Source organism: Typopeltis vanoorti, chromosome 4 (assembly GCF_054136105.1).
Source record: "Typopeltis vanoorti isolate ZY-2024b chromosome 4, IOZ_Tvanoo_1.0, whole genome shotgun sequence".
Classification (NCBI taxonomy): Eukaryota; Metazoa; Arthropoda; class Arachnida; order Uropygi; family Thelyphonidae; genus Typopeltis; species Typopeltis vanoorti.
This window is the reverse complement of record NC_143552.1, coordinates 99,472,836-99,617,014: the sequence shown is the minus strand read 5'-3', so window position 1 is coordinate 99,617,014 and position 144,179 is coordinate 99,472,836. Positions and strand designations below refer to the sequence as shown.

Here is a 144,179-nt window from a genome sequence, read left to right as displayed (position 1 = left end):
GTCGATAGATCATGTTAAAGTAATTCCTTGTTCATATCATGTAGTGTTTCAGGTTTTTAATGCTCAGAATTCTGTGTATCGCCATGTGCTTGTCGGATACTAGTTGTTGGGTGTAAGGTGTCCAGATCACTGTTGACACGATTTTCCTGTGTAGTGTTTCTAATTTTGTTAGGTGGCTGTTTGATGTATTTGTATAGACTGTTATTCCGTATCTGAGTAGGGATTCGCAGATACCGTGATATAGGAGTTTTTTTATGTTGGGTGGAATAATGTCTTTAACTTGGAAGAGTTTTGCTGCGATGATCCGGAGTTTGGTGTGTAGGTATTCTATATGTTTTGTCCATTTAAGGTGGGAATCTATATAGAGACCGAGGTATTTTGCGTGTGTTACAGGTTTGATTTCGGAACATTTGCAGGTATTTTTGTTGTTAATGCAGCGGTATGTGTGACAATGTATCGATGGTGATGCGGGGCGTATGATTTTTGCGTTGTGTATTATCAACATCTGTATTTTGGTGCAGTTGATTAGAATTGCGTTTTGGTGGAAGTATGTTGTGATTTCATTTAGGTCTTGTTGCGCTTTGCAGTGAGCTGTGTTTATGTCTGTGTGGATTGCTAGTAGTGCAGTGTCATCTGCGTATTGAAATATTTGACTTCTTATGGATATGTTATGAACATCGTTAATGTATATGTTGAATAGAGTGGGTGATAATAAGGCACCTTGAGGTACACCGTGTTTTCTTTGTATACTACGATTGTGATATGTACCTATTTTTGTTACTTGTGTTCTGTTTGAGGGGTGGTTCTTGAATCATGTATGCACTATGCCTCTTATACCTATTGAGTATAGTTTGGTGAGTAGTATGTCATGTTCAAGTATATAAAATGCTTTGGTCAGGTCCAGCAGTATGAGGACGGCGTACTTGTTTTTGTCGAGAGCTTTGTTTATTGTGTCGGCGATGCCTTTTAATAAAGTGATGGTGCTTTGTGTTTTCTGAAAGCCGTATTGGTTTTGTGAGATGATGTTGTGCTTCTGTAAATAGTTCTGTAGTCTGGTGTGTGTGTGTTTTTTCTAGAATTTTTGAGATGACTGGTAGTGTAGCTATTGGTCTGTAGTTCTGAGTATCATTTCTTTTGCCGTGTTTGTATATTGGCGTAATTACTGCAGTTTTTAGTTGATGTGGAATAATGCCTGTGTCGAATGTTATGTTCACGAGTTTCAAAAGTATTGGATTTATTTGTTCAAAGTATGTTATAAGGTCTGTAAGTCTTGTTTTGTCTATTCCTGGAGTGGTCTTTGGTTTTAGTGTTAGGAGTGCTTCTTTCAGTTCCTGTTTTGTTATGGGTGGAAAATACATCGTTTGTTGTTGACTTTGTGGTGGTAGATTTTTGTTGATCGTTGGTAGTTTGTCTTTTTTGAGTTGTGTGATGTTGTTTGTGAAAGCATGGTTGAATGAGTCTGCTAGTTCCTCTTGGTTTGTGTCCTGACCGAAGCTTTTTGCAATAAAATCTTGTGCTGAAGTTTTCTTTTTTCGGGTTACTAATTCGTTGAATGTAGCCCATGTTTGCTTAATGTTGTTGCTATAGTCCATGAATTTTTGGAAGTAGTAGCGTCTTTTTGCCCTACGAATTTTTGTTGTTAGTTTATTTCTTGTGTTTTTGTATAAGGTTTGTAAATGTGTGTTACTGGGTGACTTTTTAAGTTTTTTCCATAGATTTTCTTTTTCAGTAATAGTATTTAGTATGTCGTCATTTATCCATGAATAATAATAACAATAATAATAATAACACATTAAAGAGCCAAAAGGCTTTTTTTTTTCGGCGACGTAAATTATTTAATTAATGGGATAATGAGGGATTTATTATCCCCTTAATTAAATAATAATTTTTTCTTCTTTTTTTAAATAATATTTATTTTTATTTATCATCATACAGAGTATTTATCTATATACACTAAAGTATAATATTACATTTTCTGTTCGATACAAAATGGAGGGTACAGTGATTTTTTTTAAATATAAATGTACATAATTTTTTTTCGATATCAATATTATAGCTTATTATTATACAGCCTATTTACATATACGCATTTTTTTAAATATCAGTATCTTCATTATTGTTATATACTCTACTGACTGTTTTATTACATAATCCGCATTCTTTGATTATAAGGATTACATGTAGATGAGTGAGGAGTGTTAATCCCACCTAATTTGAAGCTTGGGTTAGCTTTTATGAAGAGAGTGGGATTAGCCTTCACTATTTATGTTGTTGTTACTGTTTATGCATGGGATGTAGGCATTGGATGCTGGTGATTTGTGATGTGTATATTAGTGTTAATGATATATTGACTTTGTTGGTATATTTTCCAGAGTTCGTGTTTTAATGTTCTGCAGTTATGTGTTTTAAATTTCTTAGTAGGTTGTTGAGTAGCGTGGGTATCTGATGTGATCTCACAAAAGAACCGCATGAGTTGTTGAAGGGTTTACGGATGTAGAGAGTTGTTGTAGGTCGTGTTATACGATATGTGTCTCTGTTGTTCCGATAGGTGATGTTGAAATAATTCCTTGTTAATGCTAAGTAGTGTTTCAGGTTTTTAATGCTCAGGATTCTGGGTACTGTTCGGATATTGGTTGTTGCGTGAAAGGTGTCCAAAGCACTGTTGACACAATTCTCCTATGTAATGTTTCTTATTTTGTTAGATGGCTGTGTGACGTGTTTGCATAGACTATTATACGGTATCTGAGTAGGGATTCGCAGATACCGCGAATAATAATAATATAAATATAATATAAATATTTTTTGTTGTCGGTAGTTTTTTGTTGATCGTTGGTTGTTTGTCTTTTTTGAGTTGTGTGATATTGTTTGTGAAGGCATTGTTGAATGAGTCTGCTAGTTCCTCTTGGTTTGTGTCCTGACCGAAGCTTTTTGCAATAAAATCTTGTGCTGAAATTTTCTTTTTTCGAATTACTAATTCGTTGAGTGTAGCCCATGTTTTCTTCATGTTGTGTTTATATTCCATGAATTTTTGGAAGTAGTAGTGGTGTCTTTTTTCCCTAGTTGATTTCTTGTGTTTTTGTATAAGGTTTGTAAATATGTGTTACTGGGTGACTTTTTGAGTTTTTTCCATAGATTTTCTTTCAGTAATACTATTTAGTATGTCGTCATTTATCCATGGATTGTTTTCTGTTTGTCGCCTCGTTTGTGTACGCTTTGTTGCATATTTCTGTGAACTTTAGTTTAAAATTCTCGTATAATGTTACAGGACGTTTATTTTAAGTTGGCAATTCCAGTCTGTATTTTTTACTTGGTTATCGACAATGCTTTTTAGTATGACCGAGTTTTGTCGACTTTTTTTTGGGGGGGGGGGGGGTAGGTAACGTAATGAAACGAAGTTGAGACAAAATAGTGATCGGAAATTTTGACATTAATTACTGATGATATATATGTATGGATGGGAGCCCGTATGTTGATATGATCAATGCATGATTGTGTGCGAGTTATTGAGTATTTCTTCTCTTGTTGGGGAGATAATCGTAGGGTTTATGTTGTACTGACTTAGTATATCAAGATATGTGTTAAGTTGAAGAATCGTGGTCAAGAGTATTTATGTTAATGTCTCCTCTTCTTAGCCATGCTTCTAACTCATGAAAAATGCTGAGTGGATTATTATCTTTGGGGGCGGGGTCTGTATATTGTGTTTATTATGTATTTGATACTGTTGTGGCTATTTGTGAGTTCCAAAATTAGTGTTTCCGCATGTTCGAAGTGAGTTGGTTTTTCAGTCACATTGTATTTTTTTTGAGAAATGCCACGATGTCACTTCCTCTTTCGTTTGGTCTGCATAAGTTGTAGGTTTGATAATTATTTATGTTGTATGCGTAAATTTCTGTGTCGTTTATTGCAACTTTGGTCAGTATTAGCGCATCTATGTTTATCATGATATAGTTGATCTGTGTTATTAATGTAAATCAATTTTTTTTATATTTCTTATGTTTGTGTGTACGATACTGAAGTTGGTATTCGTGGAAATGTTGTCTGACCATTTCTTCAAAGAGTCAAAGACCTTGAAGTTTATATTGCCTTACTGGATATGTTCACCTGTGTTTGAGATCTCCATTATATACACTAGTGGCCAAAATTGTGGAAACCTTTTGGAAAAAGTGTATTTTTGAGGTTTGATGGCTCATAACACCACTTGTTTTTGGTGTAATACCATAAAATTATATATCAATGGAAAGATAATTTAATCAATGATGTAATGCAACAATGTTTGTTCAATTATCTGTATTCTATGAAAGATTATAGCCAAATAACCAGAAAAGAGAAGTACAACTTGCTTAGGTTGATATGAAGTAGCTTTCCTCCATTTGAATGTAGCCAATGAGCATGAGTGTTTAGAGAGCCAATCAGGTGTCATCTTGTTTTGGAAATGAGCCAATAAGGTCACAGTAGGATTGACAACTATTGATGTCATGTATTGGAGCTGAGAGGAGGACATTTGTCAGTGTGTTATGTGATTGCTATCAAGTTGGTTGGTTTTTTTTTGTGTTCTTTCATTTAGTGAGCTTGTAAAACGTGATAAAATTAAAGAATGGCGCAAAGAGTTGACTGGTCACCCAGAAAGCGATACAAAATAGTACTATTAAGTGAACACGGCTACAGTTATAAAGAAATTAGAAGAAAAATTGGTGGAAACCTAACCAAAGGTGGCATTTCTAAATTTTTGAATAGTTATAAGGAGATTCAGTCACTACAAAACCAGACTGGAAAAGGCAGGAAAAGGTGCACAACAGCAAGTGATGATAGAAAAATTGAGAGACTGTGCCTACGTCACAGAAGAAAATCATCTGGGTGTATACAAGTTGAAATGGCGCAATACAATGTGAAGTTGAGTGCAAGGACTGTTCGGCGCAGACTGCAGGAATTTGGTCTAAATGCTAGAATTCCACGAAAAAGCCATTTTTATCTCTCAAACAAAGGTTGAAAATATTAAACTGGGCTAAAACTCATGTTAACTGGACAGTGGAACAATGGGACAGTGTTATTTGGAGTGATGAGACCAAAATCTCCCTGTTTGGTAGTGATGGCATAAAATACGTAAGGAGAAAAATCGGAGAAGATTTGTATCTTGATTGCATTACACCTACCGTGAAATACCCACTTAGTGTTGTGATCTGGGGTGGTATGACATCAAAAGGTGTGGGCGGAATTTGCGTGATTAATGGGAATGTAAATGCCCCAAAATACATAAATGAAATACTTCAGCCCAAACTGAAGCCTTCCGCACGTGATCTTTTCCAAGATAATGAAGCATTTATTTCAACAGGATTCAGCTCCATGTCATGTTGCTGCTGTGTGCAAAAAGTGGTTTCAAGATAATCATATTCCACTGCTGGAATGGCCTGGGAATATCCCAGATCTTAACCCAATCGAAAATTATGGAGCTGACTAAAGAAACTTGTTAGTCAGAAGCAACCCACTAATAAAACCCAATTAATAGAAGCAATAATTCAATCTTGGTTTCACATTATAACAGCTGCAGAACTAAAAACCTTGGTTGACTCCATGGGAAGGCATTGTAAGGCCATAATTAACGCTGAAGGGTTACCCAACTAAGTATTAACTCACATTGTGAGAATTTTTGTATATCACATTTTTTCTATGTGTTTCACTTTTCTTCTTTATAACAGCTGTTCTAATAACAAATCCTTCATAAAAGTTATTGCATTACATTCTTGATTATATTATCTTTCCATTGTTATATAATTTTATGGCATTACTCCAAAACAAAAGTGGTGTTATGAGCCATCAAACCTCAAAAATACACTTTTTCCAAAAGGTTTCCACAATTTTGGCCAATAGTGTAGTTTTTAAGTGATTTCTAATCTTGTTCTTAAGGATGTGAAGAGTTAGTGTATTATATTGGTAGGCTGTGTATGTCGGTTTCACTTGTAATTATATAAACTCAAGTGTTTTCATTCTTTCTCATAAATATCTGTGAATCCTTAGTCTACAGGAACTTGTAGTTTTTCTCTGTTTTTGTCTTCCTTGCTTGGTATAAAAGATTTTTGAAATATGGAGTCCAGTGTTCTGTTATATAGATTGGTGTTGGGAGTTTCTTGTCAGTTAGGATCGATGTTGTCGGCCTTGGTTTCTTGCTTGCCGCAAGAATGGAGTCTCTCAGACTTCTGTTGGTAAAACGAGCGATGATTGGTGGCGGACTCTCTTTGTTTTTTTTTTTTTTGTGGGTTTCGGTTAATAGAGGTGATGACTGTGGTTGCGATTTGAATCCCGATTTTTCTGCCGATCAGTTGCATTATGTTGCTTAAGTATTCTGTATTTTCTTTTGTTATTCCCTCAATTTGAAGTTCTTTTATCTTTCTTTTTGTAGCATGTGCTCCATTTGACACGTGAGTGTGTTTACCTCTTTCCGCAGTTCTTCATTCTCGCGCTTGAGTATTTCTTGTGTTTCAATCGGTACCGTTAATTTTGTCTTTATTTCTCGCACGGTTCCTAACATCAGAGGTCTCGTTATTCAACTGTATCTAATGTTCATACTCCTCAAATTGTTTGTTGATTTGTTCCATGTGTGTATTTAGCAAGTCTTTCACCATGAGTTTAAATGAATCAAAGTTATCTGTAATTTTAGGATAAGGAAGCGGCTTACCTTGATGAGCGTCGTTACTTTTCTTTGGTGTGTCTGTTCTTTGTTCTTCATTTTCTCACGGCATTGTAAACATCGCCATTCGGTACGCTTCGCGGCTCCTTTTGCTTTCCACGTGCTTTCTGCGATCCCTGAACAGTAGAAATGTTGTTTTTTGTCACATCCAGAACAATGCGGCCCGTCCCCTTCGTCGTTTATTGGCTTATTACACATAATAATAATAATAATAATAATAATAATAATAATAATAATAATAATGGTGGGGGGGGGGGGGGGTGGGGGGGGGGGGGGGTGGGGGGGGGGGGGGGTGGGGGGGGGGGGGGGTGGGGGGGGGGGGGGGTGGGGGGGGGGGGGGGTGGGGGGGGGGGGGGGTGGGGGGGGGGGGGGGTGGGGGGGGGGGGGGGTGGGGGGGGGGGGGGGTGGGGGGGGGGGGGGGTGGGGGGGGGGGGGGGTGGGGGGGGGGGGGGGTGGGGGGGGGGGGGGGTGGGGGGGGGGGGGGGTGGGGGGGGGGGGGGGTGGGGGGGGGGGGGGGTGGGGGGGGGGGGGGGTGGGGGGGGGGGGGGGTGGGGGGGGGGGGGGGTGGGGGGGGGGGGGGGTGGGGGGGGGGGGGGGTGGGGGGGGGGGGGGGTGGGGGGGGGGGGGGGTGGGGGGGGGGGGGGGTGGGGGGGGGGGGGGGTGGGGGGGGGGGGGGGTGGGGGGGGGGGGGGGTGGGGGGGGGGGGGGGTGGGGGGGGGGGGGGGTGGGGGGGGGGGGGGGTAGACAGCGCTCATGTCGCTCTTGAACATCAGCGAAGTATTGAGATCCAAGGCTCTGATAACGAAGTTTCACAGCACGAAAACACCGATCCTCCCAACAGAGATGACAAGGACGAACAAATTAAAAGTAACCCCAGACCCAGCAATCAGAATCACCAACTCAGCCTCCCATAAATTCAAAACTTCACCGTATAGAAGAAACTACTTAAAATGGCCTTTCATCACCTGCAGCCAGCCAAGGAGGAACAGAGCTCCCAGACGATGAGGAAACTGTATTTCCAGACGACCTAGAAGAAGAGGAAGCTGAGGGCGAACTTCCCCACACTGAGGGTCCCCTAACCATGAAGCAGCTGTCATCCTTCATACAGTGCGAGGCTCTCCTCACAAACTAACTATAGCCCTTAAATACACTACAAGAATCCCGGAACTAATATCTCAACTTCAGGACCTAAACTCGAAACTGAAATGTAAAAAGAGCAGAGCAGAGGTCAACAGGAGTAAGCGAATCTACTACTTAATTAACGTGCTACAAACACAGTACCAGGATCAATATTAGATTAAACTTACAATCAAACTTTCATAAATCATAATGTCTATAAGCCTTTTCTCTCTCAATGCAAGAGGATGTGCCTCTGCTCTACGCAACAGAATAGTCCTCGACCAGGTACAAAAATATCATATAGACCTAATACTTCTGCAAGAAACAAACATCAACTCCTCAACCAATTTATCCAGAAGATGGGCAGAGTGGCCTTATGACTTACAGCACTCTGCAACCCAACAACATCATGGAGCAGGAGTTAGCTTAGGTGTACATCATGGATCTCCCTACAAACTAAAATGATTGCTGAGATACCAGGATATGCCGTGTATGCTCACATAATAGCACTCAACCATAACGTAGAAAAAAGAGCCAACCTTGCACATCATAGAACAAGTGAACTTTTTAAAAACTGGAAACCAACAAACAGAATAAAGAAAAAATCAACAATGCATGAAATCATAGAAAATAAAATTCCCTTGGATTGTCCAAATAAAATAACTGACTACCCAGCATTTCCTGCAAATCAAGACAGGAAAAATATAGCTATCAACTCTGAAATAGGGAAACATGAGAAAAAAGCCTAGAAAACCCTGAAATCTTGATCATTAGCCCTTTCAAAAATAATGGAATATGGACCTGACTCAATAAAGATCTTCACAGATGGCTCCGAAAATCTAAATGGCAATTCTGAGAATGGAGTACTCATCTATGGGTCTCATAATATAGAACTAAACACAACTAACAGTATTGGATGCAACTCATACCATGCAGAATTAATAGCCATTAACACATCACTACAATATTTGGACAAAAAAAACCCGAAGGAGTTTATATTTTTCACAGATTCCTTAGCAGCCCTTCAAGCTATTAAAAACTACTACACTAACCATCAAGAAATACTTAGACATAGCAAAAAACATAAACAAACTACATAAGGATTCCGAAATAATCTTCCAATGAATCTCATCCCATGTGGGATTAAATGGAAACAAAACTCCAGATGAATTAGCAAAAATGGCCGCAACATCAAGTGATACCACAGATTTCGATCTTTTTAAAACCACCCGAAAAGAAAACATAAAAAAACGATTCTCAAGGACATGACTCACCACTAGTACTCAGCAGAAAATCCAGGAGCTATCATCAAGTCCAAGTTTAATCGCAGTGCCACTACCATGATCTCTCGCTTCAAGACCGGCCACACAAGATCAATCAAGTTTAGCAATGGCATAAAAGTCTTCCCCCACCTGCAAAATCTGTAACATCGAAGAAGCATCACCAATGCATTTGCTAAACTGTATGAATATTTCCAAATGTGAACTCTATAACAACCCCAGAAAAGGTGCTCTATAAAATACATGAACTTGACCTCTATGATCTGGTGTAATATGCCATGGAATAATAAAAAAACAAAAAGATGACTTTTGGTCTTTGGTATTTGAAAAGATCCACCTCGTCGTAGTTTGCAGTTTGTTGAAGTAGTTCATTGGGGGGGGGGGGGGTAACGCTTTTAAGAAGAACTTCGCTGCTAGAGATTGCTGGAAAGTAGACATAAGGGATATTTGAGTCCCGATGAAGTTGAACGTCTCTAACAAACCCCATGGCGATGATATATGAAATCTCAATAAAGTCCAAACCAGTGTGTGTGTAGTGATCGTTTTCACATGCGAGGCATGTGAAAACGATCATACGCCTGAAAGAAGAGTGTTTTGCATTTTGGGAAATTGAGGTCATTAATTTTAAGTTACCATCCTCTATATGCAAGACCCTCGTGAAGAATTTCGCGGCAAAATTTTCTTTACTCACGCTTGAGTGAAGGATCAAAGCAGGACTATAATTTGTTGGCAACTTTAATTTCCAAGTGGGAAAGTTTTCTATACTCTTATTGGGACGATTCCGGTTGCATTTTCTCTTCAGGAATCACTCATGTGGTGGCAGTTGCGTGAAGCATCCTTGCTTTGATGCCTCTAAAATCATTGATATCCATCTCGGCTCATTTCGTGATAGTTAAAAGTGAAGACCCTTTCCCCGCTTCCAGGTGATTAGGATTAAAAGATGCAACGAACTCCGTACGTTCTAAACAACATAACTTTTGGGGATTGATTTACGAAATGTTTCAAGTGCAATCCAATGACGCTTAGACGGTCGGAGGCGCCTTAAATGCCTGTTAAAATAGTTGATGATATTATTAATCGGATCTGGGCAGGTTTCCCGAAATCCACTGGATTGCTTCCAACGAGTAGGTAGACAAAGACAAGAGGCGATTAAATTTCCAGCTTTGTTTCAAATGCATTTAAACTCATTAAATATTTTGCAGTACGTCCATATATTTTATTCTTCTAACACGTTTGTCCTTAAGAAGAATAAAATTATATGGACGTACGTTTTTTTACACGTTTCTTGTGTAAAAACTTTTACACAAGAAGCGCTTATTTGCAGATGTATTCAAAAGGTGCTTCTTGTGTAAAAGTTTTTATTTCTACGTATTTTATGAAGCTGTTTCTTAAAGGAAGGATTTTATTAATCAAATGTTACAGTTGTGATGAATCATTCTTACGGGTGTAAAATAAAGTTATTTGAAACTCAGTTGTTTTCTTGGGTACTCTGAACATTCAAATATTGAAATCAGATAATCGATTTGCTAGATTAGAAAGAATAAGTTGCGAAAATTTGATTGCCAAATATTTTCGTGTTGCAAAGAACTGGATTGAAATAATTTGAAGCCGGATTGGAAATAAGTGTCAAATGGCGCTTCAAGCCTTTAGTAAAAAAATTGAAGTTCGTACTTATCACCTGTTCATATGCTGACAATATGAATCCAAACTTTGTCCAACCCTAATTGAAATACTTTTGTCATCATCTTTTTACGTTCCTCCCATTTACGAAAGGGCATTTGCGATCATCCCTCCCCCACAGACTCACTGCAATCACTTACCATTTTGCTATCATTTCTTTAACGTATTTCCATCGGAGCTGTTCTACCGAATTAGAAACACTTATTTCGCTTTTTTTTCCCTCTAAGACCAGCAACATCTTGTTAGACCACAAGCGGCTGCTAGTCAAAGTATACATAGTGACAAGCATCATCAAACCTGCCCACATTTTAGACATAATGGAACAAATATAATACGAATAACATTTAAGTATATTAACACATGTATTAAACTAATTTTATGAATCTTATGACAGACTTTAAACTTATCAAACATTAGTACTTTGGAGACTTAAGCATTCAATAATCTGTAAACATGGAATTTTTAAAGCCATTCGCGCATCCAGTCAGTAGGGTGGTCTTAATAGAAGATGAAAATTTTCTCACAGATTTTTGCATGGGCGTTTGCTCGTGGCAGTATTACTATTTGACCCACAGTGTCCTAGAAGGCCAACACCCTACTGACTGGATGCGTGAAGTGAACTCAATTCGTCAGGTTTTGCGATATGATGAGCTCTACGCGTCAGGTTTTTATATTCTGTGGAATGTGTCAAACATAAAGCCAATGCTTACTGAGAAAGAGAGCCAAAAGGCTTCGCTTCGGCGATGCAAAATTATTCAAATTAAGTGGATATTGAATCCAACATTATTTCAAAGCAGAATAGAGAAACTACAAAAGTTTCGTGCCGAATATAGAAATTATAAAAGTTTCGGTGGATCCAAGCGTAAGCCAACCTTTCATGACAGGGGCAACTCGTAGTAAAGGTGGAGTAAGTTCCGATCACTATCCTTAGTATTTTCCATAATGTAAAACACATCTCCTAGCGGACATGTATGATGTTATACATTATGAAAGATATCATGAAAGATTGGCTTACGTTTATATATCCGCCGAAACTCTTATATTCGGCATGAAACTCTTGTAGTTTAATCTATTCGGCTTGGAAATAATGTTGGATTCAATATCCACTTAATTTGAATAATAAAGCCAATCTTTATGGTGATTACGTTTATTATTATTATTTGACACCTCCAAAGAGGCCAAAGACTTGTGGAGGGAGGGCTCTACAACTCTCTCCACCACTCTATCCACCATCAACAAGTACCCCAACGGCAACTACCGCTACTATTATTTTCACAAACATCCCAGAGGGATTCTAACCCGCGGCCTTTTTGGCTGGAGATCGGATACGCTTACCACTCGGCCATCCAGGCAGACAAAGTGTTAACAATGTTTATAGTGATTATGTTTTTATGTTTATAGTGATCTTTATTTAATTGGATTAACGTAATCACTATACGGACATCCATGAAGTTGCAACTTCATGGATGTCAATAAGGATTATCAAAAAAACTTCCTTTTGTATACTGTAATGGACAGTTTAATACAAGAGGCAGAAACCCAGACAGATATTTGAAGGTAATATCACTAAAATGGAGTCTTAGCTTCAAAGCTAATCAGAATTATGAATTTTTGATGCATCTTTTAAAAGAAAACAATTTTTCAAAGCGGTTTGTGCTGTCCGTTGCCAAAATCAAGAAATGGCACAATAAACAGTAGCAAATTTCGTGTGGAGAAAAATGGAGGTTGTTCGTCTTGAGGAAAAGTAGTAAAATGTAAAATGTATGCAGCGTATTCCCACGTTATCCGCGGGTTCACTATCCGCCATCAACACCAATCCGAAAATATTAAAAGGAAAATTCCAGAAATAAACAACTTATAATTGCATCGGCAAAGTAGATTATAGATCCAGCATTATTTCAAAGCCGAATGTTAATAGACACTATGAAAGTTTTGTACGTCGACCCTAGAGCTTACGAACACAGTACAATATCGGCAACCCCGAGATGTTAGCTACTTAAGCAGATAGTGCAAGCGAAAGATCAGATACAAGAAATAGGATACCTGTAAAATTGGCTACACCACATGGAAAGAATGAATGAATAAATCTTGGACTTCCAAGATTAAGATGGAAAGATCAACCTCATCTGCAGAGCAGGAACAGGACATAAAAAACCTAAATATGTTCAGAACGAATGAGTGCAAGCTAAGGAAACTAGGGGATGTCGGTGATTGCATTATAGTAAGCTCTCAGGTGAATTTACGAAATTTTCATTGCTTCTACGAACATTCCGCTTTGAAATGATGTGACATCTAAGATCCAATTTGCTTGCGTAATTTTACTTCGCCGAAATAAAGTCGTGTATGGTCTTTCTTTTAGTAATAGACAGATCGGCTTATCCCAGACGTTGTTCAACCAGGACAAAGCTACACGCACCTTGTAAACTGTCAGAAATTAGGAATATTAGAAAATATTTTCGATTATCAGACCTAATGTCGCGATATCGCAGTGCTTGTTTAAGTAAACCTTATTGTACTTAATAATGGCTCCAAAGTGCATGAGTAGCAATTAGGATATGCCAAAGGGAAGCCATAGCGTTCGTTTTAAGTGAAAAAGTTCTCGACTTCATAAAATAAATAATAATGAAAAACGTATGGTGAGGTTTCTAACATTACATTCATATAAATTTTATTGCAGTATATTGTGATAATTCTTCACTTTTATTCTTAGATATTGTTGTTAATCTATTAACAACAATATCTAAGAATAAAAATAATCACGATTAATTAGACTTTATCATGTGTATAGTAAAAAACATGGTCTCTCTCTCTCTCTCTCTCTCTCTCTCTCTCTCTCTCTCTCTCTATATATATATATATATATATATATATATATATATATATATATATAAACTAAATAAATAAAAAAAATAATATATATATATATATATATTTTTTTTATTTGACTTGTTAAAATAAACATTACACGATAGGTAACAAGGACTATTTACATATTTTAAGTATATATATTTCAGAGAAAGAAGCTTTTTTTCGGATGTACAATACAGAATGCAACAAATGAATTAAAAATTTACAGTTCAGTTTCAATCTGAGTTATCTTTCAGATGAAGCACATTGTCGTCGTCAATCCAGAAGGGTACCAGTCGGATTCCACGCCTCTATGAATTTCACGACAGTTCTTGTTTCTTTGAAGTGTTCAAGTGCCAATATCAGCCTGTTCTTTAGTTTCCGACGGAGGATATACATGAGGGTTTGTGCAGTTTCAGTGATGGATGGGTGCTGGTTACTTCTTGTCTGTTTTAGGTAGAAGCTGTAGATGACGGCCTTAGCGCAGATGAAGAGGAAATTGCATGTTCTGTGTCTGTTTTCTTCTGTGTGGACTAAATTCCAGTAGTCTTCTTGGCTGTGTGCGTAGTTACAGGTGCTCGAGGCAGTATTCAGGGCATAGGTGATTATCATTTTGTTTGCGGGACAGGTCAGATATGTGTGTTCCAAGGCACCTGAAACGTCACAGAATAGACACAGATCCATTTCTCTTAGCTGAAATTTGTAGAGCTTAGAAGGAGTTGGCAAGATGTTGTGCAATAGTCTCCACTGTATATCGGAATCTGGTTTGGCACATTTTGATTTATATGGCAGATCCCACTGAAAACTGTGTGGTATATGCAGCCTTGTAGATGGGAGTGTTAAGGCTGAGTATAAGAAGGGCGAGGATGGGGACACTGACATGAGGAAGTGGTATATTTTCTTGTAGTTGGAGGGAAGAATTGGAAGTGAGGCTTTAGATTATACAAGATGAAATATTGACCCCGAGCAGTTTCTAGGAGGAATACGGATTTCCTGAGGTGTAGCGATATCTGGATAGGCTTTTATAATGGAGGCTTGCAGCTGTTGATATTGCTTTTCAGTTTTTGGGTTCTTCATTGGTAGGCTTGTGAATGCTTTCCACTTTAGGGTGTGGGTTAGGAGGTCTCCTATGACTCTTATTCCTGCCCAGTTCCATGTAGGGAAAATAAAAGGCTGGCCCGTTGTGAGACTTGTGATGTTTCTGTTCGCAAATAGTGGTTCTGTAAGTACAGCTAATTCTGTTGATCCTGTGAGTGTGTGATGAAGTCCTGTGTTTTTCCATTGCTGTAGAGCGTCTTTGTAAAAAAGAGGTAGCTTAGGAGGAGATGGTGCAGGACTGGCCATTCGGAGGATTGTGGAAAGTGTAAGTCCTCTGGTGGATGATTTCGTGATGTAATCGAAGGTGGTCACATAAGTGTGATTGCATTGAAGTGTTTTTAGGAGGAGGATTATCCTGAAAGATCTAATCTTGTTTTCAAGGGAAATCAGGCCTTGACCTCCCTTGCTGAGTGGCTTGCAGAGTTGAGGGTATGTTGTCCAGTGAGTTTTGTTCCAGAGGAAACGTTTGATTTCCTTTGAATGTGGTGGAGAAATTCTTCAGGAGGTGTGAGTACTTTGAGGGTATGCCATAAGATACTCGCAGCCATCTGGTTAACTATTAGTACTCTTCCTCTAAGTGAAGACATGAAACGAACGCTGTTCCATTTACCTAGCACCTGTTTAAAACGATTGTACAGCTGTGTCCAGTTCAGTGTGTTATATGTTTTGGTGTTGCCAAGGTGCACACCTAAGTATCTTTGTTTGATTTCCTTTGAATGTGGTGGAGAAATTCTTCAGGAGGTGTGAGTACTTTGAGGGTATGCCATAAGATACTCGCAGCCATCTGGTTAACTATTAGTACTCTTCCTCTAAGTGAAGACATGAAACGAACGCTGTTCCATTTACCTAGCACCTGTTTAAAACGATTGTGCAGCTGTGTCCAGTTCAGTGTGTTATATGTTTTGGTGTTGCCAAGGTGTACACCTAAGTATCTTTGTCCTTCGCTTGACCAGGTACATTCAATCTGAGAGTCATTTCTAGACTTCCATCTGCCTGACTACAAGCCCGTGGTTTTGGCAGAATTTAATTTGGCCCCTGAGGCTTGTGCATATAGTCTGTGTGCTTCTTCGGTTACTGTCATTTCATCTTCATTTCGTACTATTACAGTGACGTCATCGGCATATGCTGATAAGGTAATTTTTTGATGTGGCTCTATTATTCTGGTTCGTTTGGAGATGACGGTGTCGTGTACTCTTTTTAAGAAGGGCTCTATGGCAAGTGTGTATAATTGACCGGAGAGGGGACATCCTTGCTTGATCCCTCGAGAGTATGACAAAGTGCGAGTGAGCCTGTTGTTGATTTTTAAGCAGAGGTGTGCATCTCTGTAAAGCAATTGCACTGTTTCAATGATGAGAGGACCATACCCAAATGCCTTTTAGAACTTCATGAAGGTACTCGTGCTCTACCCTGTCGAAAGCCTTCTCCTGATCAAGGCTGACGAGAGCTAGGTCTTCATGTTGGCTGTTTGCGATGTGGATGAGATCTCTTATTAAATGGAGGTTATCATGTATTGATCTTCCTGGGACAGAGTACGTTTGATGTTGGCCAATAACTTCGGACAGTGTTGGCTTTATTCGGTTTGCTATAACTTTGGAAATTATTTTGCAATCGGTATTAATTAGGGAGATTGGACGCCAGTTCCGGATATCCGTGTGGTCTTCCTTCTTTGGTATCAATCGTGCTACTGAGGTCGTGACGGATTGTGGGAGGCCATTGATGTAGGCTTCTTGTAGTGTTTTGAGGAGAAGTGGTCCGAGTTGATTCCAGAAGACTTGGAAAAACTCTGACGTGAGACCATCAAGGCCAGGAGATTTGTTCTTTGGCAAAGATGTGCATGCGGTTTTCAGTTCATCTAGCGTAATTTTCTTTTCTAAGTGGTTCCGATCTGTTGCAGAGATTTTTTTTGTTTCTTTCAGTATTTCGTGAATGGCATGATGAGATGTTCCTGTAGTACTGTATGAATTCTTGTAGTATTGTAGGATTTCAGAGGTGATTTTGCTAGGATCTTCTGTGATGCTGTCATCTTGAAGTCTGATAGCAGAGATGGAATTTACTGCCTGGCATTTTTTTTTCCAAAGAGAAAAAATATTTTGTGGGGGGCGTCTGAAAGACTTATTTGTGTATGCCGCGATCTAAGTAGGGCACCTTTTGCCGATACTTCTGCCTGTCTTTGCATGGCTTGGAAGGCAGAATGATGTTCAGGGCTTTCTTCTGGGAGATACTTGAGCTGTTCTTCAAGTTGTTGGATTCTAATGTTCCTCTGTTGATTTTTCTGGTGACTGTAGATCTGCGTAAAGGATTTTATTCGTGATTTTAAGTGGGGCCACCATGCTTTCATGGGTTCTGTACTCACTTTCGAGTGAGTGAGGTTGGTTATTAAAGCCTGAGTGTTTGTTATATAAGCTGGATCTTTCAGGAGAGTATTGTTGAAGATCCAATAGGCACTTCCTGATTTGGATGCTTCCCAAGATAATGAAAGTTGCAGCTTGACGAAGCAATGATCTGAAATGTAGGAAGGGATGTGTGAGATGTTTCTAACTAGAGGCAAGGTGTGATTGGAAATGTAGGAAGGGATGTGTGAGATGTTTCTAACTAGAGGCAAGTTGTGTTTGGAAATGTAGTATCTGTCCAGTCGTGCTTGGTAGAGTGGCCTGTTTGTCGCTGTGATTGCTGACCTCCATGTGTAGGATTTCTTATCAGGATGTTGATGCCGAAAGACGTCGATGAGTTCATTATCGTTTACCAGTGTTTGAAGTTTGTTTATTAATTGGCTACGATGTTCACTACACTGAAGTCTGTCTTTTTCTTGGTCAAGAGTGCAATTAAAGTCTCCAGTTATTATGATATGTTCTTGGTCTATACTAGAAAGGTGGTTTTGAATGAAATCCAGGATTTGTAATGCCAGAGCATCCTGTTGTGGTATATAGATGTTGAACACATGCAGGGTATTATGGTTGAGTGCTATTATGTGAGCATACAAGGCATATCCTGTATCTCAGCAATCACTTTTAGTTTGTAGGGAGATCTATGATGTACACCTAAGCTAACTCCTGCTCCATGATGTTGTTGGGTTGCTGAGTGCTGTAGAGAATCGTTTTTTTTATGTTTTCTTTTTGGATGGTTTTAAAAAGATCGAAATCTGTGGTATCACTTGATGTTGCGGCCATTTTTGTTAATTCATCTGGAGTTTTGTTTCCATTTAATCCCACATGGGATGAGATGCATTGGAAGATTATTTCGGAATCCTTATGTAGTTTGTTTATGTTTTTTGCTATGTCTAAGTATTTCTTGATGGTTGGTGTAGTAGCTTTTAATAGCTTGAAGGGCTGCTAAGGAATCTTTGAAAAATATAAACTCCTTCGGGTTTTTTTTTGTCCAAATATTGTAGTGATGTGTTAATGGCTATTAATTCTGCATGGTATGAGTTGCATCCAATACTGTTAGTTGTGTTTAGTTCTATATTATGAGACCCATAGATGAGTACTCCATTCTCAGAATTGCCATTTAGATTTTCGGAGCCATCTGTGAAGATCTTTATTGAGTCAGGTCCATATTCCATTATTTTTGAAAGGGCTAATGATCAAGATTTCAGGGTTTTCTAGGCTTTTTTCTCATGTTTCCCTATTTCAGAGTTGATAGCTATATTTTTCCTGTCTTGATTTGCAGGAAATGCTGGGTAGTCAGTTATTTTATTTGGACAATCCAAGGGAATTTTATTTTCTATGATTTCATGCATTGTTGATTTTTTCTTTATTCTGTTTGTTGGTTTCCAGTTTTTAAAAAGTTCACTTGTTCTATGATGTGCAAGGTTGGCTCTTTTTTCTACAAATTTGGTAAGATTGTCTTGCCACCTAATTTTTAAAAGAACTAGGTTGGATTCGAATTCTGCTATTTTCCCAGTTGTATTCCTTAGTCCATGATTTTAGCTGCATTTTTCTGAATTTTTATAAGCTTGTCTAAACTGGTTTGTGATGTTTGCATCCAGATAGGTGAAGCATATTCCATTATGGTATGGATAATGGAGGTATATGTGACTTTTAAGGTTTTAGCTTCGGCTCCCCACTCTTTACCTGAGATACTTTTCATGATATTTAGTCTTCTTTTTGCTCTGCCTGCAACATTGTTGATATGTTTATTGAAGCTTAGCGATGGATCCAGAGTAACTCCAAGGTATTTGGGGTTTTCATTAAATGTAATTAGTCGACTGTTTAACTTAATCTTTGGTCTCCACTTTCTGACGTGGTTATTAATAATAAAAACACAGATTTCTGATTTAGTAGGGTTAGTTTTGATTTTCACAGTAGCCAAAATTTCAATGGGTTTGTTTAAGTGACCTTCTGCTGTTGCTAGGTTGTTGTGAGCTGAAAATAGGACCAAATCATCAGCAAACTTTGCTATCATCAGCTATCTTTGTTTCTTTATTTATAATTTTATCTAATTCATTTAAGTAGATGGAAAAAAGGAGTGGGCTTAAAATGCTACCTTGAGGGAGTCCGTCTTATTTTTACTTTCTTGGAAAAGGTATAATTTATTCTAACACGAATTGTTCTATTTCTTAGAAAGGCATAGATCCAGTTAAGCATTTTTCCTTCTATTCCAATATGACAAAGTTTGTCATATAGTAGTATTTTAATATTAAATCCTTTTTACTTAAATCTCGGTTCTAGTCATTCAATTCTTTTAATATATATGTTGCCCGTAGGTGCATGTGCTCACTTGTACACGGTAATCAGAAAAATTGATTTTTCGTCTGTGTATCTTTATACAGCTGACCGTTGAAGAACGCGGGTTTGAACTGCGCGGATCCACACATACGCGGAATTTTTTGAATAAATAAATTGGAAAATTTTTCTGGAAGTTTACAACAATTTGAAAAACTTCGCAGGCAAACATCTAAAAAATTAAGAAAATGTTAGGCATGTCATGAATGCCTAAAATATATATAAGTTACTAGTCTATTGTATCACTTACTACCATAAAGTATTCACAAATCTATTATAAAAAGTATAATTTACCAAAAATTACGCACAGCATGCTAACACACCATACTTTTGCTATCAACAAACGTATAGATGCAGTATTAAATCTTGATTTCATAAAACTATTAATTAGTTAAATTTAATTACCATAAATTAAAAATATTTATAGCTGTAAATTAATTAGTGTATAGGCTAGGCTACCGCGAAGCAATCGCGGTAGCCTAGAAATTCTTAAGGGATTATGTTATCGAAAGCCTTACCGACAACATAAGGTCATGTTTGCCCAAATAGCTCAGTTTCCATAATAATTCTACCACTGAGTTATACAAGGCGAATTGATACAGAAGGATACTTTTCGATTTTGCCAAAGATTTTGACATAATGCAGCATGGAAGACTGTTGCATAAATTGCAGAACGTGGGAATAGTTATGATATGTTGCACGGATAAGTGATAAGTGGATATGGGGAATAAAAGTCCCAAATTTACGATAAAAAATGACCTTCTACTACAAGGATAAGTGGTTGGTGTCCTTTGTTATGCACTCAAAATAACGACATGCGAGATACAGCTATTTGCCAATGATGCAAAGATTGGTAAGGTAGTCGGGAGAGCTGCTGATATGCAATACTTGCAGAATGATTTGAATCACCTGGAATTGTGGGCATGGTAAAATGGGTGTCAGTAAATATCAAGTCATGCAATTTTGGGGGGGTGGGGGGGGGGGGGGGTGGGGGGGGGGGGGGGTGGGGGGGGGGGGGGGTGGGGGGGGGGGGGGGTGGGGGGGGGGGGGGGTGGGGGGGGGGGGGGGTGGGGGGGGGGGGGGGTGGGGGGGGGGGGGGGTGGGGGGGGGGGGGGGTGGGGGGGGGGGGGGGTGGGGGGGGGGGGGGGTGGGGGGGGGGGGGGGTGGGGGGGGGGGGGGGTGGGGGGGGGGGGGGGTGGGGGGGGGGGGGGGTGGGGGGGGGGGGGGGTGGGGGGGGGGGGGGGTGGGGGGGGGGGGGGGTGGGGGGGGGGGGGGGTGGGGGGGGGGGGGGGTGGGGGGGGGGGGGGGTGGGGGGGGGGGGGGGTGGGGGGGGGGGGGGGTGGGGGGGGGGGGGGGTGGGGGGGGGGGGGGGTGGGGGGGGGGGGGGGTGGGGGGGGGGGGGGGTGGGGGGGGGGGGGGGTGGGGGGGGGGGGGGGTGGGGGGGGGGGGGGGTGGGGGGGGGGGAGATGTATCGTGCTTTCTTCAAAGGTAAAATTTTTCCCAGGGTTGTGTATTACTCATGCTTTCTGATGTGACTAAATGTTTACACTACTGTTGGGTAGCAAAGGTTTGCAATTGACTTCATGTGATGATGAGAAGTTATTTGAATCATTTCCTTTCATAGACATATCGTGGTTTCTTCAAAGGTAAATTTTCCCAGGGTTGTGTAGTACTCATGCTTTCTGTTGTAACTAAATTGTTTCAAGGTGATACAGGAATTGATTACACTACTGTTGGGTAGCAAAGGTTTGCAATTTGACCTCGTGTGATCGATGAGAACTAAGTTATTCAATGTAACATGTCGTTACTAGTTTTCCATTGGTTCTGATTTTTTTATAAATAGACTAATGGGCTCGCTGCTTCTATTTGTCTTTCTAGTATTTGTAATGTTTGTATGCATTCAGAAGTTCGTAGTTCCGAAATGAGTTTTTCTGGAGAAAATATAAGTTAATTTTATGACATTTTATAGCAATGTCATTTGAAAATTTTAGATTAGTTAAATTTTTAGTGACTACATTAGCGAATTTTGTCTATAAAGTTATAAGGTGCTTTTTGCAATGGAAAATTAAAAATCATGTTCATGATTTTCAATGTGTTTTGTGTTCAGTGAAATCCCATAAGTCATTATATATATATATATATTTTTTTTTTTTGATTGGGAAAAGATATTGAGTTTGTTTATTTAGTAATATTGTGTTAGTGAAACTATCACATAGTGTCGAAATGGCAAAACACATTATGATGAGTAACAATTCATGAAAATACTTCGAACTGTTTCGTGTTTAGTTAAATGTCCATAAGGCATTTTTTATTATTATTTTTTCCTTTTTTCCTTGTTAGGGTATTTGGGGAAAATTTGAGGGCTGATGTTTAGTAAAATTGTGTTAGTAAAAGGATCACGTAGTATCACAATTGCAAAATCATATTATGATGAGTAACATTTATCTGAAATGTAGAAAGTTATTTAAGGTCTATGTTTTTAATATATAAGTTTATAAGGTGTTTTGCAATGGAATTAAAAACATGTTTTTTTTTTAATTGTTATCATCCATTATTCATTTTGTTGATGCTCATGGGAATATTTTTAATCATCACCCCATTTTTGTAGAGGTTGATTTGACAGGAGAAAATGAACAAAGCACAGATTGTGGTGTTAATCCTCATGTAACAATCGCTGGTGTGGCTGGAGGAAGTCATTACCCCCCAAAATTTATATAATTTACATTCAGTTTCTGGATGTGAAACTAAAGTCTCTACTTCTACTATTGACCCCTCACTCTACATGGATTTTTATAATGTTTTTTTCGGTGGGCCGGTCACAGTTCTCTATCACATATCAACCTCATCAAATGGAGTACCAAGTGAGATTTTGTGATCTTGAACTCCACCCACCAGAGTGTATTTTTTTTAAAAAATTTTCAAGATATGCTTAATGAGATCATTCAGCGTTTATCGAGTTTAGGAACTTTTCGTCACGTTTGGTTGGGCGTTAGTGCATCCAGTTTAGAAAGCAACATTAACTTACCATTGTTATCGATGTCATACTGATTAACAATGGTGGTAGAAGAACCAATGTAAAAAGAAGAATACTGCTTAGCCTGGATGAATTTGTGAAAAGAAAAAAGCTATTGTGGAAATTACCAACAAAGACAATCTTTGCATTGCCTTTGTTGGTAATTAAAATAGCCTGGATGAATTTGTGAAAAGAAAAAAAGCTATTGTGGAAATTACCAACAAAGACAATCTTTTCATTGCCCAAGCACTTGTTCTGGGTGTTTCTGCACACACACACACTGATGATGCCCAAATATACAGACAAGTGCGGTTAGATATAAAAAGTTACAAACAAAGAGGGCTTTAACTGTTCAGAAAATTGCAGGGGTTCCGCTCATTAATTGTGGTATTCAAGAGGTGGGTCTTTTTCAAAACCCTTTGACTCTGGAATACCAAATAGTAATATTTTCTGCTACTACTAATTTTTGTGTGGTATATCTGGGACCAAATGCAAATAAACAGATCTGGCATTTGTATAGCAATTCTCATTATGATTTTGTGCATGGTGTCCCAGCTCTGTTTGGGGGCGCCTATTATTGCTCCAGTTGTTCGAAAACATTCACTAACTCTACCAAATTCCAAATGCATAGATGTAAAAACATATGTATCCATTGTCACGCAAATGCCAGTCATAGTGTGCAGAACTTGCTTTTGTGTGAGTCATGCAATTTATTTTTCTACAGCAACGAATGTCTGAATTTGCACATACAAAATAAAATTTGTTCAAAAATCTATCGTTGCGGACAGTGTTTGGCTACTTTCTCTACAGATAAAAGCCATGTCTGTCCACCCGAAAATTTCTGCCGCCACTGCAAATTAGTTCACCCAAAACAGATGTGTTTTGTGCAAAAATCAGAGGTCTCAAATAAGCAAATTTCTATGAGTTTTTTTGACACAGAAACTATTGCTAAAATCATCGTGATGTTCCTGTTTTATATATAGCTGATTTTGGAAGTCATGATCGCGAGTTCTGGGGTGAAAACTGTGTGGATCAATTCCCAGATGAGCTGTTTCCTGTTAAGAATATCATGAAAAGGGATCGAGATGATAAGATCCTTCGGACTCCCAAACCAAAATACGAAAACATTCATGTGATTGCACACAATTTTCGTGGTTTTGACGGGTATTTTATTTTGGAATATCTTTTTTCAAAAACTTTCCAACCCCGTGTAGTGTTTGACGGATAGAAGATACTTGCTATCTATTATGACCTTTTAAATATCATATTTCTTGATAGTTTTTCCTACATTAGTGTCACGCTTAGGAAACTGCCAGCCATGTTCGATTTCCCAGAAGTTCGTAAGGGTTTCTTTCCTCACAAAGGTTTCACACAGCAGATACTCTGGATTATCATGGAGTCATCCCTGAAAAATATTTTTAGCCAGAACTTATGATCAAAGAAACTCGTACAGAGTTCAAGACTTGGTCTGAAACTCCGTTAGTCACTGAATAATGTCTGAAAGTGGAACTTTTAGCTTATACGAAAGATGACGTGCGTATTTTGCCTGACGGTTACAACACTTTTCGCACTCTCTTCATACAGCTCACCCAGATTGATCCCTTTCTCCATGACATTACAATTGCAGGAGTATGTTTGAGAATATTTCTGCAAAATGTATTGAGACCTAACACTTTGGCCATACTTCCTGCTCGGGGGTTATATAGGGGCAAACGTGCAAAGTCGAAAGGCTTTGGCTTTGCTCGAATGGCAAGATCAATATAACCATACAACATGCACGTTGTGGGGGGGGGGGAGAAGTCCGCATCGGACCTTATTTTGTCGATGGGAAATGAGGAAGCTTATTATATGAATATTACGGTTACTTTTACGATGGGTGTGAAAAATGCTACAGATCAAGTACATTCCAACCATACAGAAACACAGACATGATTTCCCTTTTTTGACAAAGGATCGTGTAAACTATTTTCATAGCAAAGGTTTCGTCGTAATCTCAATTTGGGAATGCCAATTTAATAAAGAAATTTCTGAAAACACAGCCTTGAAAAACTTTATTGCTGCTCTTAATATTCCAGGTCCCATTTTACCTCGTAGTGCTCTGCACTGACACCTATGCCTCCAGGGAAATGCCTAGCATTACAAACTCGTGACGTCACACACAATGACGTCATCAAATAAACAACCAATGACGTCACGATTCCTTATCTTATCTTGATTGTGATCTTGTTAGAAGTGCATCCCCTACTACTGAGGTTGATTGATCAACCTATAGTAGATTAATACCTTGTATGGACAATGTGAGGGTTGCATATTGCGGTCCTGCCATGGAAAAGCATGTTGTGAAGGTTCTGAATATTCTTGTGCAGATTCGTGTTGCAGTCGATGATCAGACCTCTCATTCTTTGTGTTGGCTGAGGAATGGCGAGTTTTACATGTTAGTTTTCATAGCACTCTATGGTCACGTTCGGTGAGTTTGGTGGGTTGTCGACTGCAGATGGTACATACAATCGAATCCCTATGCTTCCATTTCATTATGGAAGCATTTATACCAGCTAAAACACCTGACTTGTTACATGCACCATGCACCTTGCCGAGTCAGGTGTGTCCATTGAACTTTCACAAGCAATAAAGTCATACCTATACAAAGACATATCAGGCTCTAGCTTGGGAGGCGAAAATTTGGGGCTAATTTAAGGCCTCAAGCAATGAGGAGAGGGACTCAGAGCAGTCTATCCTTTCATACCCCGCTAGAATAGGAAAAAGTGTAAATGTGGCGCTGCCAAGCAGTGTGAAAAACCACTAGAGAAAATAGGATCTTGCATTTCTTCATAACACCAGAAGTCAGCAAACTTCGAGCCGATCTAAGCAGCTTAAAGGGTTTCAAAAGAAAGATGGCTGAAAAATAATAACATAAAAAACAAACTGATTAACACATATAATTTGGCCAACAAAACAATTGCTGAAGTGACCAAAGAACTAAAACAAAGAATTACAGCGACTGCACAGAAAATTAAAAGATTATGAAGCAAGAATAGACCAACATGCACAAAATATACAATTTCTACAGAACCAATGTCAGTTCTTTCAGTCTCTCCAGAGAAATACTAATGCAAACCATCATCCACCAGGAAAAAAAGAAACATTCAAATTTTGGAAGTCAATTTGGGATAATCCTATTGAACACAATAAAGATGCTCCATGGATTAAGGAAATAGAATTAGAAATGAAACAAAAACAAATACAAAATGTCATTTTTACTAAAGAAATGGGCAGTGCTCAAGCTAGAAAATTAAAAATCTGGAGTGCACCTGGTAAAGATGAACTACATGGATTCTGGTTAAAACATCTAACCAGTCTACATGATCGAATGGCAGAACAATTTAATCATTTGTTGCAGTCAGGCTCACTGGAAGACTGAATGATATCTGGGGGCACTTTTCCCTTCATGAAAGATAAGAATAAGGATTATACCCAAGAAACTATCGTGAAATAACATGTATACCAACTATGATTAAGCTGTTCACTGCAATGATAGCAAATTCCATATACCAATACTTATCAGATAATCAAGATTTATCCAATAAAACAAAAAGACAATTTTCAAAAGTCTCGAGATCAAAAGACCAGATCCTTATTAATAAAATAATTCTCAGAAACTCAAAAAGACGAAAAACTAACTTAAACATGATATGGATAAACAACAAAAAAGCATTTGATTCCCTCCCATACTCCTGGAAGCTAAAATAACTAAAAAAATATTTGGAATTAGCAAAAACATATCTTTGTTTCTGGCTGCTGCTATGAAATCATGGAAAACAACATTGGAAGTAAATAATGAACGATTTGGAGATATCAGCATTAAATGTGGAATTTTCCTAGGTGATTCCTTGTCACCATTGCTCTTCGACATTTTTTTTTGATACCATTGTCTATGATTCTGAAGAAAACAAAACTTGGACATGAAATTCCAAAATGTAATATTAAAATTTCTGATATGTTGTATATGGATGACTTGAAGTTATATGGTAAATCGGCCCAGCAAATAGATTATTTATTGAACACAATTCGTATTTTGAGTCAGGACATCTAAATGGAATTTGATTTAGATAAATGCACAATTTTATCTATTAAATGAGGAAAAATTAATGACACTAGCAGTTTTAATTTTGATCAAGAGAAATATATAAAATCAATTTCAGCTGACGAACACTATAAATACCTAGGAATATTAGAAGCCAATGATATTCTTCACTCGAAAGTTAAACAATAGGCAGCATCAGAATACATCAAAAGAGTGAGAAATATTCTGAAAACAAAGCTGAATGGATTAAACACAATTAGAGTAATGAATTCTTGGGCTATACCAGGGATCTGATACACACAGGCATAATAAATTGGACAAAAAAAGACCTGGACAAACTAGATCGCAAAACTAGAAAACTAATTACTGTACATCATGCATTACATCCACGAAGTGATGTTGACCGGTTGTACCTACCGAGGAGAATAGGTGGACGGGGTCTGCTGCAAGTGAGACAGACTGTGGAAGAAGTAGTAAACTGGTTTAAGAAATTACAACGACAATGGCTCTGAGCCAATACTTTAAGCAATTATACAAGAGGGCCTTCTAAAAGCCACAGGAAACAAATCTGATTACAAAAAGGAACAACAAAATATCCGATATGTGCGCTGGAAAAATAAACTCTTGCATGGCCAATTTCTTCGAGATACTGAGGACAAAATTGACGAGAAGAAGACATGCCATTGTCTACAACACGGATACATTAAAAAAGAAACAGAAGGATTTATTCTAGCAGCTGAAGAACAGGCATTACAAACTAATGCAATCAAAACAAAAATTTTCAACATCAATTATAGCAGCAAATGCAGATTACGCGATCAGTAAGATGAGATTGTAGAACATCTAATCAGTGCCTGCAGAAAAATAGCTCAAATTGACTATAAATACCGCCATGATCAAGTGGCCAAAATACTTCATTTGCATGTATGCAAAAATATGGCTTTCCTACTTCTGATAACTGGTGGCCGCATAAAATTGAGACTGTATTGGAAAACGAAACAGCAAAAATTCTGTGGGACTTTACAATACAAACTGATCGACAATTGGAACAAAATAGATCTGACATCACAATTATCGAACATTGACAAGATTGGATTATTGATATCGCAGTACCCAATGATAACAACATTAACAACAAAGAACTGGAAAAAATGACTAAATATAAAAATCTGGCAATCGATGTTGGACGACTGAACGCACCAAAGTCATCCCAATAGTTATCGGTGCACTTGGTGTAACTTCAAAGAAGGTATCCAACTATTTACAGCAATTAAAAATTAATGAAGTGACTCCACATGACCTACAAAAAACAGCATTACTTGGAACAGTCTATATTTTACGACGCTACCTAACGGACTATTCTTAGATTCTTGGGTAGAATCTGAATTGTTCTGAATCACAGTCAAATTTTTATTTATATGATATCTTGTTTTGACAGTGTATCAATTATGTGAATAAAATAATAATAATAATTTTATTGTTTTTGATCTCTCAAAAATTACGTATATATAATGATCATCTTGAGTAACATTCAGTATATTATTTTACAAGGTTCAGCACTAAATGCTACATATAATTGGTGGGAGGACTAGGCCATCAATGGAAACTGGGAAAGAGTGTGGCTAGCAAGGGTGTTAGAACAAGGTTTTTTACTTAGAGAGTGGTGAATGAGTGGAATAAGTTGCCAGAGTCTGTTGTGGGTACCATGCCTATGAATGAGTTCAAGGCTAAGTATGATAGATACTGTGTGGATGTTGAATAGTTGTTCTTGACATGATGTTTAGGTTCTCCCTCGATGAGTCTAAGGACTTCTTGGAGTTGCCCGTAATAATAATAATAATAATAATATAATGAGATTTCAATAATAATGATAATAACATAGTTTTTTGCTATTTTTTAAAATAACAATCACAGTAATAATTTATAATTAAATAGTTCAGAGTTACACAAGTTATATAATATTACGTTGTAGTTTACTATTTTTTTTTCAAAGTTTTAGAAAGTGTGATTATACAACAGTATTTACACATATCCAATTAAAATATTATGTTTCCAAATTCTCACAAACATACAATGTAAACTAATTATTTACATATATTTTTAATAATAAGAATAATTTATTACATTATTTTTTCATTTACATATCAATATTTTATTAATTTTATTATCACATAATAATTAGCATCTTCAGTATCTTCTTTATTGTTATATACTTTACTGACTGTTTCGCTACATAATCTGCATTCTTTGATTATAAAGATTACGTGTAGATGAGTGAGGCAGGTTAATCCCACCTACTTAGAAGCTTGTGTTATCTTTTATGAAGAGAGTGGGATTAGCCTTCACTATTTATGTTATTGTTACTGTTCATGCATGGGATGTAGGCATTGGATGCTGGTGATTTGTAATGTGTATATTAGTGTTAATGGTATATTAACTTTGTTGGTATATTTTCCAGAGTTCGTGTTTTAATGTTCTGTAGCTATCTATGTGTATTAATAAGTTTTAAAAGAGGTAAACCGTGAGTAAACATATCGGTACACAATAAATAACGGAAAAAACTCACGTAGAAAGATTATTTATTAGTATAATTTTCGCCTGTGTGTCACAGGCATCCTCAGTACATTAAGCTCAAAATTAAACACTAACTGACAATTCCAAAAACGCCACCTAAGTAGCTGATGTAAGATAACTAAAAAGGTCAATAACTTTCCTAAAAAAAAAAAAATTAATATAATAAAAAGTTAGGAAAGATTAGCTGATTTGTAAAGTACTATCTCCCATAAAGGGGACAGACGTAAGCCGTCGGATCTGTTTAAGTTAGGAGAATGAAGTTTAGTTTCACATGTTTCTTTATAAAGGCGTTCCATGAGAAACTGACTTTTGTGAAGAACTCTTGTCTTTCTCCAATGAACTCTGTGTCTAGTGAAGATGGCATGTTCAGAAAGTCCAGACTTTTCAGGTTTAAAGTATTCAATATAAGATTGGTGTTCTTCTAGCCGAATAGAGGCAGATCTTCCCGTTTGTCCGAAATAAGATAATCCACAAGAGCCCGGAATCTGGTAGACACCTGGATGATTAAGATGTGGAAGCTTGTCCTTAGGAGAAGTGAGAAAGGTGGAGATTTTTCTAAACGGTCGAAAGGCAACAAAAATATTCAGTGGTTTTAAAACTTTTGCTATACGTTCACTGATACCTTGTACATAAGGGATAGTAATGCGCGTTATTTCCTCTGTGTTTGAAGAGGAAGACATATTAAAACTATTCAAAGTTCTTTCAATGAAGCAATTCTTATAACCATTAGATAGAAAGGAAGAAGTTATGTATTGTAGTTCATTCTGTAAAAGATCGTCTGTAGAACAAAAGGAGTGGGCCCGATGAACCAGTGTTTTAATAGTTCCTGCCTTTTGACTGGGATGGTGATGAGATTCCGCATGGATATAATGGCCTGTATGAGTCTTCTTTCTATAAACTGAGAAATGTAGGTTACCATCTGGTTGGCGAAGAATTAGAAGATCTAAAAAGGCTAATTGCTTATTTGATTCTATTTCTAGGGTAAACTTGATCCTAGGATGAAATGCGTTTAACTTAGTGAGAAATTGTTGAAGTTCATCAGAAGAGCCATTCCATACAGCAAAAATGTCATCGACATATCTGAATCAATGCGTAGGTCTGGGAGAAATATTGTCAAAGATACGTTGTTCAAAATGTTCCATAAAGAAATTGGAGATAGCAGGAGAAAGAGGATTACCCATTGCTGTTCCTTCAATTTGTTGATACAACTTATTTTTAAAGGAAAAATAACCAGAATTTATTACAAAATCAAATACGTTTACAATGTCTGAAGGAAATTCTTGTTGTAGTTATTCAATACTTTCCGAAAGAGGCACGTTTGTAAATAAAGAAACAACATCTAAACTGATCATGATACGAAACGTCCAAATGAAGATCTGAAATTTTATTTTTGAAATCCAAAGTATTTTTTATATAAGTATCAGTTCTTCTAGTTGAAGGGGAGAGTAAATTAGATAAAAATTTTGAGATTTTGTAAGTGGGGCACCCTATACAATCTACGAATGGTCTTAACGGAATGCCTGGTTTATGAACTTTCGGAAGACCATACAATCTAGGTGGACGACCGAAGAAGGTTTTAAGTTTTTTCTTTTGGTCTTCATTCCAGGTAGATACATTATCTATAAGAGAATTAAGTCTCTTCAATTGACTCCGGTAGGATCCGATGTAAGAGGTCTATCATTTGAATAGTTGCGAAGTAAAAGAGATATTTTTCTCTCATATTCCTTCCTATCTTGAATCACTATAGCCTTCCCCTTATCAGCTTTCATAATTATTAAATTATTCTTATTCTTCAGTGATTTCAATGCTTTAAACTCTGAGTAAGAAAGATTAGGACGAGGAGGCTTGGCATGAAAAAGAATTTGTGCACATTCAAAACGTAATCTGTTGGCTGTTTTTTGGGATAAGGATCGAATACCCCTGTCTATGTTATGAAAAAAATCCATAATTGGCACCTTATTCGGCGTAACAGCGAAAAATCATATCCTTTTGATAAAACAAAACGTTCACAGTCTGTTAGTGGACGTCCGGAAACATTTATGACTACTTTATTTATATCAATAGTATTATTACTGGATCTAGGTAAGCTGACTAGTGATTCAAATTTGTGTTTTAGCTTGTCACGAGAATCATTAAAGACTTTTAAGTAAGAACTCGAAGATATGCGCATTACAGTAGTAAAAGTTTCAACAGTTAAAACAGATTCCAGAGCATTTTTTATATCCATAATTTCTTTATTTAAGATGGCAAGAGATTTTTTAGCTTCGTGTAGCTGAATATTTAAGAGAGACTTACTAGCTTTGAAGTAGATCCGATGAGCTTTTGGGGACCTAAAAACTTCTTTTATTTTACAACAGCTTGGAATAACATGGGCCATCTTACATCGTTTAAGGAATATTAATCTGTTAATGGACAAGCTTCCACATCTTAATCATCCAGGTGTCTACCAGATTCCGTGCTCTTGTGGATTATCTTATTTCGGACAAACGGGAAGATCTGCCTCTATTCGGCTAGAAGAACACCAATCTTATATTGAATACTTTAAACCTGAAAAGTCTGGACTTTCTGAACATGCCATCTTCACTAGACACAGAGTTCATTGGAGAAAGACAAGAGTTCTTCACAAAAGTCAGTTTCTCATGGAACGCCTTTATAAAGAAACATGTGAAACTCTACTTCATTCTCCTAACTTAAACAGATCCGACGGCTTACGTCTGTCCCCTTTATGGGAGATAGTACTTTACAAATCAGCTAATATTTCCTAGCTTTTTATTATATTAATTTTTTTTTTTAGGAAAGTTATTGACCTTTTTAGTTATCTTACACCAGCTACTTAGGTGGCGCTTTTTGGAATTGTCAGTTAGTGTTTAATTTTGAGCTTAATGTACTGAGGATGCCTGTGACACACAGGCGAAAATTATACTAATAAATAATCTTTCTACGTGAGTTTTTTCCGTTATTTATTGTGTACCGCTATGTGTATTAAATTTCTTGGTAGGTTGTTGAGTTGCGTGGGTATCTGATGTGATCTCACAAAAGAACCGTATGAGTTGTTGTAGGTCGTGTTATACGATATGTATCTCTATGTTTCGACAAGTGATGTTGAAGTAATTCCTCGTTAATATCATGTAGTGTTTCAGGTTTTTAATGCTCAGGATTCTGTGTGTTGCCATGTGCTGGTCGGATATTGGTTGTTGCGTGTAAGGCGTCCAAATCACTATTGACACAATTTTTCTGTGTAATGTTTCTAATTTTGTTAGGTGGCTGTTTAATGTGTTTGCATAGCCTGTTATACCGTATCTGAGTATGGATTCGCAGATACCATGATATAGGAGTTTTTTTATGTTTGATGGAATAATGTCTTTAACTTGGAAGAGTTTTGCTGCGATGATCGTGAGTTTGGTTATGTAGGTATTCTATATGTTTTGTCCATTTAAGGTGGCAATCTATATAGAGACGAAGGTATTTTGCATGTGATACAGGTTTGATTTCGGGACATTGGCAGGTATTTGTATTGTTTATGCAACGATATGTGTGACAGTGTATCGATTAGTTGTGCGGGGCGGATGATTCTTGGGTTGCGTATTATCAACATTTATGTTTTGGTGCTGTTGATTAGAATTGCGTTTTGGTAGATGTATGTTATGATTTCATTTAGGTCTTGTTGTGCTTTGCAGAGATCCGTGTTGATGTCTGTATGGATTGCTAGTAGTGCAGTGTCATCTGCGTATTGAAATATTTGACTTCTTATTGATATGTTATGAACATCGTTAATGTATATGTTGAATAGAGTGGGTGATAATATGGCGCCTTGCGGGACACCGTGTTTTATTTGTATACCCCGGCTGTGACATGTACCTATTTTTGTTACTTGTGTTCTGTTTGAGAGATAGTTCCTGAACCATGTATCCAGTGTTCCTCTTATACCTTTTGAGTATAGTTTGGTGAGTAGTATGTCATGTTCAAGTGTGTCAAATACTTTGGGTAAGTCAAGCACTATAAGGACGGCGTACTTGTTTTTGTCGAGAGCTTTGTTTATTGTGTCAGCGATGTCTTCTAATAAAGTGATGGTGCTTTTTGTTTTCTGAAAGCCGTATTGGTTTTATGAGATTATTATTATTATTATTATTACATCACACCTCCAGGGAGTCCAAAGACTCATCGAGGGAGGGCATCTACTCTACAACTCCACATCTCACTACTCCACCAACCTTCATCATCTAACACCAACGCCATCTACCGCCGGCTACTACCACCACGGTACTTTCACAGACAATCATAACATCACTGTCCACGGCAGGATTCGAACCCGCAGACTTGTAGCTGGAGAGCGGATACGCTGACCACTCGGCCAACCAGGCCGGCAAACCATTGATGACACTACTACCCACATGTCCAGAATCTCGGATCACGCAGTAGTAGAAATGACTATTCACCTTCCTAATGAAACTTTTCATGGCACAGGCTCTTGGAGATGTAATCCAATACTCCTTGCAGACACTGATATTAAAAAGGAATTAAATCAGCTGCTTACAAAGCAAGTAGAAGAACGTAACACAGAGAACAAGGCTCGATGGTGGGACAATTTAAAAGAACACTGCAAGTCGAAACTTCAAGACCTTGCAGCTAACATAAAACAAAAAAATAGAGAAAAAATCAGGAAACGATACAAACTTATTATAATCTTTCAGCAAGGAAGTAACAATAACAATCTCCCACAAATCCAGCAAACTATTCAGCACTATACAGAACAGATAGTGATACTCGAACAAGACGATATGAACACATAACTTTTAAAGGCAAGAACAAGAAAAGTATCAGCAGAAAAACAATTTTCATCAGTATTCTGCCAACATATCAAGGATAATAGGAAAAAGAAAAATATTGAAGAAATATCATACAACAATAAGATTGACAATTGACATTTATTCTTTAAGGGTGAAGCAAAATGCTTTTCATATTCCCCGCTATCTGTCGTGGTTACAGTGAGGGTAAAATTTACGAGCAGTTTGCTCGCCCTGAATGGGCATGGAGATTATGTATCGCTATAGGAGGCTAATATAGTTTTTGGTCTTCTATATTTAAATATGTCCGTTGGCTCGTATGCTGCAGCTTGTTGAACCAAATCGTTGGGATGTGTGGACGTCTTTAGAAAAAATTTGGAAGCTAAGGATTGTAGATAAGAGAGAATATAGGGAATATTTGTGTCTCTGTGGAGTTGGCTGTTTCTAACATACCACGGGGCGTTCAAAATCATTCTCAAGCATTTGTTCTGCACTCGCTGTATCTTAATAATGTTAGTATTTGAGGTGTGACAACAATAAGATCTCCAGAAAAAATGATGATGTACTTCTGTAAATAGTTCTGTAGTCTGGTGTGTGTGTGTATTATTTTTTCTGGAATTTTTGAGATGACTGGTAGGGTTGATATTGGTCTGTAGTTCTCAGTATCGTTTCTTTTACTGTGTTTGTATATTGAAGAAATTATTGCAGTTTTTAGTTGTTGTGAAATAATGCCTGTGTCGAATATTATGTTCACGAGTCTCAAAAGTATTGGATTTATTTGTTCAAAGTGTGTTATAAGGTCTGTGAGGGTTTTTTTTTTTTTTTGTCTCTTCCTGGCGTGGTCTTTGGTTTTAGATGTAGGGCTGCTTCTTTCAGTTCCTGTTTTGTTACGGGTGGAAAATACATCGTTTGTTGTTGACTTTGTGTGAGTAGTATTTTGTTGATCATTGGTAGTTTGTCTTTTTTTGTGTGATATTTTTTATGAAGGCATGGTTGAATGATTTTGCTAGTTCCTCTTGGTTTGTGTCCTGACCGAAGCTTTTTGCAATAAAATCTTGTGCTAAAGTATAATTTTTTCGAGTTACTAATTCGTTGAGTGTAGCCCATGTTTGTTTCATGATGTCATTATATTCCATGAATTTTTGGAAGTAGTAGTGTCTTTTCGCCCTACGAATTTTTGTTGCAGTTGATTTATTGTGTTTTTGTATAAGGTTTGCAAATCTGTGTTACTAGGTGACTTTTTGAGTTCTTTCCATAGATTTTCTTTTACAGTAATGCTATTTAGCATGTTGTCATTTATCCACGGATTGTTGTGTGTTTGTCGCCTCGTTTGTGTAGGCTTTGTTGCTTTTTTTTATATTTCTGTAAACTTTAGTTGAAAATTCTCGTATGTTACAGGATCATTTATTTCAGTAGGCAATTAAAGTCGGTATTTTTTATATGGTTATCGACAATGCTCTTTAGTTTGATCGAGTTGTCGACTTTGTTGTGGTGGGAGGGGAGGGGGTAGATAACGTAATAAAACGAAGTTGAGACAAAGTAGTGATCGGCAATTTTGTTGTTAATTACTGGTGATGTTGTATGGATGGGAGCCCGTATGTTGATATGATCAATGCATGATTGTGTTAGTGAGTTATTGAGTATTTCTTCTCTTGTTGGGAAGTTAAGGTTAGGGTTTATGCCGTACTAACTTAGTATATCAAGATATGTGTTAGTGGTTGAAGAAGCGTGGTCAAGAGTATTTATGTTAATGTCTCCTGTTAGGAGACATTAACATAAATGCTGTGTGTTGTACGGGTTCGATGCCGCTTAGCCATGCTTCTAACTCATGAAGAACGCTGAGTGGATTATTATCTGGGGGTCTGTATATTGTGTATTTGATACTATTGTGGCTATTTGTGATTTCCAAAATTTAGTGCTTCCGCACTAAAAATACAATGTGACTGAAAAACAAACTCTAAATGAGTTTGTTTTTCAGTCACATTGTATTTTTCTTTGATAAATGCCACGATTCCATCTTCTATTTTTGTTTATAATAAATTTAGTTTAATCCTTTATCCAAGTGTAAGCAAACAAAGTTTGTGCCTGAAGTATCTTCAGGACTGAGGCAACTCATGGTAAAGGTATAACAAGCTCTCATCACGTCTTGTCTTAATATCTCCCATAATGCAAAGTACATCTCCTTGTGGACATGTATAATGCTATGCGTTAAGGGAAGAGCCACTACCCGGACCGGTTTCGACCTTTATTGAGGTCTCATCAGTGGGAGCCAGACCCAGAGGTGGTGATTAAAAGGTGGAGGTGGAGAAGTCATATTTACCTATACGAGTTGCGAAAAGGTGTCTCACCTTATTATTAAATTACTCTGGATTTAGAGAAAGATGTTGGAAGTTTTTTCCCACTTGGTTAGACTATAATAAATTTAGTTTATTCCTTAATGCATAGCATTATACATGTCTGCAAGGAGATGTATTTTGCATTATGGAAGATATTAAAAGGAGTGATGAGAGCTTGGTCCACCTTTACTACGAGTTTCCTCAGTCCTGAAGACACTTCAGGTACAAACTTTGTTAGCTTACACTTGGATAAAGGATTAAACTAAATTTATTATAGTCTAACCAAGTGGGAAAAAACTTCCAATATCTTTCTCTAAATCCCGAGTAATTTTATAATAAGGTGAGACATCTTTTGGCAACTCTTATAAGTAAATATGACTTCTTCACCTCCACCTTTGTATCACCACCTCTGGGTATGGCTCCCACTGACTAGACCTCAATAAAGGTCGTAACCGGTCTGGGTAGTGGCCCTTACCTTAATTCATAGCATTATACATGTCCGCAAGGAGATGTGCTTTGCATTATGGGAGATATTAAGACAAGGAGTGATGAGAGCTTGTTCCACCTTTACCACGAGTTGCCTCAGTCCTGAAGTTACTTCAGGCGCAAATTTTATTTGCTTACACTTGGATAAAGGATTAGACTAAATTTTTATAGTCTAACCAAGTGGAAAAAACTTCCAACATCTATTTTGTTTGGTCTACATAAGTTGTAGGTTTGGTAATAATTTATGTTGTATGCGTAAATTTCTGTGTCGTTTATTGCAACTTCAGTCAGTATTAGCGCATCTATGTTTATCATGGTGTAGTTGAGCTGTGTTATCAATGTAAGCCAGTGATTTTTTATACTTCTTATGTTTGTGTGTACGATGGTGAAGTTGGTATTGGTGGAAATGTTGTCTGACCATTTCTTCAAAGAGTCAAAGACCTTGAAGTTTATATTGTATGACTGGATATGTTTGCTTGTGATCTCCATTATATAGTTTTATAGTTTTTAAGTGATTTCTAATATTGTTCTTAAGGATGTGAAAAGTTAGTATTTTATTTTGGTAGGCTGTGTAAGTCGGATCCATTTGTGATTATACAAACGCGAGTGTTTTCATTCTTTTATAATAATAATAAGGCTTGTGTAGTTCAATGGAAGTGGCGCTTGGTCGCTCGAAATTAGACTTAGGCTCAAGTCTAGTCGCCGACTGGAGGAACTTTTTCTAAGCCTATTTTCAACCTGTCCCCGAGGTAGTCGAACTCTGGCACAGGGAACCAGATTTTTTTCTCCCGAAAACTCGAGTTATTCGTTTTGTAAACTCAAGAAAATCAACCTTTCTTCAGACAGTAACATATCCTGTTAGGATTGGGTACCAAGAGACAACAGCACTTGTTTGCCAGCCTCTTCATCGGTGACTGCTATAATTAGTGATAGACATGGGCCAGTTATCTCGATTGGCTACCGGTAGAGATTGTACTTCCCACTCAGTCTCCAAAGCTAGATCGGGTATAAAGGCCTCGCCTACTCCCTATAAGGGAATAAAATGCGTTAGCTGAATTTTTGATTTTTGAATAATAATATTAATACTAATAATATATCAACAGCGCATTTACAAACCACTTAATGAAGTTTCTACACTCATGAGGGAGAACAAATACTACAAGTTCTTGAAATGTTTGCAGCGTCCGTTGTCAAATTGCTATACTGTATCTGTATAGATAGTATAGACAGTACAGACACCAACAAAAAAGCAGAGTAGCACCAACTTCTATAAAGATCAGATCGTCAGGTGGAAAAAAGCCAACGTAGTCAAGAAATGTCTTCACGTCATAGACAATGGCGCTTACTTATCTTGTCGACAACAATAACTCTCACTGACACATGGGCAGTCTAATTCACGACTCCACCTTTATGCACATGGATTTGGGTTTCTTAATAATCTTGAAGTCGATTTCTCATTATAATGAAAGGAATCTTTATATCAGTTTTATGCGAAATATATTTACGCTTATTTCTTAATTATCGACATTTTTTATACTTGTCGCAATTATCTGATGAAAGTAGATGACTGAATTACCTCCATCATCCTCTTTTCCCTAATCGACTGAGACAACACCTACCTGGCTTGCCTGTTACTACTTACTTCATTATGGACTAGCTGGCGTCAATTTCAGTAACTAGCTGGCATCAACTTCAGTTTGTAACATCTCGAGTTGTCATTGAACCGATTTCAAAAATTCGAAGTGTAATGATTTTCTTTCTTCGTTCTTTTAAGAAAAACACAAAAATTTTAAATTATTAAAAATATAAAAAAAAAAAAATAAAAATAAAAAAAAATCAGCTAACGCCTTTTTATTCCCGTATACGGGAGTAGGCGAGGCCATTTAGCCCTATCTAACTTTTGGAGACTGAGTGGGCAGTTCAATCTCCACTGGTACAAATCGGAGATAGATGGCCCAATGCTATCACTAATTAAGCGGTACACAGTGAAGAGAGACGGCTCAAATGTGCCGCCATCTCGTGGTCCCTAACCTTAACACAATATATTTAATGTCTGAAAATAATGTGGGTTCTACGGCCGATTTTCTTGAGTTTACGGGACGAAAAACCCGAGTTTCCGGGAGGAAAAACCCGCTTGCCCGTGCCAGAGATCGACTAACTCGGGAACCGGTCGAAAAAAGGCTTAGAAAAATTTCCTCTAGTCGGCGACTAGATTTGAACCACCAAACCCTTTCTTCGTGCGGTCAAGCGCTGTAGAGTGCAAACGCCACTTCTACTGAGCTACACAGGCTCTAAATATAAATATTAAAAATATAAATAAATAAAATAATCATTTTACACTACCATGATCAAACTGATGCTGAAAGCACCTTCAACGGTAATGTCAACATTATAGAAATGATGAAAAATCAAACTTCATGTAAACAAAATTAGCCATCAACAATCTACATACTCTGCTAGTTTTCGTCCAAATCCAACGTGGCATATTTCCTAGAGATTAAAACATCTGAAACTTATTGAAGAATTCACTTCTGCTTATCGTTATTTCAATTAAATTGCTCGTCGTTTCGTCTAAATTAGTGAGATGGTCAACGAGCTGGTGGAGTTGTGCTATACGAAAACAAGAGCAATAATATTGTTTAATTTGTACATCAATGGTATTGGAAATACCTTGAATGGAAATATCCACTTGTTTGCTGATGATGCAAAATTGGGAAGAGCGATAATCAATTCAAATGATGTGGATATTTTACAGGATGACTTAAATAGGCTGACGCTATGGACTGAGGTAAATGGCTGTCAGTTCAACGTGGCTAAGTGTAAGGTGATGCACTTCGGGAGGATGACATCGCATGCTGTTTACTATATTAACGGAACTGAACTGCAGGAAGTTGATGAGACAAGAGACTTGGGAGTTACTGTGGACAGAGAACTTAAGTTTAAAGGGCATATTGCTAAGATTGCCAAAACATCACATCAAATTACATGGTTGTTGAGGAACACACTAACAAGCAGGGATAGGGAAGTTATTATTCCACTCTATAAGGCATTAATAAGGCCGCATTTGGACTATTGTGCACAGATCTGGTCGCCAGGATTTCTTGGTGAGACGGAAGTGGTAGAGAGGATTCAGAGGCGGGTTACAAAGATTGTTGCAGGTCTGTGGGATGTTCCCTATGAGGATAGATTGATGATCTGTGGGCTCCAAAAACTAGCTGATAGACGTAGGAGAGGAGATATGATAGAGGTATTTAAATTGTTAAAGGGATTTTACAGGATTGATACTGATGATATTCTTAAGACTAATGCAGGATGTGAGAGAACGAGGGGCCATCCCTGGAGATTGTGTAAGAGTGTGGTTAACAAGGGTGTTAGGACTAGATTTTTTACTTGGAGGGTTGTGAATGGGTGGAATGCTTTGCCAGAACTGGTTGTGAATGCTTTAACTGTGAATGAATTTAAGGAGAGGTATGACAGGTATTGTGTAAATAATGGTTAGTGTGTCAATGTCGGGTCTCCCGCGATGAGTCTTTTGACTCCATGGAGACACCGTTAAAATAATAATAATAATAATAATAATAATAACTTCCTAGGATCTCGATATTATTTACCGACAAATGGCAAGAATCAGTAGGTGTCAGAATTGATCGGAGATATTTGGGCTTAGGGAGAGGAAAATCTTGCTTAACGCGATTAATTAATCCATCAATTTATGCGCGCTAAGTGAAATCGCGTTAAGCGAATACAATAACAATAGGAATAATTATAATTCATCCATCAGTTAGTATAAATTTGTGAAAAAAATGTATAAATCTATATTAGAGGATAAAATCATCAACGTTAATAAAAATCAATAAAAGTTAATTGCTTAAATTTTTATTTAATGTCTAAGCATTTGATTGAACTGCTTTGTTACAAAAAAATAAAATAAAATAAATAAAGATATTTTGAACAGTACTCAACTTTTTCATCTTGTCATGGAATTTGCGATAGCTGGCAATCGTTTTATGAAGATTTCAGCGAACTTCGAAGGTTCGTTCCATATCATTATTATTATTATTCCTGATACCTCCAAGGAGTCCGAAGACTCATCGCGGGAGGACATCTTCAACTATCTCTACACCTTACCTCAACTACGAATCAACGCCATCTACCGCCCACCTCCAACACCACCACAACTAGTAATTTTTGTCTGTAAATTGCGTGTGTTCTGAAGGGCCGATTTGTATGTATGCGGGATGAAAACCCCGAGTTTCCGGGAGAAAAAACCCTGCTACCTCCATATGAGATCGGCTAACTCACCATCGATTGAAATCGACCAGATAAAGATTCCTCCCGTCGCGACGAGAATAGAACTGAGGCCTATTCCAATCGAAGGGCGCAATGTACCGTCGTTCTTCCAATTGCGATACGGAGGCGCTATCAAAATGAACATGAACCAAAATTTCCTTAGCATGCTCAGTGGGATTGAAAACTAGCTCAAGTTGTTTTGTAGTTAGCTTCTTAGTCGTAAAATTCCCTTCTTGTTCTCACTCCTAATCTTCTTCTTTTTCATATGCATGCTGTTCTTCTAGTTGAAGATCATTCTCGCTTAACTGTTCTGAATGGGAATCGAACAAGTTTCTCACATTTTATTATCCAGTTCATTAAATCCAAGTTTTTTTTTTAATTGCGCTGATTTGTTTATTAATGTTATCAGCTGGGTTATTAAAACCAATGAAATCATTTGAACAGCGAGGTAAGACCTTCTGCCACAGGTTCCTTTATTACTGCAGCTTCCTTTATCAGTATATCTCTTTTCCATATCAGGAGTTGGAGATAATAAAGCTCTATAAGATAGATTTCATTTAGATAGGTACCTAAATGAAAACATAATGAAGGGAAAATGACTGGGCAAGAGAAGAGAGATTGCACCTGTGCTTGCGATGATAGCTTTGAGTTAACTGTTAAGTATCGCCGGCCACTGCCCGCTGGTACTATATTGAAAAGTGCCAGCGCACGTTGCAGATTGGCAACAAAAAATTTCGCATAATGTAAAAAAATCGCGATGACTGATTAATCAGTCAACACGAATTTTTGTTGCCAATCCGCAACAAAAAATTTTCGTGCTAACTGATTATCGCGCACATCGAATTCGCGTTAAGTGAGGTTTTTCTGTATTTCTTTTTCTAACACACAAACTGTTCCCAACAGGGTCATATATATATATAAAGGAACCGATTGAAAATATCATTCATTTCGTTTTTCTGCCTATATACTGTATACTGTATATATAATCATCATCATCATCATCATCAGCCATTATCGATCTACTGCTGCTGGATGAAAGCCTTTCTAAGATTACTCCAAAACTGTCTGTTCATGACTCTCCTTTTTCATGTCACTCCTACAAATATGATGATGTCATCAATCCACCGTGATTTTGGTCGGTGTCGTGATCTTTTTTTCCTCTTGTGGAATCCAATCGAGTACTTCTTTTGTCTATTGCTGATCTTGTCTTCGAGCAATATGACCAGCCCATTTCCGCTTCAAATGTTGCATACTTCCTATGATGTCAAAGACTTCGGTTTGATTTCTTATCCATGTATTCCTTTTGTGATCCAATCTTGTGATACCAGGAATACTTCTTTCCGTACTAAAGTGCATTGTTCTTAATTTTTGAATTTCCATTGCATTGAGTGTTCATGTTTCACAGCCATATGTCCATACAGGAAGAATACATTGGTTAAAAACTTTTCTCTTCAGGCATAATGGTAGCTGGTTTTTGAATATTGAATGTAATTTTCCAAATGCTTTCCACCTAAGCATCGTGTGCCTTTTAATTTCGTCGATGATATTTTGCTCCGCTGATATCTGTTGTCCCAAGTATATGTAAGGATCTACTTGTTTATTTTCATCATTATTGATTTTTATTATTTCTGGTTGGGCATGGCAGTTGAACATAACTTGGGTTTTCTTTAGGTTTATATTTAGTCCGGCTGTTTTGCTAGCAATTTGAAGTTCTTGGGTACGAGTCTGTAATTCATGTGCAGTTGAAGTAAAGATAACTATATCATCTGCAAAGTGTAAATGGCTTAAATATCTTCCATTTACCTTCAGATCTTACCTTTCCCAATCAAGGAGTTTGAATATTTCTTCTAGGCACGCTGGGAATAATTCCGGAGATATTTTCTCACCCTGTCTTATATCTCTCTGTATTTCCACAGTAGATATGTTTCCACAGCAGCAATTTCAATGAATTGATGCTGTGGCATTGGTGTATGCTGATTTGATGGTCCTAACGCATGGCTCCTCCTTTTGGTTTTGTAATGCTTTAAGTATTGACCAAATTTTCACTGAATCAAAGACTTTCTTATAATCAATAAAACCAAGACATAATGGAAACTGATATTCATATCACCGTTCAATAATCTGTTGTACAACTTGAATATGGTCCATTATACAAAAGCCACTTCGAAAACCTGCCTGTTCTTTTGGTTGTGCTAGGTCCAGAGTCATGCAAATCCTATGAGCTAAGACTTTTGTAAACACTTTGTAAACTACTGATAGTAGACTGATGGGTCGGTAGTTCGTCAAGTCTACTACCTCACCTTTTTTTATGTAGCAGAATTAGGGTAGCCTTCTTCCATGATCTTGGTACATCATTTTTCTTCAGGCATAAAGTAAATACTTTTGCTAAGCGTTTGTAAATCATATCTCCAACTGTTTTAAGTTCAGCTATAACACCTGCAGCTTTTCAATTTTGCAAGATTTGGATGTTCTACACAACTTCGTCTGGTAGAATCTGTGGTACTTCAGCAATTTCGTAGTTGTCATCTTCTACTTCATTTAATTCATCATCCTGATATAATACTTAGTAAAATTCCTCAATTCCTTTTGCTATAGACTATCTATCTCTGGTTATTGTCCCATCTTGTAGTTTGACTGCAACCATCTGTTTATTGTTCATCGATTGCTGTTTGGCTTTTTAGAGACTACGGTTGTTTTCAATTATTTTTTGTATGAATTTACAATTGAATTTTCTTAATTCTTATGTGATACAACTCCTGATCAGTGTATTCAATTTTATTCTGTAGGTTATTTGATTGTTTCATTTCTCTTCGTTTCTTCATCAGCTGTTTGGTTTCTTCAGAAATTTTGTCTTGTTTCTGCTCTGTGTTACCAGCTATTTCAAGTGAGCATTGTAAAAGGTTTTGGATAATAATGTCATTACTTTCTGATGGATAAGCATTGTGATCTATAATAAGACGTTTAAATATACTGTTCAGTTTATGTTGGAATATATCTTATTTAATGTTGAGTTTGTGTTCATTTATGTTTTGCTTTGATCTTCGAAACATTTTTTTTTTTTTGACAATTTATTTGAATCTTACTACTGTATGCCCACAGATGCGAGACCCTGCAACACTTCTGCGCATGTCAAAAGAAGGAGAATCCATTTCGATCATAGGGTAATCTATACCTCTTGTGGGATGAGTTATTTATTATTATACATCGGAAAATTAACTTCTCTTTTATGATCTTTGTAGTTTTAAAAGTGGTAACTATTTTGCTTGTATAACAATAGAAACATTTTACATATAAGCACGTGATTTCGCCTATTGGTGACCAATTCGTACATCCTTTATTTCTTTTTCCCCCTTCAGCATGAATGACTCTTTTTTGGCAGGTTGCCAGACTAGGCTCTCGGATCTGTGGTCGGACAGTACGTACCATAAGATGGTCACTTCCAACGTTGAAGGTGTTTATAACAGAGCAGTCTTGTAAGCTGTTTTTCTTATTGCTGAGGATAAAGTTAATTTTGCTAGTTTTGCCATTTGGACTTTTTCATGTCCACTTCCTGTGTGTGTGTTTTTTTTTCTTGAAAAAATAATTCATGATATACAGGTTTTCTTTTCTGCAAATTCTATTAACCTTGCTCCTCTATCATCTCCCTTGCCATATCTAAAATTTTCCATTGAGCTTTCATCTGATTGTTGTACACCAATTCTAGCATTATAGTCTCCCATTACAATTCTGAAATGACGTTTTCCTTTATTATAAAGTTGGGATACATTTTATGGAAGGCTTCAGTTTCTTCATCAGCATGAATTAGCGTTGGTCCATAGACTCGGATGATCTTAACAGTGTATCTTTTTGAGATTTGGACAACAACACTTGCTATTCAAATCCAAATTCGAATTCAATTTTTTGTTAATCATGATGCCAACTCCACTGATTCTTTCCTTATCTTGGCCTGTATAATACGGTATATCTCCATTTTTTTTAACTGAAGAATTTCTTCACCATTATGCTTCACCATTATATATATATATATATATATATATATATATATATATATATATATATATATATATATATATATATATATATATATATATATATATATATATATATATATATATATCGATCAGTCGATGTTCTTAAATTTCAGGTACGAAAAATCCTAGTTTCCTGGAGAAAAACCTCTTTTATCCATGCAGAGATTGATCCTTTTTCTAATTGACCAACCAGAATCGTATTCCTAGAACGCTTTTTCTTCAAACGGGTAGCGCCATGGATGACAACGTCACAAACACTATTGAATCCTCAGTCTCTTGTAGCTAATCAGAGCAAGTTGGCCCAAGACTAACAATATTATTCCCGTATATAGAAAGTAGGCGAGGCCATTTACCCTTATCTAACTTTTGGAGACTGAGTGGACAGTTCAATCTCCATTGGTACCCAATCAGATATAGCTGGCCCACGGCCATCACTAATTAAGTGGCACGCAGTGAAGAGAATGGCTCAAGTGCCGCCATCTCGTGGTCCCTAACACAATATATTTATTTGATGTCTGAAATAGTGTCGGGGTCTATGGTCGATTTTCTTGAATTTACGGGATGAAAAACTCGAGTTTCCGGGAGAAAAAAAACTTACTTGCCCGTGCCATAGATCGACTAACTCGGGAACCGGTCGAAAAAAGGCTTAGAAAAATTTCCTATAGTCTCTGACCAGACTCGAAATCAAGTCTTCCTTCGTTCGGCCAAGCGTCGTGGTGTGCAAACGCCACATCCAATTAGCTACACAGGCTTTATAAAAAAAACTAATAATAAAAATAAAAAAAGAGTATAAAGAACCCGAAATATTTTTTTTTTACCAATCTGAATTTTTTTCATGATTATTTAAAAAATCTTTAGTTTCTGGAGGGAATAATTAAAATAAGGGGATCTTAGCTAATTTATTTATATGTATGATTTCGGGGAAGCGATACCAAGAATGTATTATGTAATTTTGGAAGCGAAACGTGGGTTCTCTAAAGACGGCGATGCCTAACAAACGAATGGGGTCGAAGGATGCCGGTAGATCTTCAAAGTTTAGTAAAAAATGGAAGCAAATTATTAAAGTATGGAATGGATTCAGAAAAGAATATAGCATTTCTAAACTTATATTTGAGCCGGATTTGCTGTGGGTTTCTGCAGTCGTGCTGTTGTGTGTAGAAATATTTGTAAATATACTGGTAATACAGAAAATACCGTGTAAGCAATTTTCTCTCCAGTTTAATTTTTAATTAATTTATTTTTTGATGGGATTCACCAGAAATAAATTACTTTGAGTACAATACTTTTTAGTCTGTAGGTGAATGATACGGTATTCGTGTGGGGATGCTAAGCAGTTTTTGCTGATGATGCCAGCTAGGAATTGTGATAAACGATGATTGATATAATATCCTCAGTAGGATTTGAATAGGTTGGTGTCGTGCACTGAGAAATTCTCTGTAAATTTTATTGCCTATGGTCAGCCAGCCTGGAATGTTTTTCTCCCCGATGTACTCACTCTCCCCCCCCCCCCCCCAAAAAAAAAAAACATTCCCCGGTTATTTTTGGCAACATTAAGCTGATATGAAGTCTCTGACTACAGTACGACTGTGTTGTACTGTAGTCAGAGATCGAAATCCTATCGAAATAATATAATATCAGTCATAGTTTATCACCCTAGATGTGATTTTGACCAGAAGTTCTATGAAACATTTGAAATTATTATGAAATCTGTAATCATGACGAGAACTGCAGGCCATCTGGTATGTGATGTGCAGTGCTGATTCATATGAACGGTCTATTGTGAAATAGAGCATAATCCTCAATGAAATAAGGTGATGTGTAATAATTTTGGTAAAAATAAAAAAGTCATCTCATTAGGACAGAGATACTCCACACTCATTTAGTATTATGAATTGCAATGTAAAGACATTGAAAACAGAAAATACAGTGTAGTTCACATATTTAAATATGCTTTATTTAAATACTCGCGGTATTTTCTTATTGAAACACACGTAGTTCACATCTTTCTTCTCTCTGGTGAAGCACTCTAAGTTGTACTTTTAGAAAATTCCACTCACTTCAAGACAAAACAGAAGTTTGGCATGAAAATAATTGGCATTTGATTTCTACACATTTGCAATAACTGGTTTAGATTTTTTTTATTTAGATGATATCCAAAACATTTTCAATGTTATCAGTAAAATCCTTATTCTTTGGATGGTTTTGGTTAAATCATCCAAAGAATTTTAATAATATGTTTAAAAAAATCATCCAAATTTTGGATGATTTTAACAAAAAAATAAAATAAAATAATGAAATATATATTATTTCATTATTTTATTTTAACTTAACAAGCATAATGCATAAATTAATTTCATTTAATTTTTTCCTCTTATTATTCAGGATTCACAAGGATCATTGTGTGAGGTGTACACCTTAAGCAGCACAATGTTTATTATACCCCCTCAAACCAATATATTGTCTGCATTTTCACAAAAGCATTCCTTGGAATTTAAAACTTAAATATGTGAACTATGGAACCTCCTGTTTTTATGTTTATGTGTAGACTCATACCTTACCATGCAGGCTTTCAAAACCAAATTCAGTTAAATAGGGTGGTTAGTCCTTATTCACATAGTGCCTAAGTCTGTTTTTCTGACTGGTTTTGGTGTTTTGAGGGATGAAAAACTGTAGCTTCCAGGAGAGAGAGAGAAAAAAAAACCCTGTCATCTCTGTATGAGGCTGGCTAACTCACCGTAACTTGTTTTCAAATGAATAACCCTGATCAAGGTTTCTCATATCCTAGACCAATTCAAATCCATGGAACCAAAGATTTTTTTTTTTTTCATCTCATTATATCAGTTAATTTGTTATTAGCTAGTTATGTCTTAAAATTATATACACTTCTTATAAAATTGGATCATTATTTCAGTTTTATAAGAATTATATTCTTATAATAATATATAGATATATATGCAGTTTATAATTAAAGGAATGAATGATTGATTTTCAGATACAGAAATAGATTGGAAAGCATATATGCAGGAAGTAGAAGGAGTGGTAAATGGGACATTTGATTATGTAAAATTAAAAGGAGACACAGGACCTTTAGTGTGAGTTCAGTTTTGATTAATCAAAATTTATTTATTTATTACTCATTTATTATATAAATTCTCAATCCTTAATTTCTAAAAATGTCACTTAATTGTTTGCTGATATTTTTGTGCTTGAAAACGAATGCAGAACTTCCAGTAGTCAATTTTACTACTGGAAGTTCTGCATTCAGTGGGATAAAAATGTTGATTTCCTAACCAAGCAAATGCAAACAGACAACTTTTTAGCAGAAGTTAGTTTCTAATAGAGTCTCACATTACCTATACTTTAACTTTGCTAGCCTTGTTTGGCATTTCACTATAATTTGAAAAATACCTCTTGTGTTAGAATCAACAGTTTTTCTTTTCTTCTCCCCCCCCCCCTATAGTGTTTTACAGCCAGTGTCGTAGCTACTAGAGCTTTTGCCACCTGGGGCAGTCCCTGAGTTTGCCACCCCTCTCAATACACACCAAAAACACTACAAAAAGTCAAAAACGATGTATAGGGAAATAAATTAAAACACTTTATTTTTGAAGTAAAACTTTAATTTCAACATTCTAAAATGTTATTATTTTTTTTTTTTGCTTTTCTGTTAGCAAAATCGTCGATGACATTAGCGAAGTCTATTTCATAGTAACGTAGGTAATTCTTAATCAATTTTATTTAGAAAAGCTCCTGTTACAACTAGCAACACTTACAGCAATTGTGAGGAAAATTCGCAGTAGTATTACAATATTTGGAACTGAGTTCTCGAGACTGTATTTTAGAATTAATTGCAAAAGTTCATAAAGGTTCAAAGTGCTGCCCAGGGCGGAACCCCCCCCCTGCCCATTCTCTATCTTCGCCACCACTGTTTACACCAGTTTTAGATTGGAGTTTAAGATATTTGGCTTTCTATCCAGGTAGGCAACTTCTTTTTTTTGCAGTTAATTATTAAGTTTAAACTACTTTGAATGATGATGAAATCTAGTCATTATTAACTATTACATTTAATAGTTGTGTTCTTGATCATAACCATTTCTTCTTTTCCTATACCTGCCTTTTCCAAAGTTTCCCATTGTTTTTCATGCTGAACCTAATCATGTTATTTCTTTTGGTTATTGACTTATAATATTGGTCCTCTACAGTTACTATACTCTCTTTTTGATATGCTTTTATATCAGGATTTCTTTCACCTGCACTCTCTCTGTGAACAAAGCTCTCTCTCTAGATACATAACTATGAATTCATTTAAGTGCAGTCCATCAGCAGTATATAAGTATTGATATACTGCTGATGGAGTATATAAATACTTCCATCTGTCAAATTCAAACCCTAAGTCCACAAACTTCATTTCTTCTGCACAACCTGTGCATTGATTCATATTCTATCACTGTCCTCTTCCTCACTTTACCTATATTTTAGAATTGGAGCAGACTTAGTCTTCACCCTCTGACTCTTTTTTTTTTGCTTCTAATCATTCTCCCTCATATAATATTTCTCGCCTCTCAGTTATTAGTACAGTCAAATTACCTTTTTGGATCCTGTGCAAATACAAAATCATCTTTCCCTAGTGTGAAAGATGATTTTGTTACACTCTTATTAAGTACTCTTATCATAGAATCGCCATAAACATTTTCTCCTTGCATTCTTTCTCTCTTTTATTTATACAGTCTTGTTTCTCACCTCTTTCCCCCCCCTCCCCTCTTCTCAGCTGTATTTAATCTCATGGCATTTCTCTCTCTTTCAATTTTATGTGCAGTCTTTGTCAGGGTGATGTTAGACGGATTGCATACTTACTCATTCAGTTTTTAGTGGGCATCAAGAGACTTGAAGCTATTCAGAGAATATCACTGAGTGCTTAGAAGGGTTGTATATTAGGTCAATTATAAGAATCAGTTAGTTAATTGTAATTAACTTGAATTTACATACCACAAGATGAAGAAAGGATTTAATTAAAGAAGTTTATAAATTTGTTAAACACATATGAGATGTTGATCTGAATGCAAAGATAGCATCTGTGCACTCCATCCAGCAGGCTGTGCGTTCAAAATCTTCTGTGCCAAAGATGTTTGAAAATCTTCAGGCAGTAGATTAATTACATTGCCCAGTGTAAGACCACTTTTCTTATTGGATTTCTGAAGTGACTTGAACAAGTTTTACGTTTGGCCTTTAGAAGACTAGTATTAGTACTGTGGATAGGCTAAGTTCCTTTGCTCATTTGCAGCACCAATGTACTATCAGTCTGCAACCATTTTAATAATGGGATTCACATGAAAAATAACAAATAAATAAATAAAAGGGTAGCAAGAGTCTGCTGCATTTGGCTGAATGATGTCCTACCAGAGAGAGAGAAAAATACTCTTAGTGAAGAAGAGCTGGAACCAATTGAAAAAATTCATCTTTAACTGTTGGAGTTGAAAATATGTGGAATAGCATTCAGAATCCATTATAAAAGTGTGAATTTTTGCAAATAAATAAAGAATTTTATAGTTATAGTGAAAGGTGTCCATAACACCAACTGGCTTTCCTCTTCCAGTTGTAGAGATCCTGCAGGCAGAGACGCTGAAATATTTGCCATCACCAATGACCTTACACAAATAGTTCACAAGCCGACCAGAATACCAGATAACCCAAATCACTCCCCAAATACCAATGACCCTTCCAAATATACAGTGAATGTAGTGAACCCCATGGGTAATTCTGACCACAACCTAATGCTTATCTCCTGCCCCATGGAACAACACTTACACAGTCACATCTGCACAAGAGTAGTCTGGCATTATAACAGTGCCAAATGGGACAGCCTCCGAGACTACTATGCTTCTATAATAAATTTAGTTTAATCCTTTATCCAAGTGTAAGCAAACAAAGCTTGCACCTGAAAATATCTTCAGGACTGAGGTAAGGTGATACATCCCTTGCAACTCATAGCAAAGGTGGACCAAGCTCTCATCACTCCTTGTCTCAGTATCTCCCATAATGCAAAGCACATCTCCTTGCAGACATGTATACTGCTATGCATTAAGGGAAAGGGCCACTACCCAGACCAGTTTCGACCTTTATTGAGGTCTCTCAACCTTTGAGTGATGAGAGCTTGGTCCACCTTTGCTACAAGTTGCCAAGGGATGTACTACCTCAGTCCTGAAGATATTTTCAGGCACAAACTTTGTTTGCATACACTTGGATAAAGGATTAAACTAAATTTATTATAGTCTAACCAAATGCAAAATAAACTTCCAGCATCTTTCTCTAAACCCAGAGTAATTTAATAATAAGGTGGTACACAGGTTGGCAACTCGTATAGGTAAATATGACCTCTCAATTGCTTCTGCCTTAGTATCACCACTCTGGGTCTGCCTCCCACTGATGAGACCTCAATAAAGGTTGAAACCGGTCTAGGTAGTAACCCTTCCCTTAATCCATAGCAGTATACATGTCTGCAAGGAGATGCTTTGCATTATGGGAGATACTGAGACAAGGAGTGAAGAGAGCTTGGTCCACCTTTGCTACAAGTTGCCAAGGGATGTACCACCTTACCTCAGTCCTGAAGATATTTTCAGTCCAAAGTTTGTTTGCTGACACATAACCAAGTACAAAATAAACTTCCAACTGCTATGCTTCATTCCCATAGTTGGACTATTGTTTGCAGTCTTCCAATCAAAACATGCACCGAACACGTCACCAAAGTAATCCTCATGGCATGATAACATACATTCCCCATACCACTCTGAACTGCTGTCCCCCTATCCAAACCCCTGGTTCTCCAAAAGATGTGCCAAGGCTGTACTAATGAAAAACCAGACATACCACAACTGGCTGAAATTAAGAACTCCATCCTCCTTCATTGCCTATACTGAAGCCCAAAACAGAAAAAAAAAAGATCAATGATTCCAAAACAGAATTTGAATGGGCAAAATGCAGGAAACTTGCAGCCTGTCCTAGCGGCAGCCATGCCTTTTGGTCTCTTGCCAAAGCAATTGGTCACAACTTTTATTTATTTGATCAAATAAACATGATTTATTTGCCTATACCTCAGTCATGCCTGATTCCGAATTACCACTAATAAAAATAGAACCTTTTTTTGGCAGGAAGGAATTAGAAAGTGTATATAATCATAGATTTAGATCATGACTGCAGTCTGAATCTATACAGCCTTATTAAAGTAAAATATAGTGTAAGAATGCCTCAGAATCTAGTATTGTCTCCCTGAGCAAGGATTTTTTCTGCTATAGGATACTCGCTGGCGCAGCATAATATAAATTTACTAGTATGTGAAGAGGAAACAATCCTAGATGTAAGTATATTAGGCCCGATATCTGAAGAAGTAAAATAGTGATTAAAAGATAGAAAGGGAAGATATAAAATAAGAAAAACAACAATGTAACAAGGTTGACCAGCCAAACTCTCATATATGGACCCAACATAAAAAAATAAAAATTATGTAAAGATTATCTAATTTGCACAACTGAACATGTCAGTATTGTTGTTTAGTTTTTTGTGTACAAATATGTATTGTAAAGAAAAATAAAACAGAAATAATTAAAAAAAAAAAAGAATATTTGCAGATGAAAGTAAGAGAAATAAGCTATGAGCATTAATACACATGCCCAAACTGATACGTGTAAATCCTGTTTTGTGTGTATCAGTTTGGCCAAATTTGCTCAGCACCAGTTCACCTTCTGAAGAATACACATGCTCTCCAATAAGGAGTGAGTTTGTCAGTCTCAGACTTTAGGCTGTGATAGCAGTTTCCCTCTCATAAATACAAAACCTCAAAGATATTTGATGACATTGACATGTAATGTAAAGGTATAAATGTGAATTTATGTAATTCATGGATACATTTAACTATTCTCATGGAAGGCCCCTAATAATAAAGTGCTTACTCAATTATCTGATCACATTGGCAGATCAGTCTGCTGGTTGCTTAACTAAGAATATGTTAACTGAATGTATTCTTACAAAAATGTCACAAAAATGACAGTCAGCCCACTTGAGGATCATTTAGCTCACTGTTTTTTTATTTGACGATTTATGGTTTTAATGGCACAAGGGCATCAAATATCATACTGTGCCAAATCAAAGGTTATAGCAGTACACAAGGAAAATAATCACAAACATCTATGCCGGCAGCAGGATTTGAACCCACGACCTGTTGGTTGGAGAGCATATATGATATTTATATCTGATGAGAAATAAATATCACTGACGTGATATTTATTTTTAATATTTTTGGTATACTGTGTGCATTACACAAACATTTCTTATAATATAATCCTTTCAGTTTTTTCTTTTCTTTTCTTTTTTTGGTGATGCACAAGAGAACAGTTACTATAAGCTTCAACATGTCTGTCTGTCTGCCTGTCCATTCATTCACATGCAATGAAAGAACATATGAAATGATTTTGATGAAACATAATATTTAAGGGAGAACTGTCTTCTGCATTACATGAAAACCAAAATGCAATTTTAGTTTTCATGTAATGTAACTTCACTTCAAGTGATGTAACTTTGCTCCATGAATACTTTCATTCAGTGGAGTTATACCTGGACACTGTGGACTTGAGTCACTTCTCAGAATACTGAGAAGTGACTGAAGTAGTTTCAAGATCTATCTCTAATCTAGAGTATTTTAGTAATAAGGTGTGACCCCCTTTTGACTACTTGTATATGGACATATGACTTCTGCATTACTTCCACTTTGGTATCACTTCTGGGTCTGGCTCCCACTGATGAGACCTCAATAAAGGGTGAAACCGGTCTAGATAGTGGCCCTTCCCATAATGCATAGTATTATACATGCCCATAAGGAAATGTGCATTGCATCATGGGATATTAAGGCAATTGACATGAAGTCATTAGCCTCTGTACAAGTAGCCAAATTATGAAGTTACTTCATTCGCAAACTTTACGTTTGCTTACACTTGGATAAAGGATGAAGCCTAGAATATAACTTCTTGGCATCTTTAATTTATAGTATAACCAAGTGGAAAAACATTTGTGACTTCTGTTTAGCATTTAAGTTTTTAAGTAATATATCTTAATATGGCCAGCAGAATTGAACAGAGTTGAACAGTAGTTTTAAATGACTACTTTAAAAGGCAGTCCTAAAAAAAAAAAAAAGGGGTACCAACCTAGCAAGCCTAATCTAAATGATGAAGGACAGGTTTTCATTTTGATCGTATTGCATTATAATCAAAAAGAAAAAAGTTCACTCACCAGTCAGGAAGAAATATTTTGTTATTTATTGATAATATTTTAAAGGGTTGTTACTGATTATGTAATGCTTAATGAATTAGTCTAATGAAATATTTCAAATCTTAGTGAACCTTCATTGAAGGCCAGGTAGAAATCGAGCAGTATTTTATAACTGCAACCCATTATCAAATATTAAGTGGGTTAGGAGAACGGATGAATTATTTTGATAAAACTTAATATTTAAGAATTTGAGGAAAATACATTGGGCAATTTTAATTTTTTAATTAATTTTTTTTTTTTTTTTTTTTAATAATCACATGATAATAACTACTACATTACATGAAGTTCAAAATGCAGTTTTCACTGTGCCAGTGATATAATTTCACTGCATGATTTATTTATATTATTATTGGCTGTCAGTTTTGTCAGTCTGGTATATTACATGGAAATTACAAGCTTCTTGTAGTCTTATTTAAAGTACACATGGAAAATAATTGTGGCAAGAAAAAAAAACTTAAACTGTAGATGTAAACAGGTAAAGCAAGAATTTGGGTCTCTGTGCAGATCCATGGCTTATTGCTCTTTACACCTATGAGGTGCATGAGGCCATGAGTTTAGCAGGCCATCCTCTTCGGTCTAGTGCTGCTTCTCTTGCTCACTCTCAGCTTGACCATCCTAATTTGTTTTGTTCTTCAGTTACCATCCAGCACCATGTCATTTTGGGTCTTCTCTTCATTTTACCATCAGGCACCCATGGCAATGCTATTGTATGTTCTGAGGTTGGCATTCTCAATACATGGCCTATCGATGTCCATCTGTGTTTCTTCTCTATTGTAATCAATTCTATTGTAATGGGTTTGGATATCATATTGTTGTATATTTCAATACTTGAAATTTTATATGGCCAGTAAATTTTGAGAATTCTGCAAAGCAATTTTGTTCAGAAGGCATCAATTTTGTTTTCTTGTTGTTTGGTTAATTTCCATGATTCACTTCCATAAAGTAGTACAGATTTAACAGTTGAATTAAAAATTTGCACCTTAAGTTTATTTTTATATTTGATGATTTCCAAATTTTCTGTAAAGTTTTAAATGCATAGCAAGATTTTTTAAAAAAATTCTTATTGTAATGTCTTCGTTAGTACCAGCTTCCATGTTGACACTTGCTCCGAGGTAGTTAAAAATTAAATGTATGCATTATACATGAACTCTGTAACTGTTATAAAGTTGTTCTAAAATTTTACTGCCTATCAGCTATTTCATTCTCCAAGTTCATTGCTCCCATATTAAAATTCTCCATTAATAATACTTTGCATTTCCTCCACCACAGTAACATAACACACTCCCACTCTCATCTTATTGAAATCTGTTTAGTTATTATTATAGCATACTTCTGTGGAATCAATTGACTCATCCTAAATGCCACAGTGCCTGTTGGTATACCACACTTTAAAATCAATTGCAGTTCTCACATTTCACTCTCCAGCAATGCTTGCCAATCACTAATTACTCTTGATGCAAAAAAAAAAATCTTATCATCACACCTTTATACAGTTTTTCTTTTCAGAGATAGCCTCTCATTCTCACCCTTTCCAGACTGAAAATTCCTCTGATATCTGGCTCAATCTGTATTGAGCTCATCCTTCTATTTACCTGGCCTTGTAATTTCGACTTCCTCAATCTGTCCCCATAATCTTCATTCTGCAGACTTGAAAGTACTTTAGTTACTCCTCTCTGTACCCTTTCCAGGACTCCTATATCACCATGAAAACTAGGCAACCAAATCACTCCTCATTTCTACTTTTTCAATCCTCCTCACTAACAGCAGTCTGAGTTGTCTTCACTTTCTGTATTCTAACTAGTCATAAATCTGTTATAATTTTGAACTTGTTTGGCCAAGTGATTAGTGCTACTGTTCTTCAAACAATAGGCTGTGGGTTTTGCTGCAGGCAGGCAGGCAGGCATGGATATTTGTGAATGTGTTTAGAGTACATGAATTTTTTCACCCAATGTGAGACCACCATTGTGTTCATTGGAGCCTTGAATTGACGAAAAAATGAAGTTCAGTGTTTCGTCTACGGAACAGTTTTCAAATTATCTAATCCTTAGGTCCATTATCTATCATATATTAGTATTTTCATTACTAATGTATGATAGGTTGCCAATCTTTCATGGGTGGGATTCACATAAAAAAAAATACTAACAATCATATGAAAATTATTCATTTATTATAATATAACCAAATATTGCTGAATATTTTATGATTTGTTGATGGTAGATGAATAAGCTTAATATATTTTTTTATTTGTATTTCTTTTTTTTATTACAGTTATCCAGCTGGATTTGTATATTTATTTTTATTGCTCTATTTTGCAACAGGAAGAGGTAGCAATATTATTATAGCCCAGTATATTTTTGCTGGATTGTATCTTGTTACATTATTCTTGGTTTTCAGACTTTACTTGAAAACTAAAAAAGTAAGTGTTATTCATTTTCTCAGCTAGAAATATGATAATGATAATAATAATAATAAATATCATTTTTAAAGATTCATGTAAATAAATCACTAAAATAATAAGTGTAGTTTTTTAAATCACTTACATTTTAAATGGTACATATTTAAACTTTTTCAGGCATTTTTGTCAAAATGTAAATTCCAAATTTACAAAATCACTCACTCACTATAACAAATTACTATAAAGTGTCAATCAAACCCCTGTAGTACAGTGTAAGTTAAAAATTAATTCACTGTAACAAACTATTCCTGTAGTTCTACAAGTTTGCTATATTGAGAGTTAACTACAGGGTGGCCATAAAATAACTTTCCCTCTTTGGAGGCATCTGTAGCTAAAACCAATAAACAGGATGAGGACTTTTGAAGGCATGGGGAGATGATTTCTGCGAAAAAAAAGATTTAGTACCAAAAGTCGCCAACAGGGGAAATTTTGGTGCTGGCGGAGCCGAAAGCAGTCAAATATTTACAGTAAACACAGGTACAAAGATTATACAAATTTTACTGTGCGTACGTGACAGCAGCACCACCAATTCCACTTAAAAAGGGATTGGGAACATTCAGGCAGTTATTCGAATGACTGACAAATTGTGCTCAATATGCACAAGTTTGCTATATTGAGAGTTAACTACAGGGTGGCCATAAAATAACTTTCCCTCTTTGGAGGCATCTGTAGCTAAAACCAATAAACGGAATGAAACCAAATTTTATATTGAGACTTTTGAAGGCATGGGGAGATGATTTCTGCGAAAAAAAGATTTAGTACCAAAAGTCGCCGACAGGGGAATTTTGTCGCTGGCAGAGCCGAAAGCAGTCAAATATTTGCTGTAAACATAGGTAAAAAGATTATGCAAATTTTATGCACAGTAAAATTTGCATAATATGCATGACAGCAGTACCACCAATTCCACTTAAAAAGGGACTGGGAAAGTTCAGGCAGTTATTCGAATGACTGACAAATTGTGCTCAATGTGCACAATTCATCAGTATGTGACTTTTGGCTGTGGGATATTTGAAATCTATTGTGTATGTTGGTGACGTTCCCAACCTGCATGTCTTAAAAGAGAACATAAAACGGGCTGTTATGAACATCCAATCTGACTCCTTATGCTCAGCTGTAGAGCATGTCGCACACCGGATGCAGTTTGTTGTACACAAGAAAGGTCAGCACGTTGGAAATCGTGTATGTGGTCCAGGGGACCCTGATTCTGATAAATAAAACATTTCCTGTGTTCAATCACTACATTAATTTCTGTGTCTCTCGCAAGTTGTTGTTTTAGTTTAATTATTATTATTCTTCTTATCATTGTAACGTGCCACATATCCAGCTGGAATGAGTGACACGGCTGTTGCTTACACAGTCGAAATGTTATTATTCCATTTTATCTGCCTTTGATGTAATTATCCGGTTGTTTTCGGCTCCACCAGTGCCAAAATTTCTCCTATCGGTGACTTTTGGTACTAAATCTTATTTTTTTTAGAAATCATCTCCCCATGCCTTCAAAAGTCTCAATATAAAATTTTATTTCATTCCATTTATTGGTTTTTAGCTACAGATGCCTCCAAAGATGGAAAGTTATTTTAAGGCCACTCTGTATATAATGATGTTATATTCTGGAATGTTTTCAGTTCTTGTTCATTACATAAGTAAATGAATAATTTATAATCAAATTAAAGTTTCATCCTTGCTCTGAAAGGACATTCTCAGGAAATTGTTACACAATAAAATTGAAACGCTTCTTATAGGAAATAGCACCAGGTGACACATGGCACTATTTCCTATAAGAATCTCTTTAAAAAGAGATCCAAGTTTATGTTTTGTCTTGTTTGAATTCAATCACAGGATATTATGATATGCTTTCATGATATCCTTTTTCCATATTTCATATATTATGAAATATGGATCCAAGATCTTCTAGACCTATAGTTTTTTTTTATTTAAAAAGTCTTGGATCCATGTAGTTTTATAGCTATTAATTTAATTATGTTTACCATGCATATAGTTTTTAATTTCATTAAATATAGTTTTTTAATCAGTCTTGAGTTAATAATTTCCTGTATTCTAAAAGAGATAAAAGTCATTGCACCAATCGGATTGAACTCTTGTGTATATTTACTTAACATTCAGTGTAAAAAAACAAACAAACAATAGTCTCTTAAAATCTTTACCGGATAAATTCATTCTATCAATTGTTTTTGCTTCATATGTACTTAATCAGTTTATTAGACTGAATATTTTTGTTTTCTACAGCAAATACTTTTAAACAATAAATGTTCATTACAGTCAGTTCTTTATCAGCCTTTTCTCAAAATATAAAAATTCTTAAATTGGAACTATGCAATATTTCCTTATTTAGCACATATTATTTCATTGGAGTATAAATATTCTTACCTCAGGCAATTTTATTATAAGAAGCACAAATAAATTCTTTACCAGAGGAAAACACAGAGTAGAGCTCTTTATTAAAGCCATTTTACAGTTTCAGATTTCTCTAATTACATCACTTGCTCTGATAAAATAATTAATATCACCAGAGTCCTTGAGACAGAAGACAGAACTTTTCATTTTGCATTTTTTCAAATATTGTAATAGAATATCTATTTAATATCTCCTTTTATATTCATTTATTATTCACTTATTAACAGTCTCACTTTTCCAGTTTAAGAATTTGCATTGCTAAGATTCCCTGTTCGGAATCCTCTGTTAATATATTTCGACTGTTGAGTTTTCTTATAACTTCCTAAACAAAATTCTCTTGTGTGTGTGTGTGTGTGTGTGTATTCTCAAACTTCCATTCTCTCTCTCTCTCTCTTTCTCTCTCTCTCTCTCTCTCTCTCTCTCTCTCTTCTTGTTTACCTCAGTACCAAATCTCTCTCTCTCAGCTGTCAATCACCCATCAACCTCCTCAATGAATATTCACTTGTTCAACTAAGCAGCAAGCAAGAAGTTAGTAATGGCTGACACATTGATCTTATTAAGGAAAAGAGAATGTCTTTACAATGCATGACAGATATCACAACCAGGCCCGACTGGTGGCGTGTGCGAAGTGTGCAATATACACAGGCACCACAGAAGAAAAGATGCCTAAAAGTTATCAAAATATATGAGATAAGAGTTTAAATGAAACGAATGGTACAGAATGGCACATATAATTATGAATGTACGTCGTTTTCCGTTCAGGCCCCTTTAGATCTTCCCGGAAATGAACAAATAAATTCTGAAATTGTATCCTCGAACCGATTATTTTACTGTAATTTTTGATTAAAATTTATAAAAATATACCTAAAATAGTAATTCTTTATTTTTTGATGTATCATAAATCAACTTATGATTAATTGTTGAGTTCCGTGTAAAAAAAATTTGTATAAGCAGGACTAATCTGTAGGTAACATTATATTGTAAAGCGGTTTTTATTTGTTTTTCATTTCTTGCTCGTTTTATTCACAATTTATTCAAAAAAAACTTTTTTGGAAAGGCGGCGAACATTAATCACACACACAAGAAAAATACTAGGCGCCAGCGCTGATCACAACACTTAACATTTATGAATTACATAAAGAACTATTAAAATTGTTACAACTATCAGAATCTGGTAAGTACATTAATCTTAAATACTTTATATTTTTTTTAACATAAATATATCATTTTCTTATTGCATACATTGCAAGTGCTGATTATACATGATTATGAAACCAAAACTAATAAAATACTAACATAGAGAAACAATTGTAAAAAAGATTTATAATTGTAAATTATGATTATTTTTACAAAAGGATTCAAAACTATTTTAATTCTTCCAATCACAGACACATCTTCAGGGAGTGCAAACCACTCTCCAGCTTATCCACTCTCAATCCTGCTTCATGTGTTTGTGATTGTCTGTAAACATAGTAGTGGTGGCGGTGGGCAGTAGACAGTGTTGGTGTAGATGATGCAGTTCGCTATAGTTGGTGGATTGAGTGGTGAAGACAGAGAGTTGTAGAGTAGATGTCCTCCCTCGATGAGCCATTGGACTCCTGGGAGATGTCAATTTTTATTTTTTTATTGATTTTTAAAAAATTTACACATATGCAATAATCATCTTGAGTGACATTTTAATTTATAATTTTACGAAATTAGCACCAAGTGCTGCATATGTGGTCATCTTTTACATTGGATTTCAATTAAAATTTTTTAATAATAGTTTTCTTTTTTTGCCTGTATATGTATTTACAACACATGTTCTTCTAATATTAACAATGAAGATTATACAGAATTTTTTGTATCATAAATAACTAATATAATAATAGTAATTTTTTTTTTTTTCCAATTTCAGTTTACAGTTTATTTTGATTTACAATTTACATTATCAGTTTCTTTTCTGTTATCAGTAGGAATGCTGAATTCATTTATTTCACTTTTTCAATGCTATTTAACATTTTTTTTTTTTTTTTTACAGTATTTATATAATAGCAATAAATTATATATATTTACAATTTTTGCTTTAATGTATTTAAATGCTGTAGTTGTAATAAATGGATTTTCTTTGTGTTCATCTCAGTTGAGGTGTAATGTCTCAGCTTGCATCCTCGAAGCTTTTGATGAAGCTTATCTGAGGATAATAATAATAATAAAAGGCAATTCAGTATTAAATGAAACATGGATTTAAGACTAGTGTCCTATCTAGGCAGAATATCCTCTCTGGGCATCTGTAGGAGTCCTCACTTATAAATTGGGATCTTAAAGGATTAGTGCTTCCCATATTTTGAGAAGTTTCTTGCATGTGTACTTACTTAAATTAGGCTGCTTTCTGAGGGCAGCTGCAGATTCTAAAAACAATCTTTCTTTTCCAGTTAATCTTATGAGTAGTACCGGTAAACTGGACTGACCATAGTCATGATTGCAGATGTATGTTTTGTGTTTATCTATGTGGATGGTGGATTCCCATCCACATTTCCTTTGATTCCGATGTGGCTGGATTCCCAGCCACATCGGAATCAAAGGAAATGAGACTGCAGATGCAGCAGCTAAATCAGCCCATACCTTCTCCACATACTATTTGAAAGTTCCATATACAGACTACAGACAACTTATAAGATCAAAGCTAATTGCTCAGTGGGAGTTAACATGGCAAGAAACATCAACAAACAAATTATATAACGTTAAACCTGAAATTAAATGCTGGCATTCTAGTCAACGTACAAAGAGAAGGGAGGAGGTTGTCCTTGCTAGGCTCCGCATAGGTCACAGACACCTTACCCATTCTCATTTACTGAGAGGATGACCCTCCCATATGCGAAAAATGCAACACACATCTCACTATTCATCATATTCTGATAGATTGTCAAAAATTTACACGAGAGAGGAATGAAATTTTCACCTATCTAACCAAGCCATATACACTCAGGGAAATGCTAGCATACTCAGGCAACTTGCTTAACTTTTTTTTGCTTAACTTAACTTTTATACATATATATTATTCATTAGGTTAAATCTGACCAATTATGTATTACCATGGGCCTTGATCTTGTATATTTGTATCACCCTGCTTTAATTTTGTTAATATGTAAATACCATAATGTTAAACTTAAATATTATGCATCAATGCTGTATAATAATTCCTTTCTGACTCTTTAAGTATTAGTATAATAATGTTTGTTGTAATCTTACTAGATGTAGATACTGCTTTCCTTGACTTTTTTTGTATATACATATGTTAACCTATAGTTATCTATTTATGTACTGCTGAAACCTCTGCAGTAATTTTGTTTATATGTAGATACTGCATGACTTAACATACCTTTTGTGTATGCATCTTATTTACTACTTCATTTTTCGAATAATCATGTAGTGCTGTAGGACATCTTACCTATTTGTGTACTTTCTAGTAATTCTGTTTCTACTGCATTGCTAAATTTAATTTTCATCCGTGCATATTGTATAATAATCCCTTTTTGCCTATTATTGTACTGCTATAAAGACATCTATTATAATTTTACACATATGTAGATACTGCATTCCTTGGCTTAGTGTTTCATATGTCATGTATTATTATTATTATTATTACGGGTATCTCCATGGAGTCAGTAGACTCATCGCGGGAGACCCAAACTAGCAAAACAATATCTGTCGTATCTCTTCTTGAATTCATTTACAGATGAAGAGCTCACAACAAAGTCAGGCAATGAATTCCACTCATTCACCACCCTCCAGGCAAAAAACCTTGTTCTGACACCTTTGTTAACCACACTCTTCTTTAATTTCCAGAGATGACCTCTTGTTCTTCCATCACTATCACACAGCTGAAACATTTCCCCTGCATCAATCCTATAAAAACCTTTTAGTAATTTGAATGTTTCTATCATATCCCCTCTTCTTCGCCTATCAACCAACCTCTGCAATCCACAAGCTCTCAATCTATCAATGTAGGGAGCATTTTTTATATCACTCACCAACTTGGTCACTCTTCTCTGAACCCTCTCCACAGCCTCCTCATCTCCAAGGAATCCAGGTGACCAGACCTGAGCACAGTAATCCAAATGTGGAAGTATCAATGCTTTATAAAGGGGAATAATAACCTCTTTATCTCTGGATGTCAGTGTGTTCCTCAACAACCAAGTAATCCTATGTGCAATCTTGGACACCTTAGCAATGTGTCCTCTGAACTTCATCTCCCTATCTACCAATACCCCTAAGTCCCTAGCCTCATCAATCTCTTGGAGTACCTTTCCATCGATGTAGTACACAGCTGGTAATCTTTTAATCCCAAAATGCATGACTTTACACTTTTCCACATTGAACTGACATCCATTTTCTTTTGCCCATTTTACCAGCTTATTTAAATCCTCCTGCAAACTTTCAACATCAGCTTGATTTTTTATTGCACTACACAACTTTGCATCATCAGCAAACAACTGAATATCTCCCTTTAAGCCGTTTCCTATATCATTTATATACAAATTAAACAACATTGGCCCAAGCACAGTTAACAGTTAATAGTTAACAATATTAACTTATATTGTTAACTATTTTTGCACTACTGTAATAACCTCTGACCTTGTGTGTTGCTGTGCCCTCTGCAGCAGTTCTGTTTACCTAGAGATGCTGCTTTGTGAAACTAGATTCTTGTACAGACATGTTGTTTACAATTTTCTTTAAATGCTAATATTGTAACCTTTAGTATGGCACAGTGTGACCTTTGTAGTTTTTGTGGCAAATAAACTGTAAACTAACCAGTCATCTGGTTGTGGGTTTGATTCCCACTGTGGGTATGGATGTTTAGTGAATGTCTTTAGGTAGCGGATGAATTTTATTGTCTAGTGTGAGACCATCAGCCTGCTTTTTGGAGGCCCGAGTGGCTTGAAAAAGTTGTTTGGTCTCTAGAGTAGAGATTATTGACCCTTAGTCAATCTCTGGCACTAATATGGTACTAACAGCCTTTTGTGGGTGGGATTCACTTTATTAAAATACAGGTGGGAAAATTCTGTGGCAGTATTTAAGCAAGCTCTTTTGGACCTCTTTCTCCACCAACCTTAAAATTTGACTAAAGATATGTCATCTGTCCTGAAGACTCAGGTATATACTGTATGTTTCTTTCTTGGATCACTTAACTAATCAGAATGAACACAAAAAATTTACTTTTGAAACTGAAAACATTAATTTCTTCCCATTTCTAGTTCTTAGTGACATGAGAACCTATTGTCACTCTGTTGTCATTCATGGTGTACAGAACGAGTTAAGACCAGATCTTCTGAGCTAATGTCCAGTCCTCACCTTATGGTGTCCCATTATACACTTGCTTCATAGCTGTAGTTTCTTTGGCTGTAAATGCAAAACACCTATAAACAACCCAATCTGCTATTCTGAACTGAATCCCAGTTGGTCTTCTTCACAGCTGCAGTCCACCTCAGCTATCCCAATTACATTTTGCATGATGCCTTCTATACAAAAGGGAGGAAACATGAAAACATCTTTTATCGAATCAGACATTCCTTTCCCAAGGAACAATCCTGGAATTCCATGCTTTATGATTTGCTCTGGCTTAAGATTTTGCTAGCTCACTTTATAGTTTTCATTTACAGTCTTATCTGCTATCCTCATTCAGATAACTAATACATATATGTATTAGTTATCTGAATGACAAATATGCTGCCCTCTTTGACTACTTATCTCTAAAAATTTATTTCATAGTCTAATTACCCAAACTGTGAAATTATCTTCCTAGTTGACTTTATTATTCATAATACAAACTGGCTCTCCTTCTCATCGCAGATCATGCTGGAATGGAATCCAAATCATTTGATGTCAGTCATTATCTAACACAGAGAAGTTACCAACCATAATACCAGATAATCCTTATCATTCTTCTAACATGCTTGATCTTTTCTTAAACAGCTCTCACTCCAAATACACTATAGATATTTGCTCTCCTCTTGGCAACATTGACCATATACTTATCCATGTCTTCTTTATAGATCAGTCTTTTCCTATCCATTTTCACTCATGCTCTATGACACTACAAAGGTGCCCCTCTGGGATTTCTGTGTCACTCTTCCGTGATCTGATTACTGTTTCTACTCTCCTGATATAAACACCTATTCAAACCAGATAACGGAAATAATCTTTACTGGAATGAGGACCTTCATTCCCCACTTCACTTCAGACCCCATAATATATGTACATTGATGATTAGAGTTCACAGTTGTATTTCATATGCATTAATGCAAAAAATTGTAAATTGTGTGCACATTAATCCAGGAATACCTTAATTAATGTAATCATTTTCTTCATATTGTCCTAAAAATAACTGAATTAAATATGTTAAACCTTCATATTTAAATTTCTGTTGATCTTGTTTGAGATTTTATCTTAAAAACAGATAACCATTTTTTTTCTTTGAAATTGAATATGTAGTAATCTTGTAATTTTTTAAAAATTTCTTTCAGATACCTCCTTATGCTCTGTTACTTATGTGTTGCTTATCATATCGTATTCATTCAATATATGTTAAATATATTGAATGAATAATGTTCGTCTAAATATGTTAAACCTTCATATTTAAATTTCTGTTGATCTTGTTTGAGATTTTATCTTAAAAACAGATAACCATTTTTTTTTCTTTGAAATTGAATATGTAGTAATCTTGTAATTTTTTAAAAATTTCTTTCAGATACCTCCTTATGCTCTGTTACTTATGTGTTGCTTATCATATCGTATTCATTCAATATATGTTTTAAGACTCTTTAATGATCCAGTAGCTATGTTATTTCTTTATGCATCCATTAATTATTTTGTATCACACAAGTGGACAAAAGGATGTATTTTGTACAGGTAAGTAGTATAAAAAATAACTTAATCTTGAATTGAAATTAGTGCTCTATATAAACTGTCTCTATTTACTGATAACTACTTAATTGATCAGCAGAGCCATATTAAATGAAAGGATATGAAAAATCCATTATTTTTTCAGATCCCAATGTTTGAAACTTCATCATCATCATCAAATTCCTGCCATATACCCTCAAGGGGTGTACAGGATATGATAGTACTACATGAAAAAAATTACATCATTATTAATTTCCTATCTACAATTTTCCTCCAAATCAGTCTGTTACTTGTCAACACTCCAATATTATCAGCTCTTATATTTCTATCGTCTAAAGCACTTTGTACCGTATCAATCCACCTATATCTTGGTCTTCCTCTCGGTCGTTTTCCTGCCAACCTGGCAGAGAACACTTGTTTTGCTAATCTTTCCTCGCCCATTCTGTTTAAGTGACCATACCACCTGAGATTAGCTCTGCTAACGCATTTCTGGATGCTGACAATGTCAAGTTCTTTCCTAATATCCTCGTTTTTAATATGATACTGCCATTGATGCCACCTGTTCATGCCTATAATCTTTCTCAGGACTCTCATATCTGAAGTCTCTAGTCTTTGGTCAAGTGTTTTACTTCTGACCCAGCTCTCAGATCCATAAGTTAAAACTGGTTTGAACACTGTCTTGTATACAGCTAATTTAGTGTTGCGACTAATTTCTCTCTTATTCCATATGAATTTATTCAATTGACTTCCCACCATACCAGCTTTGCTGATTCTGTTGTTTATTTCTATATTTAATTTACCATCTTCAGTAAAAATCGTGCCTAAATAGCTGAAATGTTTTACTTGTTCCACAGGTTCTCCATTCATGAAAATAGGCATTCTGCCTATTTACATTGTCTTTGTCTTTTTATTGCTGATCTTCATACCATATCTATTACAACAGCTATTCAATTTAGTCAGAGAATGTTGCAGACTTGTAGCGGATTTATTTAGAAGTATAAAATCATCCGCATAAAGCAAAGAGCTGACATTAACATCTCCAATTTTGATATCATGTTTAATACCACTTTCCTTCATAATGTGATCCATATAGATAATGAATAACAGAGGGGATAATGTACATCCTTGTCTCACACCAGATTTAACATTAAACCATCTTCCTGTACTTCCTTCAATTCTAACTGCTGACTTACATCTCAAATAAAGACTAAGTATTGCTTGATATAATGCCCCATCGACACCATATAACTGCAGCGTATTGAATAGCTTCTCTCTTGGTGTCATATGCCTTTTCCAAATCGACAAAACTTAAGTACAGATCTTTGTTATATTCCCATGCTTTCTCGACTATTTGTCGTAAAGTGAAGATCTGATCCTGACAGCCTCTATTTGGCCTGAATCCAGCTTGTTCTTCACCAAGCTTTTCTTCCACAATTCTTCTCAACCGTTTCTCAAGTATACTTGCATAGATCTTGCCAGGAACACTCAGTAGGGAAATACCTCTGTAATTCTCACATGCAGTTTTATTTCCCTTTTTATATATGGGTACTATGAGAGCTCTACTCCAATCATTGGGAATTCGTCCCTCTGTCCAGTGCAGCCACTGTAAGACTCTTATAACCACCAAACTTCAGCATTTCTGGTCGAATATCATCTACTCCTGCTGCGTTTCCACATTTCAAGCCTTTGATGGCTTTTTCTACTTCAGGTATGGATATGTATTCCTGACTGCATGCCTGGTCAGTGTTTTTTACCACTGTGCTGTCATCACTGCTTGTTTCATTTAGCAGTTTTTCAATGTAATTACTCCATACTTCAAGGATATCTTTTTCTCCTGTTTTCATGTCACCTTTATCATCTCTAATTCCTTTTATAGCACTCTTTCCTCCATTCTTAAGCTTCTTCAACAACCTCCAGAATATTTTGCCACCTTCTTGATATTTATTTTCTATATTCTTGCCAAAGTCCTCCCATGACTTTTGTTTAGCTAGTTTTACACAGTGTTTATCATTCTTGCATTTGTCTCTATATTCTCTAAGAGCACAAGCTGACTTATTTGACAGGAACTTTTGGTATGCTTTCTTCTTTTCCTTCACTGCCTCTTTAACTTCCTGTGTCCACCAGGGAGTTCTGATTTTTTTTTATCCTTACAGACAACCACACCACATGCCTCTCTGGCAGAATCAATCAATGTTTTCTTCAGAGTTTGCCAATGAATCTCCAAGGTTTGATTCCTGTTCTCAAACTTTTTCATTTTTCCTTCAATAATCTTTGTGTATTTTAGTCTACAGCTCACATCTGAGAGCTGCTCAACTTTTATTCGCTTTAAAACTTTCTTACATGTTATTCTTTTCAATATGAAATTCAATTTTATCCTGCTCAAGACTAAATAGTGATCACTTCCAATTTCAAATCCTCTGTACACTCTGGTGTCCTGCACCAGGGAGAAAACATCACTATCAACAATAACATAGTCAATGAGACTTTTCTTATTCCTAGCCTCTTCTCTCCATGTGAATTTGTGCACATTTTTATGTTGGAACATGGTGTTAGTAATAACCAGTCCATGTCCTGAGCAGAAATCCAACAGATATTTGCCATTATTATTAGCTTTGCTCTTTTCTCCAAATTTTCCCAAAATATTTTTGTATGTCTCACAATCATTTCCTACTCTGCTATTTAGATCCCCAACAAGGACCAACTTTTCATTTTTCATTGTGTCAGTTGCTTTTTCTAAAGCATCAAAAAATTCCTCCACTTCTACTTTAGTAGAACCTTCTGTGGGACCATAGGCACAAATAAGTCTCATTGTCCAGTTCCCCATTCTCATATTTGCCCACATTACTCTACTTGAGACTGACTGCCATTCAAGAAGATTAGCCTTGTATTTTGTGTTGAATACTATGGCTACTCCTTCTTTTCCTTGATTGTCATTGCCTGAATATAACATTTTGTATTTATTGCTCAGAAAGATCTCACCAGTTTTGGTCTTTTTTGTTTCAGTCACCCCTATTATGTCGATCTGGTACTTATCTAATTCCTCAGCTAGCTCCATTTCTTTGCCATTCAGGCTTCTTACGTTGATAGTACCGATCTTTAACTCTGGTGATGTTGAGTTGGGGTTTATTTTCAGATTTGTTCCAGTAGCTGACTTTTCGCTGTTCTTCCTGGTTCCCTGACGAAAACAACGGGGGCCTTGTTTAACCGGGCGACGCCCTAGCCGGCATGAAATTTTGTCATGTTGTACCATCATTCTATATTTTGGTTTAACCAATAAGAATACAATTTGGTCGGCTAAATCCCAAATTGCCAGCCCATCCTTGTCCGTTCAGTATCCCAGTAGATACCCAACAGGGTGCACCACGAAAAGGTGAGGATTGGACATTAGGTCAGAAGCCCTGGTCGGTTCTCCACATTCCTTTAAAGGCTATGTGGAGGTCTCCTCTCAGTTATACAGCTTTGACCCTTAAGCACCCCTTAAGTTTTGAAAATGACCAGAGAACTTATGAAAATGTGACTTTTGCCATGTGGAGTTTGTTAGATCCTGAATGAAGGAATCTTATAAAGAAATCATTCATTTAGGGTCTAACACACTAAACTACACAAAGAGAAAGAGAAATATCTGCACATCAGCTGAAATTAAAGTGAAACTTCTTCACATATGTATAAAATTGCATTTTATTTTATGTACCATGTATTTTAATCTATTGTGATCATATACCAAGATCGAATTAGAGATTGTCTTAAAAGAGGAATTTGTTAATATTATTCAAGCCTCACTTTAGCTGTATAGAATGATTGTGAGTCACCAGATAGATATTAAGTAACAATTCATAGAAGGTATACAACTACATGTGTCCAGCGTAACGCCAGAGGCAGTAGCTTATACGGAAAGTACGTCGACGCGAATTCCATGAATACAAGAGTATAACAGCAAAGGGGAGAGCATTGGATGAATGCAAGGGGAGAAAAGATGTAGGTCGTGTGCAAAGGGGACTCCGAAAAAGGGTGTGCTCGAATGAAGAATATATGGGAATGTATCGGCTCTCGCTTGTCTTATCATTTTTCCTGGTTCCTGGTTCGGAAGTTAGCCGGTGGTTCAAGTAAGGGGGATGAAGCATCAGTGCTACGATGTCAGATGGCGAGATTTCCTGAGAATGTTGTAGGATCCCACGCAGAGCTGAAGGTGAAATTTTCCAGCCCTAGCAGAATCGAGCTCTCGCTGAAGAGTCCCATCGAGAGGAATAGAGATGTTTCCTGAGACGCAAAGAATCGAGTCCCTGATTGGCAGTAATTATGAAGATAGCGTAGCCCATATGCTGGCATAAGGACAGCCAATAGACAAGTGGTAACCAGACGTACACATGGTGCTGAAGGATGTCGGAAAAAGTTCGGTAAAGCAGAATTACTCTATTTTGTGTTTAGAATTCCTTAGATGACAGAAAATTACTTGTGATTGTAAATTATGAACATTATTCTAAAGTAAATAATTTGTAATATGTGGAGACTCTAATTAGATAGTTAGCCTCCTTTTGAGAATAAGAAGAATTGTTTGGAAGAGGTCTTTTGTGTTGTATGTGATTGATTTGACATAACGAGATTAGGACTGTAGACGTATAGTAACTGAACAACATTAGAATGTTAGTTATATTATCTTATGAACAGGTTGCAGAAGGGAATTTTAGCTTAACACCATATCATTTGCTATCTATCCCATTTATCAGTCACTGTGTCTTACATGCTTTATAACCTTTGATTTAAATTTAAAGTCTGTTGATCTTTTAACTCGAGTTTCCTTATTTAGTATTGAGATAAATTGAATGCCTGAATTTCTTTAGTGTATTTTGCTTTGATATTCCAATAAACATGATTTATTTGTCTATACCTGAGTCATGCCTGATTACGATTCCAAATTACCACTTATAAAAATAGAACCTCTTTTGGCGAGAAGGAATTAGAAAGTATATATAATCATAGATTTAGATCATGACTGCAGTCTGAATCTATACAGCCTTATTAAAGTAAAATATAGTGTAAGAAAGCCTCAGAATCTAGTATTGTCTCCCTGAGTAAAGATCTTTTCTGCTATAGGACTGGCTGGCACGGCATAATATAAATTTGCCAGTATCGGAAGAGGAAACAATCCTAGATGTAAGTATATTAGGCCTGATATCTGAAGAAGTAAAATAGCGATTGAAAGATAGAAAGGGAAGATATAAAAATAAGAAAAACAACGACGACGTAACAAGTTGTATATATCTCATTACATGTATCAGTTGGCCATATATTTTGTAATATCGCTTACCCACAGTTCATCCCCCCCTGCATTTGAATTCATCCCCCTACTGCTGACTTCATCACATACATATCAATTAAATAGAAAGTATTTAATTGATGTGTATGTGATGTTTCAGATATTTCAGAACTTTATTTTCAGAAATTTTCAGAACTCTTCCTAAATTTGCAGCATCCATAAGCAAGTACAATTCCACTTAAACTTCTCCCATTATCATTATCACATAAGCTTAAAAATAATTGCCTGGAAAACAGATCCCTCCCACTATGAGAGGGGATCTGTTGCTGATACGTATTAGACAGCCAGTCTCCTACCCAATCCTGTTTTCTCTAATTTAAATACCAACTTGTCATATGGCAAGCTATATGATATGTTTATGCCAACCAATAGTAGATTTTTTCAAAGAGAGAAATGTTATTTATATCTTAGAAAGATATTGTCAGAAGTAAGAGTAGGTGGGAAAAAAAAAAGGAAGAAAACAGCATTTTCTCTCTCTTGGTCTTTTTTTTTTGTGAGGAATAAAACCAGCATGAATTTCACTAGCAGTTTGTCATTCATGAATGATCTGTTGATCATAATTTAATTCTCTAGTTATGCTTAGATAATCCCTAAGCATAATACCAAGCATAATACCATGTGAAAGGATTATCAGGTTTTCCATTCATATTTATATTTCCATTTATTAGAAGGAAGGGGTGTAACTAATATATATATATATGTATATGTATATGTGTGTGTATATATATATATATATATATATATATTTTAGTAAAAAAGATTTAATGACTAAAACCGAGAATGATAGTAAGGCTTTATTGAAATAAAAACACGACTAGTTTCAGGTTTTGACAGCCTTCTTCAGGTGTCTTCTAAGAATAGGAAACAGTAATAAAAACCCTGAAGTTTAAAACTGTGAAGCACAGGAAAATTGCACTACATAATTGACATGAAAAAACATTTTATTTGAAGATATAAAATATGAAAATACAACGTTTTTTCATGTCAATTATGTAGTGCAATTTTCCTGTACTTCACAGTTTTAAACTTCAGTGTTTTTATTACTGTTTCCTATTCTTAGAAGACACCTGAAGAAGGCTGTCAAAAGCCGAAACTAGTCATGTTTTTATTTTATTCTCGGTTATGCAACAAACAATAGCGCGTTAGATAGAACAACTTGAAAAATACAACATTTTCTGTGTCAATTATGTATTGCATTTTTTACCTGTAATTTTCAGTTTTTTGTAACTTCAATTTTTATTATCGTGTTCTACCTGTGGATACCTGATGAAGGCTGTAAAAGGCTGAAACTAGTTGTATCATTTTCATTAAAACTTAATATTTTATCTCGGTTTAAAGTCATTAAATATTTATTTTTTAAAATGTACCATAACAACCGAGTAGAAACTCAGGAACACACACACACACACACACACACACACACTCACACACACACACACACACTCTCACTCACTCACATATATATATATATACTATAGAAAAACACCTACAAAGGTTTATCTTATAAAATTTAAATATGAGCCTTTTTTTTGTACAGGATGTAATCTAGCTTTTTTAATATTTACTCACACATTTGAAACATTAGTAGTGAGAGACTCCAATGTTTATTCCTTCTGTTTATTCACAACATTCACTTACTTTTCATGCATTTTATCCTTTATTTATTTTCTATACTAACATTAAATAATATAACATTTGAATATGCTTTTGTTAAATTTGAGGTCACAAAGCTTAACAAATTCCATTTATTTTATTTGTAGTCTTGCTGTTTCCATAAAGATGAATATTCTTTTATTTGCTCCAGCACTTTTTATTCTCTTACTATCTACAGGCAATATCAAAAGTACTCTAATGAACATTGGTGTATGCGGACTTGTACAGGTGAGTTGTTAATTTAAAAAAAAAAGTAATATAAAATTACATTTATATTTTCAAGTGCAGTTTTATTTTAACTTTTGTTATTAATTATTTTGGCTTTCAACATAATACAAGTAATTTACATAACGTGTTGGACTAGCAGTTATAGCCATCATTTTGATTTGAAATTAATTAGAAGAAACACACGTATAAACCACAGTGAAAATTATTTAATTGTAAATATTTCATCCTAAGTATCTTAGGACATCATCAGTACAGTATTTAAACAAATATAGGAATAACATACAGTTAGGGCGCATGATTACAATAGAATCTCATGAAACGTGCATAACGTGCTAAAGTAGAACATCAAGACCACATTCGTCTTTTTAAACCGCAGAAATCTAGCCTCTCTCAACATGGAATTGAAAATCCAAACCATAGGATCCATTGGGAAAAGGCTAAACTTTTACATAGATCTTTATTTAAACATGAACGTTTATACAAAGAAAGTTCTGAGGCCCTACTACACAGACCAAACCTAAACCGCAACGATGTTCTTACTATTACTAAAGTATGGGAAATTATCATACAAAATTGTGTTAAATAATTAACTTTTTTTTTTTTTTTCTTGTACTACTTTAGCACGTTTCATGAGATTCTATTGTAATCATGCGCCCTAACTGTATGTTATTCCTATATTTGTTTAAATACTGTACTGATGATGTCCTAAGATACTTAGGATGAAATATTTACAATTAAATAATTTTCACTGTGGTTTATACGTGTGTTTCTTCTAATTATGAACGCACCACAGGTTTCGTTGTTTAAAAAAAAAAAAAAAAAAATTTGATTTGAGTTAAGACAATGCAGCAGGACCTCAGAGCTTTCCTTAAACAATTCATGTTTAAAATGGTGTTTTTGTGAGCTAAATGAGCTGCATGTCTTTCTAAAATATCTCATGTTTAGTGTCAAGTTTCATCTTGCCTCTACAAATGTAGGGACAAGATGAGACTTTCTTAAAATCCTTGCAATATGCTTAAAATTGTTTGACATGTATGGAATGGGAACTTTTCTCTCCATAGTGGTATTTCTAAGAAATTGGCCTATAAGAATCGATGATTCATTGAATGCTGAGCATTAATCCTTTTGAGTTGTATCAAGGATTTTGAACTGAGAAACGAATGTTATAAAACAGTATCAGAGAAGCAAATAGTGAGCTCTGCTGAGTAACATTTTAATGATGCTATACTTCTGGAAGGTTCATGTGCTTAGTCTGGGTATCTGCTAGTAAAAGTTAGTTTCCAGTAGACCAAGCTGGAAAGATAGACAAAAGAGGTTCAATGAGGAGTTCTAAAAATGGTTATCTACTATCAACCTCCTTATCCATAGAACTTAATATGCAAGATGAATACTATTAATTTTCTGTAAGAATGTGATTAAGTTGTTTTCGGGATGGGTCCAAGTAACTGACCCAGAGTGTGATGACTGAGGATCAATTAGTGAAAACAATGTGTCCTCTAGGAATTCTAAATAATAGTTGGACAGAGGAGAGAGCAAAGAGGACTTTTCATGACTGCCTTCAGTCTGTTTATAAATCTTATTCTACCAGCTAAAATAATTGGAGTTCATGACAGTCAAAATGCTTAACAATATCAGTAAAGAAGTTCTGAAATAACAAACAAAGTATTCAGCCAAGGGGATGTTTGTAAACAATGACAAAATATCACACTGACCATGAAATCTGTCTTTTGTAGAATGTCCCTGGTCTCGTTATGGAAATGAGCTGAATTTTTGATGAATGATATAGACTGGTGTGAGCTCTCAGTAATTGTAATAAACCTTTATCAGTTTTATAGGTTTATGCAATAATGCAGTTAACAATAAGGTCCAAAGGGAACTCCCCTCTTTGTGAACCTTAGGTAAGCCATAAAAATCAGTTTTCCCATTCCAGATGATGACCTCATATAGCAGTGAGTTCAGATTAGCAAGTTTACTGTGGAGATGGATGGTAGACCGTCTTTTTTTAGACATCCTCCTCATTTGAGCCTCCTTGCTCTCATTCCAGCTTGGTCTACTGGAAACCAACTTTTTTACTTATCATCCTATGCAGAAGTATGGCTTCATTAAAAAATGGTACTTAGAGTTCACATTATTTACTTCTCTAATATACTGCCTTATAACAAGAATTTCCATCAAAATCAACATGATGCAACTCAGCAGATTTAATGCTCTTAGCATCTAATGTATCATTTATTCTTATAGCTATGTTTCAGTATAGAATTAAGGAAAGAACAGTCACTATTCCATACATATTGGGTATTTTTGAGCATATTGCAAGGATCTTAAGAGTTATCTTTTATCCTGTCTCTGTGTTTATGCCCTATAAACTTTTTAGTTTTATGACCTCTGCCATGGATAGATCCTCATTTCTGTCTTTGCCTGGACTTTATCATGTCACTTGTGGCTGTCATCTTTTGTATTTTATAAAAACTAGCTGTTCCGTGCAGAAAAGGATTAGTGATAACCAGAAGTGCATTTGTTTACTCTCAGAAGTTTGGTCTAGCTCAGCATGATGCTGATATTGAATGTAGGATCCTTTGGAAAGATATACAGCTCGCCTATAGAAGATTTTTGAAACATGAAATGATTATTCAAAGAAAGCTCTGAGACTTTTGTTATATTCTAACTTAAATGGGACTAAGATTATCTCTGTTGGAAATCTGGAAAGTTGTTATCTTAAGCAGATGTAATTAATTTTTTTTATTGATCTATCACACTTTCTCTTTGAAATCTTATGAACTGCTGCCTCTATTTTTTGTTATTTTTGTTTTCTGTAGTGATCAGTACCTGCTTTGAGTGGTTAGCTAATTGTTAATGTTCTTCCTCGCTTGAATTACTTTAATATAATTAGCTGCACTGAAAACAGACTATATTATCTAGTCCAAAATATTTACTTATTAAATATCTTTAACTATTTGGTTTCTAGTTGCTGTATAAATGCTTGCTGAGCCATTGTGAACTAATGCTGTTATTTGTAATATGTTATTATTTATTTATTCCTTGTAATGTCTTTTGCTCTATACTTTCTATATTATCTAGATCTTTATATGCCGTTATTTTAAGTTAGCTGTACGCGCTTTCTCTCTCTGATTCTTTCTTGCTTATGTTATTACATACTATGTTTATCTACCCTTCGCCCTACGAGTCTTATGCCTGAGATACTCGAAAATTTATTTAATTTAGACTGCGCCACTAATATCATTTAATTAGCATAAAACTCAATAATACAGCTGGCAGATTTCTCTCTCTAACACAAATTCCTTTGGTAAATCTTATCAAACAGTCATTTGGTAAGATTTACCAAAGCGTAAAGCGTAAATTTACCAAAGCGTAAAGTTAAGTAAAAGAATAGACCACGACAAACAGTCGTGGTCTATTCTTTTACTTAACTTTATGCTTCAGCTATATCACTTAGTTTCCCGCTCACAAGTCCGATTTATTTAGGAACAGTGCAGTTGTAAAATTAAACAAACAGACACAAAAAAGAACAAAACAATTTATTTACATTATTATGAAATATACATGAATTTAAACATTAGGGAGATTGCTTTCTCTATCTGTTTATAAAATCTTTAGCATAAATTATAACCTATTTACTTTAACACTAATTAACTTCTTTAACTCACAATCTAATTTACTCTCCGCTTATAAATTCAACTTATTAAACTTCTAGTTTACTTGCAAAGAGGTTAGCTAACTCTCTGTTAAGTTATCTTTACAATATTTATATCAACTTCCAATGTGCCATTGATTCTCTTAATGACAATTCTTACTACTATTGAACAATCTCTTAAAAGTCCATCTACAACCTACTATGAGAGGGAATATACAAAAGGTTTTAACTTACAAAAGACTCAGCATTGCACATTCAATCAAAAGTCTTTCACTACAGTCTTATGGCATTTCTTTCAATTCAGATCTTGAGCTTCCTCAGGAATGTCTAGCTTCAGTAATATGTCTCAACGGGAAAATAGTGGGCTGTGAACTATGACTGGCAAAAGGTTGTTCTCCCATGGTGAACAACTGCCGTCTCCAATAGCTCGAACAGCCCCCCCCCCCCCCCCTCCAATGACCGTAATTGCCACCAACTGACTCTCTTATGGACTCCCGAATCTGTTTCCTCTCTCTGGCGATGACTGGAAGCCTTTCCTTCTTCGGTAACGTCTGGAAGCCCTCTCTCTCTGGTCTGGAAGTCATCTCCCCTATAGTGATGTCTCGAACCAAGAAGCTTTATAGGCTTGGCTCTGTCCCTTTTTATTATGCCTCCTCAGAGACCTCGCATGAAGTTTGTAACCCCCCCAAAGAATTCGGCATGATTCTTTCATCTTAAGTTTCATGTTCGGCCCGCTTTCTGTTCTCCTCCGCTTTGTTTTGATTGTAAGTTGCCGGCCATCGGAAAGTTCTTTGAACCTTTCTGACTGACTTCGGATGTGTTTACGTGCAGAGCTTGTAAGCCTTTCACATACACACAAAAATTTCATAAACAACCTTTCTTATGCTGCTATGTAGATTTATTACATACAGCTCCGGCGGCAAAACATTGCCTTGTTTTTTTAACACTTGAAATATTCTTATTAAAGCAGTATACACAGTTAACTTCCAAAGGATTATTTACAAAAATATCTAGTACAAAATATACAGAGACAAACAAGTTATTTTTACAACATTCTCATGGGACTTATGTAAAAAATCGATGTAATGTGCTTTGGAATGTTTTAAGCTGCATCGAATTTTTACTTCTGGAAGTTTTTCTGCTTGGTTATACTATAAATTAAAGATACATAGAAATGATATACTTTGTTTAATCCTTTATCCAAGTGTAAGCAAACAAAGTTTGTGCCTGAAATTGCCCTAGTCCTGATTATGTTTCAGGCACAAACTTTGTTTGCTTACACTTGGATAAAGGATTGAACCAAGTACCGTATTTTTCGATGGATAACGCGCACCTAATGTATAATGTGCATCCTCAACATTTTCATCACTCCTTTTGATGTATGGATAACGCGCATGCGCCAACTAGCAGTAGAGTTAGGAAGTACAGACAGAGGACGCAGAATTCTTTAAAAGCACGTGCGTTGCTAGTAACAGTGGTCGATTATTCTGTACATCCTGTTTTAAAATATTTTATAAAGTAAATCATTTGTTTATATTTTGTAATTAGATCTGAATTACCCATGGAAGACAGAAGTACTTCTTGGAGAAAATCCTACACATTGCAGTTCAAGTTTGAAGTAGCAAAGGAAAAAGGGAATCGTGAAGCTGATAGATTTTTCAGTGTTGGAGAAAGTAGTGTTCATGAATGGCGAATGGCTGAAACAGTCCTGAAATGTTTACGTATGAGGAAACATGCTGTGAGGTTTAGAAGGTGCTTGTGGCCAACCATAGAAAAAAAATGTTTGATTTGGGTTGTTAAGTGAAAGGGCTAAAGGTATGAGAATATCTACTGTCTGTGTGTTGCAAGATGAAAAGAATTGCACAAAACGATAATATAAAGGATTTCAGGGCCTACCCATACTTGGGTTTTTGGATTTATGAAAAGAAACAATCTAAGTGTGCACTCCTCCACTAGTGTTGGACAAAATTTGGCGTGCAACTGGGAAGAGAAAGTAGCTAAATTTTGTTTGTTTCTGAGAGAAAACTTGTGTGGGGTTGTTGCTTGTCACTTGGGGAATATGGATGAGGTTTAAGTTTATACATGCCTAGTTCTAGGACTGTGAATCTGAAGGGAGCAAACGAGGTTTCAGGTGCTACAACAGGGCACAAAAGGTCTAACTTTACTGTTAGATCTTATTGGTTAAACTAAAATAAAAAATGATGATACAACATGACAAAATTTCATGCCGGCTGGGGCGTCGCCCGGTTAAACAAGGCCCCCGTTGTTTTCGTCAGGGAACCAGGAAGAACAGCGAAAAGTCAGCTACTGGAACAAATCTGAAAATAAACCCCAACTCAACATCACCAGAGTTAAAGATCGGTACTATCAACGTAAGAAGCCTGAATGGCAAAGAAATGGAGCTAGCTGAGGAATTAGATAAGTACCAGATCGACATAATAGGGGTGACTGAAACAAAAAAGACCAAAACTGGTGAGATCTTTCTGAGCAATAAATACAAAATGTTATATTCAGGCAATGACAATCAAGGAAAAGAAGGAGTAGCCATAGTATTCAACACAAAATACGAGGCTAATTTTCTTGAATGGCAATCAGTCTCAAGTAGAGTAATGTGGGCAAATATGAGAATGGGGAACTGGACAATGAGACTTATTTGTGCCTATGGTCCCACAGAAGGTTCTACTAAGGTAGAAGTGGAGGAATTTTTTGAGGCTTTAGAAAAAGCAACTGACACAATGAAAAATGAAAAGTTGGTCCTTGTTGGGGATCTAAATAGCAGAGTAGGAAATGATTATGAGACATACAAAAATATTTTGGGAAAATTAGGAGAAAAGAGCAAAGCTAATAATAATGGCAAATACCTGTTGGATTTCTGCTCAGGATATGGACTGGTTATTACTAACACCATGTTCCAACATAAAAATGTGCACACATTCACATGGAGAGAAGAGGCTAGGAATAAGAAAAGTCTCATTGACTATGTTATTGTTGATAGCGATGTTTTCTCCCTGGTGCAGGACACCAGAGTGTACAGAGGATTTGAAATTGGAAGTGATCACTATTTAGTCTTGAGCAAGATAAAATTGAATTTCATATTGAAAAGAAAAACATGCAAGAAAGTTTTAAAGCGAATAAAAGTTGAGCAGCTCTCAGATGTGAACTGTAGACTAAAATACACAAAGATTATTGAAGAAAAAATGAAAGAGTTTGAGAACAGGAATCAAACCTTGGAGATTCAGTGGCAAACTCTGAAGAAAACATTGATTGATTCTGCCAGAGAGGCATGTGGTGTGGTTGTCTGTAAGGATAAAAAAAAATCAGAACTCCCTGGTGGACACAGGAAGTTAAAGAGGCAGTGAAGGAAAAGAAGAAAGCATATCAAAAGTTCCTGTCAAATAAGTCAGCTTGTGCTCTTAGAGAATATAGAGACAAATGGAAGAATGATAAACAGTGTGTAAAACTAGCTAAACAAAAGTCATGGGAGGACTTTGGCAAGAACATAGAAAATAAATATCAAGAAGATGGTAAGATATTCTGGAGGTTGTTGAAGAAGCTTAGAAATGGAGGAAAGAGTGCTGTAAAAGGAGTTAGAGATGATAAAGGTGACATGAAAACAGGAGAAAAAGATATCCTTGAAGTATGGAGTAATTACTTTGAAAAACTGCTAAATGAAACAGATGCTAGATGACAGCACAGTGATAAAAAACACTGACCAGGCATGCAGTCAGGAATACATATCCATACTTGAAGTAGAAAAAGCCATCAAAGGCTTGAAATGTGGAAAGGCAGCAGGAGTAGATGATATTCGACCAGAAATGCTGAAGTTTGGTGGTTATAAGAGTCTTACAGTGGCTGCACTGGACAGAGGGACGAATTCCCAATGATTGGAGTAGAGCTCTCATAGTACCCATATATAAAAAGGGAAATAAAACTGCATGTGAGAATTACAGAGGTATTTCCCTACTGAGTGTTCCTGGCAAGATCTATGCAAGTATACTTGAGAAACGGTTGAGAAGAATTGTGGAAGAAAAGCTTGGTGAAGAACAAGCTGGATTCAGGCCAAATAGAGGCTGTCAGGATCAGATCTTCACTTTACGACAAATAGTCGAGAAAGCATGGGAATATAACAAAGATCTGTACTTAAGTTTTGTCGATTTGGAAAAGGCATATGACACCAAGAGAGAAGCTATTCAATACGCTGCAGTTATATGGTGTCGATGGGGCATTATATCAAGCAATACTTAGTCTTTATTTGAGATGTAAGTCAGCAGTTAGAATTGAAGGAAGTACAGGAAGATGGTTTAATGTTAAATCTGGTGTGAGACAAGGATGTACATTATCCCCTCTGTTATTCATTATCTATATGGATCACATTATGAAGGAAAGTGGTATTAAACATGATATCAAAATTGGAGATGTTAATGTCAGCTCTTTGCTTTATGCGGATGATTTTATACTTCTAAATAAATCCGCTACAAGTCTGCAACATTCTCTGACTAAATTGAATAGCTGTTGTAATAGATATGGTATGAAGATCAGCAATAAAAAGACAAAGACAATGTAAATAGGCAGAATGCCTATTTTCATGAATGGAGAACCTGTGGAACAAGTAAAACATTTCAGCTATTTAGGCACGAATTTTACTGAAGATGGTAAATTAAATATAGAAATAGACAACAGAATCAGCAAAGCTGGTATGGTGGGAAGTCAATTGAATAAATTTATATGGAATAAGAGAGAAATTAGTCGCAACACTAAATTAGCTGTATACAAGACAGTGTTCAAACCAGTTTTAACTTATGGATCTGAGAGCTGGGTCAGAAGTAAAACACTTGACCAAAGACTAGAGACTTCAGATATGAGAGTCCTGAGAAAGATTATAGGCATGAACAGGTGGCATCAATGGCAGTATCATATTAAAAACGAGGATATTAGGAAAGAACTTGACATTGTCAGCATCCAGGAATGCGTTAGCAGAGCTAATCTCAGGTGGTATGGTCACTTAAACAGAATGGGCGAGGAAAGATTAGCAAAACAAGTGTTCTCTGCCAGGTTGGCAGTAAAACGACCCAGAGGAAGACCAAGATATATTTGGATTGATACGGCACAAAGTGCCTTAGAAGATAGAAATATAAGATCTGATAATGTTGGAGTCTTGATAAGTAACAGACTGATTTGAAGGAAAATTGTAGATAGTTAATTAATAATGATGTAATTTTTTCATGTAGTACTATCATATCCTGTACACCCCTTGAGGGTTCATGGCAGGAATTTGATGATGATGAACTCCAATCCCATGATCTTGCAGTAAATAAACCATTCAAAGACAATTTGCAGGCTAAGTGGGAAGACTGGATGATGAATGGCATCTATGAATATAACAAAACAGGGCAGATGAGAAGAACATCATATAAAGAGATAGTTACGTGGATTGTAGAAAGTTGGGCTGCTATAAGTGAAAACTGTTTAGAAATGGTTTCATTAAAGCACAAGGGAATGCAGTGGTGTCCAGTGACAATAATTATGAAGCTGAAGAAATACCAAACAAAATTTTTAATGCAATTGATTCTTTCCGTATGATGTCTTGATAAGTAACAGACTTATCAAGTCTGTTACTTATGAGTCTGATGAAGAATTTTTTGGATTTGAATAGTGTAATGTTCAATAAATATTAAGTAATACTTCTACCTTAGTTTTGTTATTACATTTGATTTACCTCTCATACCTTTCAAATGTATGCCGTGCATGATCATTTTTAACGAATTTAGACTTTTTTGTATAGATAACGATGCATTATCTTTCGAAAAATACGGTATGTAATTTCTTGGTATCTTTAATTTATTTGGTTTCTACTGTGTTCACATGTGTTTATATTATATTTATGCCACAGGTAATCATGTAATTTCATCTAATGATAATTGTCAGTCTATTAATTTCATTGTTATAATACTAATTTCATATTCTCATTAATAAAACATAATCCAACTTTTGTTTGTTATCGACCACAGTATTATTATTAATTGAAGGAGTTTTTATATTCATTCATGTAACAAAATTAGTGAAGTTTACTGAGAAATGATAAAATGGCAGATGTGAAGCAAAGGCTTCAAATATTTTGTTTTGCTGATTGTTAAATCAGAAACAGACAAAAAAAAAAAAAAAAAAAAGCTTATTTCATAAATGCCATTGGTGGATCTTATTAATGTTATAAAATAGCATGACTGAATGTCATGTTATTTTACAACCAGCAGTTTTACACAGTAACAAAAGCTGCATAAAGAGGACTGTTTTACTCATGCCAAAAAAAAGTTACAGAATAAGCATTTAGGGCAATGGTAGTAGATAGAAATAAGAGGAGACAAGAAATTTTGTTTTTTTAAGTTAGTGGAACGGAAAATATGGACTAAATTAAGTGACACTACTTCTGCAGAGAAAGTAATTATAAATTTATTTTCATAAATTGAATTGAAATATTGTTTATTGAAGTGACACCAGTGTATAGAGTATGTCTATATACTGATATAAACATTTTTCCAAATTAACAGATGTTTCACTGATAATGTAGAGTTCATCACCATCATCAAATTCCTGATATGTAACCTCAGGAGATATACAGAATAATTATGATAGTACTATATGAAAAAAGTTATACTATTGCTAACTTCCAATCAGTTTTCCTCCAAATTAATCTCTTATGTGTCAAAATTCCAATATTATCAGATCTTATATTTCTGTCTTTCAAGGTGCTTTTTACTGTATCAAGCCATCTACATCTTGGTCTTCCTCTGAGTCTTTTCCATGCCAACATGGCAAAAAATACTTGTTTAGCTAATCTTTTTCTCTCCCATTCTGTTTAAGTGACCATGTAGACCAATGTAGAGTTTAATGCGTATAACACTACAATGTCCATATTACAGAATCACTTCACTTTGTGTGCTAATAACTTAGATAATAGCCATATTACAGCAGACTATATTATATATCTATATAATATTCACAGTGCTAAGTGATTGATTCTGAACTTCTTTGTAACAGCAGGCCATAGGGACTGAGGAAAGATATAATGAAGAGGAGACCCACCCCAGAAAGGGGGGGGGGTCTTCTTCTCCTCTCCAATCCATAATTTAAAATTGGTTTGAACACTGTCTTATATACTGCTAGTTTAGTGTTTTGGCTAATTTCTCTCTTATTCCATATACATTTATTCAACTGGCTTTCCACCATATTGACCTTGCTTATTCTGTTGTTTATTTCCAGATTTAATTTGCTATCTTCACTAAAAACTGTGCCTAAATAGCTGAAATATTTTACTGGTTCTGTAAGCCTTTCATTCAGAGTGCAGCTGAAGTTTTCTGTGTTCCAGCCTATTTTCATAGTGTTTTGTCTTTTTATTGCTGATTTTCATGCCAAATTTGTTACAGCTGTTATTCAGTTTAGTTACAGAATCATCCTGGAGAGTTACACTGGATGTGTTTAGGGAGTACATCATCAGCATAAAGCAATTCTAATATTAGATTTAATGCCACTTTCTTTCATAATGTGATACATATAGATGATGAATAAGAGTAGAGATAACATGCATTCTTGTTTTACACTTGATTTTACATCAAACCATCTTCCAGTATTTCCTTTAATTCTAACTGCTGACTTACAGCTTAAATATAGGCTATGTATTGGCTCTGTATAATGTTCCATTTATCCCATATAATTGTAGTGTTTTGAAAAGCTTTTCCCTGGGCACTTTGTCACATGCCTTTTCCAGATCTACAACACTTAATTTTTTTAGATCTATAGATCCTTGTCACATTCCCATGGTTTCTCAACTGTTTGTGATAAAGTGAAAATCTGATCCTGACAAACCTCTATTTATCCTGAATTCAGCTTGTTCTTCTCCCAATTTCTCTTCCACAATTTTTCTCAGTCTCTTTTCAAGTATGCTTACATAAATCTTACCTGGGACACTTAGTAATGAAATTCTTCTGTAATTCTCACATTCAGCTTTATTCTCTTTTTTGTATATGGTACTATGAGAGCTTTATTCCAATCATCTGGAATTTGATCTTCTGACCCTCTGAATTATGCAGTGTAGCCACTGTAAAATTTTTATACCTTCATATTTGAGCATTTCTGATCAAATATTATCTACTCTGTTTGTCTTTCCACATTTCAAGTTTTTGAGCTTTTTCTGACTCTAGTATTAATATGTATTCCTATTTGCATTTCCCTTGAAAAATTTCTACTACAGTTCTATCATTGCTTATTTCATTTAACAATCTTCCAAAGTAATTAATCCAAACATCTAGGATATCCTTATCTTCAGTTTTTTTATTACCTTTATCATCTTTGATTCCTTTTACAGTACTCTTTCCTCCATTTCTAAGCTTTTTCAATAGCCTCCAGAACATTTTGTCACCTTTCTGATATTTACCTTCTATATTCTTCCCATGACTTTTGTTTAGCAACTTTCACATATAGCTTAGCTATCTTTTATTTTTCACTGTATTCTTTTAGGGCATCTACTGACTTATTTGCTATGAACTTTCAGTATATGTTCATCTTTTATAGGACTGCTTGTTTAACTTCTTGTGTCCACGATGGTTTTCTTATTTGCTATCCTTGTAGGCAATGTCACCACATATCTGCTTAGCTGAACCAATCAGTGTGTTTTTCAAAGTTTGTCACTGATACTCTAAGATTTGGTTCTAGTTTTTAAGCTATTTCATTCTTTCTTTGATAATGTTTGCATAGTTTAGTCTTCAGTTTACCTGTAAAAGCTGCTCAACTTTAATTCTTTTTTAAACTTTTTTACGTAGTGTTCTTTTCAGTATGCTATTAAGTTTTATCCTACTTAAAATTAAGTGATGGTAGCTTGCAATTTCAAATTCTCTGTACACTCTTGTATCCTGAACCAGCATGAAGATATCACTATCAGCTGAACAGTTAGTGAGGCTTTTCTTATTTCTTGTGCCTTCTCTCCATGTGAACTTGTGCATATCTTTATGTTGGAACATGTTGAGCAGAAATCTAGCAGATACTTATCATTATTCTTAGCCATGCCCTTTTCTCCAAATTTTCCCAAAATATTTGTATATGCCTGGTGGATTCACTTCCTACTCTACTGTTTAGATCTCCAACAAGTACTTTTTACATTTCCTTTATATCAGCTGCCCTGTTCTGATGACTTGAAAAATTCTGCTACTCTTCCCTAGGAGATCCTTCTGTAGTACCATAGGCACAAAGGTCCTTCTGTGAGACCATAGGCACAATGCAAAATGCATAGTCCAGATATTATTTTGATTACTTGATGCAGAATCTTTTTTTGACTTTCTCTGCAGAAACCAGACAACTGTTTTTGCTTAACACAATAGTCCAGATGTGGTCTCTTCAAAGCCTTGGCAAAAAAACTTCTTTATTCTTACAAGTTAATGATCTCTTCCACATTCAAATTAAATTTTAACCACTTTACAGTGTGGTCCTTTAACTTTTTCTGCTGTTGTTCCTGTCTCAAGCCTCATTGATCATTTGCTGCAAATTCCTATTAATACAATACTCAGCTTGAAATGTCCTCAGTCCAAAATGCACTTAACAACATTGAATTGACACTTATTATTTGCCTAGAACCAATATGTGCCTTATCGAGCCTTTACATCTTCCTCAAATACTCAGATATTACCCTCTAGACCAGTGGTTTTCAACCTTTTATGTTTCACATATCCTCCTCCCCCCCTGGAAATATGTATATAACTGGCTTACCCCTTGTATAGATAAAACTATAGTTCGAGTATAACAATGGTAATAAAATAAAACACACACACACACACATATTAAATTTTGTATTCATAAATTACATATATCAATAAACACAAAGAGTGACATAAACAATTTAACAAATACTATAAAATTATAAACATTTTACTAGGTAATCAGTGAGATGTTGCACTTGTTTATGCTTGCACAGTTCATCAATGGTTACCTTCCTCCTCTTATAATCATCACTTTCTAATTCCATGTCACAAGTCTGTTTATCATACCTGTCCTTTTCAGTTTGTATATCAACCTTCTGTGAGGATTGTCAAATGCATTGACTAAATACAATACTAATGTGGTCATTCATGTGAACAGATTAACCACCTGGGATGGCTGAGTGATTAGCTTATTTGCTTTGCAACCAACAGGCTATGATTTTGAATTCCATCGTGGGCAAGGCTGTTTTGTGAATATTATAGAATGGTAGATGAATGTCATTGCCTAAGTAACATGAATGGAAAAAATGTACTTACACATCAGATACTAAAGAAATATTATTTTTCCTATATTTCATTTATCACATATTTTACTAATATTAGCATAAAATGGTTGAATTCACAATTTTTGTAATTATTCAGGAAAAAGATTGTTCATGTTTTTGACTCTTTTCATATTTGTACTTTACAATAAATCAATTCCAGATTTTTTTTTTTTTTTTTACTTATTTGCCATATGAAATTTCAGTTGCTTCTGCTGTCTCTTACATTTACATTATTAATAGTATGAAGTACAATGGTTCAGTTATAAAAGTTCATGTCTTTGAATTGTTCTGTACGATAATTTACTCCTACAAGCAGAGTGGTTTTGTGATCCCTCCTGATCTTCAGAACAAATAAAGGTTATCAAGATCAGATTTTCACTTTAAGACAGATAGTTGAGAAATCATGGGAATATAACAAGGATCCATATTTAAGTTTTGTAGATCTGGAAAAGGCATAGGTCAAGGTGCCAAGAAAAAAAGCATCATGTAAATATAGTGTTCAAAACATTATATTTACATTATGTAAATAGAAGTCACTATTGTTTAATAGAGACTTGGGTAGACATACTATATTTTTTGAAAAACGACTTCACACATGTAAAAGAAATCTAAATATAATTTATTACTCCTATATATTTTGCTCAATATATCATGAGCTTCTTTCAGGGAGAAGACAGAAAACTGGTAATAACATTTAAATTCTGAATACAAGAATGAGTCATACAGTATGCATATAATTTCACTGTCTCGGTCACAGCTGTCCAATAGGAGGAAACACTATTAGAGTTGAGAGATGTGGGAATAGATGTATAATTAATTAATTAATTTAAAAATAATAAATAATTAAAAATATAAAAAATTCCAAAGAGTTAACAGCAATCACTTCCCAAAAGTTAGAAATAGGCTATACAGTAGCATACAAATTAATCCAAACAAGCCGAAATTTTGTCAAGTTTTTAGTTTTTGTTTCAGTTCTGGTTTCAGTTTTAGTTCACTCTTTTGGTTGAGTGCTGCGCGTTTTAACTGTCTCTATAATATTTATTAATAGTGCTCATTTTTAATAGTGTAAATAAGTTGATATTCATAGTGGTTTATTCATTTTGTGTAGCTTTAAAATGGATACATTTCCAAGAATGCATTCAAAAATCTACTGTAGTGGTATGGTTCCAGTGACTCGTGTGTCTAGTGTCGATGACATGAGAAGTAGTCCTGAATCTTCAAAATCCAAAAATCTTATACTCTTTCTCACCACACATTTAAAGAGCACAGATTTAAAAATCTGTACTCTTTCTCACCACACATCCATGACTCAGACAAATTACCAATGAGTGTGGTGTTGATTTGAATACTGTTAATGTGATTTTAAAGCGGTTTAGGGAGGCAGCTACCTTTTTCCCTTACAGAAAATGAAAATGTGGGTGAAAAAGGAAACTACACTTACTAGTTAGGAAAATAAAAACAAGTCTAAGATTGTCTGCTGTAGACTTGACAGCTAATAAGATTAATGTTTCTGACATGACAGTCCATCAAAGATTGTTGGAAGCAGGGAGGACTGCCCACAGACCAAAAAAAAAAAAAAAACAATTGACAGGCTATGCAGAAAAAGAGGCTCTAGTGGGCAAAAGTGTAAAAAGATTGAACTGTTGAGAAGTGGAAGAAGGTCATATTCTGAGATGGGAGCCATTTCTTTTTCCAAGCAGAGCAAGTACCCAATGTTCGCAAATCAGCATCTGAGAAGACTTCTCTTGCCCACCTTCAACAAGCTTCTAAACACCCAACTAAAAAAGATGTTCTAGGGTTGTTTTACACATTTCGGTCCAGGATCAATTATGTTTGTTGATGGTATGATGAAAAGTGACCAATATATAAAAATATTGGAGAAAAGAGTGGTCCCACAGATCCAGAAAGACATCTGCCAACAGAATTTTGCTCCATATCACATTTCAAAAAAAGTGAAAGAGACCCTCAAAATCACAACATTCAATTACTTCAGAGGCCAGGTAACTCTCCTGACATTAGCCCAATAGAAAATTTGTGGGCCATAGTGAAAAAGAGACTTGGAAAATTAAATTGTGATACAAAGGATAACTTAATACAATCCATTATAAAAGTATGATTTTGAGATGCAGAAATAATAAAAATGTGTTCTGTGTTGGGTAGAGTCCATGATTGAGAGAGTTAATGAAGTAATTAGGAACAGAGGAGCGAAACAGAGTGAAATGAACATTTTTATTTAAAATATGAGTGTTTGGATTAATTTGTTCATTACTGTAGTTTGTCTGATTAAAATTAGGAAGGTGGTGTAGGACTTCAAAAAATGATTCAAAAAAATAGAAGATCAAATTTGACCCTACGGTAGTGGTTTGGTTCCAGTGACTCGTGTGTCTAGTGTCGATGACATGAGAAGTAGTCCTGAATCTTCAAAATCCAAAAATCTTATATAATCTTGATGTTCTTCAATTCTAATAATAGAAGAATGTTTAGTCTGTCCAGAGTAGGAAAGTTGACAAGAACGGGGTATTTGATAAACACCAGGCAAGAATAAAGGTGATAATGCATCTTTGATAGGTGGTAAGAAAGATGACAACTTCCAGATTGGTTTGAGGGTGGTGTACAAATTATATATGTGAAGGAACTTTGTTTTTTGTAGATAGATAGATAGGATATGCTAATAACCTTTGTCCTTCCTAATTCTCTCTTATTCCCGATAAATTTATTAATACAACTGAATTTCTACCATATCATACTTTTGCTAATTCTGTTGTCTATCTCCATACTTAATTCACCATCATCAAAAACAATTGTGCCCAAATAGCTGATGTAAAAAGATTGCATACAAATTATATCTATGAAGGATCCTTGCTATTTGTAGATAGATAGATAAGGTTTTTAAGATAGGATGTGCTAATAGCATATCCTATCTTAAAGGAACATCTTATATAAGATTTTTGAATTCAGTCTATTTTTTGAATTATGTGAAGTCCTGTGCCACCATCTTAATCTTGTGATTGCTGTTAATTGTTTATGTTTTTATTTATTTGTTATTTTAAAATTAATTATACATCTATTCCCACATCTCTGAACCCTAATAGTGTTTCCTCCTAATAGACAGCTGCAACCCAGACATGAGATATTATATGTATGCTGCATGACTCATTCTTATATTCGGAATTGAAATGTTGTTACCAGTTTTTCTGGTAACAACATTTCAATTCCTTCTATCCTCCTGATAGAAGCTCAAGATATATTGAGCAATATGTATAAAGTACTGTTATTCCTAAAGTCCTAATGGTGCCCCCCTAGCTGGCTATATTGGGTTGTCTTGGCCATTGGGCTGATGTTCTCATAATGTAAGTCTCCCAAATTTGGGGCAGTCTCATGCACCCAAATTTGTTGAGGTTTAGAACTTTTTTTAGAGTTGAGGCTGATTCTATGAATAATCTTTCTTACTTAAACTTGCTGCAGTGTATTACTTTGGCTTTCTTCCAATGTATTCTGTGGCGAATACATTGGAAGAAAGTGAGTGGCTGTACTGGTGAAAACGGATGTAGTCCTTGTCCTCTGAAATCCTGATATTCGTTGTTCTGCTTGTTTGGCCAAAGTAGGACAGTTTACAGCTACAAGGGACCTGATATACCCCAGGTAGGTCTAGGGGAAGTGGTTGGTCTTTGGTAGAGCAGATAAGGGATGCCAACTTTTTATATGGTCTGTAACAAGAAGTCAGGTCATATTTTTTAAGGATTTTGATTATTTTTTCAGAGGTGTCCCGGATGTAGGGAATGGTGATAGATTTAGTGTAATCTTTATTGTTAAGGGGGAGGAAAGGGGGTTGTGGTTTACTGGTTTTAATATTTTTTTGGGGTTGTAACCATTGGCTAAGAAAGTATTAAGGATGTGGTTTAGTTCCGTGGTTAGGGCATTGTCATCTGAACAGATTAATTTTGCCCTGTTATATAGTGTTTTAATAACCCCATATTGTTGTGCGGGGGGGGGGGGGGATTGCTGCTGAATATATCTGCCTGTATGGGTGGGTTTTCTGTAAACAGAGAAAACCAAGGATCCATTAGGCTGGCAAGTGATTAAAGAGAGGCTGTTGTTTTCCTCTTTTTCTGAGGTGAACTGGGCTCTGGGGTGTTGGTTGTTTAAGTGTGTTAAGAAGGAGTGGAGTGTATCTGAGCCATGTTGCCAAATAGCGAACACATCATCCACATAATAACATCATAATTTAGCAGTTAGAACTAAAGTACTCTTCTTGAGAGTACAAGAAGATGGTTTGATGTTAAATCAGGTGTGAGAAGGATGCAGATTATCTCCACTGTCATTCATCATCTTTATGGACAACCTTATGAGGAAAGTATTATATATATGCCTGATATCAAAATGAGAGATATGGTGTAATCATCTACATAAAGTAAAAAGCTGAATCTTAGCTCTTTAGTTTATGCAGATGATGTTATACCCTTAAATAGCTGTCAGTATGGGCAAAAGTTAATTGTCGACATGGCTTTGTTCTAATTTGTGTAACAAATTAGAACAAAAGGGGGGGGTTGGATATGACACTGGTTAAGCAGATAAGAGGGTGGCTGCTGGAGATATTAAAAAGTGGTATATGGAAGGGCAGAATCAAGGCAAAAACAGGTAACTAGTGGTGTGCTGCAAGGTTCACTGCTGGGACCATTGCTGTTTAATTTGTATGTAAATGATATAGAAAATAACCTGAAAGGAAATATACAGTCTTGCAAAATTAGGTAGAATAATAGTTAATCAAAGAGAACTTGCAGGATGATTTAAATAAGCTGTCAGTATGGGAAAAAGTTAATGGGTGCCAGTTTAATGTCAAGAAATGTAAATTTATGCATTTTGGGATAAATAGATTACAAGCCGTGTATCACATTGATGGCACTCTACTCCAGGAAATAGATGAAGTTAGAAATTTAGGGACGGTGGTAGACAGAGAGTTAAAGTTTAAAGGACATATTGCTAAGGTAGCCCATAAGATTACTTGGCTATTGAAGAACACATTAACAAGTAGAAATAAGGAAGTTGGCATTCTTCTTTATAAGGCCTTGATACACTCACATCTGGATTAGTCTGCTCAAGTTTGGTCCCCTGAGGAAGGTCTAAGAGAAGAGCACTTTGGTTTTATAAAAGAGTATTATTCACCTGTTGATCTTGATTTTTGCTCTAAGAGAAATGACAGAAAGACAGTGGGAATTTGGAAAAAGCTTGTTTATGATATTTCTTGATTTGGGAAAAGCCTTTGATTGGGTTCAGTCAAAGTAAAAAGTCTGGAAAAGCCTTATGTAATGTAACTATGCAGTAAAATTTTATAAGAGTCATATTTATTTAATGTTTAAGGATTTTTTTTATGTTTATTTTTGATATTATTAGGTAATGAAGTAATAAATCATAATATCCCACATCTTACCATAATCCTATGGGAGAGATTGGCAATCTAGTAGGAAAAATGATCTCTGAGGTTTGAATATAAATCCATTTTTTGAATATTGAGCTCTTTGTACTCCTTTTCAGACTTAAAACTTGCTAAAATTATTTGAAGTAGGAAGAACTAGTAGAAACACTCCTTTTACTTAAATTATAGTATTTTAAGTAAAATACTGTATCAGACTGTACAACTGGCATTCAAAACTACATTTCAGGATATGTGATAATGCATTAAAAAAAAAGAGGAAGAATTATAACTGAAATTTTAGTTTTTGCATATGAAAACTAAATAAAACAAAAAAGAATGTGAAGAATTGATTTGTATGAATCTGCTGTCTTTTATCAATATCTTCCTCATATTCTGTAATGTTGATATAGTTATCTTTCGCTCTGGCAGATGCTACTATAACAAACTACTGAAAAGTTGTATTGATAGTCCCATAGATACACTGCTAAGCTAAAAGAAATTTACTACAACAAAGTATTCCTATGCTGTCTGCAATTGTAGTGAGATTCAACTATAATTTTCTTTTAATGTGAGCTTGTAAATACAATTAACTTTTATTTAGTGCATAAAATTATGAAATAAGTTGTGTGTGTGTGTGTATATATATATAAATTGTCTTACTTCCAGCTCATATTGGGTCTTCCATTCTTGCTGACTAATCCTGTGGGATATGTTACCCAAGCTTTCAATCTTGGAAGGATATTTCTTTACCAGTGGACTGTCAACTGGCGTTTTCTTCCAGAAGCAGTATTCTTGAATAGATATTTTCATATCACGTTACTCTTACTTCATTTAACGTTAATACTTTTCTTTAGCTGGCGCTGGATGAGGTATGTGTTAAGCAACTATAGTTTGTTTTATACTTTTTATTGATATGAATCTGTTTTATCTCAGAGTTATTTTGATTAGCTCACAGATGTTAAAAAAAAAGGAAGTATTAGATTCTTAATTTATTTTTTATAATTTATTTTCTTCTTATTTCGTCATTCTGCTACTGATGTTTTTGATTATATGTATATATATATTTAAATTAAAATAATTTTTATTTTTAATCTTAAGTGACAGTGCAGAAGAAATAAAAAAATAAGTGTATTTTATTCCAAATACAAACAATCTACTTAAAACCCTTTTAAGTTCATTCAAAGGGTTTTCAATTCAAAGGGTTTTCATTTAAAAGGGTTTTCTTTTTCTGAATAAAATGTATTGCATATGTCAGGGGTGTTCAACCCGTCGATCACGGAGCAATTTTTGGTCGATCTCTTGTGTATTCCTCCTTACAAATTTAATTAGAACTGAAAACATATTTTATTTATCATTATTTTGTATTATTTTTAATTCGCTTTAAGTGTATTGCTATTGTTTATTTATTTTTCGTTAAAATTGTCAAATCAGTAATTTTCTCATAAGTCAGGGTAAATAAATTAATTTGGATCATTGGAAGTCAAACAGCGAGCCAAGTGAATACAGTTATAAGCAAAGTGTAAAAACTCGATTGTAGCTTAAATATTAAATATTCCAAAGCACATTTCATCGATTTTTTACTTAGGTTAAGTCCCATGTGAATATTGTAAAAAAATAAATTTTTTTGTCTCGGTATAGTTTGTATTAGATGTTTTTTTTTTTGTAAATAACTCTTTTGAAGCTAACTGTGTATATACTGCTTTAATAAGAATATGTTAGAGTGTTAAAAACAAAGACAATGTTTTTGTCGCCGAAGCTGTACATGGCAGCATTAGAAAGATTGTTATTGAAACTTGTATGTATGAGAAAGGCTTGCAGGCTCTAAGTGTAAACATCTCCGAAGTCAGTCAGAAACAGTTCAAACAACTTTCCGATGGCCGGCAACTTACAATCAAAAGAAAGCGGAGGAGAACAAAAGGTGTGCTGAACTTGAAACTTAAGATGAAAGACTCGTACCGATTCTTTGGGTGTTGCCAAACTTCATGTGAGGTCTCAGAGGAGGCCTAATAAAAAGGGACTGAAGCAAGCAGAAAGTGTCCTGGTTCTAGAATTGGTGTCAGAGAGGAGGCTGCCCGGTCCAGAGTTGCCGTCAGAGAGAGAGAGATTGCCCAGATCCACATTGCTTGAGAGAGGAGTTACCCGCTTCCAGAAAGGAGGTTCTCAGTTCGAGACGTCGCTAGAGAGAGACTACTTCTAGGCTGCAGACAAGGTTTTAAATTGCCGAAAGGAAGAGTTCCAATTGCCGGAGAAAAGTTTCCAGGCCAAGTTAATGTCAGACATTTACCAGTGTGTTGCGTTTTCATTACAATTTGATGACTCAAACGACTTCACTGATATTGCTCAGTTAATGATATTTATTCGCATGGTATTTCAAGATTATTCAAGTAAAGAAGAACTTTTGAAAATTATACCATTATTGGGAAAGACTAGGGGAGAAGACATTTTTTCGGCATTTGATGAATTTGTGAAACAACACAAACTTTCACTTTTTAAACTTGTGTCTATTACTACTAATGGTGCTCCTGCAAAGATAGGTAATAAATCAGGCTCCATTTCATTATGTAAAAACGATTACAGATATCCAGATTTTTTAACGTACCACTGTATTATTCACCAACAAGTACTGTGTAGTAAAAGATTAAGCACAAAAGCTGTTTTGGATATTACATTTAAAATTGCACTAAATTCTGTTCAAGGAAAAGCTGCAACAGTGGTTATTTAAATTACAGGCAGATGATGATAGGGAACTTCTGTTGTACAATAATGTTTTGCAGGCTCAGCAGAAGTAAATTTTTAGAAAGATTTCTTGTATTAATTAACGATATAAAAAATTTTCTTGATGAAAAAGGAGATATTTATCCTCAATTGAGTGATAAAAGATGGTTGTTACACTTATCATTTTTAGTAGATTTCTGTATGAAATTAAGCAATTTAAATTTAGAGTTACAAGGTAGAGATAAAAATTTAATTGACAGTTTAAGTTCAATAAAAACTTTCCAACAATACTTACTTTTATTAAAGAAAAATATAAATGACCGTGAATTTAGACATCTCTCATATTTATTCAAGTTTTTTGAGCAAAATCAAGAAATGCTTCACTATGATTTAAAAGAATTAATTCGTGAAATAGAATTAGTTGAGGAAGAAATGAATTCAAGATTTAAAGATTTTAGTAAAACTGAAATGATTGTATCTTTTATCAATAATCCATTTCAAGAAAACTTGAACATCACAGAAATTTCAAATAAAATTAGTGGGCTGTTTGATATAAACCAAGCTGAAGTAGAACTTGGATAATAAACATTCAGAATAGTTTACATTTAAAATCAATAAACAATGAAGTCATTTGGAAGTATGCACATGAAAAATTCCCAATATTAACTGATATTGCACAAAAAATTCTGTTGTATTTCGGATCGACATACTTGTCAGAATCCACTATTTCAAATATGACCGTCATAAAAAAACAATTAAGAAACCAAATTACAAATGATCATTTGGATGATTATCTGCGATTGGCCACTTCTTCATATCAACTCGACTATGAAAATATTGAAAATATTCCGAACAATGCCAAATTTCACATTAACTTCTTTTTTTTAATCAACCAGCATTTCCTGTGACTTGTGAGTTTGTAATCAATCTGTTGTTTTTTTGAACTTTGGTTTACCAAAATAGAGAAATAAATATTTTATTCCAATATATTTTTTTTTTTTTTTTTTTTTGTTGTATTAAAATAATTAAAAGTGATAGATAAATTTTTAAATACACAAATAAAGTTTTTAGTCGTATTTTTTTTTAGTTGTTTATTTGTGCATAATCAGATATCAGGTTGGGGGGAACGTGATCTATGTAAGAGATATAAGAGAGTAGATCGACGATAACTTTTTATAGAAAAGTAGCTCGCGTAGTAAAAATGGTTGAACACCACTGGCATATGTGCTTGCACTTGTTCCATATTTGATCCTAGGTGGCATATTAGGAGAATTTTTTGTTTAGTTATTAAAGTTATATTTCATAATCCTGTAGTTCACAGGATCTTAGAGCTAAAAATCAAGAGTACTTTTCAAGACATTCAAGTTCTACAGTAATTAGTTTTTTCTAAGCATTGTTCTATGATGCATCCTTGCTGCATTTGTTCCATACTTGATTCTAGATGGTATATGAAGAGTTTTTTTTTTTATCAAAGTAGTATCATTATTCTGTAGTTTATGTTCTTACAGTTAAAAATTGAGATTGTACAGATTTCTTTTCATATCTTCTGGCAATTTTCAAGATATTCAGGTTCTACAATAATTGATTTTCCTCAATTGTTAAGACATTGTCTACAGCAGGGGTCGGGAACCGACGGCTCTGGAGCCACATGCGGCTCTTGGCTGAACAAAGTGCAGCTCTTTTATATTGAATTAAAAGACGCATAATTAATAGGAACAACTAAATATTGTTTTTTGATATGGCCTGTTTGTGGTGCTAGATACTATGCATGTGACATGTGTTACGCATGAAATTTTATGACATGAACAACTGACAAGTACGTTACATTTGAAATACTGCTAAATGTTAACTCTGCCTAAAGGTAACTAGCGCCATGCCGAAAATCTGAACTAATTGATCAGCTGTCCTCTCAAACACCACGGTTTTTAGATACATACGGATTTTAACTGTCAAAATAAATATTCTGTTAGTTAACTTATTTATTGTGGTTCTAAACAGGTGTTTAATTTAATGTCAGGTAATGTTATGCACAAATTAATTTTTATTATGTTATTATGTTGAATTTGTGTTTTCACTTGCAGGTAAATTTGTGATAATAATCCTCCTAATATGAGTTCAAGAAAAAGAAAAATAATCGAAGAAAACAGAGGATTCAATAAAATGTGGATAGAGAAATTTGCATTTATAGAAGTAAACAGAAATACGCAATGTTTAAATTGCCATCTAAGACTTCAAAATAACAAATCAAGTAATGTCGAATGACATTTTTGAGGAAAAAAAATTTAGACTTCCGTAAAAAATATCCTGAGAGTGATAATAGAAAAAAAGCTATTGAAGAATTGCAAAAGAAAATTGCTTCAACAAAGAAATATTCCAACTTGAGCGAAATCTTCGTCGAATACTACTGAAGCAAGTTTTTTGTTATCCCTTGAAAGAGCAAAGCGGGAAAATCTTTTACCAATGGTGAATTTCTAAAAAATTGCATGTATAATGTTTCTAAAATTCTATTTAAGGATATGAAAAATAAAGGCGAGATACGTAAAAAATTTAAAGATTTACATCTTTCGGCTAGAACTGTCAAGGAACGGATTGTAACAATTTCTGCAGAAGTTTCAAATATGCAAATTATGGATATTAATTCTGATGATTTTATGTCTATTGTGGTTGATGAATCAAATGATATTTCCTATATGGCACAATGCTGCGTGATGGTTAAATATATCACATCTTCTGGTATTCGAGAAGAACTTCTTGATCTGTTAACACTTAAAGTACACACTACAGGCACGATATTTCAGAAAACAAGTTTACAGAATAAAAATATAACTATTAATAATATAGTATGAATTGCGACGGATGGTGCGCCTTCTACGATTGCGAAAAATAAGGGGTTTGTTAAATTATTCTCCACTCATATTCCACATGGAGTTATTTTGATTTCATTGCATTTTGCATCAAGAAGCTTTAGTAGCAAATTCTTTGGGATTATTACCACAACTAGAAAGAATGATGGATGTTATTGTGCCGATGATCAATTTCATCCGATTTCACTCGTTGAATCACAGACTTTGACACATTTTTAGAGGAACTGGGTAGTCAGTATAAAGATTTAGTGACATGTGGAACACAAACATAAATCATGTGGAACTTCTCAGTAATCCCGAATGGATACAAAATTTTTGTTTTTTGCTTGATATGACAAAACATTTTAATAAGCTAAATTTGAAGTTGCAAGGGAAGGGAAACAAAACACAGCCTTATAATTACTACAGGAAGTCCTTACCTTTGAACAGAAAGTAAGAGTGTTTTTCAAAGATGTTACTGAAGAAAAATGTATATATTTTGAAAATCTAAAAAATTATACATTGAATTTAAATCAGTAAAAAGTTGATTGCAAAATATTCGCTGAAATGATTACTGTAATTTTACATTCATTTACAAGCAGATTTCAGGATTTTAAAAAACATCAGAAGTGATGAAATTTATATTACATCCATTGTATTGCAATTTAATATTATTGCATTAATAATAATAATATTATTATATAATTATATTATATTAATATTATTATATTATATAATTATATATATTATTATATAATAATAATATTATATATTGTAATTGCAATTTAAAATTAATAGATATTGAAGCTTTTCCCTGAATGTCAATTGCAGAACTACAAATGGAGCTTCTGGAAATTCAGAATAAAAGCATCTGGGTACAAAAACTTCAGGAAATGGTAGCACAAATTGAAGAAAATGAGGAAAATATGGAAGAAATACCACAGGAAATTATATTTAAATGGTGGAATTCTTTCCCAACTAATTATTCAAATATCAGGCGATTTGCTTTTGGGGTTTTGACGCTTTTCGGTTCCATGCACAATTGCGAACAATTTTTCTCTTCAATGAATTACATTAAAAATAAGTATAGGAACAAATTGACTGATGAAAGTTTGAAAGCCAAATTACTATTAAAGTGCACGACATACAATCCAGATTTAAGTAAATTGGCTGAGAAGATGCAAAATCAAAAGTCTCATTAGTGAATTTTAAATTAAAACAATCAAATATCTATTAAAGTATATAATGTTGTATTTTTGTTCGGACTAATTCTTTTTGCAATATTATACTTACTGAAACATGTTTTGTGATTAAAAACTTAATCAAACTTAATGTTTTATTTATTGAACATATAAAAAATTTATATGCAAACATAAAAGTGGTATTTGATATCTGGAAGTACTGAATTAAAAACAAATTTACCTAAGTTTGAACTAACTGCAACTTTGAGTCACTAGGAAAAATTGAAATTGAAGTTGTGGCTCCCAAAATTTTGTTTTAATTAATTTTTTTGGTGGAATGGCTCTTTGTTTCAAAAAGGTTCCCGACTCCTGGTCTACAGGATGCCAGTTACAAACTGTAGTCAGTCAGTACTATAGAGAATTTTGCACTACTACTTTCTACTAAGTCCTGACCAAAGCTCAGAAGTAGAAATTCATTATTTACAGATATGTCTTTACTACAGTTGACTCTCATTATAGCAAACTCGCATGAATCACAGGAATAGTTTGCTATCATGAATTTCTTTTAGCTTATTATACTTGTGGGGCTTTTGTTGGAACTTTTTACTGCTGTAACAATTACAGTGATGTTTACTGTTATCAGCGTTCAGCAAAACTTCTATACCTTGAAATTGGTTAGACTGGATGCAGATGTGTTTATTTTTAATTTAATCTGACCAATGCATCAGCTTAGAGGAGAATAATATCATGATGGACAGGTGTGAAAAGATGTCACTCTACTCTTTGCAGAATGTTAGAAGTTTAAAAAAAAAAAAAATTCCAACATCTTTCTCTAAATCCAGAGTAATTTAATAATAAGGTGAGACACCTTTATGCAACTCATATAGGTAAATATGACTTCTCCATTGCTTCCACCTTAGTATCACTACCTCTGGGTCTGGCTTCCACTGACAAAACCTCATTAAAGGTCGAAAACAGTCTGGATAGTGGCCCTTCCCTTAATGCATAGTGTTACACATGTCCACAAGGAGATGTGCTTTGCATTATGGGAGATACTAAGACAAGTAGTGATGAGAGCTTGGTCCACCTTTACCACGAGTTGCCTCAGTCCTGAAGATACTTCAGGTGCAAACTTGTTTGCACACTTGGATAAAGGATTAAACTAAATTTATTATATTATTCTTTGCAGAATCTTTCAGGATTTCATTGTACTGACTTAAGAAGCAATGTAGCTCCACTTCATCATTGCTTACATTCTATATTGAGGCTAGAGACTACAGCCAGTGATATTAGTGATATAAGTTTATATCTTGATCTTATTGTTGTTTATTTGAATTGGTGATCTGTTGATAACATTATCTTCTGATGATTTCATTATAGGAGTTGTCTAGCCTGACTGTAAACAACTTGAATTAAATTTTTTCAGTTTTTTAAGTATAAATTCTCTTCAAAAATTATTGAAAATTATGTTGATTTCAAGGACAGAAACAGTGATATATTTAAGACATGATTTGGAAAACTTCCCACATTTCTGACAGAGGAATATTCATCAACATTTTTGCATCAGATTTTTATATCTGCCTAAAGAATAATTAAATTATATCTTTCTTTTCATGGAATTTAAGTGTACATTTCTTACTTGACTTTTCAGAAAGTTCATTAAGGCCATAAACATTATCCTGTTTTTATTTTATTTTATTTGCTAATTTCTAAATTTTGGGAAATACTCTTTTAAAGATACCAAGTGGTAAATGCCCAAAATGGTAAATCAGTTGACATTATACTCTAAGAATACATAGTCATCATTTGGTTCATTCAGTTTGGTATTTCTAGACTTTCTAGTTGTGCATAATACAAAATCTAAAAATTCATAAGTTATAGAACCTTTTCAGAAAGTTCATTAAGGCCATAAATATTATCCTGTTTTTATTTAATTTTATTTTATTTGCTAATTTCTAAATTTTGGGAAATACTGTTTTAAAGATACCAAGGGAATCCCCAAAACATTACTGATGGCAGCAGCTTAGGTTGGATTTCCAAATTCACCTGTGCAAGTAGTTATACATGTTTTATGCCTCTAGTTTCATAGTTCTCTGTTTTCGTTGTGCATTTTACATATAACAGTTTTTTTTCTTATGTTCTGAAGATGCATGTGTTACATCAATAAAATAACATATTGTTAAGATTAAGTGCAACTTTAACAGCTTCTTTTTCATAGTTTGTTTCTTATGTATTCATTAAAAAAAAAAAAAAAACTATGCAAAAAGAAGCTGTTAGAGCATATTAAATGTTATACCTAGCTTACTGCAATAAATCTGAAGTTTATGCAACTAATGGTTCGTATAATATGGAGTAGCAGTCTGTTCAACCTATAAGGCCCTTTGAAAGAAGTACATACTTTACATTTCAAGAATGAGTGGCTGGAAATTGCAATGAGGAGTGTAAGGTTAAAAAATGTATGAGAACATATATGTTTTCAACCAGTGCAACATCCTTACAACCAGTGCAACATCTGTGTACTGCAAGTAAATTGTCTCATTTAGTCAAATGGAAGATGATGCTTACTGTATAATTCCATAGAAATTATGACCTCAACTTGGTTTTAAAGTATTACAGATTTTATTTAACCTTCTAGGATAGAACAGAACATTTGTTATGAAAATAATAATAATAATTTTGGCATCTACCCATCTAGGTTGAAGTATATTTTCTGCATACGAGACTTATGTAGCTAACTATTTCTGCTTTGGTCTATTATGTAAAAGTACTTATTATTTTAATCAAGAAAATTTTATAACCTTTATCAATTCATTTTTTTTCTTTCTTTCTAAAATAAGCAGTTCTGACAAGGAGCTAATTCCTGGAATTAGAGTAAATGTAACACTGCACCAGTGTTACAGTAAATGTAAGGCTGCAGGTTTGAATCCCAACATGGGCATGGATGTTTGTGATTGTCTGTGAAAATATTAGTGGTGGGTAGTAGATGGTGTTGGTGTAGTTGGTGGATTGAGGGTGAGACAGAGAATTGTAGAGTAGGTGCCCTCCCTCGATGAGTCCTTGAACTCCTTGGAGGTGTCACGTAATAATAATAATAATAATAATAATAATAATACCTGAATAGTTTACCAAGTAGTGATCACTTTTAGGTCTCCACAGATATCCCAAGAATATTGGGATATCTGTGCATATAGCATTTGAATGTTATTTATTTCCATTATGGAGTAACATAGTTCAAGAAATTGATAAATAGGTACTAATCATTTTGATGCATTTTGTTGGGCAAGGGCTTTCATGAAAGCATCTACATGATTACGGTAGATACTTTCTACCATATCAAATATCGATTATCAAAAATTTGCCAGAAGACAATCTTCATAGTGAATTTTAAAAATCTAGATCACAGACAAAATCATTCAAGTCTGCTTGAGATATTACTATAAATGAGTTAATTATTGAAGTCAATCAGTGCATAAAATTGTCATATAACATAGATTTTTATTAGCAAACTATGCAGAGTTGCATAATTACATTTTACATCACTTTCATTTTTTTATTTAAGCTCTGTTTATTGGTGATATTGGTAGTACTAGTAAAGCTTTATTATGACTAAGACTAATCACAAACTGGAGTATTGTACTGCATATTTAGACTGCAGTAATGCCCTTGTATATTTAATAAAAATAAACATTTGTTGAATGATATAAGCCAGGCTGCCTGAACTTAACTTCCCAGCATATAATATACAAGAGTGTTCACATTTTGATCTGCGTGGTATTTTGAGAAGAGTGATGAAAATGTGCCTTTGCAATTTACATTATAAAATTTTGGATGGTTGACACACACAAATAAAGATAAGAAAAGAAGCATAGGTTACTGACACTAAAACCACAACTAACATACATGAGGTTCAGTGAGTAAAATCAAATGAGTACCTGAAAAATGAAGATCATGAATGTATAAGTGCCATGAGAATCCTTCAGAAGAATTCCAGTATAATGATAGCATGATGAGAGCTTATGTTAAAAAACTTTATAAAACCTAGAAATGCTCATAGTTTTGTGTGTCAATGGGCACACTTTATCAGGAGTGTGCTTATTTTTCATAAGAGTAAATAGCTAGAGATGTCAATATCACAATAAAAAAAGAATAAATGCATGAAAGCAGGTGTAGTAGATTGTTGCATACTACAATGTTGATACTCATCATAGCCAAGGTCCATAAATGTGAGATTTTTAATGAATGAAGACCAAACTTAGTTCAAGATAACTCCTTGCTCTTATTACATTGAGTAAGAGTGCCTAGCATTTTGGAAGGGTGTTTAAATTTTCTGGGGTGGGAGGATTTATGTTCAGTATATGACATTTTTATTTTTTGCCCAGATACTGGATTGCCTCCATTGGCTGTGTGAAAAGCTAAACCAGATCTGTTTTCTTTTCTTTTTTGACATGTTTAAAATGTTCTGACATATGATATCCCAAAAAATTCACATTTGACCAACATTACAAATGCTGGTTTATGAAGCTTTGGGGTTTCGTAAATTCTTGTAACCAGTGGGTGCCTGGATGGAGTGAGATGGTTTATTACTTCTTCTGGCCAGATGTTGAGCTTTTTTATCAAATCATTTCTCTCATGTGGCTGTGTGTGTGTGAGAGAATAATAAATTTAGTTTAATCCTTTACCCAAGTGTAAGCAAGCAAAATTTGCACCTGAAATATCTTCAGGATTGAGGCAGCTGAGGCTTGGTCCACCTTTACCATGAGTTGCCTCAGTTCTGAAGATACTTCAGGTGCAAACTTTGTTTGCTTACAGTTGGATAAAGGATTAAACTAAATTTATTATAGTCTGACCAAGTGGGGAAAAAAACTTCCAACAGAGAAGAGAGAGAGAGAGAGAGAAGTCCAGGTGCCAATCTAGTGTGATGTGGGTATTGTTGCCACTTAGTACGTTTTTCATTTTGGTGATATATTTCTCAGAATCCTTGACGACTGTGGCATTTTTTTTATCTGCTTTAATAATTACAATGTTCTTGTTTTCACATTTTTGGAGTGCTTTCAGTTCCAGTTTTGGATTATTTCTCTTTTGTAGTTTTGTTCAAAGTAACATTGAAACTGTTTGGATATAGATTAGGTCAACTGAATCACTGATAATCTTCCTACATTAGCTATTATAACCACTTTAGGTATATTATAAGGGACTAAAGGAAAATTGAATTTGATAGTAAATTCTTCTCTGATTGAGACAAGTTTGAGCATGACCTTGGATGTTGCCTTTCCTTGATATTCTCCTAGAAGTCTCTGAATTAAAAAAAAAAAAAAAATTCAATATACAGAAAACTTATTTTGCTGGACATGATTCTATAAGCAGAAATGGAGTAGCAAGAATTATCAAAAATATATGTATGGGCAAATCAGTCTTGAGCTATAACTTATCAGTGATAGGATAATTTCCTTAAGGATCGACTGTAATCCGATACCAATCACACTTACAAATTTACGCCCCTAGAAGTAATGAAGATGAAGAGGCCATTGACCTCTTCTACAGGGATCTGAATTTAGCCATAGATGCAACACTGAAAAGAGATGTTTTTGATCATCAAGGATGATTTCAATGCAAAAGTTGGAAAAAGGATGGAAGACCATAACAAGACAGTCCTGGGATCTCACGGACTGGGTACCCAAAAATGAAAGTGGTGAAAGAATGATTGACTTTTGTATAGAAAGAGAACTTATGTTTATAACACCTTCTTTAAGCAACACAAATGGAGACTATACACCTGGTGACAGAACAAGGAACGAAATTGATTACATCCTTATTAACAAAAGAATGGAAGTCTATGATGAAAAATGTTAAAGCATTTTCTAGAGCTCATTGTGGCTCTGATCGCCAGCTCCTCATTGCTGATATGAAAATATGTTCGAAAACAAATAACATAACATATCCACTCAGATTAGACTTCAATGGAATTACTGAGACATATAACATTAAAGTAGAAAATAAATTTTCTGGATATAGCTGTGGGTTCAAATCCCACCATGGGCATGGATGTTTGTGATTGTCTTTAGGTGGGAGATGAATTTCATCAGCCAGTGTGAGACCACTTCCCTGCTTATTGGAAGTCTGAAGTGGTTTGGAAAAATTTTACATATTTGGTTTCTAGAGCAGGATTTTGGGATTATGTAAAAAAGAAAATACAAAAAAATGTAAAATTGTAAAAAAAAAATAATTTTTTTTACAGTTTTACAAATATTTAATACATATTTGATATTTACAAATATGTAAATATTAAATATGTAAAATATTATTATTATATAAAATTGATAAAAATAGGAAAAAAATCATTAGTCCATCCATTGCAAATAACTTTTCGTGGGTGCGACAACATAAAAAATAGCTTCGTTTATACTATAGTTTTATATAATGTTTTGAGCAGTGCTTGGCAGTACAGTAACAAATTGCTGAAAAGTCCACAGCCATAGGTACAGTACATTGTAATAAAAGAAATTCATTATAGCTGTAAATGTCCACTATAAACAAACTATTCCTCTGATCTTTATGAGTTTACTATTGAGAAAATCAACATAGGTTTATATATTTCATAAACTTAATTTTAAAATTAAAATTTACAAAATTTTGCTTCCTTAGCATAAGTTGCTATTAGTCGTATTATATCAGATTTTAAAATTTATTATTATGAATAGTTTAATGCCATATTTAATGTGCACAATTACTTTATTTCAACAGGTACACACAATTCCATCCATGGATTAACAATGATTTAAGGAGTCCATTTTTGTCGACAGATCGTATCCTTTGTAAATACAATTATATGCAGATGTATATTGTTGCTATTAATATTTGTTGTTATTGTTCTTTTCCATCAACCTTATAGTTGGTGGGGTAGAGATATGCTACTTTACTAGGGAATATTGATTATGGTACTAGGTGGTTTCCCCATTGCTTTCTTGCCCTACTATAAGTATTTATGTCTATAGATGTGTATGTTCACGGGACTGGTTTGAGGGGAAAAAAATCTGAGTTTCTGGGAGAAAAACCCTCTACTTCTATATGAGACTGGCTAACTCCTTTGGTCGAAAAGACCTGATAAAGGTTCCTCGCGTTGTGGACAGGAATCGAACCCCAGGTCTTTCTGACCAAATGATTTCATCTGTACAAAGTGAGCTATGGAGGCTCACTATTAATAGTTAGCATGATAAAAAAAAAAGAAAATTCAGACAATGCACATTCATATTTTAGCATTCTAGATCATACATTTATTATTATTATTATGGGCCACTCCATGTAGTCCTTAGGATAATCAAGGGTGGTCCTAAATATCATGTCAAACACTATCCAATATTTGCACAGTATCTATCATATTTTGCTTTGAATTCATTCACACTCATGGCACCTATAACAAACTCTGGCAACCTATTCCACTCACCACACTCCAAGCAAAAAATCTAGTACTGAGCTACACTCTTGCTCAGTTTTCAAGGATGGTCCCTAGTTCTCCCACCACCAGATCTGTTTTGAAAAATTTCTTCTGTATTAATTTTGTAAAAACCCCTCAGTAATTTGTATGTCTCAATGATATCAGCCCTTCTCTGCCTATCAACCAATTTCTGAAAATCTTCACCCTCTCCTCATAATGTTCATCCTATAGATCTGCTACCATCTTGGTCACTTGCCTCCAGATCCTTTCCACCGCTTCTCATCCCCAAGAAATCAAGGTGATCAAATCAGCACACAGTGGTCAAGATGGAGTCTTACCAACTCTTTATAGAGTTGGTAATAACCTGTTTGTCTCTGCTCGTCAGTAGTAACCAAGTAATCCACTGAGCTGCTTTAGTCAATTTTGCAGTATGCCCTCTAAACTTTAATTCATCATCCACTAACACCCATTGATCCCTGGCTTCATCTATTTCCTGGAGTACAGTTCCATGAGTGTTGTACACAGCTGGTAATCTTTTCACCCCAAAATGCATAACCTTAGACTTTGCCACATTAAACTGCCATCCATTCTCCTTTGTCCAGACTGCCAGTCTATCCAAATCATCTTGCAAAACTTTAACATCATTTTTATTAACTGTTGCTCTACTCAGTTTTGCGACATTGGCAAACAGCTGAATAGTTACTCTCAGATTAAAGAAATCATTTATTATATTAGCTTTTATTAGACTTTTGCAGATGTTCTGTTCATTTAAGAAGTAATACAAAAATTGTTCTTGAACCATAAAGTAAAAAATTAAAAGAATTACTACTTTCTTTTCACTTCCCACAGTTAAGAAATTAAAACCAAGCAGGGAAAATTAGTGATGAGTTAAATACAGAGGCTGTTGCAGACTGTTTTTGATCCTGATGGCATTTGCATTCACCAGCATGGAATGACTTGCCAAGTTACTGGACTGTTGATAAAAAAAATGACTTCTTGGCAAAGTATAATTGGCTAAATTATGAAAATGAGAAACTTGGATGTGAATAATTAATTGAATTGAATTAATGAATTCGATTCCGTTTCAATTCAATTGAAATGAAACTCTTGGACTGGAAAAGATGGGCATGAAGATTTCTTATGAATGGGCAAACAATGAAGTTACCTATTTTAACAAAAGTGCACAGCAGCAGCTACTGTTTATCATTTTGAATCAGGTTGACTAACAAGAAGTAAATGGGATTGATTGTGGGTCATATTGCTCATGTATTTGGGATAGTGCACCTAAAACTTCCCTTAAGAATTCTCATTGCTGTCCAGAGGAGAGCAATTTTGCTGTGGGTTAGTCATCCTTTCCTTATAGACTAACTTCAGCCTCTATCTCACTTTTGCATGTTTCAGTTTGTGTCTGTTCTACAGGTACTTCCATGGCCAGTGTTCCACTGAACTGGTAACCATCATTCTTTCACTTTCTATTGGGCCTGTTAAAACAAGAGCAGCAGTTATCCAGCATCTCTTTTCAGTGTGACTGCAAACACATTGAACTTGCTTCTCTTCTTCTTTTATTCTGTCTGCCTTTGTCCTCTGAGCCTTCCTCATGAAGTATTTCCAAACAACTGCAGTCTGCTACTTTTCAATAAACTTCTTTCTCATTCCTGCACTTCACACACAGCAATGGTGTGCTTATAGGTTCTTTGATCTCTTGTATACAATTGGTGAAAAAAAAATTAAAAAAAATAGTGATAAGAAAAAAATTTGGCTAATAAAATCATTGTTAAGCATTAAAATATCCTTGATGATTAAGGAATCAGTCATGTTGAGTAATAAATCCACTATAATTAGATACATTTGAACTTGTATATTGAACTTAAGTATTATTTTTCAGGAAATAACATATACTAAAATATTAATTATAAAAACTTTAATTAATACTTTTCTATATTTCTGCTACATTGGGATCACAAAAAACACCAGCCTGATGGATCCCAGGCACTTTCCATTTACAGAAAAAACCTACACATACAGATATATACATTCACCAACAGTCACCCCCTCTCCCAACAATATGGGATTATAAAAACCTTATATAACAGGTCAAAATTAATCAGTTTTGATAGCAGAGCCCTAACTACTAAATTTAACCATATCCTCAGCACTTTCTTAACCATTGGTCAAGTATAGTATCCAAAAAGTATTAAAACCCTGTAACCACAACCCCCCCCCCCTTCAGAGTAGAGATTACTTAAGATCTATCACTATTCTATATATCTGGGGCACATCCAAAAAATTGACAAAAATCCTAAGGAAATACAACCACTCTTACAGACCACAGAAAAATTAGGTTTGCTTATTCACTCCACCAAAGACCAGCCACATTCCCCTAGACTTATCAGTGTATCCTTTGCATGTGCAAACTGTCCTACTACGGCCAAACAGGCAGGACAGCCAATATAAGAATTTCTGAACACAAGGACAACATCCTTTTCCACCAATGCAGCTACTCAGGACTTCCTGACAGTGCTTTGGACATCCACCACAGGATACGCTATTAGGTCACTCTATTACACCTCAACAAGTACAAATATTAGTGGCTGTTCCTTGAATCTGCCTCAGTCCTGAAAAACTCTCCAAAACCTCAACAAATTTGGGTGCATGAGACTGTCCCAAATTTGGAAAGCATTAATCCTCAGATCTTCAGCCCACCGGCCAAGACTACCCAATTTAGCCCACTAGGGGTTGGGATTTAGGACTCGATGCCCAACTTCGGTTGTCTTTATTCAGCCTCATTTGCCCAGTGTTAGTGTTAGTGCCTGTGATTACATATCATTGTTTTTTGTGATCCTTGATGATGGCAATGTAACATTGCTGAAATATAGGAAAGTATTAATTAAAGTTTTTATAATTAATCTCATCTCATCTTCCTTTCCCTCTTTCACCTTGCGGTGTTGAGGGTTTTATTAATCATTGGACCTCAAACCATTCGCAGGATAAGGTGGTGAGTCATGCGTCCCGGTGTATCCTATGTCTGTAGTGTTGAGTTCTCAAGGCCAATTTGCCTGCTTTGCAGGATGAAAACCTCCAGGATAAACTGGGGAAAAAACCCTGCTGTCCACACCCAAGACTGGCTAACTTGGCTATGGCTGAGGAAGAACCTTCAGCTCCTCGCATCACCGATTGGAATCGAACCTAGGACACTCCTTCCCCAGGCATATGGTTGCGAAGTGCACAGCCAGTAGGCTAACCGTGCGGACTTTTATAATTAATATTTTAGTATGTTATTTCCTGAAAAATAATAGTTATGAGTAACTACCATATAAGCCTATCGATAGTGGAATGAGTTTAGCCATAAATTTGTTTTTGACGTGAACAAACTCATAAGTGTTAATGCAAAAAGGAATGTTTGAATTTTCTGCTCGATTGTCTTTAGTCATACCATATGATGCTGTGATGGAAAACTATTTAAAACCTCACTTGGTATGTGCTATGTGATGGTGGAGTTGATGATGAGTTTGTACAAGTGGTTTCCCAGACTAATTGAAGAAAAATTCCCTCATAATTGTCACCAACAACTATCAGTTGGTGACACTGTGAAAGCTCTTGCAGGTATGAATAGATTTGAAGCATTTATTGACAGACTCTCATGTATTGTGCATCATCAAAAAATGCCCCCAAATTGAAAATGTCTGCAATGCACTTGATATTGAACTATTAAAAATTGGAAAAATTTTAAGCACTTAGTGGGTAGCTTTAAGTTTATAGTATGGTTTGGCATTAGTTATCATTTTCAAGACAAAAAGGATTATTCAGTTTGAGACCAAAAAGAAAGAAGTATTATATAACTTTTTTTTTCATGAAAGAAAAATGGTTCCAGGACATTTTTAGAAAGATGCCACCAAAGCTGCCAAAATTCTCTGATTTTAAGGAGTTTCACCTCACAGGACAGGTTACAGAAATTATTCTCCAGTCAATTCAGACACTTTCTACAGAACTTTAAAACAATCAATAGAAAGCAGGCTATTTGGTAGTACAATTGCTGATTTAGGTGGGAGATTATTTTTATCGCCTGTTTTGAGCCCCCCCCCCCATATATTGTAGCCTGAAGTGGTCTTAAAAGTTCAATTATTCTTGGTATCTAGAACAGGGTTTCTGGATATTTCATCCAAAAGGTGTTGTTTTGGGTTGAGATTGGAATTTTGCGTAAGCTGGTCGACTTTTTCCATGTCATTTTCCTCAGACTATGTTGCAGCGGCATCTGCAATATGCCAATTGAAAGAGGCATATTGCAAATGCCACTGCAACATAGTTTGGGAAAAATGACGTGGAAAAAGTTGACATTTTTAGTGCATTGTTGAGTTGAGAGAGACATGGATTTGGTATGTAAAATTACTGCAAAATAAGAAACATTGCATTATTGAGAGGTGTTGTATGCTTGTTGACATTTATAGTTCCAGGTACATTGTATCAGAAGTCTGAGTTGATGACAGGAGAAAAAGTTCACCATATTTCACAGTTAGGATAATGCATTCAAGCACAAGACATTCATCATTCTCTCACTTGCCATTCAGATTGGTATGTTGTAGCATGGTGAAAAGGAAATTGTGATTCACCAACTACACTGAGCTCTCAAAGCCCAGTGATGTTTGGTCTGTTGATTAACATAGCTGATGTTTGATTTAGGTGCATCTGCTCTTCCAACCAAGACTGCCACTCTTTACATAGTGTCTTACTATGTAATTTGATGTTTGAAATGGTTATTGCTATTGAAAATTGCTAACAAAGCAGTTAAGATATAAAGGCAACATAATGTCTGTTAACTGTGTAAGTTCTATGGCCAATTTGCTCTTTTGAGACTGGCTAACTCATGTTTGGATGAAAGGCATAAGTTTGCAGAAAGTTTTTATTTTTTTATTTTTGCTCGCTTTTGGTTATCAAAATAAGAAATTATATTCTTGTTTTAATTCTTTACCCAAGCATGTAGAAGCAGATTTTACGTGAGATATCTTCATGGCTCATATATACAGGCAGTTGACTTCACATCATTTGCCTTAGTATCCTGCAGTACAGAACACACTTTTGGATGTGTATATTGCTATGCATTATGGGAAGGTTCACTTCCTAGACTGGTTTTAACCTTTTTTGAGATCCCCTAAGTGGGAGATAGAGTCCAGGAAGATACTAAGATTAAATCAATGCCAAAGTCATATATTTTCCATATATTGGTTTAATCTCAGTATCTTTCTGGATTCAGCTCTTACTGAAGAGAACTTGCAGAGGTAAAAATGGGTCTAGATTGTGATCACATAATGCATAGCAATATACATATCCGAAAGGAAGTCTGTTTTGCATTATAAGATACTGAGACAGGTGATGTGAAATCAACAGTCTCTATAATAGACAAAACATTAGAGATAGGGGTGATGGGAAGTTGACACTGGCATCCTGAGCAGAGTGAAATGTACCAAAATTGAACATAGACTGTAAATAGGCAGACATCAAGGCTTCCCAACAGTGTATCTCAATCAACGAACATGGATAAATGTGGCAATCTTAGCAACTTCGATCATGGATGTTGAAAGACTGATGGGTCATTCTATCAACCAAGTGGTAAGAACCCAAGGGTTCTCGAGAGCAACTATCAAGGGTCTATCACAAGTATACCATCAATGGACGTACAATAAGCAAGTGGTGGCTGACCACATGCATTGATGACCGGGGCAATGTAAACTGTCTAGGCTCGTACAGATCAACTGCAAGGTAATGGTGGCACAAATCACATCCACTTTCGATGTCAGAGGTCCAAGCAGCATCAGCAAGTGAATGGTATGGCACATAATGGTATGTGCCTTGCTTGGTGTCAGGATCATTAAAACTGGATATCTGCAGAGTAGGCCAGAGTTATGTGGTCTGATGAATCCCGTTATCAGTCGTACCAAGCTGGTGGCATTGACAGCATGAAGCCATGGTCCCCATCATGTTAGGATGTCTCTGTTCAAAGAGGTGGTGGCGGCTCTATGATGGTTTCAGTAGCCTTCTCATGTGATACATTAGATCTCCTTAGTGTATCTAGAGAGGTCCTTAAACACCATGAGCTACCAGAATGTGCTGGCTTGTCACCTATGCCCTTCATGCATCCTGCAAAGTTCTGTTTCAGCAGGACAATGTGCTGCAACCACCAGGCATGGCACAAGGAACACTCATATGAGTTTGGGACCATCCAGAGGCCCCCAAGGTTCTGGATTTAAATCCGATTGAATCTCTCTGTGATGCTGTAGAGTGAGACATGATCCACGTATCCAGGACTGACGTCTAAGATGCAGTTGTGGACAGTGCTGCAACAGATATGGCTGGAATTACCTCCGGCATCTAGTGGAGTCAGCACCTTGGAGAGTACAGGCTGTTATTCATGCTAGAGGAGGACCAATACGCTATTAGGTAGGTAGGTATCTCTAATGTTTTGTCCATTGATTGAGTGTACAAGTTGGCTAGCTGTGGAGCTACTTCACATGTAAACTTTGTTTCCTTGCATGTGAGTTTAGGATTAAAACAAGAATATAATTTCTTTTCTATTATAAAGGGTTCTTCACATCCTAGAAAAGATTTTGAATCCAGGCCTTTCCAATCAAAGGACATCATTAATACTGACCAAGCTATGGAGACTTGCTACTAATCTCACCTCTGTAGACAGTTTATACTCCTTGTTGATTAAAATTGGTTTTCATGCTATTCTTTGGAAACCTCACTTGGTTTAATCCATTATCCAAGTGTAAGCAAACAAAGTTTGCACCTGAAGTATCTTTCAGGACTGGGGAAACTCGTGGCAAAGGTGGTATGACTTCACATCACTTGCCTTAGTATCCCATAATGCAAAACACATCTCCTTGCGGACATGTATAATGCTATGCGTTATGGGAAGAGTCACTACCCAGACCGGTTTCGACCTTTATTGAGGTCTCATCAGTGGGAGCCAGACCCAGAGGTGATACCAAGGTTGAGTAATGCAGAAGCCATATTTTCAAATCTCTGATCCAGAGTATTTTAATAATAAGGTGTGACACCTTTTGGCAACTCGTATTTGAAAATATGACTTCTGCATTACTTCAAATTTGGTATTACCTCTGGGTCTAGCTCCCACCGATGAGACCTCAATAAAGTTCGAAACCAGTCTGGGAAGTGACCCTTCCCTTAATGCATAGCATTATACATGTCTGCAAGGAGATGTACTTTGCAAGACAAGTGATGAGAAGTTATATACATTTGCCACGAGTTACCCCAGTCCTGAAAGATACTTTAGGTGAAAACTTTTGTTTGCTTACACTTGGATAATGGATTAAATCAAGTATATAATTTTTTGTATCTTTAATTTCTAATGCAGTATTTTTTGATTTGTTTTTTTAGTGTTAGAGAAAATTTTGCTTTCTCTGTTCCATTGCTATTTTATTTGTCCTCCTTCAGAAATATCTAATAAAGTTGCTCAGAAATGAAATTTAAACCCAGAATTATTATTATGGTATTAACATCAGGTTATAATAGACAACATGATAATATAATAATAAGCAACAATAATAATAATCATGATTATTATTATATAAAATGTACACTCATGAGCAGTTGAATTAGAGATATCTGCCGTGTTGGCGAAATGGTGCTGTGTCGTCCTGCCGAATGGAATAGTGGCGCGTGATGGGGATGTCGTCAGACCTTGTACTGACCGTCTGAGGAAGACTCGAGATTTCAGCGAATTCGATCGCATCCAGATAGTCTGAGCCAGATGTATGGGGCACTCCATCTCCGAAGTCTTGTAAGCACTGGGCTTTTCATGGGTCACTGTGTCAAGAATGTACTGTGAGTACATGAAATCGGGTAAAACCACAGCCGCAAGGGAAAGCTGCTGTGGTGTACAATGTGTTGATGAAAGGGGACGCCGTTGGCTAGCTTGGATGGTAACAGCAGATAGACAGGCCACAGTGCTGCAAATCACTTGGCAATTCAATGCTGGACAACAACGACGTGTGAGCAGCCACACCATCCAGAACCATCTCCTCGCTATGGGGTACAGAAGCCCACTGCCTGACTAGGGTACCTCTGCTCGACGTATGGAAAAAGTCGCCTGGACTGATGAGCCAAGATACACGTTGGCACATGCTGATGGCAGGGTGTGAGTGCATCGCCAAGCACATGAAGTGATGGATCCCTCGTGCCAGCAGGGTACAGTTCAGGCCGGTGGTATCCTCATATGGGAACTGTTTACGTGGGATGAAATGGGTCCCCTGGTACATCTACCATCGTCCTTCACCGGCGAACGATACAGGGACCTGCTGTCAGATCATGTGTACCTACAGCAAGACAATGCACCAGCCCACTGATTTCAAATTGTGGCTGAGTGAGTGGATGAACACTCCACAGACATGAGGATGCTTGGCTGGCCCCCCTGAGGTCCCCTGACCTCATTTCTATTGAACACATGCTGTCAAGAGAGATATATGTGCCCTGGACTGCTCCAATCAATCTCCGTGCATTGTGGGAGGCTGTTCACCGGTCATGGATCAGTTTGGCTCCTTAACGCTTCCGGTGCCTTATGGAGTCCATGCCATGCCGCATTGCTTCTGTCATCAAGGTGAAAGGGGTGCTACCCGCTACTAGGCAGGTATCTCTAATTAAACTGCTCATGAATGTATTCTTTCTTTCATTATAGCTAACAAGATGTAAGATTGGGAATTCTCTACACTGAAAAATAACATTTTTTTTTTGAAGCAATTCTAAGCTTAGATTTGTTTTTATGAATGAAAATTTGATAGCCAACATGTTTTCTGTTCACTAACCCTTACTATAATAATACAGAATATAATGTGCTTCACTAAATTCCTTATGGTTTCGACATCAGGTTATGATGCATTTTCAAAGCATACATCCTCACTACTTTTTGGTTTATGTATTTGCAGCATATATTCTGCATAGTAAATGGAGATGAATGCACTCTAAAGTTGTAATGATGATTATTATTATTAAGACTTTTTGCTTATATACAGATCAGTTAACAGTTTCAGTGGATATTACTAATACATTTTATGTGAATGACTTGTGTCAGCTAATTTTTTATTTTTTTTTTGTGAAATAGTCTTAGTTATAACTAATAACATTGACACAGTTATCATACAGAGTATGTATGCATATATATTGTTCATAAAGGCTCTATGTTAATTCTTAATATATACATACAGAAATTCTCTTACCCCTATTCACTGCCAATTTTGTGGGTGTTGTGTTTAGCCGTTCTCTACACTATCAATTTTATGTATGGTATTTCCATACACTTCCATACCTGCTGTGGTCAACTAATATTCAGTCAGTCACAAAGTAAGTAATTCATTTTTATATAATTTAATATTTCTTGTGTCATATAAAAGAGCTATTATACATCACATTTTTTGTGAAAACAATATTCAATTTTTTCCCACACAATACAAAGTAATTAGTAAAGGTTTTGAAATCATGAATTAAAAGTAAAATACCCATACATTGATTTAACATCACCTAACCAGTTTTAAAAACCATTTATGTTACTTTTCAAGGTGTAAAACAGTGGTAGAATCATCGACTGTGTACCACAACACTTGAATTCTGCTGAAGCATTTGTCAGGATTCCATACACAGAAAGTTGATTTATAAACTCAAAGGGTTGGATATGCAAAATAGGCTTGTGATGTGGATAGTAGAGTGGATGATTGACAGCTATCAGAGAGTAATGTATGGCTGCTGTGTATAAGAGAAGGAAAGTGACCATTGTTGTGATACTTGTATAACAACAATGGTCAGCACCCATACATTAATCTATAAGTATAACAACAATGGCCACCTTCCTCCTCTTACACTAAGCATCCATACATCCATAGCTATCTCTCTGATAGCTGTCAATCAGCCACTCTACTATCCACATCACAAGCCTGTTTTGTATATCCATCCCTTTGAATTTACATGTCAATTTTTTGTTGTTGAATCCTGACAAATGCTTTGGCAAAATCCAAGTGTTGTGGTATATCCATATCCCATACAAAGTGAACAGACTTATGGGGAAAAAGTCCCAGCCAACTTTGCATTATTTGCAGATGATTCAAAGTTAAGCTGGGAAGTGATAGGGAATGTTGCTAACTCAGAAATATATAATTCTGGGTTAGCTACTTTCAAAAGGTTTATTTGAATATACTGTTTCTATTGACAAATGGTAACAATAATAATATATTATTATATATGGACTTTAAATTCAAACCCAAACACAACAATAACCTGTACTTATGCACCCACTGAAACTTTAGATGAAAATTCCAAGAATGCTTTCAACACTCAACTCAGACTTCTCAGAAATTACAGAGTATGCAATAGTGTCGAACTAAGTCTTGATCATCGGATAGTAAGTGCACATATAAAGCATCATCTCATTCTTTTAAACCATCATCATAAAACAAAAATAGCAAATAAATATTACTGGAATGGCTTAACTCTTCCTACCAAACCCACTATAAAGAAGCACTACAAAACAAACTAACAGAAGGCCCAATGCCTGAAGAACCATCCTATAGCTTCATTTATATTACACAGTCCATCCATGAAGTAGCAGCAAAAGTTCTTGGCCTAACAATGAAAAAATGAATTTATAATTCCTTTATTTTATTTTTCGACATAATCTCCCTTAAGACTAATACATTTATTCCAGCGATGCTCCAGCACCATTATCCTGTCCCTGTAGTGGTTCTCAGTGAGATCTGCAAAATACCCAAATACAGCTGGAAATCACCTCTTGATTCGAAGAAAAACGCTGACCAGCAAGGAAGAGTTTTAGTTTTGGGAATAGATAGAAGTCAGAGGGAGCCAAATCTGGGGCATAGGGTGGATGTTCCAACAATTCATAGTGCAGATCCCTTAATTTTCCCATTGTCAAAACACCTTTGCGGGCAGGTGCATTGTCCTGATGAAAGATGCTTTTTTTTTTCTTCTGCAAACTGAGATTTTTCTCACGAATTTTGTCTAGTCTGGTTAAAAGATCGGAATAATATTCCCCTGTTATTGTTTTACCCTTTTCAAGATAAATTAATAAACAAAATACCTTTAACATTCCAAAACACTGATGCCATGACCTTTCCTGCTGATGGAACCAATTTTGTCTTCTTTTTGCACTGAACAACCAGCTTCTGTCTACTGTTTTGACTGCTGCTTGGATTCTGGTGTGTAATGGTGAATCCAAGTCTCATCCATAGTAATAAATTGATGCACAAAATCAGTTTTATTCTTGTTAAAATGCTCCAAGCACTGTTCAAAGTTTTCATGCGAGTGCTTTTTTAATCTGCTGTGAGCAAGTGCAGCACCCATCTTGCACAAAGCTTTTTCATTTGCAATTCTTCATGCAAAATATATCCAACTTTTGAAATGCCTTTAGTCTCAGCAATTTCACGTATTTTGACTCACCAGTTATCCAATACCATATCATGCACTTGATCAATGATTTTTAGTGTTGTTACTTTTTTGGACGTCCTTCATGTGGATCATCTTCAAGGCTGGTACGGCCGCGTTTAAACTCGGCAGCCTATTTCTTAATTGTCGAAAACGAAGGAGAAGAGTGCCCATAAACCTTTATGAACTTCTAATGAATTTCTTTTACAAAGAATTTTATAACCGCATGATACTCAATTTTATCCATTTCAAGGGGATACAGACAACACTTTCGCTTCAGACTGTTTGTATAAAACAAACTATTTGATAGAATGATTTGCAATTTCACATGGATGCTTGTGACAGATGTACCAATTTAGAAAAAAAAATCTTGCCAATAGTGTTCCATCTATGGTCGAGGCTGAGAACTTTTCAACCATCCTCGTATATTATTGAAGAACATGTTGACATATATAAGGAGGTTATACCTCATTATAATTTAAGTATCTCTGTAGTACAGTGGATAATGACAGAACATAGCATCTATTACACCCAGAGTTTGCTGCTCATCATAAGAGAAATTTTCATATGTATTTTTATTTCCAATTGAGGTTATCTGATATCATAAAGAGGCAGCAGACCTTTTTCTCTCGTAAACTCAGGTATGTCATCCCACATAAAGGCACTCAGCCAGAGAATATATTGCAATTAATGGGTGACAGTTGGCATAGCATGTTGGCATAGAGGTCAAGTAGTGTAGATGTGGATAATGCAAGTGTCCTCCATTAGAGATATCATAATGAAAATAATAAGGCTTTGATACAGCTCCATCTGGACTACTGTGCACAGATTTATTACCTAGGTTTCTTGGAGTATGAGGAAGAAGTGGAGAGAATAAAGTGAAGATTTGTGAATTACAGAAATCAGTTGATTGGCAGAAAAGAGGATATGATAGAGACATATGTTTTTAAAAGGGTTTTATAGGATTGATGCAGAGGTACTTTTTTCATTATATGACTTGTGGGAAGAGAACTGTCATCCCTGGAAATTGAGTGAGAGTGTGGTTAGCTAGGATGTAATGAGTAGATTTTTTGCTTGAAGAGCAGAATGGGTTTTCCAGAGTCAATCATGATTGCCTTGTCAGTGATTGAATTCAAAGAAAAGTATGACAGGTATTGTGTGAATGACACTTGGTGAGATGTTTAGTGGGCCTTCTGGGATGAGTCTGCAGACTATAATGGAGATTATAGTCTGCAGACTATAAATTATAAATTAGTGTTCTAACCAAAATGACAAGCGTTAACTGTGGGTATTCCTTGTCATATATTTATAGCTTATTGCTGTACACTTGCATTCAGATGATATTTAAGCAGAACAGGTGTTATAGTATGGTATAGTATTTATTCCATTTTAAATATGTATCTGTTTTACTTATTTGAAAAATTATTAAAATTTTCAAATTTTAAATATAGTTTCATTTCACAGATAATTTGTTTTTAACTGTAGATATTCTGATTTTTGCCAGGTTATGTCTCTTAGGGCTAATTGAACTGTCATGGAATACTTATCCATCAACTGTTATCAGCAGTATTTTACTGCATTGTTGTCATTTGGTAATACTTTTTAATATATGGTGCATTACACCTGATAAAATACAAAAAAATAAATCTGTTTAAATTTTGTTAGTGTTTTGTATTTAAAACAATATGTAATATGTTGCTTTAAGACAAATCAAATACAACTCAGAAGTCTATATTGATTAAATTTGTATACTTGTAAAGAGATTGTTTTCTTCCTTGAAGCATTAGTAATGCCTGAGACATTAATAATATTCACTAATATTTATTTCTTATTACGAAAAAAAATTTAACCTTAGTGACCAGCAACCCCTGCATCTCTTACACAGTATTCTCTTTCTTTTTAATTTAACAGGGAAAGTCTGTTTTAGGAAAAAAAAGCAAGTCATTAATACAACAGGTAAAGTTTAACTCCCTTAAACTTCTCTGCAAATTCATGTATTAATCCCTATTCATCTATGTGGAACTTTTCGGTGGAAAGCCCTTGGTTGAAATCTTCTCTAGTGTATGTAGACACGGTTTCTCAGCTGAAGATAAAAAGTCCTTATGGTATGGAAAGGGGGGGGGTTACTCCCAGAAATTAAAAGGATGATGTAGCATTAAGGGCTTTTCAGCTGAAGGTGGGTTAGCTAGTCTCATATGGAGGTGACAGTTTTCTTTCTGCAAATTGGTTTTTCATCCCATAAATTGGCCAGCAAACACATACAATTAACAGATATATTAGCTTTAAGGGGTTCAGCCACAATTCTAACCAAAACCAGACTTTGAAATTGCCACACTTCTCAAATTGACTAGAGAAGACCTGTAGTTGACAAAAAATTTAGACACTTAGAAATTTAGCTATTTCATCTGCATCTGCATTTTTAAATCTGAAATTTAGCAATTTCATCTGCATCTGCATTTTTAAATTTGAAATTTAGCTATTTCATCTGCGGCGAACTCATTCACTGATAAAGTACTCATAACTACTTCTGGCAATCCATTCACTACCTTCCAAGCCTTAACACCCTTATAATAATAATAATAACTTTTATAAATTTTCCAGAGATGATTCCTTGCTCTCTCCTGCCTGCTGTGTACCAAAAAAAAAAGTCTCTGGTGTCACTTCTATTAAACCCTTCCAATAACTTATATGCTTCTATCATGGTCCCTCATATTTACCTATCTGCTAGTTTTTGATGCACGTGATTATCAATCTATTCTCATAGGTGGCATTCCATAGACCTGCCACAATCTTGGTCACTCACCTCTGGGTACTGTCCGTTTCATCCCCCTTGGAAACTAGTTAATTAGATCTGTATACAGTAGTTTAGATGAGGCCTTATTAAACCTTATAAGGGGTAATAATAACTTCCTTATCCCCACTTGTCAGTGTGTGTTCTTCAACAGCCATGTAATCTAATGTGTTGTTTTGGCCACTTTTGCAATATATCCTGCAAACTTCAACTCCCTGTTCACAATCATCACCCCCATATCCCTGGCCTCCTCAATTTCTTGCAGTTTGTTTCCATCAATATAGTACACAGCTTGTGTTTTCTTCACCCCCAAAGTGCATGACCTTACTCTTGGCCACATCCAGCTGGAAGCCATTTACCTTTGCCCATATTGCCAGCCTATATAAGTCATCCTATAGAACAGGGGTGTTCAACCCATCGATCGCGGAGCGATTTTTGGTCGATCTCTTGTGTATTCCTCCTTACTTACAAATTTAATTAAAACTGAAAACATAATATTTTATTTATCATTATTTTGTATTGTTTTTAATTCGCTTTAAGTGTATTGCTATTGTTTATTTATTTTTCGTTAAAATTGTCAAATCGGTAATTTTCTTATAAGTCCGGGTAAATTTGGATCAGTGGAAGTCAAACAGCGAGCCGAGTGAATACGATTATAAGCAAAGTAAAAGTAAGTTAAAACTAGATTGTAGCTTAATATTAAATATTCCAAAGCACATTACATCAATTTTTTACTTAGGTTAAGTCCGATGTGAATATTGTCGGTATAGTTTGTATTAGATGTTTTTGTAAATAACTTTTTTGAAGCTAACTGTATATAGTGCTTTAATAAGAATATGTTAGAGTGTTAAAAACTAAGGCAATGTTTTTGTCGTTGAAGCTGTGTCGGCATAGAAAGATTGTTATTGAAACTTGTATGTATGAGAAAGGCTTGCAGGCTCTAAGTGTAAACATCTCCAAAGTCAGAAAGAATTCAAACAACTTTTTGATGGCCGACAACTTACAATCAAAGGAAATCGGAGGAGAACAAAAGGCGTGCTGAAATTGAAACTTAAGATGAAAGATTCATATTGATTCTTTAGGGGGTTGCCAAACTTCATGCGAGGTCTCAGAGGAGGCCTAATAAAAAGGTACTGAAGCAAGCAGAAGGGATCCCGGTTCCAGAATTGCTATCAGAAAGGAGGCTGCCCAATCCAGAGTCGCCGTCAGAGAGACTGCCCGGATCCACGTTGCTTGAGAGAGGAGTTTCCCGCTTCCAGAAAGGAGGTTCTCGGTTCGAGACGTTGCTAGAGAGAGACTACTTCTAGGCCACAGACAAGGTTTCAAATTGCCGAAAAGAAAGTTCCAATTGCTGGAGAAAAGTTTCCAGGCCAGGTTAATGTCAAACATTCACCAATGTGCTGCGTTTTCATTACAATTTGATGAATCAAACGACTTCACTGATATTGCTCAGTTAATGGTATTTCAAGATTATTCAAGTAAAGAAGAACTTTTGAAAATTATACCATTACTGGGAAGGACTAGGGGAGAAGACATTTTTTCGGCATTTGATGAATTTATGAAACAACACAAACTTTCACTTTTTAAACTTGTGTCTAATACTACTGATGGTGCTCCTGCAATGATAGGTAATAAATCAGGTTTCATTTCATTATGTAAAAACGATTACAAATATCCAGATTTTTAAACGTACCACTGTATGATTCACCAACAAGTACAGAAAGTAACAACAAGTAACAGTTTAATACACAGTAATCTTTTACTGTGTAGTAAAAGATTAAACACAGAAGATGTTTTGGATGTTACATTTAAAATTGTAAACTCTGTTTGAGGAAAAGCCCTGCAACTGTTGTACAATAATGTTCGCTGGCTCAGCAGAAGTCAATTTTTAGAAAGATTTCTTGTATTAATTAACAATATAAAAAATTTTCTTGATGAAAAAGGAGATATTTATCCACAATTGAGTGGTAAGAGATGGCTGTTACACTTATCATTTTTAGTAGAGTTCTGTTTGAAATTAAGCAATTTAAATTTAGAGTTATAAGGTAGAGATAAAAATTTAATTGACATGTTAAGTTCAATAAAAACTTTCCAACAATACTTACTTTTATTAAAGAAAAATATAAATGACCGCGAATTTAGACATCTCCCATATTTATTAAAATTTTTTGAACAAAATCAAGAAATGTTTTGCTATGGTTTAAAATAATTTATTCGTGAAATAGAATTAGTTGAGGAAGAAATAAATTCAAGATTTAAAGATTTTAATAAAACTGAAATGATTGTATCTTTTATCAATAATCCATTTCAAGAAAACTTGAACATCACAGAAATTTCAAATAAAATTAGTGGGCTGTTTGATATAAACCAAGCTGAAGTAGAACTTGAGATAATAAACATTCAGAATAGTTTACATTTAAAATCAATAAACAATGAAGTCATTTGGAACTATGCACATGAAAAATTCCCAATATTAACTGATATTGCACGAAAAATTCTGTCATGTTTCGAATCGACATACTTGTCAGAATCCACTTTTTCAAATATGGCCCGCATAAAAAATCAATTAAGAAACCAAATTACAAAGATCATTTGTAATTCGGATAATTTGGATAATTGTCTGCGATTGACTACTTCTTCATATCAACTTGACGATGAAAATATTGCAAGGTCCAAACAATGCCAAATTTCATATAAACTTTTTTTTTTTTTTTTTAATCAACTAGCATTTCCTGTAACTTGTGAGTTTGTAATCAATCTGTCGTGTTTTTTAACTTAGGTTTTCCAAAATAGAGAAATAAATATTTTATTCCAATATATTTTTTTTTTGTTGTTGTATTAAAATAATTGAAAGTGATAAATAATTTTTAAATACACAAAGTTTTTAGTTGTTTATTTGTGCATAATATGGTATCAGGTTGGGGGAATGTGATCTATATAAGAGAGTAGATCGCTGAATAACTTCTTATAGAAACGTAGCTCGCATAGTAAAAAAGGTTGAACACCACTGCTATAGGATATTTGCATTAGCAAGCAACTGAATATTTTCCCTTAAATCATTTCCTGTATCACTGATATACGAACTAAACAGCAGAGGACTAAGTACTGAGCACTGTGGTACTCCACTAGTCACCTGCCTTCTCCCAGACTCGGCTTTCCCATACATGATTCTTTGATACCTGTCCATCAGCCATCCTCACATTTAAATCACCAGCTTCATATCCATACCGATTTACTTCATTTTATACAACAGAGTTCCATGTGAAATCCTGTCAAATGCCTTTGCAAAGTCAAACAGTATTACTGATTAGCAATTTTCTTTGTCCAGCTCATTGTCACTGTATTATAAAAAGTGAGTGAATTACTAAGGAAATAAGACCTCTTCACAAATGATGTTTTCCCTATAAAGTATCATATTCCTGTCCAGCTCTGAATTCTGTCTTTTACTAATCTTTCTAATATCTTAACTACCAATTTTGCAATACCAAGTGGCCTATTATATGCTACTTCTCTCTTGGAGCCTCTTTTGTGCTATTGGGACTGTTTTGTCCTCTTTTCACTCTCTTGCCACCTTTCCAAAGCTGATGCTCAAATTGAACTGCCTGGTTGGAGTAGGTGTCAATTCTCTTGCACATTCTTGTAATAAACACGGGCTGATATACCATCTAATTCAATGGTTGTGTTTGCATTAAGGTTCACATAAACACATGCAATTCTTCTACTTTTCTACTCCCATCAATCCTATCTGATCCTGTAATACCTCCACTTGGATAATACACACTTGCAAAATGATCACTGAGTTATTCACCTACTTCATTTGCTTCTGTTACTTCCTTACTTCCACACTTGTTAGAATCATCCTTCTCTTTGGGATTTCTTCCTCATCAGTTAGCTTCCTCTCAATTATCTTTGGTCTTCCTTACTACACAGGTCACTCTTCTTGCCTGTGCCTTCTATTGCCCCTGGGCTTGCTGATCACTTTTTTCTTTATATTTCCTCCATAACATTTTCTTTTTCTGTAAGTCCTGCTTAATGATGCTATTCATCCATCTAAATCCTATCTGATTTATCCTCCTGACTCTGGATATGCAATCTGATATTGCTTCCTTCAAAAACCCTTTACCATCTCTCATGCACTGCTAATATCTATCCTTTCCAGTGTCTTATGCCATGGAACTGCTCTAAGCTGACTTCCCAGTTTGTCATAATTACCTGCTTTATAAGTGTGCATATATCCCTTAAGAGAAAATTCTGCAGGTCTGGCAATACCAGGCCACAATCACTCCCCCCCACACACACCCCAAGTAGAGGCATTGTGGCTATATTAGTTACTGCTAACTTCTCTGATGCTGTGACCAGATCCAGCACTCTTGAACCATAACATGTTGTTTTAGGTATTTATTTCTTAGAAGCTGTATAAATTCCATTTCCTTCCTTCCCTGTGACCATTCCTCTTTCTAGTCTATCTCCTCATGGTTAGTCTTCCATAATAACTTGACCTGCACTCATTGTGCTAACAAGAGAATGCAAGTACATTCTCTCTTATACCCCCCCCCACCACACACACACACACACACACATTCACAGGCTGTAGTAGCAACCAACTTTATATTTCATCCTACCAGATTACCTCAAATGAACTATTCTTTGCACCCCTGATCTCCTGATGTACTTCTCTTTTTTTTTTACTTCATTTCTTCTGTTATCATTAGCAGAAGTCCTCCTTCCATTTTGTTCTCTCTGGAAATACTAGCCATTGGTAAAATCTCCTCTCCCATATTCTGATTATTTCTGACATTGGTGTACGTGTCAGAAAACTATAGTCATTCCACAACCTCTCTTATGTCTTGTGTTGACATCCTCTAATGTTGAGAACTTGAGGAGATAAAATCGGCAACTTGTGATCACTTTCCTACTTACTTGCATCTAGGTTGCCTGGACTTGCACTCATCTTCATTCTCCCATACATTGTAGTTTCCCCTGATTCTGCACTTTGAAACTCTTACTGGACAATACTTTCTCATGACACCTATGAATCCATTCAAATGCAAACTATCCACCTTATATAAGGCGTTCCTTCCATCAAACTCATTACACACATCCAGAACCAGAAACTTTATGCCATTTCTCTTTCATAACTTGACTCATTCATTATCATATCCCTTCAGCTCAGCTCACCTCTGTAATACCATGGCAGTAGACTTTCACTTGTGTGATCATTCACATGGACCAAGATAATCATCACTTTCCCTTCCCCCTCTCTGTATCCTTTGATAGCATTGATAACATGTTATCAATGCAACAAAATTAAGGATAACATCTTTAATTTTGGCCCCAGGGAAACATGATTTCATCACACTTTCTTAAAACACTCCTGCTAACTTTTTTGATGAGTTTTAGTAATGTTATGGTAATATGACATTAAAAAAAATTAAATTTGAATTTTCAATTGTTCATTGACCTTGCAGTGTTGGCAGTGAATGCTAAATGTTAAACTGAGTGGTAGATTTTTTTTACCTCTCTCTCTCCTACAGCAATCAAAAATAAACTATTTACAAAAATAACACACTACAGTGATGGCTATTTTTATAAAATAATGAAATACCTTTTTGATTTAATTTATGAAATAAAATTCTAAATCCTGTAATATTCCACTTATATATCTGTATGAAGTAAAGTTTTCAGCATATCAACATGGTTTGAAATGCAGATTTTGCATAAAGCTTCACAATATCTAGTTGTACCTTTTTATCCATCCATCACCTGCTAGATGATTTCCAGAAAATAAAAAAGAAGTCAAAGTTAGCAAAACTGATTTCTCCAAAATAAGCCCTAAAAATAAAATAAGTATTTTCATTCTTCTGTAAATGAATATAAGGATCAGTTAATATTTTGAAATAGTTTGTTAGGAAATTATACTGTATTCACTTCTACAGTAAAGCATTTACTTTAAAACATTTACATATGTATAGTATTGTTGAAAGGTGGGGTGAGTTATTCACTAAACAATCATTTCCATTGAGTAACATGAAATTATCTTTATATAAGTTATATATACTGACAAAAAGTAGATTTTCTGTAAGCTATACTTTCAATATTAAGTGTGTGCCATAATTTGTGTCATACTTACCTAATATATAAACAAAAAGCATGAGACAATTTACAATTTCAGCTGATCTTTCCATATATCCAGCATGGCATTAAATGGTAGAATATTATGATCATATATATATATATATACAGGGTGTTCGGGATAAATTTGACATATTTATAATTAATTATATTTTTCCGTAAGTTACATGTATTAACACACACTTCTCTTCATTTAAAAGTTTGGACCCTTCTTCATTCATATACAAGATGTCAGAAAGGATGGATAGCTGGAACCCACCTGAATCATGGAAGAGAATAACTTGTATCATGATGATTCGTGCCCGCCATCAAAATAAGGATATTACGACTGCTGCCCAATGCTCCCTGAATACAGTAAAAACAATCAGGCATGAACTAGAGACTTGCAATGGTGACTACGAGGATGTAGCAAGAAGAAAGATCCCTAGCAGACGATCTGATTGCGTTCGTACAGCAGAATTCCTCGCAAATCTGCAGGAACAGGTGTTGAAGAACCCTGGCATTGGAATTCGGGCTTTGTTCGTGGAGTTGCTAACTGTAGTCAAGCCCTGGATAACAAGGGTAGCCAATGGTAGGCCGTATGTATGGCAGCAGGATTCGGCCCCTTGCCACACCTCTGGGAAAAGTCAAAAATGGTTGTCTGAAAATTTCTACGACTTCATCAGTCCAAATGTTTGGCCTCCAAACTCCCCAGACCTTAACCCCATGGATTATTTTGTATGGGGCGCAGTTGAAAAAGACACCAATCGCACTTCCAGTAATACAAAAGCCCAGTTAATGGATAAAATTAAAACAGTTTTTGCGGCCCTTCCCAGGGAGACTGTAGCATCAGCTTGTTCGAGGTTCCGAAGCAGAATTGAAGCTGTGATCGATGCTAATGGTGGTTATTTTGAGTAAATCTTGTTGATAGTATTGTAATTAACTCTGCCTGTAATGTTTTTTTGTCAATTCATTAAATTTAATAGATACAAAGAAGATTTTCTTTTTCCTTACGAAACTGTCAAATTTATCCCGAACACCCTGTATATACAGGGTGTTCGGGATAAATTTGACAGTTTCGTAAGGAAAAAGAAAATCTTCTTTGTATCTATTAAATTTAATGAATTGACAAAAAAACATTACAGGCAGAGTTAATTACAATACTATCAACAAGATTTACTCAAAATAACCACCATTAGCATCGATCACAGCTTCAATTCTGCTTCGGAACCTCGAACAAGCTGATGCTACAGTCTCCCTGGGAAGGGCCGCAAAAACTGTTTTAATTTTATCCATTAACTGGGCTTTTGTATTACTGGAAGTGCGATTGGTGTCTTTTTCAACTGTGCCGCATACAAAATAATCCATGGGGTTAAGGTCTGGGGAGTTTGGAGGCCAAACATTTGGACTGGTGAAGTCGTAGAAATTTTCAGACAACCATTTTTGACTTTTCCCAGAGGTGTGGCAAGGGGCCGAATCCTGCTGCCATACATACGGCCTACCATTGGCTACCCTTGTTATCCAGGGCTTGACTACAGTTAGCAACTCCACGAACAAAGCCCGAATTCCAATGCCAGGGTTCTTCAACACCTGTTCCTGCAGATTTGCGAGGAATTCTGCTGTACGAACGCAATCAGATCGTCTGCTAGGGATCTTTCTTCTTGCTACATCCTCGTAGTCACCATTGCAAGTCTCTAGTTCATGCCTGATTGTTTTTACTGTATTCAGGGAGCATTGGGCAGCAGTCGTAATATCCTTATTTTGATGGCGGGCACGAATCATCATGATACAAGTTATTCTCTTCCATGATTCAGGTGGGTTCCAGCTATCCATCCTTTCTGACATCTTGTATATGAATGAAGAAGGGTCCAAACTTTTAAATGAAGAGAAGTGTGTGTTAATACATGTAACTTACGGAAAAATATAATTAATTATAAATATGTCAAATTTATCCCGAACACCCTGTATATATAGGCTATGGAATTCACTGAGTTGGAAAGTCATAGAGCTGTTTTTCCTATTCCCCCCCCTCCCCACTTACATAAGAGACTTCAAAAACTATTATTACATATCAGTGCTGCATGTTGCTAGCCAAAACTAGAAATAGATTTAATCAAGCACAATACGATTTGCAAAATATTGGCAACTTTGAATATGTCTAACTGTAGAACCAAGCAGGAAAAGACAAGTTTATTTAGTAAAGCTGAAGTTCGTTTAATATATTAACATTTTATTATTCTGTTGATCATAAATGACAATCCAAATTTTGTAGAATATTGACAAAACTACATGTTGAAAATCATGTACCACCTAAAGTTTTACAAACATCGATATTACAATGAAATTTCAGTTCACATCCTATTGGTTGGAGAGTGGAAACAATATCCCTGCTCAACAAGGAAGGCAGTATATTTTATTTCATAAATACAAAGAGGTACCCCAAAATAATCAGAATTATTATTTTTTTTTTCAAATTTATTAAAGTTTATAATATCATATTCTAGTCTCCTTCAAAGTGCTTTCCACGTGAGTCAGTGCACTTGTCACAACGATTTTTCCACTGCTGGAAACGGTTCTGGAGCTGCTCAACTGGAGTACTGTTTATAGCCTCCAGTGACTTTTCTTTCACTTCATCCATATCAGTGAATTGCTGCCCTTTTGTGGTTTTCTTTATCTGTTGGAATAAAAAAAATTCACATGGAGAGAGATTGGGCACCACAATTTTTTTATTTATTTATTTTTATCCTCTGTGAGCAAACGAGGCACAAATTTAGCAGACACATGTTTCATTTACAAATCATCTGTTAAAATTTGCTGCCATGAACTCCTTGGCAAATTCACTTTTAAGAAATTTGCTCAATGGTCTTTCGACAGTCTTCATTGATTACCCTTGCAAACCTTTTCAGTGTTTTCATTATTTCTGCTTGTCGAAATTTGGCCAGATCGTGGTTGGTCTTTAACTGACATGTCCCCATTTTTGAAACAGGAAAAATCACTTGTAGACCAGCTTTTTACCTGAAGTGTCATCCTTAAAGGGTTCCTGAAGCATAACAGTTTCAGTTTTGCCCAAAAGAAAACATTTCACACATACACTGTTCCTATCAGCCATCACAGAATCACCAAACTTGCTTTTTTATCATTAACAAAAAAGCAGCCATAACAACAAACTAGTTCACACAGGATGATGCCACTTGCTAGACTGGTGTGAAAAACTGCAAACTCACAATGCCTGGCAGCATCATCCTTAACTAGATAATGAGCATGTGCAAAGTTCAGATTCCTGTTATTTTTGGTTATCCTCCACGTATAATGTATTATAGTTTAGAATGCACTATACTGCAGAGAAAAGAGTTTCCTGTTCATCACACGTTCACTATCCATGCTCAACACATCATGAATTTGGGTTAGTGTTTCATCCTTTACATACAGAAGCACATATCACCTCTGTTTATCTACTTTTCCAGGTGTTCAGCCAAATATTTTGTATTGAATGTCAAGCCATAGAGTAGGGCACCCTTCTGCTTGCTTTATTGCATTAATTAATATTCTTACTAAGAAATATTTATCTCCATCTCCTTGGACTTTGTATATAATTTTTAGTTTACAGAATACACTGCTTGGAAATAAGTCAACGGACACCCCCATTGACAAGGCATGCCATATAATGAGACACATGTTTGTAGCCAGTATAAATTGGAGGAATATGATGCTCCGATGTCTGTGCAACTGTGTCTAGGTGAAATGGCTGTGAAAAGAGAACTCACGGAGTGTGAAAGAGGTGTTGTGATAGGATGCCATGTTGCAGATCTATCTGTTCAGTAAATTGTTGACAAATTGGCCAATCACAGGTCAGCAATCAGTGATATCATACTGAGATGGAATTGCAGGGAATCAATTGCAAGTGCTACCTGCAGTGGGTGACTCACCAAACATAACTAGGGTGCTATGAAGGATAATATGTAATAGTTGCCATTTGACAGCTGACACATTCAGTGCAGAGTTCCAGGCATCAACTTGAAAACGAATCTGCACAATAACATTCAGAAAACCAAGGCTCACAACACAGGTTTCCATGGCTGCAATATGCAAGCCCCATGTTAACTGAACCAACATGCAGCATCGTCTTCAGTGGTGCAAAGAGCATGTACAGTGGAACGTGGAACTTTGAGAAGCTGTGTTATGGAGCGATGAATCATACTACACTATCTACCTAGCAGATGGATCTGGCAGATGCCCAGTGAGTGTCTCTTACTAGTGTGCGTTTGGACTCAAATCTCTGTGATGCCATGAACACTTAACTCCAAGAGGTATCTGAACATTGCAGTGCTTCCTACTTTGTGATGTTCCTACAGAACTGACCATTGTCTTTTTCAACAAGACAATGCACTGTATCATAAGGCTGATGCTGCAACTGCATGGTTTGTGAACTTGAACATTACCATACTTGAAAGGCCTCCACAGAGCGCTGATCTCAACCCTATTGAACATCTGTGTGATGAACTGGAGCATTGGCTGAGGTCAAGGAACATCTGCTCCACAACATTCTAGAACCTCATTACATGATAAGAATGGTCTGTAATTCCCATTGATCACTATCATATGCTTGTGGAAAGTATGTCCTGTAGGATTGCTGCAGTCATCACAGAGAAAGGAGGTCCTACATCTTATTAAGGTGGGTGCCATGTTTCTGTTTCATTTAAAAATAATGGTGGTCTTGAGCTAGCTATCTCTGATTTGCTGATGGTAATTTGACTGTCTCTCAGGCTCCAAAAGTTAAACAGGACTAAAATGCCTTTGCTTACTCCCTATGGAAGTAAGGCATTATTTGATTTCTTTTACAAAAAAGTAATGTAACAAAAATTAACAAAAAAAAGTAATTGAGCAAAACAATTCTTAATGGTAATACAACCAAAAATAATATAAATTACAAAAGAAACACCATATGTGGTACTCAGATAAATGAAAACATGCTTGATAAATTTTATAGTACAGCATTTTGGCCACTAAAAATCAAACAAAGGTCTGTGTGTGTCATGACTCAATTTTTTCCCTTTTTGATATGTTTTAGAATATTATGTTCATACTGGCTTATAGTATAGGGTGTTGTAAATTAAAGCAGAGTTTACAATAATGTGAACTAGATGGTATGTGATTGTAAAATGATTCAGAATCAATGACAAACAAAGTTATTTGGTGATGTTTATTTCCCTCATTTCATAAAATAATGTGATACAAAAAAGCATGTAGAGTAGACATGCTGCAAGGAGATCAGGATGATCACTTGAGGTGACATTCAAGTGTTAGCCTTTGTGCAAAACCAATAGCTATCGACATACAACATTGTTTACAACAGAACGCAACTGATCGGTCAAAAGGTTTTGAAATGATGTGTATTTGTTTTTCAAATCTGTCAAGTGAAGAACTTGTCCTGATATACACATGCTTTTGAGGTAACCTCAAAGCCAAAAGTCACAGGGATTAAGGTCTGCTGAACATAGTGGCCATTTCATAGAAAATGAGTGGTGACTGATTATTGAATTTCACATCCTATGTGGGAGATGCTCCATCTTGTATCAACACTGTTGTGTTCAGGCAACTTCTTTGTTGCAGTTGTGGGATGACAAAACTGATGTCCCGATAATGTGCAACCATGATTGCAGGTTCAATGGATTTTTTCGAAGAAAATGACTGATAACAAATTTCACCATAAATGCTAACCATACTGTAACTTTAGCGAAAGTAAGGGAACTTGTTGAAATTCATGGGCAATTTTCTGTAGTTTAGATGCGACTGTTTTGAATGTTTACTGTTTCACAAACATTAAAATGTGCTTCATTCCATAGGATGTTCCAAAGTTAATCCTTGTCCAACTCCATGAGTGCCTGAAATGACAACACACAAAGTTTCTCAGACTGGCATCTCCCGTTTGCAATTCTTGGCTGTGACTGAATTTATATAGGTAGCATTTCAATACTTTATCCAAAGTTCTCCGCACTGTTGCGTATGTCTTATCTAATTGTCTTGCTACAGCATGTGCACTGCATGCACCTGCAGCATTTTCCTTTTACTACTCTGCTCAACAACTGCAGTTACATCATCAGTCATCTGTGGAATTTTAGATTTATGCTGTCTTCCTGCTTGGACTCAAACTACCAGTCTCATGGAATTGAATCATGCGTTGCACTGCATTTGGTGTCACTGAGCATTTTCCCACCATTCTTTAGGCGTCTGTACTTCCGAAGTGCTGCTTCACAATTTCTCCCATTCCTATAGATAAACTCCAGAAGAAAGGCACATTCAGACCAAGTGAGACCCATTGCACAAGTCAAATGACTGTAAAATCAGTCTTGCTTCTTTGTTTATACTGCTTTAAGGTTCATGTGGTTTGCAAAATTTACTATATTTTTTTCGCTTACAGTGACACATTTTTCCTATCGGTCACTTTTTGAACTAATTTTTTATTGTCAAAATCTTCTCCATGATCTGGTTAGGAAATCTACAAATTTGAGCGTCTATTGGTTCTTTCTATAGATTGCTCTGAATAAGGTCAATTTGAAACACCCTGTAGAATGATTAGGCAGTAAAATTATAAGCTTCCTGAAATCATTTTTTAATTTAATATCCATGTTCATGCAAGTCAGGTAATTAATTAATCGGATTCATTCCTGAAGTAAAAACAAAAGATATATATCAATCAATGTTTAACTCCATGCTATTTCTGCTGAGCTATATAGTTTTATCTATTGAAGATTATAATAGAGTTTACAGAATATCCTCTGAATCTGCCCAAAAGATTTTTGCGCAATAGTTACTGAACGTCATATTCATGCACTTAAATTATTGATAAGAGAGATCAAAGCTGTATAACTGAGAGGAGACCTCCACATAGCCTTTAAAGGAATGCGGAGAACCGACCAGGGCTTCTGACCTAATGTCCAATCCTCACCTTCTCATGGTGCACCCTGTTGGGTATCTACTTTGATACTGAACGAACGAGGATGGGCTGGCAATTTGGGATTTAGCCGACCAAATTGTATTCTTATTGGTTAAACCAAAATAAAAAATGATGGTACAACATGACAAAATTTCATGCTGGCTGGGGCGTCGCCCGGTTAAACAAGGCCCCCGTTGTTTTCGTCAGGGAACCAGGGCGAACAGTGAAAAGTCAGCTACTGGAACAAATCTGGAAACAAACCCCAACTCAACATCACCAGAGTTAAAGATCGGTACTATCAACATAAGAAGCCTGAATGGCAAAGAAATGGAGCTAGCTGAGGAATTAGATAAGTACCAGATCGACATAATAGGGGTGACTGAAACAAAAAAGACCAAAACTGGTGAGATCTTTCTGAGCAATAAATACAAAATGTTATATTCAGGCAATGACAATCAAGGAAAAGAAGGAGTAGCCATAGTATTCAACACAAAATACGAAGCTGATCTTCTTGAACGGCAGTCAGTCTCAAGTAAAGTAATGTGGGCAAATATGAGAATGGGGAACTGGACAATGAGACTTATTTGTGCCTATGGTCCCACAGAAGGTTCAACTAAGGTAGAAGTGGAGGAATTTTTTGAGGCTTTAGAAAAAGCAACTGACACAATGAAAAAGGAAAAGTTGGTCCTTGTTGGGGATCTAAATAGTAGAGTAGGAAATGATTGTGAGACATATAAAAATATTTTGGGAAAATTTGGAGAAAAGAGCAAAGCTAATAATAATGGCAAATATCTGTTGGATTACTGCTCAGGACATGGACTGGTTATTACTAACACCATGTTCCAACATAAAAATGTGCACAAATTCACATGGAGAGAAGAGGCTAGGAATAAGAAAAGTCTCATTGACTATGTTATTGTTGATAGTGATGTTTTCTCCCTGGTGCAGGACACCAGAGTGTACAGAGGATTTGAAATTGGAAGTGATCACTATTTAGTCTTGAGCAGGATAAAATTGAATTTCATATTGAAAAGAATAACATGTAAGAAAGTTTTAAAGCGAATAAAAGTTGAGCAGCTCTCAGATGTGAACTGTAGACTAAAATACAGAAATATTATTGAAAATAAAATAAAAGAGATTGAGAACAGGAATCAAACCTTGGAGATTCAGTGGCAAACTCTGAAGGAAACATTGATTGATTCTGCCAGAGAGGCATGTGGTGAGGTTGTGTGCAAAGATAAAAAAATCAGAACTCCCTGGTGGACACAGGAAGTTAAAGAGGCAGTGAAGGAAAAGAAGAAAGCATATCAAAAGTTCCTGGCAAATAAGTCAGCTTTTACTCTTACAGAATACAGAGACAAATGTAAGAAAGCTAAACAGTGTGTAAAACTAGCTAAACACTTTGGCATGAAGACTTTGGCATGAATATAGCTAAAGACTTTGGCATGAATATAGAAAATAAATATCAGGAAGGTGGCAAAATATTCTGGAGGTTGTTGAAGAAGCTTAGGAATGGAGGAAAGAGTGCTGTAAAAGGAATTAGAGATGATAAAGGTGAAATGAAAACAGGAGAAAAAGATATCCTTGAAGTATGGAGTAATTACTTTGAAAAACTGCTAAATGAAACAAGCAGTGATGACAGCACAGTGATAAAAAACACTGACCAAGCATGCAGTCAGGAATACATATCCATACTTGAAGTAGAAAAAGCCATCAAATGCTTGAAATGTGGAAAGGCAGCAGGAGTAGATGATATTCGACCAGAAATGCTGAAGTATGGTGGTATAAGAGTCTTACAGTGGCTGCACTGCATAGTTCAGAAAGCCTTGACAGAGGGACGAATTCCCGATGATTGGAGTAGAGCTCTCATAGTACCCATATATAAAAAGGGAAATAAAACTGAATGTGAGAATTACAGAGGTATTTCCCTACTGAGTGTTCCTGGCAAGATCTATGCAAGTATACTTGAGAAACGGTTGAGAAGAATTGTGGAAGAAAAGCTTGGTGAAGAACAAGCTGGATTCAGGCCAAATAGAGGCTGTCAGGATCAGATCTTCACTTTACGACAAATAGTCGAGAAAGCATGGGAATATAACAAAGATCTGTATTTAAGTTTTGTTGATTTGGAAAAGGCATATGACAAGGTGCCAAGAGAGAAGCTATTCAATATGCTGCAGTTATATGGTGTCAATGGGGCATTATATCAAGCAATACTTAGTCTTTATTTGAGTTGTGAGTCAGCAGTTAGAATTGAAGGAAGTACAGGAAGATGGTTTAATGTTAAATCTGGTGTGAGACAAGGATGTACATTATCCCCTCTGTTATTCATTATCTATATGGATCACATTATGAAGGAATGTGGTATTAAACCTGATATCAAAATTGGAGATGTTAATGTCAGCTCTTTGCTTTATGCGGATGATGTTATACTTCTAAATAAATCCGCTACAAGTCTGCAAGATTCTCTGACTAAATTGAATAGCTGTTGTAATAGATATGGTATGAAGGTCAGCAATAAAAAGACAAAGATAATGAAAATAGGCAGAATCATTGAAAATGTCAACTGTGTTGTGAATGGAGAACCTGTGGAACAAGTAAAACATTTCAGCTACTTAGGCACAATTTTTACTGAAGATGGTAAACTAAATATAGAAATAGACAACAGAATCAGCAAAGCTGGTATCGTGGGAAGTCAATTGAATAAATTCATATGGAATAAGAAAGAAATTAGTCGGAACACTAAATTAGCTGTATACAAGACTGTGTTCAAACCAATTTTAACTTATGGATCTGAGAGCTGGGTCAGAAGTAAAACACTTGACCAAAGACTAGAGACCGCAGATATGAGAGTCCTGAGAAAGATTAGAGGCGTGAACAGATGGCATCAATGGCAATATCATATTAAAAATGATGATATTAGGAAAGAACTTGACAGTGTCAGCATCCAGGAATGCGTTAGCAGAGCTAATCTCAGGTGGTATGGTCACTTAAATAAAATGAGAGAGAAAAGATTAGCAAAACAAGTGTTCTCTGCCAGGTTGGCAGGAAAACGACCTAGAGGAAGACCAAGATATAGGTGGATTGATACGGTTCAAAGTGCCTTAAACGATAGAAATATAAGATCTGATAATGTTGGAGTCTTGACAAGTAACAGACTGATTTGGAGGAAAATTGTAGATAGGAAGTTAGTAATGATGTAATTTTTTCATGTAGTACTGTCATATCCTGTACACCCCTTGAGGGTACATGGCAGGAATTTGATGATGATGATGATGAGATCGTTCCCCGGCTACGTCTTGATACCAAAATAGCTGTTGTTAATATTTCAGACTGACCATTAACAGATAATGAAATTTCATTCCCAGATTCGACTTCTGCTCAACGTGATTTTAGACTAGCTCTTTAAAAATTTGTTGTATGAAGTGGCAAATTGCAATGGATGCTTTGCAAATCAGGTATACATTAATTGTCATAGTTTATCATTCTTTATGTTAAAGTGTAGTAGTGTTATGGTCTAAGGATGCTTCGTTGCAGAATATTGACATGGATAGTTCTGTATGGAATGCACTGTAAAGGCCACAGATTGGCAAGGAGACTAGTTGCTCTCTGTATGGGTGTCATGTTAACAAGTCCATCTCCCCCACTGCATATCTCCACTCTTTACTTTCATTAATAATAAACCAAAAATGAAACAGACAATGGTGCAACACTGCAAACAAAATAAATCTCCATCAACAACCAGTTAATCCACATTAATCAAAGTGAACAATATTGCAAACGTACCAAGATCCTTACCAAAATAAAAAATAATAATAGTTTCCACATCCACTTTACAAACATCTCCGGCATAAATGACATTCGTCACCATTTACAGACATCCAAACTAGACCTGTTTTTAACAGAAACCCAAAATGCAGCTACATCACAGTTCACCTCCAATGCCCAAATTATACTCTTCATGATTAATTTTGCCACAAAGGTGATTCCTGAGCCTTTGCCTAACATTGCCTGCCAGAGAATGCTAAATTTAGAATATCTCCTGCTTTTGACCTCTGGCTGAAGGTTTCCCTGCTCCACTTCATATGCTGCATTTACTGGTCTGACTAAGACTTCTTCACTTTCCTTTCCACGAAACACTTATCATCCAGCTATCCAAACAGCGAAGTCATCGTCATGGGTGACCTGAATTCCCATAACGCCAACTGACTACCGATCAAGCTGGTCATGGTGCCGTTTTTGCTATAAGAAATGATCTAACGCTAATCGTGCAACCACCTACCAGAATTCCAAACTGCTTTACTTGGATTTAAAAAAAAAAATTTTTTCCTGATTTTTTTTTTTAATTAGTCTTCTTCCCGACACTGTAGAAGTTACCTCTCCTCTTAGCAACTCAGACCTCAATCTTGTGCAAGTTTCCAGTCTCATAGAATGTCCCTCCTCTAATTAGACCCAATCCCATGTCAAAGGTACAAAGTGATATGAACTCCAGAACTACTACTACTTTCCCATGGCATGACTCTTGTTTCTGCTCTTCTGACCCAGATATCTGCACTGAGTGATTCACAGAAATCATCCACAGTAGCATGAAAGCACTCCCACTGATCTAGATATTTCTGTTTCCAGTAGAGAAAATCCCACTGCATTTTGATTCATAGTCAATCAAAAAAATTTTTTTTAAACAATATTTAATATGCAATGGATGCTAGAAATATTTCTTAATTAACAAGAGATTTGGTTGGTGACATCTTGCCATCGAATCAGTGCATACTAAAATGGCTTTATTTTTATGATAACCTACTTTTCGATAACAATCGAAAAGTAGGTTATCATAAAACCGTATTCAGAGCGAAAGCAGCAGAATTTCATAGCTCAGAATGATTTTTACACTGGATGTGTTTCACTTAACCTTGTGTGCTGGTGGTAGGGGGGGGGGGGGGATGGTAAAAAGTCTTTTTGATGGAAGTGGAATTCAGAGATATAGTGTTTTCTCTCCCGACGATTTGAACATTTCAATTCGGAACACAAAAGCTGGTTGATTTTTTGTCAAATTTAGATCCAGGTTAAAATCGCTCAGACTGTTCGAGAAATATTAAATTTCGCGTTTTTAACAAGATGAGTTCATAAGTGCCTCACCATCGTATTGTTTTTCCGTCAGTAAACTATGTTGAATTTCATTATTAAAATTTATATTTTCATTATCTAAATTCAACGTTTTCAGTAGTTTTCATACTGAATCTTACTGTGCAAAACAGTCCGAATAGTTGATAGTAATTGTGGGTATTATGCTGTATGTTGAAATTTTGAAGAACAGTCTAATTAAATTAAACAGGAACAACAGTTAAATGCTTTGTTTATATAACGGGGACATTAAGTGTTATTTGACAAGACTTATTTAGACACTCAGAAGTATAAAATGCGTAATTAAGCATGGGGTGCCACGTATACCAACTGCAACCTTTTTTTTTTTTTTTTTTTGTAGAAATTCATTATTTCAAAGAGAATGGTTATTTTCTCTGCTGGTAACATTCACGAGTCAATCTTCTTTCATGCAATGAAAGAAGTCCTCCAATTTATTTTTTGTTCAACTATTTCTGACTAGAGAAGTGAGTTTTGTCTATGATATTTCAGTTAACTTTCCTATGTGTGTGAACATATGCTTGTTTTGTTTCAGTTGTTCACACTTCTCTAAGCTATTAGCAGTTAAGAATATATCCACGAATTGAATTGAATGACTGAATAATTGAAAGATAAATTCCATATCTTTTAAAAAATTTCCTGTGATGACCTTCACATCTGGTGAAATATCACCTCACATTGCATGTAAAAAAAAAAAAAAAATTGATAGTGTTTTGTCTTCATAGCAAGGATTCTGCATCTGTCTCCCTCTTCTTTTTGCAAGCAGTGTGAGTAATTTCTTAGGCTGGTTCTGCAGTGACCTAGAACATCGTTCATTATAGTATACAGCAGGAAAACGATATTTTAGTATGCTGCTGGATAGTGCACGAGAAGCAACTTGATAATATCACACCAAGAAGCTTCGCAATCAGCTGGAGCATAATTTTGCTGCCACCTCTGTCTCTGCTAGACTGTGCTGTATGGAGCCCGAGTAATGTTCATAGTTGGGAGGGATTGTCTAAGCCACATTATAGCAAAGAAAATAGATATTCTCTCTCTCTCTCTGCTGGTGACATTTGAGTCGATCTTCTTTCATTGCATGTCCTTACCTTCCATTTAATTCTGTTAAACCATGAAAAGCAAAAATAAATAGTTGTATTGTCACTGCGATTAAAAAAAAAAATTTCCCTTCCCCAAGTATAACATCAAAGATATAGAAGTGGGATACACAAATATCCCACCAAAAATTTCCACATGCACTTCTCCACTATTTATAACATAAACATGATTGACATACTTATTTACAAACATCCAGACCCGATTTGTTTTTAATTAAAATTTATTTGCAGCTACAATCACTTTACGTTTTAGCTTTCCCAACTGCAACCTGACACAAGGGTGACATGCATTTGTACGGTCTGATATTCTGTTGCAGAGAAATGTCGAATCTAGAGTCCTCTCTGTTTGACCTGATCTGGCTCAAAGTTTCTTTATCCCCATTCTGTCACATTCATCTGCTGCTCCTCAAATTCTGAAGACTGCGCTGACTGTTCTGCCATTTTATCTCTGAAGCTTGATTTACTTTATGCTGTCCAACGCTCTAAACACCGAGTTATCTTCCTTCATTTAAATCTCCACAACTCCAACTGGCTTATCTTTTTTCAGTTCCACTGACCAACCCATAAGAGAAGAACCTGAAACAAATCATCCGTCTACGGGAGAATACCTGATAACCTTCCCCATCTTAACATGCTAGAACTCGTCATAACAAGTACTTACTCCTTCCTAAAACGTGGGTGGTCTCAAAAGTTCTCAGCCTCAACCATAAATGGCAATACTATCGGCAAAAAAAAAATTTTTTTTTTCTAAGTTGATACATCTGTCATAAGCATCGATGTGAAATTGCAAGTCATTCTATCAAGTAGCTTTTTTTTTTTGTACAGCTGTCGGAAGCCAAAGTGTTTTCTGTATCCCTTGAAATGGATAAAATTGAGTACCGTGCGGTTATAAAATTATTTGTAAAAGAAGGTTTAACGCCAAAAGAAATTCATTGGAAATTCATAAAAGTTTATGGGCACTCTTTGTTTTCGACAATTAAGAAACGGACTGCAGAGTTTAAACGCAATCGTACCAGCCTTGAAGATGATCCACGTGTAGGACATCTAAAACAACAACAGAAATCATTGACCAAGTGCACGATATGGTATTGCATAACCGGCGAGTCAAAGTGCGTGAAATTGCTGAGACTATGGCCATTTCAATAGGACGTGTAGGATACATTTTGCATGACGAATGGCAAGTGAAAAAGCTTTGCGCAAAATGGGTGCCGCGCAGATCAAAAACGCACTCGCATTAAAATCTCTGAACAGTGCTTGGAACGTTTTAAAGAATAAAACTGATTTTGTGCATTGATTTTTTTACTATGAATGAGACTTAGATTCACCAGTACAGTACCAGAATCCAAACAGCAGTCAAAACAGTGGACAGAATCCGGTTGTTCAGCGCCAAAGAAGACAAGGTCATGTCATTTGCGTTTTAGGATGCTAAAGGAATTTTGTTTATTAATTATCTTGAAAAGGGTAAAACAATAACCGGGGAATATTATTCCGATCTTTTAACCAGACTAGACGAGAAAAATTCCTGAGAAAAGACCCGGTTTACAGAAGAAAAAAAATCATCTATCATCAGGACAATGCACCTGCCACAAAGATGTTTTGGCAATCGGAAAATTATGGGATCTGCACTATGAATTGTTGGAACATCCACCCTATTCCCCAGATTTGGCTCCCTCTGACTTCTATCTCCTCACAAAACAAAATCTTCCTCGCTAGTCAGCGTTTTTCTTTGAATCAAGAGGTGATTGCAGCTGTAGAGGGGTATTTTGCACATCTTACTGAGAACCACTACAGGGACGGGATAATGGCGCTGGGGCATCGCTGGAATAAATGGATTAGTCGTAAGGAAGATTATGTTGAAAAATAAAAATAATTTTAAAATTATAAATTCGTTATTTCATTGTTAGGCTGAGAATTTTCAGACCACTCTCTTATACTAGAAGTGGTTTTCAACCTTTGTGTGACCGCGGTCTGGTAAATTATTTTTTTATAAGACGAGGGCTCGGTCCCAACAGATTTACTCGTAAATACCTTTCCATTTTTTTTTTTAAAGTTCATACATTAAACTAACAAGTATTGTATTAATTAATTATGGCATAATCATAAAGAGTATTAGTACACTTATGTATACTGTGTGGCATGTTGACAAATATAAAATTATCTTTAAATTAGTTATCAATCACTGGACTAATGAAATCTTGTAGTGTCCTCAGTCCAACATCATTAAATTAATTTGTTCTGGTTTTCATTGACATATCCCATTCTGAACACCAAAAATGTATAATATAAGTACTTACGAGTGAATGCAGATCTCTTCTCCTGTTTGCTGGTAGTTTTCCCCTCCTTTTGTACATCCTGGAGATTGCTCTGTAGGCTTGAGGTGGATGAATCACTATTTGTTGTGGCACAAACACCTTCAATACGAGATTTATTAACACCAAAATTAAACAAAGTCCCTTGTCTCTTATTCATATTAAAATTTAAATCTGTAGGCCTATTACTTTTAAAAAATCACGGCACTCCGGTTTCGAAAAACAAGCACTTACACACTGCAATACGAACTTGCGAAGAAACTATTCACTATTACTAGATTTGAGAATCGGATACACACTACCGATCTTCAATTTCAGTGAAAAAAAATTTTTTTTTATACTTTGTTGATTGGTCACTAACATTTACAACACAGGTGTTTCGTTCAGTTTTGAGAACAGAGGATACGCCACCCATTGTTGTAATCTGCTTGCAGACAATTTTTATGACTGATCATAAACAGAGGTATTTCTTTTCCTCGAATGTTGAAAGATTTCGATGTGTGAAAATTAACCATAATTCATGAATATTTCCATGTTTAAAAATACGCGGCTTGGTCACTGACATGTACTACAGAGATGTTATTTAGACGTTCTGGGTCTGAGCTTTTCGACACATTCACGAATATTATTCTCCTCAGAATGTTTCCACTATAAAATATTTATTCATGAAAAATGCTTAGAAAATTAAAATGACAACCAGGAGAACTTCTCGCGGCCCAGCGGTTGAGAAACACTGTACTTGAAGTCACCACTCCTCTCAGTAACACAGACAATACCTTGTGTAATTCTCTTCTCTTATGGAACATCCTTCCCTCACCAGTTCTCAACCTCATGTCCTTTAACATTACAACAGCGAGAGCTAACGTGAATTCCAGGATTTCTGTTCTACGTCTAGACTACTGTTTCCTCTTTCCTGATCTAAACGTTTTCAAGAATTAACCAAATGATTCTTGGCCGATTAAGGTTTTCATAGAGCCTTCGTAGCTCAGTCGGTATAGACGAAGCTTTGGTCGGAAAGACCTGGGTTCGATTCCAGTCCATGACGTGAGGAACCTTTATTGGTCTCTTTTGAGTAAAGGTGAGTTAGCCGATCTCATACGGAGGTAGAGGGTTTTTCACCCCGAAACTCGTGTTTTTCGTCCCTCAGAACCGACAAACCGGCCCGTGAACACACACACGGATTTACAGTCATAAAAACATACATAATCCCTCATTAGGCGGGCTCAACCAGTTCTACGGGATGGATGAGTAATGGGGGGAACCCCATACGAATAAATAAGGTTTTCATTCCTCATTCATTCAGAATTCCTGTCTTGTATCCAAGCCTCGGTTTTTCAAAACTGTGCCACTGTTTTAAAAACAGTGGCACAGTTTTGCCGCTGTGCATTGCGCAAAATACAGAAAACTCATTTCTTGTACAAATAGCATTGCCTTCTGGTCGTTTGCAAACCTCACTAGCTTTAACTTCTGTCTGCTTGTACTCCCACTTCTCTCTTTCTCTCGCATACATCCAGATTGACATTACCATAACAATAGACACACACAAATCTG

At 35.6% G+C, this 144,179-nt stretch overlaps 1 protein-coding gene across 1 annotated transcript; it reads left to right on the top strand.

The window, feature by feature from the left end:
- Positions 1-45,986: 45,986 nt before the first annotated feature.
- Alg3 (Alg3, alpha-1,3- mannosyltransferase) lies at positions 45,987-120,011 on the top strand. Its single transcript, XM_090391946.1, has 9 exons — positions 45,987-46,219; positions 48,015-48,114; positions 56,603-56,750; positions 65,935-66,095; positions 73,164-73,284; positions 93,304-93,506; positions 106,118-106,179; positions 116,027-116,162; positions 119,755-120,011. Exons 1-9 carry the CDS (start codon positions 46,009-46,011, stop codon positions 119,903-119,905), a joined length of 1,293 nt encoding a protein of 430 aa, XP_090248072.1. The 5' UTR covers positions 45,987-46,008; the 3' UTR covers positions 119,906-120,011.
- The last annotated feature ends 24,168 nt before the right edge of the window (positions 120,012-144,179 follow it).

Excerpts from the sequence above, each read along its gene's own strand:
- Alg3 (XM_090391946.1), top strand. The coding sequence starts at position 46,009 with ATGCCTAACAAACGAATGGGGTCGAAGGATGCCGGTAGATCTTCAAAG. Across the intron at positions 56,751-65,934 it reads TTTACTTGAAAACTAAAAAA|ATACCTCCTTATGCTCTGTT; the intron begins GTAAGTGTTATT and ends AATTTCTTTCAG. Across the intron at positions 73,285-93,303 it reads GTGTATGCGGACTTGTACAG|CTCATATTGGGTCTTCCATT; the intron begins GTGAGTTGTTAA and ends TCTTACTTCCAG.